Here is a 121896-nt window from a genome sequence, read left to right as displayed (position 1 = left end):
ACTATACATATCTACAGGCTAGACATGAATATTCAGTGGAAACATGTAGTGTATGTTATTAATACTGATGTCTTAGAAGAAGAGGTCAGTAAGGGTCACGGTCAGTTTTTGTCTCACCCCTTTTGGAGACCGTCAACGTGTACGGCATTGAAATCTGTGTTTATGTATACGTGCATGTTTATGGTGCGGAAGGACAAATGAAAGTGTACGGGGAAGTTGTGGGAGTGACGGAGCAACAGAGAAAGAGCAACGTTGACAGCAATTTTTGAAATTTGAGAGATTTGTGAGGTTTAGTGTGTTTGAAGTGTATAGTTAGTGTGTAGTGTAGTGTGTTTGGTGTGTTGTGTAGTCATGGACAAGGCAGACGCTAGCTAAAAGCCACCAAAGCCAGACTCAAATGTAAATGCTGTCTCCAGGTAAGCAACAGGAGGAGTGACACACCTGGAAGTGTCAGGCCTGTGATGGGACCCTCCGTCTTGTGGTGGACAGTGCCGACACTGAAACAATCTACCAATCTGTGCGCCGCTTGGTAAAAGTGGTCAGTGACTCTTGATTTGTGGCATTTGCTGATGCTGCAATGGCCAGCCGGTCAGTAAGCCAATCTGCTGCTGCTTTATGCCGGTGCTCCAGGAGCAATCTGCCATGGCTTTCATTGTCCTTCAGTAATCAGTCAATAAAGCTGCCATGCATATGTGCTTTTATTTAGCACCATGAAGTGACTGTATATAAATAAAATGATTTCAGTTCAATTATTTGACAGCAGTGAACCGATTTTCATACAACATTCATGCCATAAATATGTTAAATATCTTTTCATTTCTACCTTTGACAACGTAATTCAACATTAACCGGCTCCGGTCCTCCTGTTAGCTTGGTGACATTATGAAGCTTCAGTCAGTCTTGCACGCTTTGACTTTCTCTGTTATTTTTCTTTACTTAGCTCATGAATTGCAACTTCTGCCACCAGTAACTTCAGTGCTTTTAGTTCTGTTCTTGCCTCTTCTGTCTTGCGCCCTTTTGAGTGAAAGGGCGAAGATTGTAGACAGGGCCCACTGTGGGGGTGCCTGAGAAGTGGAAGGCATGTTCTGTGTAACATTAACTTGCTATGCAGGAGCTGTCTGACCTGAGAGGCTCACTGCATTTGGTTTGATGAAACAGTGAATACATTTGTTCAGTAGTACGATACAGAACACTGCTATTAATATTAGGTTGGCCAGTACATGCATTTGTCAGGGTGTTAATTAGGTCCTCATTATTTAGGATTTCTACTATTAGACTCTGTGGGGATTGGCTTGTAGCGACATTATATGCTTTACACAATGAAAACATTAGATGATGCAAGAGCCTCTGTCAGATTAGTTTTCATTCAATATAAGTTTCATCCCATATATTCAGGTACTGCATTATTCATTAAGTATTCTCGAGCCAAGTGTGAGGCCATCTGTCCGACAGCTGAAGCTTGGCTGAAATTGGGTCATGCACCAGGACAATGACCCCAAGCACAGCAGCAGCAAATCTACGGCTGAAAAAGAAAAGAGTCGAGGTGCTGCAAAGTTCAGACCTCAATCTGACTGAAATGCTGTGGTGGGACCTTCTGAGAGCTGCGCATGAACAAATGCCCCCAAAACCTCGAAGAACTGAAGCAACATTGTAAACAAGAGTGGGTGTAAATTACTCAGCAATAAGAGACTGATGAAGTCACACAGAAAAGCATTACGAAAGGCAGTTCTACGAGGTATTACTGTACATCATCACTTAGTTTTTCTGCATTTTTGATTAGCTTTTAAATAAATAATGACAGTCTAATATGCAATTTTGTCCATCTGAGGTTGTATTTACCTAATCAGACCTGGAATTAGATACATTTTTTTTATTACATCCTCACATATAGAATTGACAGAGAGTGGCAATGTGGCCATTGACAAGACTGGGGCACCGCAGGGCAGGGTCCTGTCTCCATTCCTGTTCACATCAGATGCCAGGAAGATCAAAAAATTCATTCACAGGGCTGGAACGTCACTGACAGAATATCACTGCCCTCCACTACGGACTATCCTTTCACCCCCTCTATTCCACACTGCTGAGGCAGCAGAGCTCATTCCCCCTCAGAATTCTTCGACTGCACTGCTGTGAAGAATGTTTGTTTTCACTTTCACATTCTCTGTAAAACTGTACTTGTGACAGGTGAACACACCTGTCAGGACAAAAGATACCCCTTACATTTCTTGCTGCTGTTTCTTTAGATTTACTGTATACTGTACAAATTATACGTCAACAAATTATTATTCATATATTTTTTGCACTGTTATTTTGTTTTTACTGTTGATTATACTTTTGTATTCATCCTATTTGCTGCTGCTCTAACATAATCATTTCTGTAGGCCATCATATATCCATTAAAAATGTATTGGAAGCATTTTTCTTAGTCCTCATTTCCAGACGTGGGAATATTTCAGGTTTGCTTCTTTTTTTTTTTTTATTATTTAACTGTCAAACTACATCATTTTTTCATAATCCCTTTGATAGTTAAGGACAGATGACATTCCCCAGCTGTTTTAAATTTCAGATTCAATTTCAGGGATTGCTTCTGCATCATCAGTCAACAGGAAACACAACTTTGAAATCACAGCCCACCACTTTTAGGAGCATTTTCTGTCTTATCGAGGCAGTTGAAGCACTCAGTGTCAGCCCATTTTAAATGACAAACCCTGCGAGACCCAGGTGTATCCAGAGCGGTGGCCAGGGTGTTTATGCACTGCATGCTTCTCCAATGAATCTGGTATCCTTTATGTATCACTTTGCTTTGGAGTAGTTCTGACACCTAGTGGGCAAAAATCAGTGCAGATTTAAATTTAAGGCAACCTTTCCCTGAGTTGTAAGACATCCATACACTGTATGAGAAAGCCGTAACTCTTTTGTGGCATACTGGCTGTTATGTCTTTTAAAAGAAGAGCTACAGCTTTCCTTATAGGTTGCACAGACTATAAACTACGTGTGGTGAAGTAAAAATATAAATCAGCGTCAGTAAAAGGTTAATCCTGACACTGAATATGATTTTTTTTTTTATTAAAATAGCAGCAAGAAGTGCATTTATACAAACAACATTTAACATCAGAATAATGACAAAGAATTAAATATTGCCACAACTTTTTCTAATTGTACACATTTAGCTTTACTAATGTCTTTTTGTTTGTTTTAAATACATATTCAATTATTACCTTTGTAGATATTATTAGTAAAAACACCAACTGATGTACTGAATCACTCAAGCAGTGCGCAAGTTTTCAGCTGGTGTTCTTCACAGTCCTTTGGTTTGTGTGCATAAAACACACACACACACACACACACACACACACACACACACACACACACACACACACACACACACACACACACACACACACACACACACACACAGAAGAAAGCTACAGAAATATCACTCAAGCACTTTATTTAAGCACATTTTGGTGACACTCGTACTTGAGCAGTTCCATTAAAAAGACACATTATTCCTAAAACTCTCCATGCTGTAAATGACAACATTTGCAAATGTGAGCCTTTCTGTGACAGCTGCTGTCTAGATCAAAAGTCTCACTGTGTCAAGAGACCCACTGGAGCTGCTCTGTTTAGTGAAATAGAGTCAATAGCTTTGCTTTGGCATTTATACACCAAATTGAGTTTTCATTTCTGTGCTACCTAATTTCCATGCTCAGAACTCATCCCCAGATCCACAGAGGATCAAACTGCATTAACGAGGCTTCATTCATAATTTAATGTTTAGGCTGATGTGATAAGAATTATGTTTGTTACCACGATCGAGTTAAGATGCACTGAGCTATGCTTTTTCTTAGATCATTTTCTACTAACAGGACTCATTTTCTAGTCATGCTTTCCTCCCAAGCTGGGAGGGGGGGGGGGGGGGGGGGGGTTCCAGCCCCCTCCCCACCAGCCCCAGAGAGGGAACAGATGGGCAAAGAAAATTAATGACTGAGTGAGTAAAGATCTGCAGGTATGCTTGACTAAGCTGCTCGCTGATAGCAGATTTTTAAGAACACTGGTCTTCTTTATGACTTCAAATCTGTCTTTTATTAGATTCTTCTTATTCAATCTCACAATCTTCTGTTCATTCGAGATTCAAACTGCATTCATGCAGCAAAGAAAATCACGAGTTTAGACTGATAATGTCATGTGTTTAATATAAAATGTATCAGGTATGTTTTTGCCACAGTTTTTGAAAGAGACCAGAAAAGAAGAAAAGCAGTGGTGACTACATGATATTTGACCTCCACCCACAATAATGTTGAATGTCTTCATTAAAAGTGTCCGTTCATTTATTTGTCATAGAGAAGCTCAAGTGAACGGGTAGGTGAGTCAACCACAATATTATTCACTGCATGATTTCCTCTGGTTTATGGCACGCAGACAGTATTCTGTACTCACAGCATGTGGAAATGTTATCCAAGAAAATAGAACTGGCTGAACTTTTTAATCCCGCAAAAGTAATAATGGCCCTTGTAAGATGGACCTGGTGATCATTATAATGAGCAGAGAGTGCTGCAGTGGCTCGTGCACACACAGCTTTAGATTTAATGTTCAAACATTTGCCCACTCTTCCACTTCAGCTATTTCAAAAGCATGCTGTTGAATCAAATGGAGTGTGCTTAGGTATGCAACCCTTAAACTCTTAGCCTTAACTAATGCACCCATGCAGATGCTATAGTTTCATCTCCCCTCCATAAAGCCGATGCCTGAACACAGCCTGAATTGACTTTTTAAATCGGGCAGGAAGTAATCATTAAGGTGTAACTTAAAGCTTGTAGCTGATGCTGCCAGATATAGTGTGATATAGGTGACGCCCTAAAGTTGCTACATTTTGTTTTCTAAAATATAAAATCATTTGTATAAAATGGCTGATTTTTTTTTAAAGCGGAACTCTGCAGTGTCATTTGTAATGTAATTTGTATCAAATTTACATCAATAAACTGTCAATTTAATAAATCAGGGTGTTAATCTGCTTTCTGTCATAATAACACAACTTTGCATTCATGTATTGGATACCATAGATATGGTGAATAAACAAAGATACTAAATTGCTTTCACACTGTTAGGTATTTACACAGTAAGTAACACCTAATAGGTCTCACAGTTGGCCATACTGCTGTATTATCATTACTAATAAATTAGCTATTTAAGGGTACCCAAAGTGCAGCCTGGTGATGGTGACTCTGGGTGGGAGTGTGGATGCATACAACAGATTTCATGGCAATCTGGCCATTAACTTTCAGAATATGTTGATCACACAAAAAAGACAACAAACACAGATGGAGAGAAATGATAAAACATCTCTGTAAGAAAAACAAATCATAAATAAAGAACTGATTTTTGTGCGCACAAAACAGACGGGTATTGCTTCTTTATTCTGTCAGCGATCTGTATTTAATCTCAGATGGCAACCTGTTTATCTGGTTTAACACCTGAATTATCCAGTCAATAATAACAACTCCGATAAAAGCGAGACTTAACGTGTGACCATCTGCTGTATCCTGAATACGGCCGTTCGATCCACAGGACGTCTGCAGTCGCTCACGGCGTGGACGCCGTTTCAGTCTGGCTGCTGTTTGGTCAAGTGAAAAAGCCTTTGCTCCTTCTGTCACTGAACTCAGCTGATATAAAGCGCAAAGACTAGAGATTTACTCAGCGGTGTTATTGACTGTCTTCAAGAGGATGCAGCTAATGTTTGCCCCAAAATCAATAGATTTGTCATTAAACTCCTTTTTTTGACATAAAGACTGAAAGGGGGCCTTGAGGGTTTGTGCATCCTGTGACACTCTTTCTGATTCTGCAGTGCCGCAGAGTTTTAGTGTGCCCTGCCTGTTGAATGAGTGCTATCAGCCAAAAAGGTGCATTTATTATGAAGCATGTGTCTCTATAAGGATTTGTTATCTACTTCTTCTGTAAGAAAACGTAATTCAGTTTAGTGGCAAAAAAGAATCTTCATGAAAATATATTTGGACAATTATCAGCTTTAAAGATGACCTATTATGCTTTCCTTTATTTCCTGTCATACACACTGGAGGATATACACTACTCTAAAAGATTAAAGGAATACTTTTCAATCAAGTCAATTAGATGTCTGGGATATTGATCTGGTCAGTTAAGTAGCAGACTGCCATATAGTGACTGGTACTGTATATAGATTTTTTTATAAAGTGTCTATAAAGTATACGAGTAATCCCTGTAGCTCAGTCTTCAGACTGCTCTAAACATTCAAGTTCACTTTTTTTTCTAATTTTGGATGTTTCAGATGTCAGTGAGTGCAGATATCCTCATGTTGTATCTTATATGTACACAGTCATGTTTCAAATAATGTCTTCACAGGACTTCACAGGAACAGTTACATACAGCCTATGATTCAAGGGCTTGTAAATACCTTAATGGTTTTCTGTATGATTTTATCATCTCTCACATTGTTGTGGAGGAATTTTGTCTCACTCTTCTTTACAATGTTGTTTCACTTCATTAACTTTTGCAGGCATTCATTTATGTGCAGCTCTCTTAAGGTCCCGCCACAGCATTTCAATCAGGTTGGGGTCTGGACTCTGACTGAGCCACTGCAGCACCTTGATTTTTTTTCTTTTTCAGCCATTCTTCTTTATATTTGCTGTTGTGCTTGAGGTCATCGGCCTGTTGCATGACCCAGTTTCAGCCAAGCTTTAGCTGTTGGCCTCACATTTGACACTAGAATACTTTGGTAAACAGAGGAGTTCACAGTCAACACAGTGGCTACAAGGTGCCCAGGTTCTGCGGCTGCAAAACCAGCCCAAATCATCACCCCTCCAGCGCTGTGCTTGACATTTTGTGCTTGTGCTGATATGTTGTTACTGGTTTTTGCCAAACTTAGCACTGTGCATTATGACCAAGCTTCTCCATTTTGGTCTTGTTTGTCCAAAGGACATTGCAAACCTAAGATGTGCTGCATTTAACATGCTAATGGAAGCCTGTAGAGTCTGAGAAGTAGCTTTTGGGTTTCTTTTTTTTTGCAATTTTGCAATTTCTCTGAGCATTTCACGGTTTGACCTTTGGGTAAATTTGCTGGGATTTCCACTTCTGAGAAAATGTGGTAACACATTCACGTGACTGTATTTTATGACCAGAAGAAGATGGCTTAAAGGGAGACTGGCTTTAAAGGAAAGGGGTTAAAATTGCTCTTTTCAGCCAGAGGACAAATAAATAAGGTTTATTCTGAACTCTGAGTGATGAAAAAGCTACTCTTGGAGGAGTTGAATTATAAAAATACAGAAGTGAAAATTAGCATATTCGGTCAACTTCAGGTAAAAATAATACTGGCCTAGTCTTAGCCAATCAGTAAAAAGGCATCAGTTTAAGATAATGTTGCTTTTCACATTTGTGGTTTGAGCTCACAGTGAGACAACCAGTAAATAAAATTGAAAAGCTCTAAAATGGATGGAACTAATGTTAATATATCTTTGCTTTATGTATTAAAAATAAACACTATGTCATGATTGGGAATGAATTACTCTTACCGAGCACTTTGTGTAAAGCCATATATGGCCACAGCCTTCTGGTTTCCTCTGCACAAAGTGGGAGTGGTGCAGTGGGTAGGTGCTCACCTTGCAGCCGGAAGGTTGCTGGTTCGAGCCCCTGTCCCTGTGCTGCGTTGCGTCCTTGGGCAAGACACCTAAACCACATTGCCTAATGGTAGCGCTTGTCTCTGGCTGCATGACTACAGATGCTCGTCTCTAGATGAGTGATCTTGAACGATCATTTCATTGTGTGCACAGTGACAATGAGTTGAATCTAACACAGTCCTGATCCATGGAGCTGTACTACCACCTGATTTTAGATGTGTATTTTTTAGGATGTTTTTCCTGTGGATTCATGTTCCTCTGAATGCTTTGAGCTCAGCCCGAGGGGCTTTGAACTCAGAGACGACCTTTTTTAATTTGCTCCTGGAGAATATCAGGAGTGGAGCCAAAAAAGTGATTGTTGCAATAAACGGTTAAACCCCAGTGCGAGTGTCCTGACTGAAAATTATTCAAGTGAAGGTCTCACCCGCCTCCTATTCTGGCATGGTGTCAAATCTTGGCTGTTTTAATACATCTAAAACCTCAAAGATGTCTAGAAAGGACAGTGAAGCCCTTTAGGCGTCCTGTCCAATCGATACTCTTTCCAGCTTTTTGGTGTGTGACATTAACAGATCAGTAGAGCCATGAAACAGAAAGCCAAAGAGTTCAGCTCATGCTGTTATCCACTCTCTGGTCTTAAAAGTGATCCTCCGTGTTCCTGCTAATAATTCACTGGCTCACTGTCTGCATTTTCTTCTTCTTCTTCTTCAGGCGTAAATGAAAGAAAGACAGGAATCAGACAAAATGAAATGTTGTAACAGCGGGAACCCTGACAAAGTAGAGTGTGTAGCCTCTGGTGGAGTGATGCACATGCAGGCAGTTAAGCTGTCTTTCATATAGCCAGCTGTTTCACACTCCCTCTCAATCTGTATGTGGGCTCATTTAGCAACTGGCTGCTGTGGAATCAGTTGTCTCAAGCAGAGTCATTGCTGTGAAGGTCAACTCGGATGTATTCCTCTGAGAAACAATAAAAATAGATGAGAGTCGAACTGTAAAGTGCACTTGTGAAAATGCTGGTGGTGAAAGTGGGAGTGGACACTGACTAATTACTTAAATACTGTACTTCAGACAGTGTTGAGCTGCTTTAAGTGAGCGCTTCTTCTCACCTATACTTACAGGTAAGAAATCTTTTTACTTACTGGAAGCTTACTGCAGACCAGCAAAGAGTCAGATTCATTCACTCCTCTTTTCTCTATTCCAGACTCTCCTCTTTCATCAAGTCTCCCTGTTCATGCCATTCACTGCATGTGCTTAGACCTTAGACCTACAACTCATCATATTCAAAAATGGCCCTTTATCTCTTCAGCCTTCTTTGAAGAGGACTGCTAGGGAGGCACTATCTTCTCCCTGGCAGCCATGCTAGTGCATGGATACATTTATGTGAAACCGTGCACTCAGTACATTACCCACAGTACCCCACAGTAAACATTGCTACTGTAGGTTTATTTATGTTCATAATTATCTGTGTGGTTTTCTTACTTTATCTGGACTGCGGGCTGATTCGTGACATTATATGTAATTGAGGCTACACGAAAACAAGGACAGGAAAATCTTTTTTTTTAAAGTAAATTCCTTTTTAGCTCGGCTGTTAGAAAAAGTCGAGTTTTTGTCATAGCCTTGGCGTCACCATCTAATGTTGGCCATAACTCGAGAACGACGTGGCCTAGGACGTTCAAATTCACACCACAGATCGCAGATGACTTCAAATATCAGTGACCTTGACATGAAGTTGAAGGCTGAGGCTAAAGGTCAGAGGTCAAGGTCGAGTTTTCTGAAAGTCTTTCTGAAAGTCTTGTGAAAAAGATAACTCGAGAACAATCTCACCTAGGATCTTCAAATCCACACCATAGATGCCTGCTGGACCCATTGTTCACCACAAAAGAATGCAAAGATTTGCAAATGTCATTAAACTATATTTTTTTTTAAATTTCCAATAAAAAAATCATACTAAATGTTTAAATTGAGACATTTTACTGTTTCATGAAAAATATTAAGTCTCTTTGAATTTAATTGCAGCAACCCATCTCAAAAAGGTCAGGAACAAAAGGCTGGAGAAGTACGTGGCATCAGGAAGAAACAGCTGCAGGAACATTCTGCAACTAGTTCATTTAACTGGCAACAGGTCAGAAACATGACTGGCTATAAAAAACAACATCTTACAGAGTTTCTCAGAAGTAAAGATGAGCAGATGTTCACCAATCTGCAAAGAAAACCTGCCTCTCTAAATTATGGAACAATTTCAGAATGATGTTCCTCGGTGTACAAATTTGAAGACTGAATGTCTCATTGTCTACAGTTCATAATATCATCAAAATATTCAGAGAATCTGGAGAAATCTCTGTGTGCTGAAAATCAATACTGGATCTATGTGATCTTTGTGAGCTCAGGAGGCTCTGCATTAAAAACAGGCCGGATCGGATGGAAATCACTGCATGGGCTCAGGAACACTTCCAGAAATCACTGTGAACACAGTTTGCTGTGTCGTGCACAAATGCAAAAAAACAAAAAGCCATGTGTGAACATGATGCAGAAATGCCATCATTGTGTCTGGGCCAAAGCTCATTTAAAATGAATTGAGGCAAAGTGGAAAAGTCTCCTGTAGTCAAATGAATCAGAATTTGAAATTCATTTTGGAAAACATGGATGCCACATCCTCTGGATTAAAGAAGAGAGGGACCATCTGGCTTGTTATCAGCTCTCAGTTCAAAAGCTGAAAGGTATATACAAAATTTAAAGCAACATATGTTTCCATCCAGAATACATATTTTTCAGGGAAGGCCTTGCATATTTCAGAAAGATGATGCGAAACTGCGTACTGCATCTATTACAGCAGCGTGGTTTTGTAGCAGAGGAGTCCGGGTGCTGAACTGGCCTGCAGGCAGTCAGGGAGGCCTTTCACCAACTGAAAACATTTGGCCTATCATGAAACCAAAAATACAACAAAAAATTACAGCAAAGCAGCTAGAATCCTAAATCAGACAGAAGGGGACATCATTCCTCCCCCAAAAGTCCAGCAGCTGCTCTCATCAGCTCCCAGATGTTTATGGACTGTTGTTAAGACAAGAGGTGATGGTACACACTGCTGAGCGTGTCCCACCTTAAATTGGAGCATTTTCCATTGTGAATAAAATATGGGTTTATGAGATTAGCAAATCATTGCACTCTGTTTTTATATGCATTTTACACAGCGTCCCATCATTTTCAGAATCAGGGTTATATTACGTGACCGATAACTAAGATGAGACCCTGAAAGGTTGGGACGTTATTTACAGATTAATGAAGAACTGCTAACCGAAATGTTTTAAATCATAATGTGTTCTTATTTGTTACCTTCATAAATACCTTTGCCAAGGAGGTCATGTTTTTGGAAGCGTTTGCGTGATTGTGCGTGTACGTGTGTGTGGGGGTCTTTCTGTTTGTAAACACAATAGCTCAAAAAGCTTAGAATGAATTCTGATCAAACTTTGTAGGCGTGTAGAGCGGGGTCGCATTAACAATCCATTAAAATTTGCCTTACATCCACCGAGGTCTCCAAGGTCAGTTTGATGATTTACTGGTGGAAAGTTGACAAGAAGCCTCATAAAGTTAGAAACTATGATTCTTACAAGCGTGATGTGTGTTGTTAACATATAGAAAGTTCTCTATAAAGATTTAAAATATCATGTCACAATTGACCTTTGACCTTCAAGATCAACAGATTGATCTGAAGGTTAAAGTGATATTAATGCTCTATAGAGCGAGTTAAAACTATATTTATTACTGCCTTTGTTTGTATTGGCAAAATTTAGGAAATGATACTGTTACAGTATATCAGTATTATAGTTTGCATCCAAATATGATGTCTCATTTGACCTCTGACCTCACTTTGACATTTCACAGCTGCCTTTCTTTCAGGTTAACCCCAAGTATTATCAAGCGTCATATAGAAATATACTGTAGTATAATATTCTATAAGCTCAAGTTATTCGTGTCCAGTTATTTTCAAATCAGTACCTGTTATCCATGACCTGCTCCTATATAATGTTTATATAATCAAAGTAAGCATCTGTCATGCTGCCCTTATTTGATTTTACTGCACTACAAACTTAAAGTACATTTAAAAAGAACAAGGAAAACAAAATGAATATATACAAAATATAATACGATTCCCTTCAAATTAAATACTGCCCAGAGCGTGAGCTGCCTCGGTGGAAGTTTGTGCTCTCTGAGTGCTTCTTGTTCTTTTCTGTTTTCTCTTGCTGTAAAGGTCACCGTGATGACTGATGTTGAACTCTAGGTAACATACCAGAATGTATACAGTGAAATATGGATCAGGGTCTGCTGGCAGTGAAATGTCGTGGGTCAGAGGTACACGTTTGGCTCACAGTCAGCATTTTATATTTGATTACATTTACATTACATTTACATTACATTACATTTACAGGATATCTGAGGTGTAATGTATTCATTTATCCTTTGTCCTTCAGGCATTGATCTAAAAACACAGTAAGTGAAGTGGGTGTATGTTTGTGTGTGTGGCCCATTTTGAGTGAGATTTAAAGGATTTGATTTCGATCCCTCTCCTAACCATAACTGACCCACATATTCTGCTTCACTTGGAAGCACATTACAGAGGATGAAGATGCTTCATTCTGAATTTAGAATTTCTCTTGTTCACCTCCAGCAAAATGTCTCGTCTCCCTTTACTGCAGAACCCGATGACATGCCGCTATTAAGTGACCCTTTCAATAAAGGATCTGCTTGATCCTTCCTCTGCTGTGATATAATAGTTTACGACAGGCGCCTTACAGTTCAGCGTCAGTACCTGACACCAGTTTGCCTTCAGGTTACATGAAATGGAAATTCCCATGTAGGGGGCCGCATGTTTACTGTGTCCGACCAGATGAGGGCAGTGTATCACAGCTCTGCTGCACAGCCTGAGCTCTCTACCAGCGAATTCTGCACGCTGAGGACGACCCAGCCTGAGGTGGAGAGTGAGGATGGATCGAAAGCCCGCTTTAAAGCATTATTTTGACCCACTCCTAACATGAGGAAAGACAGCGGGGGCTACGGTTTACATCAAGTCGCTGTTAGACTGGTGTGGTACACGCTTTCCTCCTCTCCTCACTGTTTCTAAGTGTTGCTGTGATGTGGAGATTGCCTCACTTTTTTCTGTGAAACAGATGTTGTGTTGTATTGTGTTGTTATTCTCTGCCAAATGACAACCAAATGTCTAAGGAGGCAGGAGCATAAACAGATTGTCACTGAATGAGTGTCTTTTTTTTCTGCATGACATTTGTCTGAAACACACTGCTGCGTGAATAGCAGCACCTTTATAAAGCCCTTTTTATTCCAGCATTGTTTTATGTAAGCAGATTCATGCACACACCGTACCTAGACAGACAAGTAATTGAGAGCATATTGAGCATCTCGACTTCTATCCATGAGATGCTGCATTGATGAATAAATAATGTCTCGTCCTTTCAAGTGCATCTTTGAACAGTGCTGAAGTTTTTAACCCAATGAAACCTGGAGACAGCTATGGGCCATCAGACTATAAACCTCTTATTCAAGCCCCACACACTCCGCCTTTCTCCTTTAACGCCCCCACCCCTTCCCTCGCTTTCTCTCTCTCTCTCTCCAGCATAAGGCCCCCCTACTGGGTCTTCTTTCATCAGAGAGAAGTATCCATGAGCTGCAGACACAAAGGTCTCTCATACACAGGCCCAAGGATACATAGAAGCGTGCATGCACCTACCAGACTGTGCATTTTTGTTTCACGTCCCTGGAGGGACAATTTTGGGCATCCTCCACATCCCGCTAATTTGTGTCTTTATGAAAACACAAAGGGTTCAAAATTTGTGTCTAATTCTGGCTGCATCTAAGATAAAAAAAATAAATAAATAAATAAACAAACAGCTGAACTGTGTTGCATAAGCGATGACATTGACAAGTAGCAGCCGTTCAGATGAAAGGGTGAATCATATGTCATTGTTACTAACAGCTCGAGCTGCAACCTGGCCTCCCGATTCTCCCTCCCTAATCCTATCACAGCCATGAGCGGTGGTCTCGCAGCTCTGAGGAGAAAGCCACTGAATGAAACTGTTTGATATATGGCTCCATTCCCCCGATGTCCTCACGTTGTTACAGAAATATTGCCGTGAAGACACATTTGTCAGAAGCATCAAATCAGCTTTCTGCTCGTGATATCATAAAACCATTACTTTTCTGAGAAGAGCTGTAGTTTAAACATTCTTCAAATAAATAATTACTTACTGTCAGACACAGAGGGATACCAGAGTCCGTGTGAATGCATTGACACATGGAAGCCTTTCATGTATGTCCAGCCCTTTATACTTATATCTGCCTGTATCCTGCAGGATCACCCACTAGAGCAGAGGGTTTGACTTCAATCCAGTGATCATGTTTACACAAGCTTAATTACAGAAAGATTATTATTATTATTATTATGTATTTATTTTTCTACTTTTCCCTTTTTTTTTTTATCTCAACCTAATAAATCTTTTAAGCTTGTCCTTTACAGTGCTCTTGCTTCTGGGGAGCAAAATGTTTTGTTTTTTTTTATTATCTGGCTTTCATGTTATTTTTTGATTTCTTAAAAGAGGTTTCTAATCTTAATCAGGATTTCTTCATGATATAAAAGTTCAACAAAATTAAAAGCCCTAAAAACTGAGCTATTAAACAGGGAGAAGGCTATTCACATAAATATATTATCAATACATTCAAATCCATGTTGAAAAGCTATTTTCTAATTCTATTTTCATATGAACTATGTGAAAGTTGGGTTTTTATTTTATATCCCTTTTCATGTTTGCCTCAGCTTCACAGTGGGCTTTCAAGCTGCCAGAGAAATAAACTTAGCTAGGCTACTCTTTAACCGCTAAAGAGCATAACAAACAGCTAAACTCTGCAAAAGCAGAGGAACCAAAGCAGTGACACGGATGGACACAGATGCTCCATGGTTTTACCCTGCAGAGTTGTATGTAACTCTAAATTAACCACCTAACATTAACTGCTGCTGCAGCTAAACATACCACTAGCTCTTAACTCAGTGCATACAGAGCTAGCCTGTTAGTGACACCAGCTCCTCAGCAGCCTGGTGTAACTAACAGGCTACTGAGGAGCCTCATTAAGGCAAATAAAAGAAGAGGGTAATTGTTTCACTGTAGCTGATCGTGAATATTATTTACTTACAGCAGCAGCAGCCAGTGAGGAAGCATGGATAGAAACAGCGGTTGAATGCATGCTAACTCAGTACATTTACTCAAGTACTTTATCAAAACCCACTTTTAATGCACTACTTTATGTAGGTATTTCTGTTTAGCTGCTTTCTTGCTTATTTTTGTAGATTTTTATATTTATTGATATATTAAGTTGTATATAAACAGCTACAATCTCCAGCTGCAACGTTTAACATTTAAGTGATATACAATTAATGAATCAGTACTTGACACATTTTTATAATATATATGATTCTGCATAATGAGTTTTAGATACTTTATGCATGTGTTGATGCTAAAATGTTTGTACTATTAGGACTTAAGTGCTTGCTTTGCCACAACATATGTAAACTCTTGTACAGTGACACTTTTCATGTGACTCAGGGCTGCAAAATCCACCCCAGTGTTTCCCACACTTGTGTTCTACATGCCATTTATTTCTGATCAAATACTCTGATCAAATATAAATATACAAAAATATATACTGTCACTGTCATTTTGTCTAAGGCTATGGGGATTAAAGTATTAGTTTACCGTCCACCGCCGGCATATCTAAATTGTTCCTGCCAAAAATATTTCATTATTCAGACCAAATTTCATTAGTCAAACAAAAATCTAACTGCGGTCCCAGTCAGGCACAGAAACACAGTAACATGTACAGCCTGTTTTCCCCTATCTATGAAAACATACTATAACATGTATAATGTACTGGGGCCGATAATAAGGATCTCCGACAATGCCCGATGCCAGTTTGGGTTAAATTATCTGATTGGTTGCAGCGTTCATGAAGTCAGAAACAGCCAATCAGGATGCTCGTTGCATATGTCGACGTGGAGGCGATTTTCCCGAGTTTATTAAGCCAAATAATGTAAGATTTTATTTATTTATATATTAAAATACTTGTTATTTTGTGTGAAGTCTTTCATGGTGCTAATGGTTGGGTGCAGGCCTGTTTGTTTGACTGAAGTTGGCTGCTGACAGAAAATAGCTTCTACCGTGACATAAATGTTTTTATCTAGGGAATACCCATAGATGATAGATAATACTTTAAGGTCACTTTCCTCTTGTTTTCACCTCCTCCCACTATTTTACTAGTCTCCAATCGCCATTTTTAAAAAAAAAATAATGAAACAAAGCCTCATGTGTTTTAAGATTTCCCATCCCATGGCTTAAACGGGTAACCAAAATTCTGTTGTTGAAAAGTTGCTTTTATTAGTTTCATTTGGTTCATGAGCAGAAGACATTTGATGATTTGAATCTGAGCTTTGTGGACACTACAGTGCATTTTTAAAAATCGCTTCAAAATCACGATTTATCAGCAAGTGAATGACGTTTGAATTAAAGAATAATCGGCAGATCAATCAACCATGACTGATTTAAAACGGAAATTATTGGGAATCCTGGACCCAATTTAACAATGAGACTCTTTTCTTTGTCTCTTACGGTACATCTATCGTCCCATTCGAAGCAATTAAGGCTGACCTGCAGATGATGAAGAGTACCTCAACTCTCTCTCTCCTCCCTCCCTTTCTCTCTCTCTCTCTCTCTCTCTCTCCTTTGCCTGAGTGCTGAAGTCGGAGGCGCTCCTCGGGTTTGCCACTGCGCACCGCGGCATCGCTTTACACCACACTGTACGGACTGTTGCTGCGCCCGGAGCACCTGCAGGCGCTGAAGGAAGAAGGGAAAAAATAGTGGAGGAAAATAAGTGGACAGCGATTGTCTGAAGACATTTGAGAGAGGAGAGGAAGGAGAAGGGGGCCGGACAGGCGGGAGGAGCGCACCATGGCCTCAAAGGAGACTACAGCAGCGGGCTTCGCCAACGTCAGCAGGGAAATCACAGGTGAGCTCCCAACCCAAGATGACTTTCTCGGGGAAAGTGTGTTTAAATACCGTTTTGAAGCATCTTGAGAACGCAAGAGGAGGGAGGAGAGTAGCTCTTAGGACGCGTACGGTTAGTTTATTTTTACTCAGCCGCTCTTTAAACAACCTCTTTCCACTGCGTTTGATTTGAAAGGAGTTATCGCCGCAGGGAAGCGCAGGATATGCCTCCCCAAGGCAAAACCACAGTTAATGGCTGTTCAGGCTTGTGAGGACTGTAATCCTACCGATCCTAGTGCAGGAGTCTTCACTTTGGGATTGATTTGTCATAAAGATCTGCGGTGAAATTTATCGTGCGCATGGGTCCAGTAGTGCTGTCAAGAGTTATTTTTCAAGTGTTGCGGTGCATGTGAGCGCGTCGTGGCTTTGTTGTGCATTCATTAGGAGTTTTTACGGCTTTCTTTTCTCTCTGCGTGTGTGTGCCTGGGATTTGTTGTGTGACCGGGAGCGCTTTTCGTGCAGACGGCAGCATGCGTACAGCTGGAAGCCCGAGCCTGTGTCGCTGCTGCTGAAGAGACCGGACAGTACAGCACACAAACACACGCTCATGTTAAAGTGTTAACGAAGGTGTGTCTCTCACTGCTAATTATCCTGATGCCGAGTTAAGTCCCGCTGTTTACCAGCTCAACCTGGCCATGCACCTTCTGTTTGTCCTGGTGATAAGAACCAGGCCGTATTAGGCCATTAACACACCTGTCAGTGGAGGGGCTGGGGAGGGGGGGGGGGCGATGGGGTTCCTGAGGTTGGGGAAGGTGAGTGATCACATCTGTCAAACTGCAAAAAAGGCAGGGATGTGAGAGGGAACTGAAGGTGGAAAGGGGGACTGACCATTACAGTTTTTTTTTCTTCTCTCTCCCCCCCTCCCTGGTTTACCCTTTTTGAGGGAACAGATGCCGAGGTCACACCGGCAGGCCTTGGGGGTGCTGCATAGTGTGTTAAAAGGTTTAAGTGATTGGGTCTTACCCAGCTTAATGTCAATAACTCTCTGTTGTCTTCAGCTGATCCTTCTTTCGATCTACCGTAGGCTGCCCCCCCCCCCCCCCCCCCAATCCTATCCCCGTCTCATCCTCCTGGCATCTGCCGCTGCTCAGTCAAGCGTGAAAGCCAACTTCATGGTTGTTTCCGGATGGTGAACGTGAGAATTATAAGGGTGCGTGTGTGTATGTGTGAGCGATACAGTGGGAAAGTTGGGAGACTGTGAGTGGAGCGTCGTGACACAGCATGACTCGCTGTATCTCCATCTGCTGGGCTCCATGAGTGCATATTTAGCATAGATGGCCCCATTTGAAATGTGGGCTGTGAACATATCACAGCTTGTAGGCATATGTGTGTGTGTGTGTGTGTGTTTTCAGACTGAGGATATAGGCTGATGTTATTTTGAATAGCAGCGTGCATTGTGTTGGTCTGTGTGTGTGTGTGTGTGTGTGTGTGTGTGTGTGTGTGTGTGTGTGTGTGTGTGTGTGTGTGGGGGGGAATGTAATTGGCAGAGGCCTCTGTTGCGGTTCAGTGAGCTTCACAGGGTCGCCCGCCTGGCATGGTGGGGTAGAAGTCCCCAAAGATTACCGCTCTGCATTGTGTGTTTGGGTCCATTGAGATGAGCCGGGCTGCTTTTTTTTTCTTTCTCTGAGGCTAAAAATAGTCCAGTTATGAGTCCTCTTCAGCTAGAAGTTGCATATGTGTCTGCCTGTCCTCATGTCGGTGTCTTTGTAGCTGTCTACTTTTCTCTGTGACTGTTCGCCCCTGTGCGGCTGTCTTTTAAGGAATAATCCACCTCAGGCACAAGACGTAATGGTGATGGGGATTTAACTGGGATATGGACATATTTTTTTTTTGATTGATAACTACATCTAAGTTCTTATGGAGCATTTCAAAGCTCTGAGACAGAAGAAGCACTGATTTGTTTCCATGGGACTGATTCCAAAAATATGCCACTTGCTGGTGTCCTAAATCCAAAGTCTGGCATATTCATCACGATACATCAAGATAATGACAGACGGCTGACAAGAAAAACCCAAACGAGGTGTCATGTAAGCATCAACTTTTGAGAAATATTCAGTTTACTCTCTTCGGAAATCACAAAGTATTAGGCACTAGCTGCTCGGACTTAACATTTTTATCTGAGGCTCAGGGAGCTCAATCTTAACACAGGACAAACAAAGCGTTATCTGATCATGAAGACCGCACGATTCAGCTGAACGCTACAGACAAGCTAGTCAGCGGACCTGAAGTAAACATTATTTGGCTAAACAAGTTGAGGAGGAGCTGTCAAGGTCAAATATACATGGTGTTTGGCATCCAAAATCTCCTCTAATGGTTCAGTGTATGTGATAACTGTGATGACCAGAGCATTCTTTTAAATCTGTGAGGTTTTTCCCAGGAGCACAAACGCTTAACACTGTGCTATCTGAATATGTGGATTTTGGATTTTGAAGATTGTGATTCCAAGTCTTGGCAAACAGGGGAAAAAAAATAAATACTCTAACACATGAAAAAGGTTTAACCCCCCCAACACACACACACTTTATTTCTTCTAAAAAAAAAGACAGGGTAGGATAGCTGGGGTACGTGGAGCCCACAGGGTTAATTAGGGATCAAGCTTCGATGTGCTGACTTGGCATCAGCACAGATACTGAACTTTATTAAGCTGGTTTAGCATAGACCATGATTTAATCACATTTCAGCCAGGACCGCTGTGGTCAAAAGAAGATTATTGCCATTGTTGCCTTTCTGTGTGCATGACATGTAAAGTGGGAGGTGCGGGGGGGCAGCAACATCCCATACACAGACGAGATATGACACTGATTAAGACAGATACAGCATAATAAGAGGAGCTGGGGTAGCGGTGGGTTGCAAAGTGGCTTGCAGAGTAAAGCAGCTTAAATAGCTGCGTTAGTATATGAGAGTATCAATGGAGTCATCAGCTGATTTGGGCTGGTTGATGCAAAGCTTGATTAAATTCTATATTTTGTCCTAATTTGATATGTGTTATTAAAGAGGTCTAGTATTTTCACAGTTCACATTAAAGGTTGCCTTTGAGTCAGTGCGGTTTCGTGAATCCACTTTTCCTCTGGGGTGGGTATGACAGCAGCCTCCTGTGCACAGTATTGTTTTATTTATCAGTTACTAGTAGTTAGTATTCACTCTAAAGCTTTAAACAGCATTTTAACAGCTGAAGCCCCACTGATTTCTGTTCTGGTGTTACGTGATGCTTAGATTCTACCCTCATGTTACTTTGATATGCAGGAGTGGCCCATTCAGTGCATTTCAGGGAGAGAGGAATAAGAGCCCCGGTATTGGAAAACTGCTGCATCTCATTCTTATTCATTTTTTCTTCTTCCATTTGTCATCAGGCTGTATGTTCAAATTTACGGATTTCCCCCTTAAAAGCTTTTCAGAGCATTTCTCAGTGAATCTCAGGACAGTGCATTTTTCTGTAATGTGTTTATGTTATGTAATTAGCGCTCCCCCTTTTTTTTTTTTTTTTTTTTTTTATCCTTTTCTTGCCTCTCTGCTTTCCTTCCAGAGAGCATCAGAAAGGTGCTGGACAAACAAGCCATTAAGTTTGTGCGAGCCATCAAGCAGGACATGAGGAGCGGCAAATCAGAGGACAGGATTCTGGTGAGAGACTCCGACCCCCTCAAACACAGACACACACACCTACACACACACACACACATACTTAATTCTCCTGTCACACCAGTAACCCGAGAGAGTTGCTAATAAAATGAAAGAATCTTTATGTGTGAGGCTTTAAATGTGAGACAGAGTGACGCTGGCTTCTTAAAGACAAAATGGAAATCAATAGAGCTTAATTGCAACAAATTGGAAGGGCCATGAGAAGTCACAGATTATGCTTCCTGAGACACACAACAGACGTGTTGAAAATTAGGCTTAAGACAGATGCTGTCTAAGCAGAGCAAAGTGGACACCATGCCGTGTCCTGCTGAATCCATCCTCAGTTTATTAGATGTGGCAGGATGGCCTAAATGCCGCGGGCGAGAGTGTAGCGTGTGCATGCGTGGAAGCCTAACATGGTGTACACACAGGGTCATGGCTTATTGCTTTGTTTTTACTGAAGGAGTGTGTGTGTGTGTGTGTGTGTGTGTGTGTGTGTGTGTGTGTGTGTGTGTGTGTGTGTGTGTGACTGCATGCCAGAGGGAGTGTAGGTTGTCTGTGATGTGAACCAAGGCCAGTACTGTTATTGAGAAATTGTCAGTTAGTCATTAATGAGCGATCAGTTACTCATACAGTGTTGCAAAGAGCGAGCTTGTTTCCTCCTTTAAAGGCAACAAGAAAGACGAGCCGATAGGAGAATCAAAACGATTAATCGGGACCTCTCTGTTTTCCATCCCTGCTATTATTCCCCCCCCCCATCTCCTCCTTGCCTCCACTTATCTCCATCATTACCACACCCCCCTCTATTTTTGTCATCTTCTCTTTTTTCCCCTCTCTCCTTCCTCCCTCCCTCCTTATCTGTCCATCTTGATTATTCTCTTCCCTGTCATCACCTCCCCCTCCCCTTCTCCTACCACCACGCCGATCGCCTCTCGCTTTCTCCCGTCTCTCCCCTTTATGCCCTTCCCCTCGTCCCTCCATCTTTACTCAAACCTGTAAAAGGGTATTGAGCTTCTCTTTCCATCAGAAGCAATTCAATTAGGTCTTTGCCTTACGAGAGTTTTTTTTTTTTTTTACTATCCAAATGGGCCTTGGCTGCTGCTGCTGCCTCTGCAACTGCTCCAGATTCTTTCAAGGGAAAGGATGTTGGAGACAGATATATATGCATTTGTTCTAGCTCGTTGTCAAGGTCTCCCCCCTCTAAAAGCCAATCTTTTCACTCTAATGGATACATTTGTTTGGATGTAAGAAGGGTGAATAGACAAGAGAGTTTGTAAATGGGCTTTTTTCAGTGTCGCTGGGTATTATTCACATAATATTCACTCATACTTGAAAGTGTCATACATGGAACTCAGGAAGTGGAGTATTTTAGGATTGATTTCCAATGTAGAGCTTGAATATAGCCCTGAAGATCATTTTTCTTGGGCAGAAAGCTTAGGCAAGACTTTCTTTTTCTTTTTTCTTTTTTACTTTTTTTAATCCTCACTTTCATGTGGATCCTCCCCTCCGAAGTAGATTTTAGCAGGTCAAATCTGTACAGGATCATAGCTTTCATCTTGTTTCCTCTAGTTTGTTTGGTTCATAGAAAGAGAGTTTCAAACATCAAGCTCATATTTACTGCTAGGTTTAAGTCTGTGTTCTATATTTTGCTCTCTTTTAGTTTTTCTGTTTTTTTTTTTGTTTTTTTTTGCCCCCCTTTCCCTCCGGAGACTGCTGGTATCCAACTGTCTGTGTGTGTTGACTGTACCAGCCATCATGCTGCGACACACACTCACACACAGGCACACACAGGGTTGTCTCCCCCACCACCCATCTCAGACAGACACAGGCCCAGCATGACATCTAAACAGCACTGGGGGCACTGCATCAGGGAGCACACACACACACACACACACACACACACACACACACACACACACACACACACGCACATGCATGCATACTCGTGTGGAGTCTGCAGACATGTACAGGAGGCATCTATGCAGACACACATTGCTCAGTGCATCCAAACTTCCTCACATACACACTCTCTTACAGCCATTATTAGATCACCCTATTTGAAGATTAGAGGCAACTCTGAAAACAAAGCATCTTCAAAGGCTGAGGGGAGGGGAGGGGGGGGGCACGGAGGGAGGGAAAGGAGGAGTGGGCGGGTGTTGCTGGAAGAGGAGGGGAGGGCGTGCCAACAGAGCATAGAGAATGAAGGAAGGAGAGAGGGGAGGGAATCTCTGATGTGCTGTGATGCCCCAGTTGCCGATTTGGCTTTTCCGCCACTTATTTACCCTGATCGGTCGCTCTGTTTTATCCTCTGTTGACTCTGCAGTTTCTTTGCTCCCACCTAATAACGGGCCCATTGCTGTCTGAGAGTGCCACTGTTTGACAGCCCTGAACACACTTGGGTGCTTATTCCCACTTAAGTTCCACGGCTGCGCGGAGGTCCCGCTCAGGGGGCTCTTGTGAACTGAGGGTTGAGGTCGAGTTTGTGCTACTGCATTTAATGATTTGATTGTGCCGGTGTGCTCTGTGGGTTTGCTGGTGGGGAGGATGTGCTCAGCAGGGCTGCTTTTGATGAAATTAGTAGAATATATAATTTATGGTTAGCAATCACTTTCAAAGTGGCTTTATTGAGCATAAATCATTCAGACATGAAAATCATTTGCCCTTTAATGGGACCTACCCTGAACATAGCAATAGCAAAAAAAAAAAAAAAGCTCCACCACATTTTAGCTGTTTTTTGCTGTTTCTTGCACTTGGTGAGTTCTAGTGACAAATGCATATTTTTATATATATTTATAGTGATGCATTTAAAAAAAAAAAAAAGAAATTCCTCTAACAAGCAGTAAAAGTGTATTTTCAGCAATATGGATGTAGGTTTTTCTTTTAAAGCTGGGGTGTGCAATATTTCTTTGGCATCATTGGGTGAAAATTCCATTATAACCTTTCAGCATATTGTAATTCAGGCCGTCTACGAAGGCTTCTGCTTCTTGGCTGCGTTTTCAGGCTTTAGAAAATTTGGCCCGTGATGGGTAAACTCTGGCAAATCACGTGTCTTTTCACAGAGAAGGCAGTCCTGCTGGCTTTTTTTTTTTTTTTATAAATATGTGATTTTACTAAACCAAGATTAGTTTTCTTATTTACTGCGCTTGAAGCACTTCATTCATTTTGATGATGATGAAATTAAGGTTTTTTTGGTCAGCCCAACTTCAAATGGTTAAAAATTAGATGAACCTTTTTCTTTTCTGTTCCAAGCTGGAAACACTGGAAAGCATAAAAGTGTCTCACAATAATTCTTAAAACATGTACTAAGCCCATTCATAGAAGGGATTTTGACCCCTGGTCAGACAAATGGTTCCTGTAATTTTCCTATAATCATAAATGTGTGAGGTTGGTCGTGTGGGTGGATTTGCCATAAAAACAGGCTCGCGGGTGCATCTGTGGCTATCTCAGTTTTATTTCAATGCAGTGCATTAAACGTCTGCTCATACTCAGGTGTTGTACGGGGGTTCATGACAGACCTGGTAAATTCAGTTGTTGCTATTTGTTTACAGATCTCTGCCTCCTGCACCTGTGCAGCGAAATATTCCTGAGTTACATGTTTGTTCTTTTCCTGGACTGCAACAACATTCAAAACCTGAGAAATAACTGCTACATATAAACTGAAAAACATTTTGAATAATGTAAAGAACTGTCTTATACTGTATGTCAAAAACACCAAAGGGGGGAGGGGGGGGGGGGGGGGGGGGGGGGGGTCTGAAGTTGAACCAAAGGTTTTTGGGTGGTTGAGATTATTTTTGGATTTAGTGATTAGTAAAGTTTATTGGTGTGCTGCTGTTGAATCATGATTGCCAAAACAGTATCAAGCTGGAGTTACCTGATTCATAACAGTATTTTCATTAAAAAATAGAATATATAGAAACTCATGCAAACCTTAACAAATGACCAAGTGAAAACCATCATGGTATATTTACCATTTGATAACAGGCATTTCTGATGATTTGTAGAGCCTGCTAAATCATCAAAAACCAGAATCACTGTTTAATGATGTATAAGTAAACTTTACCACAAACTTGAGCCACATATTATTACTACTTCTATATGGAATATGTCTTCTCTGTACTAAAAGTCTAATAATTTGACTTTGTATATTCTATGATCAGGCCATGCACCGTTTTAAAAGCAAAACCTTAAAAAATAATCCTATAATGATAAGACAGCCAGTGAAGCATTATTGAAATTGGAATTGTGTTTACTGTTCTTGTTTTGGAGTCCAATAATTGATTTTTGATTTATACTGGTTTAGAGACCATTACAATAATCCAGCCGCAGGGGAAATAAAAGGATGATAGATAGTTTGTGCCATCAAAAATCATTACTGAGCATATCGTGCTGACATTCCTCAGATGGTCGTAACGTAACTGGATGATTCGTGTGTTTCTCAAAAGTGAGGCTAGTGTGAAAGAGCATATCCAGAACTGCAGACAGCCATATATATATATATATATATATATATATATATATATATATATATATATATATATATATATATATATATATATTATATATATATATATATAATATATATATATATTATTAAGATATATATTTATATTTATATATAATATATATATATAAGATATATATATCAGTATATATCTAATTCTTTATTTTTTATATTATCTATATAAATAATATATATTCTCAGCTCCTATCTCTCTATTAGATTTATCTGTATATCTAAATATCTAGATCTTATATAGCGCTAGTTATATTTCTATTTATATATCCATACCTATATATATATATATATCGCGCTATTTATCTTATCTATATCTAGTCTCTATTTCTTTTTATATATAAATTCCCTTTGCGGGCTGTACAGGAAGATACAGCTGCACGTCCATTAGGGTAGCATGGAATAAAAGGAGGGCACGGCTCCCAGGTCTGTTGTATTTATTTATTTTTTCCTCACTGCCTTTAAAGTTTCTAATTTTTATGTTCTTACACTCCTTGGGTTTTTAACATCTTCCATGAATAAGCATTTTTTCTATTTTTTTGCTGATGTGTCTCTTTAATTATTAAATTTTATTGCTCTTTGCAGTTGAGCAACTGCAAAGAGCAATAAAAACTGCTCCTCAGTTCCCAGTTCAGGGGAGACCCTGTCGCTGACTTGGGTTTAACTGGCTTGTCCAGACCCATAAGCTAAATGAGGAGTTGCAAATCCAAGTCTGCGTGTTTAGAATTCTTACAGCGGTTCTTGGAATGTCATTCGAGGTAATGTCATTGGGTTCTTCTTACATTAAACAAAGGCGTCACATTTGGCAAGCCTGCCTTACAAACAATGATAGAAAGGATGAAAAATATGGGGATATCCAGAGAGAGATCATCATATGAAGACACATCGTGGTAAATGGAGGCACTTTATTTTCTTAGTTTAATCCATTAGCCTAATATGCAGTAATTTTGGCAGCTTTGTGCTTTTTGTGAGTCCTGCAACTTCATGAGGCTGCACCATATTACAGAAGTACCCCAGTAAAGCTTTCGCAGTAATTCCAATCTTGGAGGGGGGGGGGGTCTCTCTCAGGGTTGGGAACAAATTTTGTGGTTGTTGGCCTTTTCTTTCGCTAGCTGAACCTTTGAGCCTGTGCTGCGTGTTCTCCTATACTGAACTGAGATTAAATGGCTACTCCCAGCCAGTGTGTAGCTGTTCCCTGGTTACGTCTACTTTTCTATTTGCTTGAGACAGATTTTATGTGTATTTAATAGGAAGTCCTTTGATGTGCTACCTTTTATTTGTGCACTAAAACTATTTTCACCTTGTTGTTCAATTAGCATTATCTAGAATACCTTTGAAGGCTCTCAGTGAACGTGACTAAGCAGCTTTGACTTGCAGGTGTGGAGAGAAATGCAGCATATCAAGTGATTTTAAAATAAAATTCAAGAATGTGTTTTTTTGCTATTTATAACTTCAGTCCCACTGTACTTTGAGAGCAGAACATATTTGGGGAGGAAAGATGTGTCTCACGAGGTTTCTGTCCAAAGTCAAACCCAGGTTTTTTTGTTCTGTGTGTTGTTTGTATTTTTGAGAAACAGGGCCTGCAGGACAGTGAACATGTGGCCACTGATGGTAAAACTGAGCCAATGCTGCAGTACTTGTTTTTTGATGCTGCAAAAATAGTGTGCAGCGGTGAATAAAGTCAAAAGCGAGAGATGCTCGCTGAATTATGTAACTTGACATGATGAAACTGGGCCTGGAAGACGACTCTTTGTTGCACAGAAAATCCAACTGTGTGTTGGACTGTGAAAGAAAGCGGAGTACAAAGTGGTAAAGAAGAGACGGCCAGCGCTAGCAGCATTCTTTCAGTCTCTCACCAGCACATGATATGCTTGTGTAATGGTAAACATTACCACCGCATCACCCATGATTTTCTTTTCATGGCTTTCCCCCCTGCGAGATTGTCAGCATGGAGTCATTTTCTGTGCAAGTTTCTAGAGTTGCCGTCTGACGGTGCGTGGCGCGTTCTCTGCTGTAATTAGGACTGAGTCTTCTTTTGATTATCATAACACATGTTGGTACCCCGTGGCGGTAAAGCTACGAAGTGTGACTGCTGACCTTCTCTCCTCCCACGAGATTGAGAGAAAGTGTGAATGAGCGTTTGTGTGTAAGTGTGTTTTCAGGGCTGAAAGGCAAATCTGCCTCTATTTATCTCTCCTTCTATTGAGTTGCTTTCTCTCTACTGCTCCCTTGTTCTCGTCTTCTGTCCTTACTGCTCCTCTCCTTCCTGCTCTTCTCACCTGCACTCATTTCTTGTCTCCTCCCACATCCCTACACTTGCTCACTTTTTTTTTAAACATTTTCTCCTCCCTCTATTGCTCATGACCCACTCACCCAACCCCTGCCACTCTCCAGCCCCTATTTCTCCTCTTGTGCACTCATCTTTTTAACCCATCTACACTACAGTACTTCATCCCATTATCTGCCTCTTTTCCCCAGTTTTTCTTCCTCATTTTCAGAGTGCCATCTCTTTGATTTAGGACTCCATTTTTATGAGAGAATTTGGAACAAGATGTGTTTTGGAGCTTTGCGTTTCTTTTCTCTCATTTCTCTCTCTCTCTCTCGCTCTGTCTCTCTCTCCCACTCTAAAGTCCACTTAGGAAGCAGGACCTGGGGCATCTGGGCTTTCAAGCCCTCCTGTCTCTCACTCACATACACAAACACACACACACGCCTACACATAAGCTGACAGATTGACTGATGGCAGGGTTGTGTTCTTATGATTCTGGGTTCACTTGAGTGATGGTGGCTGACTGTGTGTGACAGGAAGAGAGAGAGAGGGGACGAGTGTAGTCCAAAGCCAGCTTAGCAAGCTATTGTGCATCATTATACGTGCGTGAGAGTCAAAAAGGAGTGTGTGCTGTAAGAGCATGCTGGACTTATGCAAATATCTGTGTTAGAATGTTTCTGATTTTACCGTGGTGTGGGTGTGTGTGTGTGTTGGTGTGTGTTTTAAAATGCCCTTGTGGCCAAGTCAGAAATACCACGGGCGGCCAAATCTGGCACTGATCCTCTTCTTGTTCCCTCAGAGGCAATGCTGCAACACAGACACACACACACACAGACACAGACGCACACAAGACCCAGAGACACACTTTGATTTGCGCCATCTCGTTTGAAGTGCAAGACCCAGAGCCTGACAGCTTATGATTAATATAAGCCCCCGCCCTCTGCCCTCTCTGCTGCGTGTGCGCAGGAACACACGAAGCCACCGAGAGATACATTTGTTGCTTTGTGCACTAACTGTACACGCAGTCCTCTGCATGGCACACAACTCTTACCCTGCCCTCGCAGTGAGCTTCAGGGGCCAGCCGGCTGGCTGGATCTTTGAACTAGAGCTTTGACACCGTGCCATCCCCGCAAGGGCACCTCTGGACCCCCCCCCCCCCCCCCCCCCACCTTCCCCCACATCCCATCATCTTCGCCTTGTAGTCCTGCTCTCTCTCTCTCTCGCCACTTCCTCGTCACTTTTTGAGATCGCCACCTGCTGTCTGCTTGGCTGACCAGATCAAAAAAAAAAGTTGACCATCTCATTTCAGAGGATTTCCTGGGTGGAAAACGAATCTTTGTACAGCTTTTAGGATTTGTGATTGATCTATGGAATAGAAGGTTGCCACAGAATGTCACATGGGGGTGGGGGTCGGGGGGGATTTTGCTTCTGGCTCATGGGGCTTGACTTCAGTGTGACTGCTTGTGCCAAATGATACTAATTGTCTTTATGGTCTAATGCTTCAGAAAGTATTGACTTTTTTTGTTACTTAAGACAACTCATTTATCTGCATGATTGTCTGGGGGGGGTCAGACAGGACCAACAGTAATCTTCTCCATCCATGACTGACAAACACTAGTGTACAAAGAAAAACTGCACAGCCAGCAGGTGCTTGAGTTTTATCTTAGACATTATGGAAAATTTAACATTTGATTTTTGAACTTTAAAAATGACATAGCCCAGAAGTAGGCCAATACTGAGAGAGTGAGAGAAAATGCATTTTAAAGCCTTGCTTTACTATTTTGAGTGCTCAGATGCGACTGCATACTGATGAGATACGAGTTATTCCCATTTTTGATAAATTTCAGTTCCAGAGATCAAGCACAACAGATCAGCCTTTCTACCCAAAGCACAAAGTGCACCACACCTGCTTCTTAGCTAGGAAGATGTTCACAGATTCAAACTTCCTCGATCAATAACATTGTTCTTTACATGCTTTGAGTGTTGAGACAAGTGCTCAGGGGCTGTCTACAAAGTGAAACATTGGAAAAAGATACTACAAAAATACTGAATAATCTTCTGTTGGGTGTGTTATCAAAAGCTGTTGTAGTATAACTGACTGATTTTTTTTGTTTTTTTTTAATGAATTTGTGCTAATTTAGTACCTATGAATGGCTGTAATATTTCAACCATGATTTTTTTTATTATGAACATTTCTTTATTTCCCTTGTATGTCAAGGAAGCAAACAAGACAAACAAGAAAAATAAACACTGGTATTGATATCTGTGCAACTCTAATTAATGGTGATTTAACCAGAATCTCTTTAGCATTGAAACTCTATAAGATGGTCTCTTATTTGCTTTTCTCTCCCACCAGTTATTTTCATTGTTAATCATTCTGCCACATTGGTTTCTCATTTCATTAAATCCTTCACAATGTAGTGAAAGCCCAAGGTGATTATCGTGCTTGTTTTTTCTAACAGGCAAAAACCCAACGTATCCACTTCACTACATAACACAGGACTTAATAATCAAAATATTTGCCTTTTTTTTCCTGCTGATTAGCTTTGATTAATCGACAGCTGTTGCTCCATTACTATCCTCAAACAAATTACTATTGTGTACACTCACGAAAATGTCAACCTCCTGCGAAGTCGTGTGTGACAACTGCAGCTGAAGATATAAATTATCATTCAAATTGATGTAGGTGACAGAGTTCAGGGAGTTTGGGGGGTGGGGGGGGAGACTGACAAGCCTAGCTCTTGCTCGGCTCTGAATGTTGGGACATTCTGATTAAGCTGTCTAAAATATTGAAGCGAAGCACTTTGAAGTATTCCTGTGGAACTCTGACTATCGCTTACTGCCTTCTACCACTCAGTTGCTATCTAGCTGCAGTATAGTGGGGGCTGTTAAATGATGCAGGAAGCTAACTAGAAGGCTTATTGAGACTGACAGGCTGTTGTCCCTTTGGTTTTTGCAAACAGCAAAAAGACCGATAAACAATACAGCGTGGCTTTTAACTCTTTTAACTTAAAACACAGTTGATACAGCGTGGCTAAATCGCATAACGCATAATTAGACAGCTGATAAAATCTGAAAACTACAATGACTTTGTGGAGGACTATAAGGTGCATTTTCCATTTACCCCATTCCAAGCAAGCACAAAAAAAATAACAAGAGTATTGATTGGTCTTTAATGAAGCCTTGATAGACTGTAAATGATATATCAGGAGAGGAGAAATTCTATGCAAGAGGCCTGGTTTGGCATCAGGGGATCAAATCGGTGCCCATCAGAGAGCCTGCATTATTGATGCCTTTGTTTACATGATGAGACCTTCTGTCAGGTAGCGGGGCTTTATAGTGATGCATCTGTCATCCACATTCTCATTATATATATTTGTGTCTCACCTCTCTTTTTTCTTTTCTGTGCGCTCCCCTCTGGATTTATACGGCAAATTTGTTGAGGAGCTGGGATTGGACGACTCCTTCTACAAAGGCCCCTCATCAAGCTTAGTGCAGACTCTCTTCTCTGTGGGAGCCTGTTATGGATGCCTACATATTTAAGACACATGGCTGATCTGTGAGGCGAGCTTTGCTGGGAGTTGGTGAAGTATGGTGGAGGCGAAGACTTAATTATTTGGAGGGAAATCTGGTGTCTCTGCCCTTCTATCGCCTCCTCTATCTCTCCTCTTTCTCTCCCCATCTCTTTGTATGTTTCATTTTCTTTCTTCCTCTCACTGCCACTCAGCAGGGCGCCATTAGCCATTCAGCACAGAGAGGCCTTGAGGAATTGAAAGTGACAGAGCAGAAAAAAAGAATAGAAAAACTGAAACGAGAAAGGAGACAGGGGAGTTGGGAGGAGGAGGGAGAGTGGGTGAGGGCAAGAGGGGATGGAGTGAGGTGTTAGGTGGGAGCAAACCAGGCAGGACACAGTGGCACATTGGGAGATGGAGGGATTAGGGATTAAGCAAGAACATGGAGAAAATGAACACATTTCCATGGAGATGAAGAGAGAAATCAGAGGAATGGAAGGATGCGAGGGAAGGAATTATGGACAAGACAGGAGTGGAATTTGAAAGCTGGCTGGAAAAGAGCACAGAGAAAGTGTGGTCGAGAGTTAGAGACACAGCTAGGAAGGGCTAGAGACGCACAGTGCATGCATTGAGTATGCTAATTATGGATTTTTGAATTATGAATGAGAATAATTGCATAGGCAGATGTGAATTTATTCACATTTTTCTTTCTCTTAATTTACCCCAGACACTTTTAAATGGTAACGCCTTTCTTCTGACAAAAGAACACCTCTTTTGCTTACTCTTCCTATCTTTTATTTATTTTTTTGTCATTTTATTTTTTTCGGTCATCTTGTTATTTCACCAGTAATCTTGCTGGACCAGTGAGCAATCTGTTGAATAAGTGCTACTTAGTTCCATCACCACAACTTGGCACGATAAATCGGTCTGTGAAATGACTTGCCTTATATTTCTTTGACACACATACACACATGCGCTCACGTGCTATCATCATTAGCTTGCTAATGTCTAGGGTGCTTAGCATGACTTACGAGCCATTTGGATGAACTGCAGCGATGATTTGCTCTCTTTATGGGATGTTTGTGCTGTGCTATTTTTTGCTGTGATTTGCATTTTGCATTTCCTGCTCTCTGACAGAAAAATAAATGTGTTCTCCCCTCAGGTCCTGGCAACATGGAGACTGTATCTCTTTGCTGTCAAAGTGCCCACCAAGGTAAATGTTCCCCTGCTTTCAGTGGAATTTTATGGCTTTCACTTGCCAGCCTTGATCTCACGGTAATTCGCACAGAATGAGACACAGAAAAAAATCAAAGACTTTACAAAACAGGAGAAAAGAGATAACGATGATGAGTGTGGTGTTGATGTTATACGATGATAGTAGTAATGATGCTGATTACAATGTACACGAGGGGCAGGTGGCATAAAACTACAGCAGCAGTTTCAGATGTGTGATTTATAGTTCTTGCTTGGTGAGACCTTAACAAGAAAAGCAATCTCATCTCAAATTACAGTATAATGTAAAGCTACAGACAGCAGTTGGTCACCTTAGCTATGGTCTGTTCGAACCATAGACTGTATATAAAAGATATACATAATGTCCGGGTTACAAAAGTGGAGCCAGCGGTGTTGCATGACTGTGTAGATGTCTGTGGGAAAACAACCCCACTTCTCCCTTCCTTTATGACCTCAGTAAACACTTTCGTGATGCATTAATGGGCACAGTTGGTAGTCTTATTGAGTAGTTCTTGATGTTTCAATTGTCAGTTATAGGCCCCACTAGAGTAAAGTGGAGATGGGGTGTGCTTTAAGGCATTCCTGTCATGTGATTTACAAGTACCTACCCTATGATGGTGGAAAGTCGCTGGCTTTGAGTCAGATCTATTCCTCACTGATGTTCTAGATTCCAAATACCAGGATGGCCAAAAAGCTCAACTTGAAGCTTCAGGTTGGTACATTGATAACCAGTAGGTAATGGCCTAGTGGCTCTGTCCATCTTTTATGTACAGTCTGTGGTTTGAGCACCTTTATTGGTTTTAGTAGAAGGGCTTTATTGCCTTTTAACAGACCCAGGTTAGCCATTTGTCATTGTCATTGTTATCCAAAGCTAACCTATGCAGCTTTGCACAAATACTTTTTCGTAGTATTTCAGAATATAAATTATATTATTTCTCATACACTGCATATTTAGGTGGAGGCAGTCACCACGATGCCACCAGTTGGTTAGTGATGTACTGTCTCAAAGCCTGTAAACAAAATATTTTGGTCAGTCAGATTTTGAAAGTGTTTGACTGACTGTAGGGTCGCTGGATTTCTCATTAAGACTTTTTTTGGTGGCCATTAGAAAGAATGGAAGGCACTTTTACACTGGCTTCACTCTTTAGACCCCAAAAGTCCATTCATTTTTCTTTATCTGTCATGACAACACTGTAAACACTAGAAACCTGATCAAAATGGTTGTAAATAAATTAGCAATTCAGGCTGGAAATGATTCTCTCTCACAGACACAGCAGTATTAAGTATCCGGGGCAGATATTAGACTGCTCAACAGCTGACTTGCAGTGGAAAAGCTTTTGTACAAAACAAAAGAAATTCTGCTAAATGTGTTTTAGTCTGAATTTTAGTAGCGGTCTCTTGGATTTCTTGTGGACGTCCAGCCAGTCTAGAACTCATCAAGTTACCAGTTCAGGCTGGATTGGAATGCACCCACAGTGTTGTCAATAATCCCTTTTCATAGATTTGCATGCCTAACCACTACACACTAAGTGGTGAGTGACAGTCAACAGTTACAGATATAATTTTACAGGTTAGTCCAAGTTTAGGAACTCTTGGCTTTTGTTTAATTCATGTTTGATTGTGTGTTTCAAAGCCTCATTACTCATTTTGAGTAATTTGGCATCATTCCCCGATTCTTTTTTTTTTTTTTTTTTAATCTGTACAATATTTTCTGATCAAAAGAAATGATGGCCAAAACAGAGAAGACGTTAGATAACAGAGGAATTTGTGTGAGTTTGTGATGCTTTTTTTTTCAGGTCGAGGTCACCTTCAACTTTTTGGAAATCAGAGCAATGAACACCTACCCAGAACACCAGGTGAGAGCAGCGCTTCCTGCTAACTATACATCATAGCTGTGTTAACGCTCACAGCGTTAAAACCGTCATTGTCGATGCAGGTCATCATCGATACAGACAAGACTACCTACTCGCTGAGACTACAGACCCAGGAACAGCTGGATCACATGGTCAGCCACATCAACTACGCCCTCTCCCGAGTCTTCAACAACTCAATTTACGCGTAAGCAATGTCAAACCTCCCCCTCTCAAACAAAGTAAGAAGCCTTTCTATGTGTTTTTTTTTTTTTTTTTGCTTTATGTGCTGAGGAGCAAAGGCAAGTTGTCCCACGTTAACAGAATTTGACAGTGTGTTGGCAAGTTGGCAGCTTCGCTTTGGGACTGCTTTCCTCTTTTAACAGCCAGAATCATTCTCGTCTTGCAGGAGTTTTCCTCCAACCCATTTCTGTGTCACCGTAGACTTTAACACCTAGCAATCACTGGGTTTAATTCGCCAGCTGACACTGAGTAGGCTGTTACCTCAAGGCATTGTTTCATTTTCTTACTGTTTATGTAGTGCTTTCAGTAAGTAGATGCTGTCGACTCAGCCCTGAAGTTAAAAAAAAACATGTTCGTATACTGATGAAAATCCTACAGTGGGCACTGGATGTCCTCTACACTTTTATCTAAAAAAGTAAAGCGCAGAGAAAAGCCCAGACAGAGTCTGAAATTTTTCTTCCACAGTCATTAGAATGTATGAGCAGGCGAGCAAGGCACAGAGTTTGTTTCCCTCTGTCTTAGTTCTCATCTACAATTTCTGAGCGCTCTGGGATTGACTGTGCTCCACTATTGACCTGCACAAGGCTATCTCTGCACTTTATCATCGCTCAGAATGGCTCTTTTCCATTAGGGCCGCTGCAGATGATTGCTTCCAGTGAGGACATTTAAAGAGAAATAAAGGAGGAGGAGAGAACAGAGGGAGGAACGTTGCGTTGTGGGTTTAATTGTGTAGCCCGGTAACTGATTGGTGCTGCTACCAAAGTACACAATGCAGATAGTATCTAGAGAGCGTGCGCATACACACGCTCTGGGGCGAATGATAGTGATTGTGGAGATGAGGTAGGGATTAAGGTCGCGGATGTTGTTAGGTGTTTTGTGTGTGTGTGTGTGTGTGTGTGTGTGTGTGTGTGTGTGTGTGTGTGTGATTTTGTTGACAAATGCGATTAAGGATGGTGTGTGTTGAATTCAACAGTATAACAGTGTAATCCTATCAAAAAGCCAAAGCAGGTACTGCACAGTATTATGTGTGAACACAGTATTTACTTTATGATCCTCGTCCTCACTGGTTTCTGCTCACTAGTTGTTTTGTTTTTGTTTTGCTTTTTAAACAAAATTTAAACAAGCCAACTGTGAATTAACATCTTTCTAATGCACATAAGACAGTGTTATAAGATAGAAAAAATGTATGGAGCATAAAATAATTTGAGTTCAGAATGTATAAGTCAAATTCCCTTTTAATGTCCAAATGAACTGGACGCTGTGTAAGAATATATTTTAATCATTATAATATCTACTGGGATGTGAGCCAGCTGGGGGGAAGGGTTATACTCATTCATTCAAACCTTGGTGCATGCTTGTGCCTTTTGTGTGGTCTCTTGGGCACTAAATTGCTCCGCATTAAGCCACTGGGAGTTCACTGTCTTGCTTAAGGACACTTCAGCAACATCACTAAAGAAAAGAAGTATAATATTTATAATGTACTTTTTACCCAATCTCTAACTGATACCAGAGGTCTTGTCATTAAAAAATACTCATTAATAATCCAGCCCAGGGCCCCTCCATAAAATATAGATGATAAATATACTTTTTAACTATTGTTGCAGTAGAGTTTATGAGCTGATAGTGAAACGTCTCAAGAACTTTTGGAGGAATTGGCATGAAATTTGCCATAGATGTCCATGTGGTCCAGAAGATGGATCCACTTGCTTTTCCTCTAGCACCATTGTGACACTCATTTGTGTTTGAGTTTATTTATTCATTTGTTTTTAAGTCAAATCTCTTAATTTTTTTTAAATCCAGCGCCTTCATCTAGGAATGCTAATTTCTTGGAAATTGGGTTTAAGGCACAGGTCCCCTTTTGCCTTTTCCAGTTTATAGTTGACTTTTATTTGTTAATTAGCCAATGGAAAACCACAATCACATTTACAGCCACTTAGAATCACCAGTTAACCTAACATGCACGTCTCTGTTCTGTGGGAGGAGGCCAGAGGGCCCGGAGAGAATCCACGCAGGCACAGGAAGAACATGCAAACAGTCCCCGGCCCTCTGATAGATTTGAACCCAGAGCCTCTTTGCTGTGAGGTCACAGTGCTAACTATTCCACCACTCTTCTGCCCTATATAGGGAGCAGTTCCCACTTTTATTTGTTTGCCACTGTTGCTGGTTAACCTGGCAGACAACACAGACAAAAGACTGGATCAGCTCAATCTGATAAAACAGAAATCCTGGCTAAAATAAAAGCTTTGGCTGTTTTCAGTTTATGTGCATTCTGCAGCAGGTCAGAGGTTGTTGAGTAGTAGTGCACCACAGGATGCCCAGCACATGGACTTATTGCCTTTAACAGCTGAATCCCGGTTTGTTGGCCACACACTGGCTGAATGTCACGTCTCTGCTTCTTTCCACACATTTCCTGTTTTAAGACTACTGCAGAAAGACTCTGTGGTTTAGAGGACTGTCATGCATGTAAGCCGCCTCCTCAGATTGTGATTCACATCAAATTAACTTCTCAGTCTGATCAACTGCAATTTTAGGCTGTTTGGTTTTAGTACAAATGTACAGTTGCTGATCTATGCAGTAGATACTAATTAGCATTTCATATATTACGATCCTTTTCTTATTGTCAGTTGGCATTAATTGAGATACAGGAATTGGGTACAGAAATCGTGCCCCACATAAGGATAAGGTTTCACAGATCGGATAACAGTTGAGTAAACTGAACATTAAACACCATCCATATTAAATACACACAAAACTGTAATTCTATTCAACTTCAGCTGTAGCTTTTGTTTCATTCTAATTAGCACGATAGCCTGGCATATCATAAGCATTAAACTGGCTGAACATTAGCATTTTGGCATTGTCACTGCTAGCATGAGTTATCTCTGAATCGCCTTCCTCTCTGCTTTTGTTTCAGTCCTCCCATTTGTCGAGCAGAGGGAGAAATGCCTGATGGGAGTCACAAGTTTTCACCAAACTCTGAGTCACCATTAGAGCCCCAGAAAACCTGCGGTAAGAGCCTGCTACCTTTCTGACCAGACATACACACACACGCACGCATGCGCACACACACACATCACGTCACATCACATCACATCCATACAGACATACCCAGACAGCACTTCAGAGTCCATTCACACGCTGACTCACTGGCTCACACCGAACCATTTCGGAGACTTGTCCATAAGTGGGTCAGAAGACCAAAGTTACTGGATGCACTTGCTTTCTGCTAGTAATCCTATTAATCTACAAGAAGAGCTCCTTCATGCTTCTGTACTTTCATCTCACCTCAATATTTACAGCTAATCTCTCCCTCTCAGCTGACTATCTCTGTCTCACTCTTTCTGACTCCCTCTTTCATCTCTGGCCTGCACCCTCTCTCCTCTTCATTTCTTCATGTCTTCTACACCATTTCCTTCCATCCTTGCCATTTCTGATCTGTTATGGTCTAGTTTGAATCGACTTGTTGTCCTCTCCTCCGTATTTCAGGAGGTTTTTCTGAGACCTATGCAGCTCTTTGTGATTACAACGGTATTGGCTGCAAAGAAGAAGTGCAGTGGGTGAGGAAAGCACACTCACTGAGCAAAACCATTTCTGTTTGTTGTCTTTATTACCTTTTACAGATTGCTATCCTTTGCACAGTTGAACAAAAATATCTTTTTATGATGCTGTCTCATATCTCTCTCACACTCTGTTATTGTTTGCTTCTTTCCCACTCTCCATTCCAGGACGTCGACACAATCTATCACTCTCAGGACAACAGGGAGTTCAACTTACTGGATTTCAGCCATCTTGACAGCAGGTGACTTAGTTTACTGACATCTTGGCCACGCCTAATCTCAGTACAGCGCTGATTTGAACAGCACAATAAACCTTTGCCAAACTTACACTGCTGCAGCATATAGTGCTCTCCACTGCAGGACATTTGTCAGTGTTTGCACCTGAATCAGAAAGTGTGCAGGGGACAGAGAGCAAGTGGACTCATTGTATTTGATATTCATCAGTTCTCCTGGAGTCATTCTGGCAAATGTATGTAACCCACAGACATCAGCCAGACTTTTGGCAGCTGCTCTGCCAGAACCGATCTACAGCCACCTTCCCTTTTTTTCCCCTGATTTAGCCGTACTTTTTCCCCATTCCAGTCTGCTCTGGAATACCTGTCAGGCTACATTTCTGTGCGGATCAAGGCTCAGTGTAGATGTAGTTCTGTAACGCGCTTTTGATTGAGAATGTGCAAGAGTATTTCATTTCAAAAGATCCTGGACAGGGATCACTTTCTCACACACGGCATCCTACTCGTCCTATAGAATAGCCTAGCACCTAGACTCCACATACTTCACACAATCAAATCAGAGGCAAGCACAGAGAAACGTTGCCGCTTCAACAGAGTAATGGTTGCTATCGTCAAAGTCAGCAAAATTGTTTTTTGAGTGAAGAACAGCGTATTTTGAAGCTATTTATGATCTGCAGTTTTGGTGTAAGCAAACTACACTGCTTTATGGGTGCAGTTCTTTTAAAATGAAGTGAGCTATGGATTCAGTTATTTTCTCCAGCTGATCAGAGTCGAGGCAGAAATTTTTACAAAATGATCCATTTGCTCCTGCCGGAGTTCAGAGTTACAGTCCTCTAATTGGTCTCCGGATGACGGCTTACAAAATAATCCCCTCGTGTGTAGAATAATAGTTTGTAAATGTAGCCGCTCAAGCAAATTCCCCCCTGCTCTTGTGGCCCAGTTTGACCTTTTCATTCAGTCAACATGGCAAGGAAAAATGTGACATTATTACCAACATGCAAGAACTGATTTATGGCTCAGAATCGTAGGAGATAAGAAGACAGTGTAACTTGATTATGGGTCCAGAATTACCGTCTCACTCGGTTTAGGTGTGTAAACAGATGTAATAAAGCGGTCAACGGGGGGATTGAAAGTGAAACTCAGCACTTAAAGCTAATGGTTATTTTATATTCCAGTACTCTGGAGTAAAGACCAAAACAATAAAAACACATCTGCGTTCTTAGTCTTTACGACTCGCTTGTAGTTCTGCAAGAGTTTTCCATTTTATACTGCACGTCGCATCAGGTGTCACTCTTCATCTTTTCTTACATGAGAGCGGCTATTTGTCTAACAAGACGCTCCGTGGGTAAAATGTTGAGTGCGTTACTCTTGTGTTGACTCCCTGGCTCACTTTCCCTCCTGTGCATCTGTTGGGTTTTGTTAGAGGTTTTCTAAGATCTTAGAGAAGTGGAATGAAATGCTTTCAGAGGCAGAATCCACAACTCTAAGATGCCACGTGAGCTCTCCTCTTCTTCCCTGCTGTTGTCTTTCTTCTTTTCTTTTTTTTTTTCTTCACTCTTGTGTACTTTTTCAGATGTATTGTGGAAGAGTGCACAAGTTGCCCAACTGATACTGATCATAAAAAGATTTGACAGCTGACATGCAAAAAAGAGAATTCAAACTAGCTTACTGAAGATTTTTCTTTTGTTTTTGTCCTTAAAGCCCAGAGCTTTATGGATTGATTCTACTTTCTTGTGTAGCAACAGCACTTCTGACTGGAGAGGAAGCATTCGCATTTAAAAATGCATATCTCATCACAGGAGTGAAGCCTTGCTATGGTGGTAAATCAAAAATCCATTCATAGAAACATGATTGCAGCAGCAGCTCATGAATATATTAATGTCTTTCACATGAGAGCCTGAATCGCTGCCTTTCTGTTGTTGTTGTTTTTTTGTTTTTCCTGGTAGAGTTTCTTCATCTTCTCTGTGATAAAGAGGAAGCTGCCCTGCCCATACTATTTATTTGTTTATTTATTTATTTATTTAAAGATCTTCCTTTAGCATATTGTTCCCATGAGCCCACAGTCCAATGCTCAAAACTCAAATCACAGCTGACCAGGGAAGCAAAGACTTGGCAAAGTAAAACAACACACACACACACACACACACACACACACACACACACAGACACACACACCCACACCACACACACACAAAATGCAGGAGAGTAATCAAGAAAGTCTGCAAATCACCAAACAAAGGATGTAAGAATGGGTTGTTCTATGATCGTGTGCCAGAGGCTATTTGTAGCGCGTTACTCTTTTCCTCCCTTCCTTGTCCTTTCACATTTCTGTTCCCTCCATCTCTCCCGATTGATCTCATCTACCGTTACCGCGAGCGACAGGGCGATGCTTTTTCTGCTGACTGCTGTCTGTCCAAACACAGACTCTGCTCGCTCGTGTTGACTGAAAACGGACACCTTTTTTCAGGGTCCGTCTCCTCCTCTTCTTCTTTGCTTCCTGTATTGTCTCTGTCCATTTTCCTCGGCTGAGTCGCTGTCACTGGTTTCTGTGCGGCCACTGCAAAATCACAAATAGGTGGGGGTGTGTGTGTGTAAATTTAGGTCGAAATTCTGTGCTTTTCATACAGTAGCTTGTTTAGTGTTTCTGTGTGTGAGAGAGAGAGAATTGTTACGCCTTGCTGACTCAAGAACTTGTAGATGCACCTCTTGGATTGACTGTCAACCCTCTGTGTGCATGCACACATACTAATAAACACCACTCTATGTGCAGTGTCCAGCTGCTTTCCAACTTTCTGACTGGTTTAATTTTTCCTATGACTGAAGTTGGACTCCATAACAAGCTGGGCCATCTGCCCCACCTGTCACTATTACAGCATCTGAGTGGTTTAGAACCGAATTAAACTGTAACGTTGATTCATTGCAGTGCAGCACATTCATATGCTTTGGATGCAGCTAGCTTTCCGTTGGAGCAGCTGATAGACTTTGTCAGATTTTTGCAGCACTTGGATGACTTTGATTGTTATTCTGAATATTTACACTCCCCCGAGGATGATTCTAAATAGTTGCTCTTTAACCTTTATTCTACTGCTAACAATCAGGTCAAATATATAAAATGTGACCTTTTTATCTAATGACATGAATACCCATAGAGATTGGTCATGCATAACAAATATGAAAAGCTGAAAAAGAAATGTTTGCAGTGCATACTTAAACTGATCTTATTATATCATGGTAGTGTACATTATGCATGCTCATACGTTTCAAGCTTCATGTGGATGCCTACGTGATAGTTCACACCATCCTGAATATTAGTGCTTTGTGGACACAGACCATGTAGTTTCATGTTACAGGAATACATGATTCAGTGAAAAGACTGAAGCAGCTTTAATGTCTGGCCAGTCAATATGAAGCTACAGCTAACAGACAGCTCAGATTAGCATGAAGAAATAATGAAAACAACCACTCCGACTGTTGAAAGGTCACTTAGCACCTGTAATGTTCATAAATTACTTCATGGGGTCTTTTCATTAATTTATGGTTAGATGGCTAGTTGGGTTCTAAGAAATTTTCATCCTCAGTTTTGTAAGATCCTAACATTTGTTACGTGTAGTTATTTACTTATTTATGCTCTGCTGACCCCGCTGGTCCACTGGTTGTTGGTGTTGTTGTTTGGTCCCTGTTGCCAATAGGGAGGTTGCATATGCCATGTTTCATTAATACCTACTCAGCGCGGGTCGACTCGACTCGCCACGGTCTTGTTTTGTTTCCATTGCAATTGAGGACCACCTCAATGTGGGTGGAGTCGATATAGCAACGCAGGCAGTAGTCTCTTGACCTACTTTGTATGCAACTTAAAACACAACAATGGATGAGATAGAGGCAAGCTAACATAGCTAAGGCCAGTTTACTATTGTCATCATGCGCAAGTCCCCCGCACAATGAAGGTTATCATTGTTAAGTATTAAAATATGTATGCTGTGTGCATGTTTGAGATGGCTCTCTTGTTGCAGAACTACTGCTGCTAACTGTCGGTCTAGGCATTCAACTGAGCCTCCCAGTGGTTTGAGTGCCTCCATTTTCTTGCTGTTTGATTTTAAAAATGGCGAGGTTGATTTTTGGTGAAGGAGTCGCTCTCATGACTCAACTAGTGACGACACTTCCTGGCCAGTCCAGTGGCGTGCTGTTCTTTCGCGTCACATTTTCGGATCGCTTGGAACTCTGGCGGAAGTGGGTACTAAAAAAGTACTTGATACCAGTGGCGGCTCCAGAAATATTTTTCTGCAGATGCTAAGGGGGCTAAGCATTTTACTGAGGGTGCTATGAACAGTGGTGATCCTAGCCTGTTTGGCGCCCTGAGCGTACCAGGTACCAGGTACTAATGGAAATGCCTACAAACTGCCGAGTTGAGTCGAGCCGCGCCATGGTGAGTAGGAACTAATGGAAATGCGACAATAGTGCCCTCTGGTGGATAAACTATGCAACGGATATTTCTTGTGTCTCTTCTTTACTTTTTAAATTTCCGTTTGCTGTTATAAATACTGACACTGATAGGCTGGCAAGTATCTAATATCAGCTGATAATGTTGGCCCACAATAAATCAGTCAGGTTGTAGTTTTCAATCTTGAAACTAAATTAGGCTAACTTCATGATAGTGGTGCACTTACTTAAATCTTTGCAAGAAAACAGTTAAGGATGCAGTACTGTGCAAAAGTCTTGGGTCACCCCTTATTTTTGTTCCGAAAATGCGGAAGTAGGTGCAGCAATTTATTGAAATGTGAAAACATGAATGGAAATACTATATTTAAGGGAAAATGGTGTGTTCAATTCTAGTCAATATCTGGTGGTGATCACCATTATTCTTCAACACACTTGGGCGCCTTTCTTTAAGCAGTCTTCAGGAATTGTTCTCCAGGCTTCTTGAAGGAAATTCAAAGCTCTTCTTTGGATGTTGGCTGCTTTCTGTTCTGTTCTGTCAAGATGATCCCACACTGCTTCAATAATGTTGAGCTCCAGGCTCTTGGGAGGCCAATGAAGCTGTTGCCAATCATATGCTTTCCAGAAGTTATGCATGGTGGGTCAAAATCAGACCGTACTTTTCTGCGCTCATAATTCTAAATCAATTTTGACAAGCTCTCCAACACCAGTGGCTAAAATGCAGCCCCAACCATGACAGAGCCTCCACCATGTTTACGGATGGCTTTAACACTCACTGATCTCCTCCATAATATATTGACAGTGTTTTGAACCAGGGCAGCATGGTGGCATGGTGCTTAGTACTGTTGCCTCATAGCAAGAATGTCTGGGTTCGAATCCACCTTGGCTTAGGCCTTTCTGTGTGGAGTTTGGATGTTCTCCCTGTCTCTGCTTGTCTCTGTCTTTTCTCTGGACACTCTAGTTTCCTCCCACAGTCCAAAGACATGCAGTTAGTGGGGTTCGGTTAACTGCTAATTCTGAATTGCCCCATAGGTGTGAATGGAAGAAGAGGTTTGGCCCTTTGGAATCAAAGCGTAGAGAAATGAAGGGTGACTTGAGACTTTTGGACATGATATTTTGACATGTGCCACATGTCTAAAAATGACTAACTGTTGCCTAATATTCATGAGATAAAGACCCAATCAGGATCAGCACATAGATGAGGTTGAAAGTGATAAATAGGATCTCTATGAAGTCTGTGCTACAGAAAATTAAGTGAACACACACAACTGAATTTCACATTAAATGGATCAGACAGGCACAAGTATGAGAAGAAGGGGGAAGAAGAACAAGTTTATTCTTAAAATATTGATGAACCATTTATAATTCAGATAATGAACAGCCTGATATGTCTTAAAACAATAAGTTCAGTTTCAATGTGTCAAATTTTTTCCACATCCTGCCAGTCTATTTTCATTATAACGTAATGCTGCTGTTGCAAATCAAAGAAATGTACATGCACAGTTTCTTGGCTTAATTACCCTACTTTGTGTGGTATGGCAGGCCATGAGTAGTAAAAAAGGCTGTGAAACGACAATAATTCAGGCCTCCGCTCAGATAAAATTTATAGTTTTGGACAAAATCGATTCATAGTTTGATCTATTCTTAATAACCTGCAACACTATGCTTAATGGCCCAAAATAATGGCCTTCCTGTCTGCAACACAGCGGGTCAAATTGGAGTCTTTGGCATGCTAGTTCTGGCCCACAGTCTGTATGTTTGACATCTGTGTGCTGCAGTTTTATTATCTAACATACACCCAGTAGCACGATTCTAAAACTTTCCAACTATGTTGTTAGGAACCATATAGATTTAGTTCTATACATTCCTGGATACTTTTTTTGGTTATTTATCCATTTACCAAAACATGGAGTTGCAGTTGTAAAATGATGGCACTCTCTTAAGAAAATATTGCAAACAACATTGAGGAATTACAGCAATTTTTCATTTCATGCACTTAGATGTAATTAGACAGGTTTTATTCTCCCTCCCACAAATTTGGCATATGTGTTCTTTACTCTTCAAAGCTGTGCAACACGATATTCACATGTCCGTCTGTTTGGGCGTAAGTCTGTGAGGTCCTTACTTTTCTGGTCTGTACACATCCAAAACTACAAGGATTTGAGCCATGAAATTTAGCATACGTGTTCTTTACTCTTCAAATATCTGCAATACTATATTTAGTACCTTTTGTGCACTTTGACTGTTTATCTAGAGTGGAGAGTAAACAACATGGAGAATTTCAGGCTGCTAATGCTAAATATATGCTAATGATATGCAGCCATTTTCAGCCTAGTTGTGTGATCATATTGTGGTGTGTGCTTGGCTATACCAACTCGACCATTATTGGTTGAAATGGAGAAAGTGGGGATTCCCCATATCTAGCAGCTGACCTCAGTCCCTGAATGGCTGGTAGTAGCGGATAGTGAGAAACTGGGGAATCCCAAATTTCTAGCCAAAAAGCCAGTCTGTTTCTAGTAACATCAGTTCTAGGCTGCAGCCTTACTAATTAGCCTGTGATGTTGGTCAGGGATGACTCATGGCCATAAATAGTACAGACTATGACTGATCATTGAGCAATATTAAAGCCATACCTACTGCTCAGCAATATTGCTCAAATGGAAATATTGGTTGCATTACGGTTTGTACATGGTTGCCTTATGATTATAATGATGTTATGCATAATGCATTGAGATCAGCAGATTATCTAGTATTATGTAGTAGTATAATATGATGTGAATACCTTGTAAGTATGCATTATATCTGGCTTATTGTTATAGATTACATAAATAGAAAGGCGTTATGTAGTGTACACCCTTGCAGGTAATTTCTTTAATTTGTTTGCCATAGAAATTTTTTAGAACATCATTCTCTTACAGCATGCTTAAATTATTTTGATTTAATGAGTATTGTTAATGTTGAAAACATATCTTTGCTGGGATATGTATTATATATTTACTAACCCAGGGATGACTGAAGTCTTTGGATAAAGGTTAGGGCAAGGCCTCCAAATTAGGGCAAAATAGTTTTGCAGAAGGTAATAAGACGTCTGCTGAAGGGTTTCTGTTATGAAATGGGGGCTATAATGTTACCCTGAATTTATTTTATATTTTCATTAATCGCGAGAGGATATTCCCATTGGTGATAGCTCTTGTTAGATACTTTGTTGACAATCCCTTGCTGGCAATGGCTGCTTGAAGTCTGGAACTCATGAGCATCATCCCAACAATGAATTTGTGATTATTTGCCGGGCCTTGCTCAGCTGTCTTCAGTTGTTGTTTGTCCTTGGTTCCATCTGTTTTTGTTTTCTCTTCATTATAATGCATGCTTGATTGGGTTAAGGTCAGGTGATTGACTGGCCTTTGCATAATTGCAATTCCTGACCTTAAAACACTCAGTTGTTCTTGCCATATATTTTGTCTGTCTATACTTCGAATCGCTGAGAGACCACACAGCATCACACTTTCTCCAGTGTGTTTTACAGGTAATGTAATATGCTTCCGTTCATGCCCCCCACCCCCCCGCGTGCGCCTTTCCAGTCATTGTGCCACAGGTATTAATTTCATCTGTGTAAAGGAGGCAGTTGCAGAGCTGCTCTGGCTCGTTTTGGATGGTTTTTTTGCCAAAATCTGGACTTTCTGTTCTTGAGGCTAGATGTTCTGAATGGGGATTTCTTTGCTATGGAAAGGCTCCTGCGGTCATCTACCACCGTTGGATGGAATCGAGCCTTTTGTGTGAGCAAGCTTACTAGTGTGTTATTTTTTTCTTTAAGTGTACTAAACCATTATTTTGGAAATACGAAAAAAATATAAACCTAATTGTATATTATTCCATTTTTCAAAATCCATATTTGCCTTTACCCAAAGCTAATTTTATAGATGGAAAAAGTGTGCAACCAATAGCAGGACTATCTATGAACACAATTGTCTAAATAAAACCTGAAACATGACTCTAAATACAGTATTTTGTACATTCATAAGAAGTATAGTCCTGGCAGTCATAAGACAGCTCAAGGAAAGGGGTTCCTTTGACAGCTTTCCTCTGTGATCGCTCCAACTGTATCTTGGTAATCCTGTTTTTCACACTTTATTTCCTCTTCATTGGATAGAGAAGTGTTTTCTGAAATGTTATTGTTAAAGGAAAAATGAGCCTAGGGGAGTCTACTCATGACCCACATTCAGGAAAATCGGTGAAGTATCCATGTTGATATTGATATGCGTTTTCCCCAGAGCTGTCCACTCTGCTTTTTGCCTCTAATTCCTGTTTGCTGCAGAGGGATAAAGTTTGAAAATGATTCAGTTTATTTCAGTTTATGTTTCTTCCAGTCACACAAACACAAATGAATCCATCATAAATGCACATTAAACAATCAATAAGTGAGACCAGAGCGGGCAGAAGCAAAAGGCTTATATGCCTAACTCAGAATTTACATCCATTTACAAGCTACCTTTTATATTAGAAAATACAAAAAAGGAGTTTTCTTTGTGACCTTCATCCTAAAGTACATATACATTCAGTCATAGAACTATATAAAATATATTATGAGAATTTCTTTTTGAAAAGAAATAATGAAATACATGTTTTCCTATCTGGACTAACAGACAAGCATGACTTAAATTATATTTAGTTTCTTGAAGTATAAAATATTTTTGAATACAGTCTGACACAGTCTTTGAACTCTGCCAGACTGTATTCAGTTATTAGAATTATTTTATTATTTATATAACATTATTTTACATAACACTGATTTTAAGTTTCATCTCTTTCTGTACCTCTTTTTTTTTTTTTTTTTTTTAATTTCCAAATACCATAAATTTTGTTTTTGCTATATTGAGAGACAATCAGACCTACTTTTAAGTAGCTTTAGTTCCTTCTCTATTAATACCAAAAATTCATTTAATTTTTTACCAGAAGAAACATTTGTTTTGTCATCTGCAAACATAAGCCCAAATAAATTAAAAATTTATAAATATCATTAAGAGTTTTGGACCAATCACAGAACCTTGTGGCATTCCACATGTTATAGTCTTAAATCCAGAAACTGTGTTGTGTAGTTGAAGACACCGTTGACGATTTTCCAAATAGCTTTTTATCCAAGAATTAACAGCTCCTCTGATCCCATACTTGATGAGTTTTTCCAGTAACTGTCTGTGAGCAGTGGTATCAAAAGCTTTTCTTAAATCTGTGTGTGTACCTATTGAAAATTCATCATTACGATGAAGTTTTATATCTCAGTCCTAAACCTAAAATGATCCATAGAAGGACATTAACTGGAGCAGATTGACCTGCTGTGCCACCATGTCCACATGTGCTGGTACAAATTGACACATAAACACCAACACGCTGCGTGACTGAGCAAGACATCATGGAGGTCAATTACATGTCCTGCTGTCAAAGCATGAATCAGCGCTGATGAATCTTGACGTGTGCATCATCTGCTCGTTTGCGCAGGCTTAGCTGTGTTTGTCAGAGTGGACTGGTCTGACAGCCGTCATTCTCACAGATTCTGACCAGTTTTATTCCTCTGAGATAAACTGGGACATCCTGGCTGCTGCATTACTGGCAACGCTAACCTCCTTGGCCAGATTGCTCTTTCCTCCCCTTTATTTTATTTTCTTTCCTTTCTCTGTGTGTTGTCCTCCATTTCATCCTCTCTTCCTCTCTCCCTGGGTGTATTCTCTTTCTCTGTGCCTCCCTTCTCTCTGTGTTGCTGCTTGTTTGTCAGATGATGTATAGCAGGTGTAGCAGCAGTATGGCCATAGTTGGACCTTGGAGGATTCTAAAGCACCCGCGCTCCCTTTCTCCCTCCCAAGCACACGAATCGGATTGTCTGTAGGCTCTATGTCTGGGTGTACAGTACTGGATATAGCAGTGTTTGAGGTCTGTAGCTGGGATCAGAGTGTGGCTTTATTGAATAATCCACTGACCTCGCCATCGATCTTTACATCTCTTTCTCTCTCTCTCTCTCTTTCTCCTTTTTTCTTTTCCCCCTCACTCTCTGCTTCTTCCCCTCAGCAGGACTGCAGTATCAGTCATCTTTTAGAAAGCAGCCCTGCCCGTGGCGTTCTCCTTGTCACAATGATAAACTGCTTTTTACCAATGCGGAGCAAAGGAATAAGTTGGCCTGAGATAATGTAAATTTATAGATGAGTGAGATCAAATGGTTTTGAGCAGATGGAGTTTGCTAATTTAAAGATTTGAATTTTATCTGTGTTCTTCATTCCAGGGACTTGGCAGTGATTGTGGCATCCATTGCCTATAACACCTGGTTCACCAAGCTGTACTGCAAAGACATGCGCATAGTAAATATTCATTTTTTTTTTTTTTTAATCTTCCTCATTTAGCTTTCTTGCCAGATGTAGACGACCAATCAGATGGCTTTAAAATGTAATTTCATCGCTGTTGATTGTATTGAATCAGCTTGTTTGTCTGCTTATTTGCCAACTCCATTAACTATTAAAAGCTAACATTTAATAGTTAACATAGAAATAATTTATCATTGTTAATAAATGGTCAATTAATTTAGCATGTATTCATTGTAGAGAAAATGAGTTTTTTTTGTTTCAATTTTTGTGTAGTATTATGCATGCTACTGTAACTGAAGAACTGATAGTAAATACATTGATACACTGGGGCGCATGCAGTCATGTGACAGCAAAAGTTTAATTCACAGGAGTTAAGAGGGTAAGCAGCAGCCAGGTGCTGCTAATCAAATGCACTTGTTCCTTCATTGGCACAGTGAGCACCTCCTATAAAAGCAGAAGCTTTGGCAGCGTGCTGGTCTGGATCATTCAGATATATGTTAATACAATCTTCCCATATGGTTTAGTGTAAGTCCAGTAAGAAGCAAAAAGGAAAATGATTCAATATAATCATCTGTGATGATGTTTAAAACATAGAAGTGTGCTGCCATTCCAATATGATGGATTTATTGAACATTAACATATGAAAGCTGAGTTGTGGGTTATTTATAGTATAGTTTTAATGTATTTAAAGAAAATAAAGTGCATTAAAGTAAGTGATTTCTGCCCAAGAATAATTATAAGACTGTTTTTAATTATATAGAGCCGAGGCAAAGAGGTTTAAATATATGAAATTGGTCTCATTTAAAGGCATTTTGTATGAAAATAAAGAAAAGCTATGATTTAAAGTTCATTTGAGATGATTTTCTAACATCAGTCTGGAGACTTGTTATTCTTTAAGAAACGTCTTTCATAAAAAATGATTTTTTTTTTTATTTGAGAATTGCTTAGTGAAGCAATGAATTTTTAATGGGCAGGCAAAGCATCTTATTTTTATCTGGGTATCCATCTATTGTGTGTTGGTTGGATTTACTGCTTTTCTTTTTATGTAAAAAATAAATGACTCAATCCTGGTTTTGATCATTAGGCAGAAAATCATTTGCAGAGCATCAAGGGCTTTAGGAACATATCAAGGGCATTTTTTTTTCTGTTTATGTACTTAATATTTAATGTTTTATAGATAAAACAATGAAAGATATACTAAAAACAAATGATAATTTTTAGACTTGTGCCACTCGGGCTGGAGACCTTTCACATGTGTTCTGTGTTTTTCTTCAGGGCTCAGAGGTGGTGGACCAGGTTCTGCACACAATCAGCAAGTCCAACAGTCTGGAGGAGCTGACTCTGGAGAACGCGGGACTCAAATCGTAGGTTTCCTCCTTTCCTGTCACCTCTCCTAATCTAATTTCCTCTTCTTTGCCCCTTCACCTCTTCTCTTTTATCCTTGCACACCTCTAGTCTCTCTCCTTTCCTCCTTCTTTGTCTCTTCTCTTTTTCACTTACACAAGCCCTGTCTCACCTCTTCACCTAAGCTCACCTCACCTCTGCACTTCTCCTCCCCCTTCTCTGCTGTCTCTCACCTCTCTTAACCTCCACTCTTTCCTCCAATAAAGCACAAATAAAGCCTCCCCTCCTATCTGCCCCTGACAGGGGTATTGTTTCTCCCCTGAAACATAAGTGAAATTTTGGCCTACCACCTTCTTATATCATTTAGCAGAGCAGTTTTCTTATTTGGTATTAATTGAGATGAATTGGCTGCCTGAGGGCAAGATGATTTACTGCAGCATATTGATGAAGTTTTTATATTTTCCCTGGTGTTAAATCACTTCCAATGGAGATGGTCAGTTTGTTGAAGGCTCTCTACAAGCACTACATCAAAAGCCCTTACCTTTAAAAATACAGTATATTGAGATACTCAAACGGTGTATGACTTTAAGTACCTTTACTGATATATAGTTACTGATATGTGACTTAATAGGAAATTTCTGACACACTGGTAAGTGTCACTGACAGGAAAACGTTTGAGTGTTTCTTTTAAAAAGCTGACGCCTCAGAGTTTTCATTGATCACTGGATTGTGCCCTTCAAACACTAAAACGCTAAGGCTGAGTAATCCTGACTGTACTAACACTTGGATATTTTAAAAAAAAAAAAAAAGAAGCAATTCCCACTAAATCAAACTTTGGGAACTACAGTAAATGATGTATTACAGCTGTCTTCCCTCCATGTTCTTCTTTGTATGTTTTGGTCGTTGTTACTTGTATTAAACGTTTGACCTCCAGCTTGACACTCAAAATTCTTCTGCTGAAATTGGTGTGCCTACAGTCAGAGATGCACATGCGAGCAGGATTTATAACATTGCAGCTAGTTTGGAAGCCAGTCATGCTCCAATAGTCAAACTAACTTGGAAACTTGCCTTGCACGAAAACCGAGACTGTTCTTTCAGGGCTGCAGGAAACATCGTGGTCCAAAGACCTCCATAAATAGATGATATTATTTGAATATTTTTTTTTTTTTTTTTTTACAGTGACCACAACATTAAAATCTGAACATTAAAAAAGACACAAATTCATGTTCAGAGTATCGAGCATATTAAAACATGCCTGTAGGGTATTTTTTTGATAGCACCTACTGTATAATTGATTTGTTCTGTACATATTGTTCCTGTGGATGAACAATATGTACAGAAGTGTTGGCAAACAGTGGACATTGATCAACATTAGCATTTATTCTGAGGGGTGTTTCTGGCCAACAAAACAATGTAAGTCAAATATTCACTATTGTTTTTGCTCTCCGGGGGGAAACGTTTGACTCTTGAGCAGCTAAATGCACAGTGTTTACCAGCTAACGTTTGCTTGTGTGTAGTCTGGTGCTGTGCTCATCAGAGTTGTGTTCAAACTAGCCTGGGAATAAAATGACAATGAACCAACCAGTTGGTGAAAAGACTGTCTCATTTGCAGGTGAATGTTTTCATAATTTAATTCAAAAAGGTAAACCTTATATATCCTGTATTCATTTATGATACAGAAATGTCAACCTTGTGAAAAATATGTAAACGTATACACTCAGTACTTGATTGTGGCCCTTATCATCAATTACTACATCAGTGCTGCTGGCATGGAGACGATCAGCTTCTGCCACGGCTGGGGTGTTATTGAAGCCCAGCTTACTTTGATAGTGGGTGTTTCTTATCTTCCTCTTAGTAATACCCCACAGATTTTCAGTGGGATTTAGGTCAGGAGAGTTGTCTGACCAATCATGCACAGTAATATCATGGTCAGCAAATCATTTGGCAGTAGTTACGGCACTCTGGGCAGGTGGTCAGTCCTACTGGAAAAGGAAATCAGTGTCTGCATAAAGCTTGTAAGCAGGTGGAAGCATGAAGTGTCCTGAAATCTTCTGGACTGCGTTGAGTTTGGACTTGATAAAACACCAGTGGCCCGACCACCAGCAACACCAGCAGATGACACAGCGCTCCATATGATCAGACTGCAGAAACTTCCCACTGGACTTCAAACACCTTGGATTCTGTCTCTCCACTCTTCCTTCAGACTCTAAGAAATTAATTTCCAAAAGAAGTGAAAAACTTGCTCTCATCTGAAATGAGGACTTTGGACCACTGAGCAGCAGTCGAGTTCTCCTCCATAGCCCAGGTAAGATGCTTCTGATGTTGTCTCTGGTGCAGGAGTGGATTGATGTCAGGAATACGACAGTTTTGTCTCTCCTTTCCTAAAGACGTCTGTGGGCGGTGACTCTTGATTCTCTGGCAACAGCTTCAGTTCGCTTGTGATGCTCTCCCCTGTCCTCGACTTCCTCTCAACGCTGTTTGTTCACATTTTCCTACCACACTTGTCCCTCCCAGTCAACTTTCCATGAATATTCTTCAATACGGAACTCCGTAAACAGCCGGCCTTTTCAGCAGTGACCTTCTGTGGCTTACTCTCTGTGTGGAGGATGTTGATGATCATCATCTGGACAACTGTCAAGTCAGAGAGTCTTCCCCTTCATTGTAGTTGTGTGCACTGAGCTAGTAATATGTGTAATATTTATTAATTTTCTTGAGTAATTTACTGAAGCTTGCAACAAAATATTTTAATAATTTGAGATGCTGGAGTTCTGAATTTGATTAGCTACAAATTATCTAAATGTAAATTAATATAGAACATTTGAAAGTTTTACCTGATTGAATTAAATTACCTTTTTTTGAAGCATGAGCCAAAAGCATTGCTAATTTAATTCAAAAAAAGGTAAATTACCGTTTCCAAATCACTGCTACATGTAAGTGAAATTGATATAAAGTGCTTGGAGGGAAGACACTAGATTTTTTTTTTCAGTCCCTGAGATCAGTATTGAATTTTCAATTTTACAAAAACTTTTTCTTTCTAATGCTGTCCGCAGGGATTTTCCACAGAAGATGGCGTCCGCATTATCAGAGAACCCAGCCTCCGTGATTCACTCTCTCAACCTGGCTCATAACACTCTAGACAACCAAGGTACCAACTTGGACTCTGTGAACTCTTCTTCCTCCCTCCTGCTGTCTCTCTCAGGGCACCTTTGATTGTTTTTTGTGTTATTACTTCACAGCTTTTGTTTGCTTTCAAAGAATTCAGAATCAATCGTTGTCCTCACAGAACCTTTTATTTTCTGTTTGTTTGTTTTTTTTTCTCTCTCATATATTTCAAGCTATATGTTGTGATTTGGTCTTTCTCTGTGGAGAAATCCTTTATTTTTCTGGCCTTACCGCTTGCTGCACAGCCTGAACCTTTTAGAGACAACCCCCCCCCCCCCCCCCCCCCCCCCCCACACACACACACACACACACACACACACACACACACACACACACACCTCAGGCTGCCTTAGTTTATTTCCCACTTGCAGACACAGAACACAAAGTGGAAAAGTGTGTGTGTGTGTGTGTGCAGAGTCAGGCCTTGCATGTATGTAAGCATCACTTATTAGCTAATTCCTGTCCTCCCGTCTGGCACTTGTCACTTCTACTCATCTCAATTAATTCTTTGTGCTCCCCCTTATCACCTTCTCTTTGCGAGTGTTTGTTTGTGTGTGTGTGCAGTTATGTGTGCACTGACATACTTTATTGTGATTAGAGCTGCAAAATTACTGCAGCCTTATCACAACAATGCACATCTTCGCAGCAACGAATGACCTTCAGTGTGTTTGTGTGGCTGCAGTACGCCTGTGCTGTTGCATGCTTTCAAAAGTCAAACATCTCTAGATACAAAAACACACACACAAAAAAAGAGTCCCAGGGGGATACATGAACCAGGAGACAACTTGTCATTTCAATGAATTCAGTTTTTAATAAAGCAAAGCCTCAAATATTATCTTCATGGCTGCAGAATATTTAATAAAACTGCTGAGCTGAAACTCTTTGTTATATACAGTAAGCTGCCTTGACATAAGGTGTATTTATGGGTCACTACAGTATGTAGAAAAATAAAGCTGTAAATTATGTTGTTGGGATTTTTATTTATTTCTTTTAAGAATTGTAAGCATGTGGTTTGGAGAGCACAAACAGAGAGAAGTCTAATGTTACATGGCCAAACTATATATAAGCTCCTTAAAAGTGCCGGATGATGCAGGGATATAAGCAACGAAGCCTTTTAAGATTTACACCCCTACTGAAAATGGTACAGAGACAACATATGAAATGCCACAACCGAGATTTAAACTTGAAAATGTGCTCTTTTTGAAATCACTGAAATCAGTTTTGCAAAAAGGAACATATGATATTTACCTCTATTAAAAATATGGCCCCTAAACAAATGATAGTAACAAAAATGTGTAAACATCCCCTACCATTATCTCTTGAGAGAAAAAATGGCAAGAACTATATCTCTCTCCCTGGAATTTTTTGCAGGCAAATCTGAGCCGATCAGGTGGGAGGAACCCAAATGTTATTTATTATAGGCTGACTGTTTATAAATCAATTCTGTTGTATTTTCTCATTTAACTTGAAAACTGAGAATCACTAGTTATGTAAAATGTAAGAAAGAGTCCATCACAGTTTTCCAGAGCCCAACACGGTGATGATCTGATTCACTGTGAATTTACATTTGATGGGCTGCAAGCAGCAAGTTTGTTGACATTTTTGCCACTTGTCACTGAACTAGTCATTTAGTGTTTTGCTCTACATAGATGGATGTGTGTTTACTTCTGATTAAATGATGCCTTGGCTCTCCTCTCTGTGTCCCATCCTCTTCTTCTCATACCAGGAGTCTCCAACCTTATTCAACAGGTGTGTCGCCTCAACAAGGGCCTGCGCCTCCTCAATCTCTCCAAGACCTCACTTTCCTCTAAGGGTGAGTGTGCTACTCTTAGACACAGCAGCCCCTAGTGGCTGACCCTTTGACAAACACTTTTGTTTTTTGTTGTTTTTTTTTTCATTATTGTGGGTTCTTATTACACTACACAAAGCTGTGTGACTTGCTCAAAGGCAGAGTGGAAGCTCTTTGTAAAAGCTAGGTGGAAACCCAGGCTGGGTTCAAGAAAGAAGTCTCAAAGCCACAGTGATGCCCTGCTGCCCTGAGTATAGCTGCATTTGAGCTGGCATTTACTCACACAGAAATACAGACCAGTGAATGTGCTGTGTGAATCCATCCACCAAATAATAATCAGGTCACAACTGCAAATAGTCAATTATTTATTTTTTTCTCCATGAAATCCTGTGGTGTTGGCATAAGCAGAGTGTCCCAGTTCTATTGCTTTTATCCCAGACAATATTTTCAGTAGTATTAGAGCAGATTTAGAAGGATAATGTTATTACAGATGTAATTGCATACTTTTATTGCTTGTTTTGATTTATTTTTTTTGATGATTATAGCAAATTACAAGTCATTTTTGATCTTCTATGGGTAATTATGATTTGATGCAGCTGATATGTGGACTTCACAGATACAGAGTTTCAGGAGAGTATCATTATACTACTTGAGAAACACATAATGTTGTAACTACGTAATTGTTCATACTTTATCATAGAAAATTGTCACAAACACCAAAATATTTCAAGAAAGACCTTAATAAACCGAGGCAAAATCAAAAATACACACACACACACACCACACACACACACACACACACACACACACACACACACACACACACACACACACACACACACACACACAAAGATAATGGTCAAAGGTCCATACAAATTAGCATGTAGTCAAGGGAAAAGCTAGCTAGTGAGGTGGCTACAGCCCGCCTTAGGGATTACATTACATTACAAGACCCCGACCCACCCCAATGAAAAATATTTACTTTGCTGAGCTGACATGTTATCCTGTCTCTCTCCGCTCAGCCCCAAACAGTCATGGCAGATGACTGCCCCTCCCTGAGCCTGGTTCTGCTGGAGGTTTCTTCCTGTTAAAAGGGAGTTCTTCCTTCCCACTGTCACCAAGTGCTGCTCATATGGCAGGGATCAGCAAATCCAGGCCTCGTGGTCCAGTGTCCTTCAGGTTTTAGATGCGTCTCTGCTTCAACACACCTGAGTCAAATACAGAAGTCATTAGCAGGACTCTGGAGAACTTGACTGCATAGTGAGGAGGTAATTCAGCCATTTGATTCAGGTGTGTTGGATCAGGGACACATCTAAAACCTGCAGGACACCGGCCCTCCAGGCCTGGATTTGAGGATGCCTGTTATAGGGGGTCGTTTTGATTGTTGGGTTTTCTCTGTAATTATTGTAGGGTCTTTACCTCACAATATAAAGCTCCTAGAGGCGACTGTTTGTTGTGATTAGGCGCTAAATAAATAAAATAAAGAAATAAAACTGAATTGAATTGAGTTGTATTAAATCCAGGAGTTAAATACTCCGGAAGCAAGGAAACCAAACTCTGGCTAAAGTTAACTAGCTAACTAGCATAGTTGGACTGTAACAGTCATTTGAGTACAAATAATAAGGTTTGGTGCCTTGGTTGTGCCTTTGGGTCTCATTTTTAAATGTGTTTAAATAGTAAATTTGTTCATTGTAATCATTTCACTTGCTCAGCAATAAACACACAATTGAGTAAATACATTTTTTCTTTCTTTGGCTTGTAATTTTTTTTTCTTTGAAGTTGTGTATTTACTGCTCTGCTCCTCTTTAATGCAGTGTAGATGATTTGTTTCATTTAATAGTAAAGCTAAATGTGTACTTTATGCCATGGATGGTGACCTTGACGGATTGTTTTTCTACACTATGTTATGAATGGGGAAAATCACACTAGGTGCGGTTTTAAAAGCTACTGGATTGAAACAGTTATTGGGGGGAATGCAATGATGGTACTGACCTTGAATGGTGGGTGCTGGTAGGTGGGTATGACTTTGCAGGGGCTGTGCACTTTTTGTTGAATATTTATAGATCTCTCTCACCCCCCCCCCCCCCCCCCCCCCCCCCCCCCCCCCCCCCTCCTCCTTCCTTCTGTCTCTGCAACACCTATGCCCACACAAGCCCGTACGCACACTTACGCTATAAACACACATGCTAGCGTCATCTCTCAGATGTTATCAGACATCCAAATAGGCTGATACATCCCGGGAGCTCTCACACCGTTGCTCCTACAGACACTCGACAATGTCACACAGACTGGATGGCCTCCAAAAGTCTTCACTTCCAGCAGAATGAAGCAGCTGATAGAGAGATGGGTGTAGGGGGTGGATTAGACACTGTCACCTCTTCCCCTCATTTCCCTCCTAATCGCTACAAATTAGGGATGAAGAGCTTAGTGGCTTGCCAGCTTCAGATCGGCACATGCAATAGCTGGCTTCTTCTGACCTCCTCTCCAGTGTGAAACACACTTCCTGCAACTGTTGGTTGTTATTGGGGATGTATTGTAGATTGAATGCAGCACAGAGACATGATAGTTGAAGGCTTTCTATCTGTTTGGCGTTGCTAGACATTTCTCCGGTGCTGTTGCTGTGTCTATATTTAATCCGTAACTTGCCATGGTGTGCTGTGTGCTGCAGAATGAGGATTTAATGAGGGGTTCAGGCCTGTGGCTGTAATTGTGTAGTGATCTGATTTGTACATACTTTTGTTTGGCTTTCTGGGTGCACTTGGAAACTGGGATAGTGGGGGAAAGGTGGCTGGCTTCCTCTGAAAGCTCTTTTCATACAAGCCGTGTGCTTACAAGTCTCTCCTCAATTATTTTTCTTTTTTTGCCACAGAGTTTGCTTACCCTCTGAGTATTTTTTTAAATTCATAAATTGCTAATAAGCCATGTCCAGAGTGTTAAATTAGCCCACTGGGAAAAAAAAAAAAAAAAAAACCATTACTGTAAGATGATTAAATTAAACTACTGTATCGTAATCCTGTATCACTTCTTCCATCCCCCCATTAGGTGTGGTTTCATTGTCCCAGGCACTGTGTTCAGCTGACGACTACTCCAATTCTCTGCTGCATCTGGACCTCAGCAAAAACCCTGGGGTTCTGTCTGGAGAGGATGCAACAGTAAGGCACATACTGTCAATTGTTGCATTTGTGCATTTAAAAAGATTTCTTTTACACCTGCGTGTGAGGGAAGAGTTCGTGTACCGGTGCATGCAAAATTCTCAGTACAATAGAAACTGTCAAAGTTTCTATTAGAAATAAAGATGAAGTCAGCAGATGAAACAGCAGTCACATGTTCCCATCATGTGACTGCTGTTCTGTTACTTACACTGCCGTGTTCAGTGTCATGTTACTTTTTTGTTTCTTGAACACTCACAGTGAAAACAAATTGCTTCAGAGTGATCCGCATTAAGTGTATAAAATACATATATGCATATGTATCGATTCTGGTTTTTTCTGACAGAGTTGCCCAGGTTCAGTCAGTCTGCACAGTGAAAGAACTTTTGTAAGTCCGGCTGCAGATTTTGAAGGCCAAAATGCTCAATTTTGGTCTTATCGGACCACAGGGGCTTCTTCCAGCCTCCTACAGAGTCTCCCGTGTGCCTTCTGGCAAACTGTAGCTGAGATGCGTGTGCTTTTTAAAGAATGATCGCTTTCTTTTCCACTTTCCCATGAAACTGTGGAAGATGAAGCACCTAGCTAGTTGCTACTGCCTCCACAATCACTTCATGCTGAGCCTCTGAAGCTTTGCTTTAGATGCTTACTCAATTTTTTAAAATCTATACCACTGACTTCTGCTTCTGGGTCACAGTTCGGCTGAGCTGTTTAGAGGATTTTTTCCAGTTATTTTTTAAACAAGATGCAAATGTCAGATTTGACAAAAATGTGTGTATTTATACTAATACAAATAAACAACTGCAACTTGTTTGTAGATAATTAAAAACATGTTATGACCTCTGAAACATTTTGGCTCCACAAGTTATTATTTAGGTGCGTTCGTATGGCATTTTTAAATAATTCCATTTGAATTTTAAGTTTGGAATCAGTTTATATCACTTGAGAGATCGGTTTTCAGTAACTGCACATAACAAATCATATGGAAATCTCTGTTTTGTGTGTCTGAAAGAAAAAAAAAATTAACTAATATATCAGAATATAGGGTTTTTAAATCACCAAATATTGGTATCATTATTGGTCTTAAAAGTCTGATATTGATCGTGCTCCAGTCGTATTAACTGATTCCCAGATGCCCTGGGCCCTATGCCATGAAGCAGCTTTTAACCAATCTAAAAGGGCCGTTTCACAGATCATGTGACTTTTCTTCCACAGAAAATGATCCCTATAAGCAATACGATAGGCAATATACCAGTGAAATGTAACACTATAAAAGAAGGACTTGCAATTAATGCCGGAGCAAATTGTTAATTTGATAACAGAGCGTTAAAATAAACATTTTAATTCCAGTTAATTATTTTCTGATTGTGCGCGCTCTCAGGGCTGCTGTTTATTTCCAAGGTGACAGCTGCACATTAGAGCTCTGAAACTTTAAAATGGATCCATTTAAAGATTAAAGGTTACTGCCCCACAGCCTGATGAAGGACACGTGGAAATTGCAGATTAAATTAATTTGAGTGATGGAACAGATAATCTTGGTGTGTGTCCTGTGTTTCCAGCACATGCACATTCCCGTGACTGTGTGACACATAGTTTGCACTTCATTCAGTGGTTTTAGTAAGGTACGGTTAATAAGCTGCACATATAAAATGCATTCATCCAGCAGAGAATCTATAGAGCGCTTTGAGCATGCGGTAAATAAAAGAATCAGTGAAATCGTTCCAGACATTTGAAACTGAAACTCTGTCAGCTGCAGACTCGGAGCTGTTTAAGGGTTTGAGAGTAAATATTAAATATAAACACAGAATTCAAACACAGGCTCAGTCTATGCACACATTTGATATGCGGTCTGCAAGTACTGTGTAAGTGTCCTGCTTTAGGATCAAATTTAAACACTTACCGAATACTAAAATTGTTTGCTGGCAGCATCAGCAAAAAAAAACAGAACAAAGGTGCGTCTATGGATCCATATGTATTACCTCGTCTTGGAAACCAAATATTTTAGATACTGAAAAATTTTAGACCCTTCCCTCCTGGCAGAGGACCAGGTGACGCTGTTTTCTGGAGAATTGATTGGTCAGTGGGCGTTGATTTCATACCTGTTGCTCTCTAATGTGGAACATAACCTGCTCCACAGCATAAGTTACCATGGCAAATAACCCCAGTAAGACGTGAATCACCTTCGTAGTACAGAAAACCCAGGGTTAACCCTGAAGTTACCTGGATAAGCCAAAATCCTGCTTCGTAGTACAGGATCTGCATGCTGATAATAAATAAAACAATTTTCACATTGAACATTGAAAAGAATTTAACACCGACGTTAGCGTAACCTCCTAATCTCACCAGTTTTGCCAACTGTTTTTAGATGATCCAGCATTTTGGTTTTTGAGCTGTGACATGCAGTTTTCTGCAAGATTTATGCTCAACCTTGTGACCATCCTTTTAAACGCTGGGCAGTCACACAACAGCTTCTTTAACAGAGTGTCAGTTACTGTTGTGTGGAGCCTTTAAGTAAGTTAGAGCCATCAGCCTCTTTTAAGCTGTTTTTCTCAGTCTGTTTCTTCCACCACCTCGAGTAATAAATGAATCCTGGAAGGCAGCTAATGCATCGTTTTTCTCCTGAGCTGAATTCGTTCACATGAGAGAGCATCAGTTAACCAAATGACCACTCAGCCCGGAGGCTGCTGCCCTTGATTGTGCAGATGTTTACTCATAAATATTAACATTCTCTAAAAGGCTCTCTCCTTCTTCCCATGCAGAACCTGTACCTCTTCCTGGCCCAGCCTAACTGCCTAGTCCACTTGGACCTCTCTGGGACAGACTGCACTGTGGACTCGGTTTGTACTCACTGTCTTTGTTACAGCCAGTATCCACCCATCGCTATCTGATCTCATCTCTAGGATGGGATTCAGGCCAAGAAACAGAAAGGCCTAGCGTTCTGAATATGAAACACCTACAACACAAAACCTCAGTTTATGCCATATTTCATAGATATTCTCTCTGGACGATGCTTTAGGTGAAAGTGGGAGCTTGTAGAATGGCCAATAATAGAGATGTATAGCCTTCATGAATTATACAAATGATGTCTTTTATGAAAAGCACACAGAAGCATTTGTTGCATGCTTTTGTTCGCGTCTTTGTGTTGTGACTGTCCCTAAATTTAGCCTGTCTGTGAGCCAGTGTGACAAAACGGTGTCTTGCTGTGGTAGCAGATATGCTAACAGCTGAAAGGATGACAGCGCTTTCTCTCAGAGCGAGTTCAGTGGCCACACTCGAAAGTGTCTGTCCCTGCAGATTACTGCTGAGACGGCAGTTGTTGTTGGTTCGCTGCGAATATGCGAGACTCGGTGGTAAAAATGCTGAAAGTTACAACTGTGCTCGGGACATTTTTAATGTCCGTGTCCCCCTAGAAGATGTAGAGGTTTGTGAAAAGGTCACATTTATTGTTCATCTTCAGTTACTGCTGCTTTGTCAGTGCTATGTCCCTACTCCCTTCTGTGGCATCAGAAGGGAGTAGGGGTTGGGTAGAACAGGCATAAATAGTCTTTCTTTTACCGTTTCCTCCACTCCAAGGAGGTTAAAGGTCAGAATCAGCTACAGATTTAAACTAAGCTGTGCCGCTGCTCAGTTCTAGCTCCGAAGGATGACATCGAAATGCTCCACACTTTCTACTGACATGATGCAACATTATATTACAAGTATAGTACAGGTCCTACACCAGAACTTTGTGCTACTTTATGCTTGTGCTTAGTTTTTTTTTTTTTTAAGTATTTCTAACACTTGATCTGATCTGCACTGAATCCCGCTGAGCTTTCACCGCAGTGGGTGACGCTGCATGTGTTTTCTGCTCTGCCATCACGAGTGAAAACAAGCCGATTCTGTTGGACTTAGAGCTGATAAATATTGAGCAATATTTCCTTTCACTGAAGCCTTCAGAACTGCACGAGTCTATACGTAGATTCTCAGAGCTGTGGAAGTAACAGAAGCATACGTCTACATTAGCAGAGCGCTGGCTGTTGCAATAGCATTGTATGTGAATTAGATAGTTATACTGGGTTACATTTTGTTTCACTGAGGCATTAATCTTGTGCTAATCAATATACTGCGTTTACATGGGATATTGCCACCAAGCACATCCATCACAGCAGTTGCAGGCTGCATAACTACAACATGTAGCTCCTTTTCTGGGAAGGTGCCTGCCACACTAAGGTGCAGGTTACAGTGCTGTAAGTCAAGCTTAGTGTAACAGCCTTCCTTACTTTGTCTTGTTTATGACAAATAAAAATACAAAACAAATGATTACGCTTCACAAACACCATACAAGAGGTGCTGCAGTTTTACGTGAAAAAAAATTCAAGCTGACACAGGAAAGCTGATGTTTAAAGTTAGTGCTGAAAGCAGGCAGCTAGCTGTGACAGAAAATAACAAGTAGCTGGTCATCAACGATTAAAACTACGATAATATTGTGGGACAGAATGTAAATACTTTAAAAGTCCTCTTGAAATAGAATGCAGAGCAAACGCACCATAAAGAGTTTAAAGAGGAACAGCACTCAGTACTTTATAACGTGGTCGCAGTCACCTGGATCTGAAATGACTGCAAGAATAGGGATCAGATAATACGCTAATGTCTAAATACAATAATAATAATAATAAAATTATATAAGGGGACATTCTGAGTAATAGTTCTTGAGCAAATGCCAAGATTTGAACGCAGGACTTTTCTTTTCACTGCGATGCGTTTACTTTCTCCCCTTGCTGCTCTTCACTTGAGCAGTTTTAAACACCTAAAAGCAGGGAGCTTGTCAGGCAGGAATCTGTTTCGTAGAGGCCTAGCCCACCCCCCCTGTTAATGTGGGAAATGAATTTTATATTGAATTATGTGCATGGATGGAAGTCATTGCTTCTTTATTTCCAAATTGAACCTGCTCACCTTCAGAGGGTGACAGAAAGAGTTCTCTGAGACCTGCTTAATGTCCTTTTTTTTTTGCTAATTGTCATTTATCCTTTAGAGAGGAGCTATCTCAGGGAAAATTAGTCTTTTTTAGTGTTAGCTTGTTGGATTGAATTATTAATAAGTTTCTGTTTTTAATCTGCGCTGACATACAGACAACGGTCGATTAATCAATTTGCGTGATGAATCACACTGCCGGGGGAAAAATGGATTTGTCCGATAGTTTAACCTCTCACAAGTGATGAGATGCTGCTTAAAGTATTACAAGGAACTGGGGTTTGGTTTGATGCCAATCAAATTTGCATCCTCCTGTCTAACAAACACACATTTATCATCTTTATTTTAAAATTGGTCAGATCACAGATCCCCGGGCATTCACTTTAGTACTCTCTAAAGCTCTTTATTTTGAAAGTCAGCCATATCATCGCAAGACAGAGCTTGATTTGATATCCCCTGTGATGGATGGCACATGGCACAAGTGCTGCGTGATGTTACGCTGATCGTGTAAGCAGAGACACACACATGCATGTGACAGAGCGTGCTCGGGTTCTCGAGCTCCGTGCAGCGATTTTTTTTTTTCCCCGTTTTTGAATTAAACACTTGAGAGATAGCCAGTGTAACAAATTGAAGGACCGTAGTTTGCTTTTCCTGGTATGAGCTCAGCTTGACTTTGATTCAGTACAATACAATTAGACTTCTTACTGCCCATTTGGTCCTGCTATCGGGAATTAGTGGACTTCTTCGACAGATGAGCACTTTCCGTACGCTCCTTCAAAGACTGGCAGAAACACTGCCGGCTGTTTTAATTAATTTATTTATTTTTTAATTGAGCTGCTGGAACTTGTTAACCCTTAAATGTGCATGGATCTAGAAATAATTAAAGGAAAAATAGTTTATATTTTAATATTTAATATTCTAAAACAATTAAAAATCATTCATCTCAAAGGTCATCCAGGTCAGCTAAAGTTGTTTTTGTGGCTCTTAAAGACTCAAAACTACACTGAGCAACTTTGTTTCTATAACTCCATACAAGGACAATTTCAGGTCAGACTGCAGGAATGGTGTTAAACTCCGAAAAGATATGTTGAATTTAATAAATACCAAATTTAACAATGGAAAACTCTCCATTATAAGTGGAATTCTTGCAAACCAAATCCTGCTTACTCATTTAGATATTGGCCTTGATCACTAATTAGATTGTTGATAGTGTTGCACCTGTGTGAAAGCATCAATTTATGCTTTCAGATAGTTTTAGTAATTAGTCTAGTGGATCAAGGGGATAGATGTCTTCATGGTAAATGGACTGGCATTTATATACCGCTTAGCTACTCTTACTGAGCACTCAGAGTATTTGGAGCATACATCTCTGAGGTTGGAAAGAATACAGAAAGTTATGCTACACAGATGTTTTTTTTTCTTTTCTCTGAAATATTTGACACAGATAGTTAAAGGCAACCTACTGTATGAGCCAGTTTTGTTCTTAACTTTTCTTATCCTATCCCAGCTATCATAAGGCAAGAGGCAGGGTATACCTGTAACGGCTGACAGGTGACAGACTGTCACAGGATGGGGATCTTATATGTTTATCCTTGTTTTCTGTCATATGGTTGTAAAGGGAGTTTGGGAGGCAAAATGCCTTGTTTCAGACTGTAAATGCAGTGAGGGGCTGCACAAAGGCCCAGTACAAGATAAATATGAAATACTTTGAACTGTGAATCATGCAGAGCCACTCTTGTAGAGTTCAAGGGATAAAAATATTGAGGCTCTTATGAAGGCCACGAGGCACAAACATTAGTGTGTTTGTTGCCGTGCTGCAGCCAGAATATATTGGCAAAATGAGATTTGTCGACTTTTTTGCTGAAGTTTTGTGCAGTGGAATAAAAATGTGGAATTTGAAATATGGCATAAGAGATTGACTTTCAGTGAAACCAACTGAGATGGTGAAATGAAAAAATTGTTATATGGTGAAACTGTTGATTGATTTCCATCTGAATGGTGGATCCACACATAAACTCTGCTTTATGAAATTACTCACATGTTGAGAATCTCTATTTTACAATCTTATCGTGTTTTATGTTAAAAAAGTACATGTAGCTTTCAAGTGAATGTATTGGAGTAACAAGTACAAATACAATAAAACTTAAGTAACTGCCTTTTAAACTTGAATGCAGTATTTTTTTTTTATTTGCAATAAGTATTCTCCACTGCTGAGTGCAAGTGATTAAAGTTTGGCCACCACCTTATTAATAAAATTGAGGCAAAAATCTTTCCATCAGTGTTTCCCACCAAAACTGCAGCATCTCAGTGTCAAGTCTCCGGCTGAAAAACCTGAATGGATGATGATGCAGGGCTCCCAGCAGATCTTTCATCACGCAGTCCTAACAGCCTTAGAGTTTCAGTCTGTTTTTGTTTTCGCCCTGTAGACGAGAATTCACAACATTCATTTTCAATGATGCCATATTTCTTGGAAAATCACATACAGCAGATGCTAAATGTGCCTGTTTGTGGTTGTAGAAACTTAATGACAAACACTGTATTGTTTTGTGCAAAGCTCGGCCGTATGGCACAGGGAGGATGGAATAAATCCTAAAACAAATCGCACAGACTGCTTTGTCCTGATTTGACCAGCAGTCCGATCTCATTTTGTTCTCGTCTGTTTCTCTTTCTTTTTTTTTTTTTTTAACAACATGCAGAGCATCTATGAAATTCTATTTTTAAATGACAAATAAGGGTGGCTTTATACATCAGAAAAATACATTTACTGAAGAGCCTTCAGCTGAGAAATACCCCCCCCCCCCCCCACCCAGACTCATATTGCATTTGTGTCAACTTTAATTTGTGCTCTAAACATTTGTTCAGCGCTCTAGAGCCAAAATAGCTGTTATACAACACAATCACATTCACTGTAGTGAACATGACACTACTCGTTTATCTCTCTGTTTCTCTGCCAGTTGTTTGGGGCCTTGCTGCGAGGCTGCTGCGCAGACCTCTCCTACCTGAATCTGTCCAAGAACTCCTTCTCTCACAGGTGGGCATTCACACACACACACACACAGTCATCCATCCATCGCTTATCCAACTGGGGGGGTGGAGCCTATCCCAGCTGCCATAGGGCAAGAAGCGGGGTACACCTTGGACAGGTTGTCTAACACAGAGAGACAGATAGCTAGTCACACTCACATCCACACCTGTGAGCAATTTAGAATCAGCAGTTAACCTAACCCCACTAACGGCACGTCTTTGGACTGTGGGGGGAAGCTGGAGTACCCGGAGAGAACCCATGCGGACACGGGCAGAGGTAGAAAGGCCCCGACCAGATGGTGGATTTGAACCCAGGACCTTCTTGCTGTGAGGCAACAGTGCTAACCATGTGCCACTGTGCTGTATATTTTCTTCATGTGACTCATCCGAACAGCTCTGGAAAATTTCCAGTAAGGAGGCGCCGAGGAGAGCGAGCATCATCATTTATTTTCCGTCATAGATTAGTGTTTAGCCCTGGACCTCGCTGATAGAATTAGCATACAAGCTCACATCACATCCCTCATTTATTCTGCCTCGCTGCATCTGTGTGCGCAGTGTTTTTCCAGCTTTCTTTAACGTACACATGTCTCTGTTTGCTAACAGGTTTTCCTGTATGTCAAGCGCTTGTATGCATGCCCAGTAGTATGTTTGTTTTGGTGTCTGTGTGTGTTTGAACCCTGTGTGTATTTGTTTACCTAGCCAGGAGGCAGAACCTGTCCTGGCACTCATCATGTCATGTCCCACAGGAGCCCAGGAGCTTCCCTGCTCAGCATATTACATTACAGAATTACAGAGAAAGAAGTTGGTGAAAAATGAGACTAATTTTAGATGGGAATTATTGTTCCAATCCCCAGGCTCACATGCCTGCATTTTTTTTTTTTCCCATCCATGTCTACTTCTATCTACTGTACCTCTCTATTCATCTTTTTTGCATCTCTCTAGCAGCAATATTCTCACTATTCTCCATCAGTCTTTTGTCAGCTTTTCATCCTTCCCTTTCCATAAGTCTTCTTCCCTCATTTATACCTCTCTCCTTTCCTTCCTCATCATTCTCAACTTATATCTCCCACTCCCCTTCCTGTATCCTTATCACTCATCCTTCTCCACATTTCATCATCTTTACCTTTGCTCTTTCTCCTCACGTCCTCCCTTCCCTCATTCCAGCCCCTGTGTTCGTAGTTCATAGCCGTGTTCCTCCCGCTGGTTTTCTGGTATTAAATGCATGCTGGCTCGGTGCTGCCGGTCAGACGGCTGCAGCGTTATGGTGACAACACGGAGTCACAAACCTGAACCGAGTTGATAAGAACCGACCACCCGGCTGCCCGAATATGGATTATGAATATGGAGCGGGCTGCCTTGGACCACTCTTTTACCCTTTGCAGACATACAAATGTGGGCACTTTTGACAAACAATGAAGAGTGCATGAAGATGCTGCTACATAGACGTGCAGGCATGGTTACAAGTTGCTGACAGAGCTCTCCGGAGAGCGTTTCATGAGAGAAGCCGTGACACCGTATCTGCTTACGTGACTGAAGCCATTCTGTGTCTGTGCAGCCTTGACAGGCTATATGCTAATCATTACAAATGGGTCAAAGAAGCGCTGCTGTTACACACACTGGGAGGTTATCACAAAAGCAGCGACAGGGGATCGTAACGCAGCTGCTGGGGTTTCTCTCGCCACTCTCTCAATGTCTTTATCTTCTTTTTTTTTTTTTCTCGTGACCTTTTTCTATTTTACTCCTCATAACTTCATTTTCTCCTACGTTTCCCCCTCTTTATCTCACATTCTCTCTTTCTCATTTCCTCTCTCACCATGCAGTTTAATCTTATAGCCAAGTTAACGTGGTTTTGTCTGCATGGGGGGAATGTTCTAAAAGACGTTCCTGTACTCTGTCAACCCTACGTTTGCCTAATGGGAATTCAGACATGCTGCAGTTCAACAAACGTGCACCTGTGTTTATGCGTGCCTACGTGCGGAAGCAATGCTTGAAATTAACGCCTGTTAAAAGTTAAATGTGCCGGGTTAAAATTTGTAAAGGCCAATGTGGCAAAAACTAAATCATGTTCTGATGGTTCTGTTTTAAGCTGCGCAGTCATAACAATCAGTGTGAAGCACTGGGTCATGTGCACAAGGACAATAAGGGCTCATGCTCACACTGCAATATGCACACAGGAATTTGGTGAAGTGGAACAGAAATTGGAAGGGTGTAGTGATTATTCATTATATTCGCAGCCAGTCAAATTACTGCTCTCATATCTGTGAAACAGCTGTGCCAAACACATGACAAAATTGGCTCAGCAATCAGAGGAGAGGAGAGTGCAGAGCAGCTTTCCCTTTTAGGCTATTTTTGGGGGGCTCGTGCAGCAGTGCAGGATATGTTTCTAAAGGCAGGTGATGTCTCTTTTTAAAAGGATAAATCTGGTTTATTTCATCCTGGTGTGGTTCTCCAAACTGTGGCTACACTTACACACTGTTGTTAGGGCTGTTAGAGGACATCCATAAAACACAAGAGTTGCCCAACTTTCCAGATAAATGTGATTTTTTTTTTTTTTTTTTTAACATGAACCTTTTCAAGCTCTGCGCTCTGAAACAGACATAGTAGCTGCCTAGGCCTGACATAATTTCTAACTGAAGTGTCAGTTGAAGATAAAACACTAAAAGTATTTCTGGAAGTTGAAAAGTAAGCATGACAAAGAGTTGACTTTGATTTTAAAGTGCTCATACTTCAGTGTGACTGTGTCTCTGAAACTGCTTAATTCAGATAACATAATATAAGTGTTTTAAGGAGACTATTATAATAAGGAGTGGACACAACATCTGAAAAGAAGAACCTTAAATGATTTAAAGAATGATTCAACTTTATTTTATATGTCAATGTAATAAACAAAGTATGGAATAAACAAGAGTTGCTTTTGTTGTAGTTTGCCAACATATTGAATTAACAGTAATTTTGTGAATCAGTAATTGTGCGGTGAAGACAGATTAGAAAATCAGACCATATAAAATCAACCATATATAGACTATATTGTCAGAAGTCTTCACTCATCCATCCAAATCATTGAATTCAGGTGTTCCAATCCCTTCCATGGCCACAGGTGTATAAATCAAGCACATAAGCATGCAGACTGCTTCTACAAACATTAGTGAAAGAATGGGTCGCTCTCAGGAGCTCAGTAATTTCTAGGGTGGTACCGTGATAGGATGTCACCTGTGCAACAAGTCAAGTCGTGAAATTTCCTCACTGCTGTTATAATCCCACTAACAGTCCACTGTCAGTGGGATTATAACAAAGCGGAAGCGATCGGGAACAACAGCAACTCAGCTATGAAGTGGTAGGCCACATAAAATCACAGAGCGGGGTTAGTTGATGTTGAGGGTCATAGTGCACAGAAGTCACCAACTTTCTGCAGAGTCAGTCGCTGCAGATCTCCAAACTTCATGTGGCCTTCAGAGTGCTTAGAGAGCTTCATGGAATGGGTTTCCATGTGTCATGTGTCACATGCAGTGGTGTAAAGCACGCCATCATTGGACTCTAGAGCAGTGGAGACGTGTTCTCTGGAGTGCTTCTCCATCTGGCAATCCAACGGACAGGTATGGGTTTGGTGGTTGCCAGAAGAACAGTACTTGTCTGACTGCATTGTGCCGAGTGTAAAGTTTGGTGGGGGGATTATGGTGTGGGGTTGTTTTTCAGGAGTTGGGCTCAGCCCCTTATTTCCAGTGAAAGGAACTCTTAATGCTTCAGCATACCAAGACATTTTAGGCAATTTCATGCTCCCAACTTTGTGGGAACAGTTTGGGGATGGCCCCTTCCTGTCCCAACATGGCTGCACACCAGTGCACAAAGCAGGACCATAAAGACATGGATGAGCGAGTTTGGTGTGGAAGAACTTGACTGGCCTGCACAGAGTCCTGACCTCAACCTCATAGAACACCTTTGGGATGAATTACAGCAGAGACTGTGAGCCAGGCCTTCTCATCCAACATCAGTGTCTGACCTCACAAATGTGCTTCTGGAAGAATGGTCAGAAATTCCCATAAACACTCCTAAAGCTGTGGAAAGCCTTCCCAGAAGAGTTGAAGCTGCAAAGGGTGGACCAACATCATATTAAACCCTATGGATTAAGAATGGGATGTTTCTCAAGTTAATGAATTGGTGCAGTTTTGGCATTGAAACTACGATTATATTCTATAATATCAGTGTTCAACGTTGGTTATAGAAAGGAAAAAATCATGCTGAGTAAAAATATATATATTTTGGCTTTAAACTGATACTGGGATTGGGTATGAAAAATCTGTTTTTCCACACTTTAAAATTTCATGTGGTTTTCTCCTGAGCTTAATGGGCTCAAACGTGTTGAGGGGAAAAAATTAAAAAGCACAAAGTTTAGACTCATGCCTTTGTACTTCATTACCCATGGCTTTATTAACTATTCTAGTTCTACAGTACAGTATAGTACTATACTATTTCTGGAAAATTACCAAATGTCATATCTATAGCTTATTTTGACTGGTGAACTATGAGGTCAATTTATGAGTTTGCATTCAAAGCTCCTTTTCAGTGACAGAAATACTTGTTTATCAGGTTGCGGCTAAAAAACATGGAGCTGCTTTTTTCTTTTTAGGTTTTTTTTTTTTTTTTTTTTTTTTTTTTTTGCTGCACAAGTAAACAAACAACATATCAGCTGCCTGAAGAGAGGTAGCAGGTAATCTTTCACAGAAAAACAAATCTCATCTTTCTACAAGATGAATTCATCCTTCCCCTCACTCCCTCCTCCCCCTCCTCCTCCTTGCCACTCATGACTTTATCCTGCCTTCTCGAGACTCCCTTCCTCATCCTCCCCTGTGGTGAATTATGTGTACAGCGCGGGGGCTGAAATGGCAGATTGACTGCTTTGACAAGTGCTAAACAGATCGGAAACAGTACACTATATTCATCCTGTGGATGCCGAGTATCGTCTCTACTCTCACATGAATGTTGTTCATATATGCAGACTTATTCTCTATGCTTTCTGTGATGACAGGCTAATGTATATGCCAAGCAGATGGTTGGATAATAGGTCCATGTTACCTTTTAACTGATGGCAGTAATTAATGCCGACTTCACCTTTTCACGCTGTCTGGTTGATATAATTTGGACCTAAATGTCACAGCGAGCATCTTTTTGCTTTAGCCTTCTTTCTTGCTCATCTCTCTGCTTGGCTGCTCCAAACTCCGTCACTCTTTATGAGTGTATCATGTCCTCCTGTCTTCCTCCCTCTTGTTTTAGATCAGTCTCATCCCATTTTTCTGTCTGACTGCCTGATTAAGTGCTAACTTAAATGCTCTCCTCTTTGCTCCTCTCCCCTTCTATTTTAAAATCTTTCTATTTTTGGGGGGACTCTCCTTTTCCAGAAAAGCCAGGGATTCTCTGCCAACTTTCCGCCAGTTCTTCAGCTCAGCGTTCAGCCTCACCCACGTCAGCCTGGCCTCTATGAAGGTCCCCCCTGATTCACTGAGGTGAGCCACTGTCAAAAGCATGGATATTCAGAGAGATTCAGTTGAATTCAGTGTTATTTATATAGCACCAAATCACAACAACAGTCGCGTCAAAGCACTTACAAGATATGTCCTTAGCTTTATACATACAGTACTGTGCACAAGTCTTAAGCCACCATTCATTTCTTTGTATGAGGAAAAATGGGAAATAAGTGCAGTGATTTATGGAAACACATGCAAAGAAAGTCTGGCTCCTTGGAAGCAAAATATAAAGAAGTGTAGCTCAAGACTCACACAGTACTGTACTACGCCATCTTTTGTGTGTTGTTATTTTGGATCTTGGCTGATCGCATTGTAATTCCATACTGCACAAAATAACACCGAAGAAAAATTATATTATCCCCCAAAGTGTATCCAGATATAGATAAAACAGAAAAATGCCAAATAAACAAGCCCGTCAGGGAAATGCATCAAAACAACCTTTCAAAGAACGCCCTGTGAAGATGCTCATAGTTCTGACAAAAGAAGTGACCTGTGAAAAGACAGCTCTCTTTTCTCACATGACTCATAAATCAAAGTCAGTGCTGGGCACAGTTGCAATAAAGGTACCAAAGCGCTATATAAGGCCAGCTGGCATGTTAAGTCCACATATAAGCAGGGTCAGAGAACATGCTTCAGTTCAGAGTGTCTGGCAGTACAGACTAAATGGGTAATTGTGTGCTGTCATCGGGACTGTTGTTAGTGTAAAGCGCCACCAACCCATGATATTTATGGGTGCACAGATCTGATATGCCAAATTGGAATCTGTGTCCTTGTGATACGACAAAACCAGTCAACATTAAATGCAGTTGCTTTGTCATCTGGCTGCAGGTTCAATTACAGTTTGATTCTGGGAGTTCAGCACAGACCCTGAATGGAGTTAGGATCAGAATTGGAGTCAGAAAATTGGGCTGAGCTTCGCTTTAGTTCAGGCACGTGCAGTCAAACTCAGCCACAATCCTGGCATATCTCATATAGGTTGCGCTACTTAAGATGCTTTAGCCTGCCTACAGTTGCTGTGGATGTGCAAGCAGCTTGGCAACCCACAGAGCCTGCTTTGCCTTTCATGCTGTGTCTAACTTCTGCTGTCATTGATGCCTGCTCTGCACTGTGCTGGGGCTGCTGCTGCTCTCCCAGCACACTGTCAAATATAAACGACTGCAGATAGAAGTATCAATCATCTTTTGACTCTAGTGGTCCTGACCTAGCTACTGTTAGTTTTCTGATTACGTACCGATGCATCGGGTCTTCCTGATGTGACCATAGTATAAATATTCTGCTGACTGTGTGTTTAGCGTTGACTCGTATATCATCACTTGTGACAGCCAATTGGCGTCTGATTCTCTTCCACTTCATCTGGAAAATCTCTGGACAAGATGCATACACTGAGTTGGCAAAATATACTGTAATAAAAGTCAAGATGCCAACAGGATGTGCTAATGTAGACATCAAACAGCTACTGTAATGTTATGCTAGTAGTAATTAGAGGAGGAAAAAAAAGCTATAAATTAACTGCTAAGGAGACTGTAGAGAAAGTGTGTCCCTGTGCCTCCTTCACACTGTGTGGCTGAAATTTACTTACTACTACGACATACTTTCAAAGTCCTTATGAAAATAGAAATATCATGGTGGGCTTGGGATTGTAAATTAGGCAAATCTGTTGCTTTTTTTTTTAATTTTTTTTTTTTTATAAAGACTTTATTAATTTTTTTCATGATGTCTCCCAGCATTTCTATTACAAATTTCATGCACAGTAGGAGTAATGAAATCCATAAAATGATCCAATTAAGGGATGAAACGCTTTAAATGAGCAAACATGGAGTTGAAGGAGACTTGTCTTTCTTCATGATATTGGACGCAGTGTTTTCCCCTCAGAGTACTGCCCAGCAGCTGGGTGATCAGGTAAACGTGACTTATTTTCACGGGGGGCTTATAATGAGCGGAAACTTCACTGGTTCAGGAGGAATTCATATTCAGTTTGGCTGCAGTGGAGATTGATGATATATGTAGGTTATAAGACAACTCCTGTTATTTTTAACTCCTAACCTTGTTGAGGGTGTCACTAGCAGTTTTGACTGAGTGGTGAAGGATAAATTCCCACAGGGGCCACTCAAGCTAAAAATGTATCCACTCATGATGCTGTAAGCCTCTTTAGTTTCAAACACTGTGTAAACTGAGCACAAAGAGGAAGACCGCTGAAGGCCTTTCGGTTTTCCATCCAAGAGGAGGCTCTTAAAATGTGAGAACCCCCGTGCATTATTCCTGTGTTCTCTGCCCTGTACTCTAACTTTAATGCGTACCGTGGCCTTGAGAGGATAGTAGAATAATCTGTCCTAATTTACAGCAAAACCACTCAATGAACAAGGTTGTTATTTCTGTGTTTTCATTATTTCAGTTCAAAAATAGCTCATACCATATGGAGTGCAGTTTGCACCCAAACCACCAGTGAGCATTAATCATCAAGGTGCACATTAGGTTCCAAACACTTTTCCTTGACAGTGGAGCCAGTCTACTGTTACATTATTTGACTGGCCTTCAATCAGTTGACACAGACTGAAGCCCCCAGGTTGGCCAGCTTCCACTGTGCTGACGTGTCTTTGTGCAGGACTCTGTGAACTGGTTTAGCTACAGATCTCCTGGAGCTGGTGAGGATACAGAGCGGCCAAGCAAAAAAAAAAAAAAAAAAAAAGGGAGATTCCCAATGGGAATAAATGGAGTTTTGCAATGTTATACTTTCTCTGTTAGGTGTATAACCTGCTGAACACAATCAATAGAAGAGAAAACAAAGCAAACTGCTAGCAATTGAGATGATTGTGCGCTGCATGATGGATCCCAGCCAAAATGGATGGAGCGCACTCCCCACTTCTCCTCATTACCTCCTCATGGTGCATAACTCTTAAATGTGTATCTATTGCACAAGAACAACCTCCAGCAGAGCCTTGATGTGCAAAAGTGTGTTTTTTTTTCTTTTCTTTTCTTATTTTCCCTGTATCCAGCTGGGCTTGTGTAAATGTACAGTCACTACAATTGGACACTTCTCCTGAATAAATATTGAAGGTTTTTGAGGCGATTTCTGTTGGGGATTTAGTGAGCTATGAATCTTACTTTTAAGCTACTTTTCTCTAAATCCTTTTAGATGGTTCTTAAACTTTTAGGTGTGCAGAGGAGAATGTGGGGCAGGTAGGGGGTGGTTGATCCATTCAGGTTGTTAGAGGGAGGAAAAAGGCCAGTTGGATTTAAGTGGAATTGATCTTTAATTATTTTTTTTTCCAGTGTGGTTTTTGCTTGTCCTTTTCCCTCAGTTGACCTCTGTTTCTCAGCATTTCCTCTTATCTAACTATCATTTTCTTACCCCTTCTTCTGTATCTGCTTTCCCACTAATCTCCTTCTTTCTCCTCTCTCTTTCCCATCCCATCCTCCTTCTGTTTTCCTTCAGGGCGCTGTTCCTCGGTTTGTCCAATAACCCTCATATCACTGATTTACACCTGGACATCAGCAGCTGTGAGGTACGCTCTGTCAGTTTGTGCTCCAGGTGTATTCACTCATCATCTTCATATATTGCCTCCTTTGGCTATCCCATCATGTTCCTCTCTGCCTGCCTTCCACAGTTGAGGTCAGCAGGTGCTGGAGTGATTCAGGAACTGTTTCCTCGAGTTTCATGTGTGGGGACTTTAGACATCTCTGATAATGGTAAGAACCCACAAGGGATGCACTTAGATGAATTGTTGTATGTGTGTTGGGTTGTTGTAAATCATATAGTCTGCAGCTATTATTGTTTTGTCTCCATCAGCTTTTAAATTGAATGGCTTCCTTTTAAACTACACCAGTGAACCAGTCTCGATTTATCGGTAGGCCAATATTATTGGCTGATATTGGCTATTTGCCAGTCTAGCTGTACAGTATCTGCATTTAAAACGGCCAATAAATGAAAATTCAATAAGGAGCGATCATTGGGAGAAATTGAACAAGATTTATTGTTAATACAAATAGTTGTTTGGCGATTAGACTCTGATGGCCCAGTGAAGCTGAAGTAAAGCATCTACACCCCACCCCCCCCAGAGTCTAGATGCTGGTGGTGGTGGTGGAGGCTTGGAAGGAGCTCTTGGGTGGTGAATGGGAGGGGATAGGTTGCATGAATGAATCTGGAAGGGAGAATGACAGATGAGCAGAGGCTGATTGGCTTGAGGAAGAGAGGCAGAAAGATGATTGGACTAGAAGAGATGAGGTCAGCACTGAGTTTGACAGCGTGGGAAAGTGGAGGTGATGACAGACAGAGAAATGGCAAAACTGGGAAAGAAAGCAGATGAGTGATTTCAGATCTTCCTCACTGAACTTACGCCTAAGCCTCATTTTAAAAAGCAGAGATAGGAGAAACCTTCAGCCATGTTATTCGCATTGATCCTGCATAGTTTGTCCACCACAGCGCAATCTACAGCTTCCCTGTTGGCAACATTCGTATTTGGAATGTCACAAACACAACAGCCAGAAGCCTGAATGATGAAGTGACTTCAGCATACCCAGGGTGTATTTCTGTTATCTGGATTCATGTACCCTAACATCGGCAGTCAGGATAGGTGGTCTTAACAGCTTAATAGGTGGTTTTAACAAAAGGTGAAACTATACTGTGACAGAGTGTTGAGCTTAAAGCATTTTGTTCAGCAAGACTGGAAAAGAGCTGCTGTATCAATACAATTTAGTCTATTTGAAACCAGGAAAGAAAGCTGGTAAAAGTATTCACTCTGAGTTAACAGACATATAAATATCACGGCTCAATCACTGAGACCCGGGAGAACCTCGTGGATTATAACTGAGTATTTCATTAAATGAATGTTTAAAGGACAGTTTTAGTTTTTAATCTCTCAGCTGCCGACGCAGTCACATTTAAGGGTTTAAGAATAAATACAAAAACAGAATTCAAACGTAGGCTTAGTCTACATGCGAATTTGATAAAAGGTCAGCAAATGCAAATAGCTGCTCTGTTTTAGGGCCATATACTAATACTTATAGAAGAATAAAGTTATTTTAAAATTGTTTGCAGCCAACAGGGGGGGAAAAAAAAAATCAAGGAGTAAAGTTGAGTATAGAGTCTTAGATGCAATACTGATGCTCATCGGGGAACACAATTAAAAAACTTTAGACCATCAGGGGGCTCTTCCAGGGGTGGCAACACTATTTTTCTGGGAAACCGATTGGTTAGTAGGCAGTGATTTCATACCTCTTGAGCATAAGTCACCAAAGCGCTCTGTCCCAGTAAGAAGTGATCTACCTTTGTAATACAGAGACCCAGGGTTAACCCTGAAGTTACCTCCATGAGATGAAGTCCTGCTTCATTTTACAGGCCTCTGCTGATCCAGGCACAGCATAAAAGAGTAAATGAATAACTACAAAACAAATGTTTGAGAAATCTGTTTATGTTTTTGTGTGTCTGAAAGGAAAAGGGAAATATTAGCCGATATATCAGAATATTAGATTTTTAAATCACAGAAAATCTGTATCAGTCTTAAAAATGCTGTATCAGTCACCCCACAGTTGCAGATAACATGGTGCATACTTCATGCATTTATTCAGCAACAATTGAAATATCGCTTCTGATGGAACTTTCTGCAAAATAAAAAAGGAAAAAAATGTGAGGATGGTGAGCGTGATCTCAAAATGACCTCTAAACTCTTGAACACACAGACACACACTTACTTTTGTGTTTAATGCAGTTGGGTATTTTGCAGGGGGGATCAAATGAAAGACCACTGATCTGTAGGAAGCTGTGTTTTCTGGAACTTTCTACACAGTAGCTAAAGTTAAAAGGTTTTGGCCTCTGCTGATGTACAAAATTTGTTCATACTTCTTAGTATCTGTTCTAGTACCCCATCTTGATGAAAATTACATCCTTTTAAAGAAAAGCACAACATGCCAAACTAAGGGAAATTTGCTGCAGAGGGGATTGGCAGAGCTAATTCTCCCTGAACAAACATACGTCAACATGATCTGAGTTGAGTCACCAACACCAAAAGCGAATCTATCGAGGAGTCAGCTGGGGTAGCGGAGGGATCTGTGTCAACAAACCGCCTTGTCATGATCTTATCAGCACAGTAATAGCGTTCGGTTAGAATGGCGGCCCTGTACGCCCACAGGAATGTGATTAGAATTCACTAGTCAGCTACACAACTGTTAAATGAGAATATGGTTTTGGAGCATGAATAAAGCATCTGAAGCCAGCTGCCTTATCTACAAGTGTGAATTTAGTGCCTTAACTAATAAATTTCTTCATAATCCAACAATGACGTGCTCATTCATAAGGAAACGGGAGATTTGTCATTTACATTCAAGGCTGGATTCCCAACTGGGCATAATGAACAAAGAGCGGCTGCATCATAGCACTGATGATGCTAATTTATTTGCAAGTTTGAATCACTGAAGCACCACAACCAACAAAGACACGTTTTCATCCTTGATTAATCTTAGTCCTGTTTGTGCAATCCAATTAAATTATGCTTAAATAAATGCCACCAACTACCTAAATGGGAATTTGTCAGCATCAGGGTGCATACACAAGGGGATCCAGCAGTAAATCTTAGTTCTAGTCTTGATGCACGGCCGTGTTTGGATGACTGCATTTTCAAATTTAATAGGACTGCTCTTCACCTTGAAGCTTGCAGTAAATAATTATACACTTAACCGATGAATGTGACAGTGGGTCTAGAACTAAAACTATACATTGTACTGTTATATTATCTACCCTGCTGACCACTGACCAGCTCATTTCCCAAACAGCCAGTAATCTATTTATTATGATAACAGAAGCAGTAATAATCGCTAAAACAGCTGCATGCAGCTCCCCTCACCCTCCCCCCCTCTGGTGCGTCACAGAAAGCTTTCATAAAATGAATTCACTTCACTAGAATCACGGGAGCTTATTTAACAGCAGATATTTTTGATCCCTGAATGAGGCATTTTACTCCGAAATATCTTGCCATGGTAACCATTTCCATTTAGCAGCATCCTCCATCCCTGAGTTTTTGAAAAGGTGAGTGGGTGTGAAAAGGAGGAGGTTTAATTGGGAGTATTTTGGATTTTCAGTGGGCAGTGAGATTTTGTTCCAAAATGGACCGTGAGAGAAGGAAAATAAAAAAAAAAAAAAAGCTTTGAGGGCCAGAAATGTTTGCACCTGGCAGAGTAAATCATGAGTCACTGGTATAACAGCCCAGTAATAGTCAATTTTATGTAATAAAATACGACTTGTTCAGTTTATTATACCAGTTAACGGCTTGTCTTTTTGTGGTCCAAAATAACTCAGTTTCAGGCATGTTTCTCCCCCTTTTTTTTATTGGCACTTCCTAGGATGTAATTAAAGGTCTACTCTGAATGAGTTTTCCCATAAGCTCCACAGAGCATTCCACTGCTGGCACTGCACTTGTACTCGAGCGATTTGTGCTGTCTCGTGTGTAGGCTTGGATGCTGACTTGCTGGCTGTCATCCCGGCGTTCTCCCGGCACCCCTCCCTCAAACACCTGATGCTGGGGAAGAACTTCAACATCAAGGGCAGGTACGGACCACGCGGGGAAGCAGCTGTACAGATGGTTTTGTGAAGATGATACAGATGATGAATGTTTTCCCTCTCGTTTTATTGCCTCCGCAGGGTGCTGGATGAAATTCTGCAGAAACTAGTTCATTTGGTGCAAGAAGAAGAGTGTGTGAGTTTGATTATGTAACATATTGTACGTGCACGAATTCTCTGTGGTGTCATGCGCAGATGCACGCCCACGCACCAACCCTCGCTTGTCACAGTTTCATTCTTGTTTCCTCATCCTTGTGCATTTAAGCTCAATCTCCCACCTGCCACACACGCGCAAGGTATGAACATGCGCACGAGCCATGTTGCCTGCGAGCCAGACGAATGATTCATTTGGTCTCAGTTTGTTCGCGGGACTCCCGAGGCTCTCTCTGCTGCGCAAATTCAGCATGACAAGTAGCTTACTCAATTATTTACCACTGTTGATGGTGATGGTTCACAATGACGTTCCAGAACCGAGCGCGGACTGATGCTCGCGTGAAAGCACACTGACACAGGCACAGACGGTTGTAAATGTGCACATTTAAAGGAATTACACAGCTACTTCGTCAGAGGTCAGTCTGCTAGTCAGCTCGCACATTAGGTGTCGACAACACAAACATCAAAACAATCTGTGAATGTCCCCTGTAGACAGCTGGCATTGGTGTTAGCCCCATGTTAACACTCTGGTGTATGAGTCATAAAAGGCTTCAAGCCTGAAATGTGAGAAAAAGAGAACTCTCAGCAGTCTGAATGAAATTAAGTAAATTCAGAATGCACAGGAATGGTTTCAGTAAGGATAAGAATATTTAATCATTATGGGACCTACTGTTTTATATCTCTATGCTATATCCAGAAGACAGATGGCTTGTTTTAGCCCAAAGAAAGGAAATGAGGGCAACTACCCTAGCTCTGTCTAAATGTAGCAAAACACTACCAAGTTTGTTAGCTTATATAGCTAATTACAGTTAGGTGTTTCTTGTTTTGTTTTTGGAATTTGGCCTCAGTACTCCAGGACACTGGATTTTAAATGAATCAATTAACGTGTAATTGAAGTGCAGACTTTCAGCCTTAATTCAGGGGGTTTAACAAAATAATTGCATGAACTGTTTATGAGTTACAGCCATTTCTATACCCCCCCCCCCCCCTCAAATTAATTGGACAAACTGTTTCACGGTCAGGTGAGGCCTGTTCCCTCATTATTCCATGACAAGCAAGAAGCACTCCAACGGTGCTAACCTCCACCGAGGCAGCTCACTCTCTGGGCAGTATTTACTTTAAGGGAATAGTATTATACTTTGAATATATTCATTTTGTTTTCTTTGTTCTTTTTAAATGCATTTTAAGTTTGTAGTGCAGTAAAAATCAGATGAGGGCAGCATGACAGATGTTTACTTTGATTGTACAAACATTATGTATAATATTTCTATATAACTCTTGATGCTTTCTTTAAAGATAGAACACATTTTGGGGTCAATTTGAGCAAAAGGCAGATGTGAAGTTTTTAACCAATAAATCATGAAGTTGATCTTGAAGACCTCGGTGGAAGCAAGGCGAATTTTAATGGACTGTTAACATGGCCCCACTCTACACCCCTACAAAGTTTTATCAACATTCATTCAAAACCTTTTGAGCTGTCGTGTTTACAGACAGAAATACATGCATACACGCAAACGCTACCAAAAACATAACTTCCTGTGCAGCGGCAATGAAGCAGATAAAAGATCTGGAGTTGATTCCAAATACTGAACTTGTATTTAGTAGCTGTTCCTTGAAACTCGCAGTATGAGTCCAGAGGGTTTACAACAAGGTGCAAATTACTGATCACGCTCAAAAGCAAGAAGGTTGGATTAGACTTTGCCAGAAAACATCTAAAAGAGCTTTCATAGTCCTGGAAAAAGAAACTCTTTGGCCACATGAAACTAGGATTAACTTGTATGATGGGATGAGGGAGGCACGGAGAAGGACAGAAGCAACTCATGATCTGAAGCAGACCACGGTCAAACACGGTGGAGGCAATCTTCTGACATGGGCATGTGGCCAGTGGAACTGAACCACTAGTGTTTATTGATAATGCGACTACTGATAGAAGTAGCAGGATGAATTGTGGGGTCGATAGGGCTACACTCTCTGCTCAGATTCAGCCAAATGCTGCGAAACTGAGCTTCACGATGCAAATGGATAGTGACCCACAGCACACTGCAAAAGCAACCCAAACTCAAAGCAAAGAATCGGGATATTCTTCCTGATTGTTTGAGTTGAAATCCACTGTGGTGGTGTACACGGGCAAAATTACAAAAATTTTACTGTTCAAGAACATATGGTCCTGAATGGAAATGCATTTTTGTTTGTTTAAGCTGTAAGAATTGAATCCTTTTGATCCTTTATTTATTTTTAACCAAAGCCAAAAAAAAAAAAGTGCTCCAGGTTTATATGTTCCATACAGATGTGAGAGTAGCATCGATCTTCACATCGAACTCTCGCCAAGAAATATTATTGAGGTATTATTTTAACCCTAGCCAGGTCTAAGATGGTTAACCACAGGAGGCTGTGTATGGCTAGAAACCTTTTTATACATAAGAGAGATTCAAGCAGAGGCAACCAAAAGCCTTCAGTGGAGACATTTTTAAACAGGTTTTTACAGAAAACGTGTCCAACTTGTACATTTAAAGCAAATCAGTTCAGCATGCATTTTAAAGTCCTAATGAGTAAAACAGAAAAACAATAATTAATGAAGGAAGGTTTCAAATGAAATTGGAACTGATTTCCATCCATGTCCTTTCATTATTGATTTTTCTTCCTAGTTAAATTTTTAACAGAATTTGTAATAATTCATGAACCTGATGAATTCACAGATTTTTTTTTTTTTTTTGGGGGGGGGGGGGGTTAAAACCCCTAAGGTGGATGATGTTTCTTCTTTCATCATTTATACATAGCTGGTCTTTCTCACATATAATCACCCTCTGTTTAAAAGAAAAAATTCAAATATGCTTCAATCTTAATTCCTCCCTGTTCTCCTGGCATCCTCCAGGCTCTGCAGTCCCTCTCACTAGCTGATTCGAGGCTTCGGCAGCGGGGTACGGTGCTGGTCAACGCCCTGGGCTCCAACGCGTGCTTACGGAAGGTGGACCTGAGCGGCAACCTCCTGGAGGACTCAGGGGCCAAGATGCTCAGCAAAGCGCTACAGATTAATACAACACTTAGGTAGGTGTGTGTGTGTGTGTGTGTGTTAAAGCAGTACTGGGAGATTAAGATCAAGAAAAGAAGAGATTTCAGTGCAGATCAGAGCCCCCCGTACACGTAGGAGGGGTAAGTCTGGTAAAGAAGACGTTTTAGAGAGGAGATTAAAGAGAGAAAATTAATATATTTGGTATGGTTTGAGGAGAGGATAGACTGAGATTTCTAAGAACGGTGCTTCAAAGATGGGAGGAGAGGAGATAAGACTGTATCATTTGGCCCTTCTCAAGGAGAGGGGCAGATTAGAACTGGACTTTACTGAGCGGTCTGAGTGACGGGAGAGGGCTAAGGGCCTTTCAGGCATATCGTGTACTGCACCACCCTTACCATCACACTGAAAAACACTGTGTGTTTGGAGGCGTGTTTGACTGTAGAGTTATAGAAGGAGTCAATGAAAAAACTGAGAAAAGGCAAAGGAGGTTAGAAGCCTCCTTTAAGACTGGGGAGTAAAGAAGACTGAGGGTGCGTTGTAAGGTAGAAGCAGTACAGCATGATGGGAAAGGTTGGAGAGGGGCTAAAGAGGGAGAAAGTTATGGAGGGATTTGAGAGGGAGACCACCTAAGGAGAGAGATTTGGGTTTTGCTGATTGAATTTCTAGGGCAAACCAAGTAGGGAAAGGGGGGTTGAGGAGGAGGATGGATGAAAGATGGGCTGAAGATGACTGATGTATTAAAAACAGGAGCTCGTCAGTGTTGAGTGTAGGTGGAAATTCTGCACTGTGAAATAACAGAAGCTCATTAGTTGCACGGCAGTTGTTCATGAATCCCTAATGTTTGATATAGACTCATCCTCTGCACCTAGCCGAAAGAAACCCCTGACAAATATCTTAATTTTTGTGTTTGTGCCGCTGCATGGTCAAAGAAGTACTGTAACTTTGATATGCCTGTCTATGTGTGTGTGCGTACGTGTGCGTGCGTGCATGTAATTCTATATGTATTAGGAGCTTTAGAAAGCAACTGATTCTCTTCTTCTTCTCCCTCCTCTCGGTGCTGGTCTTACCCCATTTCCTGCTGCTTTAATCCCTCTCAGGAGTGTGACGTGGGATCGCAACAACACCACAGTGACAGGCTTCCAAGATGTGGCGAGAGCTCTGGAGCAGTAAGACGAACGCAGCGCAGCACACCAACATTTTTTTTTTTTTTGAAGAGGGCAGATGCACACATAAACCACATCACTCACACGCCCATATGAAAGGCAGATAACCATCTCTGTGCAATGTTTACTATTACAGAATGTTTCATCATTCTCCTGATGTGTGTGCCAGTCAAATATGTGTGGGTGTGAAGTATGTAACCGTGTGTCTCCGACTGCGTGTACAAGGGTGTGTGGGTGTATTTACGTATTAGGGAATTGCAGACAGCTGTTATAAGTGCCCTGGGCATTTCCTGTTTGTTCTCGTTAACATCATAATTCCTCCAGTTTATTATTGCCAGGGTAATATTGTCTTCCTACCCCTCCCTTCTCTCCCTTCTCTCTGCAACAAATAGCAACTTCACCTTGCAGTACATGCCCCTCCCCCTCAGCGATGTCACGCAAGCGTACCGCAGCGCCCCAGAGAAGACTGACCAAGCCCTGACCAAGGTGAGGCAGGCCCCCTTTCTTTAGCCTGTGGGTTGTGAATTTGCAGCATCATGTTGTGGAGACGCAGATGGTTAATAACAGCCTCGTCATTGAGTTATGGGTCTGATGAATGGCTTTTATTTGCTTGTGCATTAGGAGTGATGATTAAATGTGAAGGTTTTCAGAGATCATTATATTGATGTCTGTATGATATGTTGTAACATAAGAATGGCTTCTATGTTATAATACAAAAGAGATTCCAAATGTCTGTAACTGTAGTGGTTCAGTCTGCGTCATATTCATATTACATCCATGCATTACAGTTTCAGTTTAAAGGATGAGGAAGAGCTACTTAAGTTAAACCAAAAAAAAAACCAAGATTTTATAGTAGTGAACATATGCAGAAAAATGTGTTAGTAGAAAACATATGATGGCATTACCCTTGGCATAGTCATTGGTAACAAAAGCTACTCTTGCAGGCCTAAATACACTAACACACTTAATTCAGTTCACTTTTATTTATATAGTACCACTTGCCAAAAAAATGTCATCTTAAGGTGCCTTGTATTTGTATTGTACTTACAATATTAGAGCGTGAACACAAAAGATCTGATGAATCCTTTGAGCAAGCACCTGGTGAGTGAAGACTTCAAAGACAAGCATAGAGACAACACGACCAACAAAGAGGACACAACACAACCTACTGGAGACGGGAGGCAGACGTTTATAACATAGTGGAGTAAAAACTCACGGGGAGAGCAAAGAGAGGAGTGATGGAAAAATGCTCAGCTCATCATGGGAAGGTCCCAGAAGCCTGACTTGTAGCAGCATAATAAAAAAAATGGTTCATGGTCACTTGATGCAACCCTAGCTATGAGCTATATCAAAAAAGCTCAAAGGTGGGGAAGGTATATCTTTCCCGAATACAAATTGGGAGCTGGTTCCACAGGAGAGGGGCCTGATAGCTGAAGGCTCTGCCGACTGTTTCTACTTTTAGAAACTCCAGGAACCACAAGTAACCCTGCAGTCTGAGAGCAGAGTGCTTTATTTGGGGAATAGAGTTCTGTGAGAGTTTGCTGTAGGTTCACAATCTGATTGATGTGTAAAACACATGAAATCAGAATGCTGCGAGTTTTGGGGTCCATTGAAATCAGACTAGTCGTGGAATCCCATCCTACTTTCTATTTAGATGAGTAGTTTTTGGGGCTGCTTTATTATAGCAGAATTATTTATTTATTTAAGTCATAACACAGACTGTATATAAGAGAAAGATGTAGCCACACCCATTGGTTTCTGGACTGCACATCATTTTTCATCTTTTTGTGTTTTGTCTGCTCCCATGGTAATTTTTATTTTGGAGCCACAAGTGATTGTATTTAGAACAGAGGCTGGAGTATGAAGTTATCAGCTAATGCTAAGCTTCTTTAGCAAGCTGTATCCATAGACATCCACCCATCCATCCATCCATCCATCCATCCATCCATCCATCCATCCATCCATTTTTCTTCTGCTTACCTGAGGCCGGGTTGTGGGGGCAGCAGCCTAAGCGCTGCTTGGATCCACGATCTCGTTCTTTTGGTCACAGCCCAAAACTTGTGACCATAGGTAAGGGTATGGATGTAGATTGACCAGTAAATCAGCAGCTTTGCTTTTACGCTCAGCTCATTCTTCACCACAACAGAGTGGTGCAGCGTCCTCATCACTGCAGCCACAGCCCCAGTCCATGTCAATCTCCTGCTTCCCTCACTAGTGAACAAGACCTGAGATACTTAAACTCCTCCACCTGGGGCAGCAACTCATCCCTGACCTGGAGCGGGCACTCCATCCTTTTCCAGCTGAGGACCATGGCCTCAGTCTTGGAGGTGCTAATTCTCATACCTGCCACTTCACACTCAGCTGTGAACCACCAGCTGGAGGCCACTATCTGATGAAGCCACCACCCAAGCTGCGTTCCGCTTGGCCTGCCGGTACCCAACAGCTGTCTTCAAAATTCCACAGGCTAACCAAATGCAGTAGGACTCCTCTCCTCCTTCAGCTTGATGGTTCCCTTCATCTCTGGTGTCCACCATCTGGTTCAGGGATTGCCACCACAACAAGCACCAACAACCTTGCAGCTGCCACTCTGTGCAGTAGCCACAACAATGGAGGTGCAGAACATGGTCCAATTGGACTCAGTGTCCTCAGTCTCCCTTGGAATGCTGCTGAAGTTCTGCTGGAGGTGGGAGTTAAATATCTCGGGGGCTGGGGCCTCTAGCTGGCATTCCCAGTGCACCCTCACTATACATTTAGGTGTGCCAGGTCTGTCCGGCATCATCCCCTGCCGCCTGATCCAGGATCCACCACCTTCATCCAAGTGTCCAGAACATACGGCCGCAAATCAGTTGATATAATTACAAAATCGATCATCGACCTGCAACCTAGGGTGTCCTGGTGACATGTGCACTTATGGACCTTGTTATATTCGAACATGGTGTTTGTTATGGACAAATTGTGATTTGCACATTAGTCCAGTAACAGATCAGTCAGGCCATTCCTCCCGATTACTCCCCTGCAGGTCTCACTGCTGTCGCCCACATGAGCATTAAAGTCTCCCAGTAGGACGACAAAGTAATCAGATCGAGCACCCCGCCCAGCAACTCCAAGGAGGTTGGGTACTCTTCAGTGCATAAGTGAAACGACAGTCAGGACCCATTCCCCAGCCTAAAGGCTTGTTAAAACCACCAATGTAAAGGCAGCCAGCTGAGGGGATACAATGATACCACACTCCCTCCCTAGGCCTTTGCAGAGAGGTGGATGAAAGCACGGACAAAGATACCTGCAAATAAGTATTATCGTACTAAAAAAAAAAAAAAAACTTAACCCATTATGACTAAATTAAATCAGTTTTCCAAGATGGCGCCACTGTGTACGGCCTGCCGTCAGCTGTTCTGTGTATTGTTTGCTGTCGCTCTGTTCCTGGTAGTCATCTGCCCAGATGTCTCCGCTTTGATCACCTACGATCGGCAGACACTTCTAAACCTCCAGTTTGTTTTGGTACCAGCATATACTGTAAAGAAAAACTCAACGATTTTTCCTCCACACCTGTCGGATGTACCTGAGAATTTGCGCCGGCTGCCCAGTGCTCCGGTCCCCAACAAACGCCAGAGGAGACGCGGAAAGCGGGGAGGTATCGCGGTGCGGGTCAAAACTTACCTGAGACTCCTAGGTTTGTCTGTTCATTACCCCCTGGATGGTGGTCTTTGCCGCCTCAAGGCTGTTGGGCTGCCTGTGGATTTCGGGCGTCGCTGGATCAGGCCGATTGTCCCACCTGTCATCCTGGAGACTCGGCGTCCCTCGTCCTGGCGCAGGATGCGGGATCGTGGAGGCGGCGTAAACCATGCTAACCTTCGCCTGTTGAAGCGGGCCCCGGCCTCAGCTAACAAGGATCTGGACATCCGAATGGCCCTACTAAATGCTAGATCGTTAGCCAACAAAACTTTCCTTCTCAATGACTTTTTCATCGCACAGCAGTTGGATTTTATGTTTGTGACTGAGACGTGGCTTCATGCTGGTGAGTCTGCACCTTTTTCCGAACTTTTACCTCCCGGCTGTTCTTTCTTCAGCTCCCCGCGGATCTCTGGAAAAGGTGGAGGACTTGCTTCAATATTTAAATGCAGTTTTCGCTGTCGTCAGGTCTCGGCAGACCTGTACGCCAGCTTTGAACTGCAGCTGTTGGAGATAAACTCTTCCCCCTCGGTGCTCTGCGCGGTGATTTACCGACCACCGAAGTGCACGAAGGACTTCATCGGTGATTTTGCTGACTTGCTGACGGGTCTCATACTAAAATATGACCGTATTTTAATTGTTGGCGACTTTAATATTCATGTGTGTTGTGAGAGTGGTCCACTGGTTAAAGAATTTGCCTCGCTTTGTCATGGCCGGGGAGGAAACGGGCAAGGAAGGGCAAAAACGCAGGACTCCAGGGGTAACTTAAAAGGGCGTTTATTCCACTGGGGAAACACAAAAATACAAAAACCTTGGAAGGGAGGCACAGGGAGACGAAGGGCAGGCGCAGGGAACACGGGAACACAGGAACACAGGAACACACGGACACACAACGTCAACGACGCGACAGAGAAAAAATGAAAACTGAGGGCTTAAATACACAATGGGTAATCAGGGCAAGAGGAAACAGCAGGGAACAACAGGTGAGGCAAATGAAACTAATTACACAGGGGAAGCAAAGCTAAACACAAAGCACAAGGAAATCACATTGGCAAAATAAAACAGGAAGTGATAAACCAAGGAACACGCAGACAAGTCACAACACTGGGAACATGACAAACATACAGGGAGGACAAACTCAGGAAATAAACTTATTAACACAAAACGCTGGGCCAACGGCCCAGGACATGACAGTACCCCCCCCTCAAAGGCCGGCTCCCGACGGCCAAAACCAGAAACAAAACCAGACAAGGGCGGGAGGCGGGGGACCAGGAAGGAGGGCCCGAAACAAAAACAGCCAGGGAGCAAACAACGTCAGGAACAAACCCAAAAACACGAGGAAGCACTGGAGCAAGGGAAGAGCACAAGGGCAAAAAACAATAAGCAAAAGGAACAGAACAAAGAAAAGCAATGGCACAAGCTGAATAACAGTCCAAAAACCAGAGCAAAAACATGGGGATGAGAAAACAAAAAACAACCGGATGAAATAAAAAGCGACAGCACAAGGCCGGAGAGCTCCAATGTCCAAAACAGGGGGTCAAAACAAGGAACAGTTCAGGAGCTATGACAAAACAAAAACAGCAGGGGAAAAAACAGTCCACAGTTCAGGGGAGTCAGTGGGAAATCCAAAACAAAAAACACACAGGTCAGGAGGCCGCAGGGGCCAAGGGGCCACAAAGCAAAATCCCAACGAGGGAGGCCGACCGCGCTCCCAGCGGCGGCGGCGACGAGGACGAGAAGGAATCACTGGAGGCCGACCGCGCTCCCAGCGGCGGCGGCGACGAGGACGAGAAGGAATCACTGGAGGCCGACCGCGCTCCCAGCGGCGGCGGCGACGAGGACGAGAAGGAATCACTGGAGGCCGACCGCGCTCCCAGCGGCGGCGGCGACGAGGACGAGGGGGAGTCACTGGAGGCCGACCGCGCTCCCAGCGGCGGCGGCGGAGACGAGGAGAAGACACTGGAGGCCGACCGCGCTCCCAGCGGCGGCGGCGGAGACGAGGAGAAGACACTGGAGGCCGACCGCGCTCCCAGCGGCGGCGGCGGAGACGAGGAGAAGACACTGGAGGCCGACCGCGCCCCCAGCGGCGGCGGCGGCGACGACGAAGACACACCAGAGCCGCAACATGCCCGGACTCCCCTGAGCCCAGGGCGGTCAAGGACACAGGAAACTCGGAAGGTCCGAACCGAGCGGGACCCCCTGGCGGCTCGGACTGAGCGGAACACTCCGAAGACTCGGACTGAGCGGGACCCCCTGGCGGCTCGGACTGAGCGGGACCCCCTGGCGGCTCGGACTGAGCGGGACTCTCCGGCGCGGAGCGCTCGGACTGAGCGGAGACCCCCATCGGCTCGGACTGAGCGGGACCCTCTGGCGCGGAGTGCTCGGACTGAGCGGGACCCCCTGGCTCGGACTGAGCGGAGACCCCCATCGGCTCGGACTGAGCGGGACCCTCTGGCGCGGAGCGCTCGGACTGAGCGGAGACCCCCATCGGCTCGGACTGAGCGGAGACCCCCATCGGCTCGGACTGAGCGGGACCCTCTGGCGCGGAGCGCTCGGACTGAGCGGAGACCCCCATCGGCTCGGACTGAGCGGGACCCCCTGGCTCGGACTGAGCGGAGACCCCCATCGGCTCGGACTGAGCGGAACTCCCTGGCTGCATTGCAGGGCACGCAGCCGTCTCCTCCGACGACTGGGGCTGCTTTGCAGATAGATCGGGTGAGTCAGATGGTGAGGATGAGGGTGACAGGAGAGCTGACTGAGGGCGAGCTAGTGCTACACTAGCGAACTGCGTGGAAGCAGACTGAGACTGGGAGGTGGCTGGAGCTACAGCAGACTGAGGACGAGGGAGAGCGGCTGGCTGAGAGCTAGGGAAATCAGGCTGCGTGGAAACTGACCGAGAGCTAGGGAAATCAGGCTGCGTGGAAGCTGACCGAGAGCTAGGGAAATCAGGCTGCGTGGAAGCTGACCGAGAGCTAGGGAAATCAGGCTGCGTGGAAACTGACCGAGAGCTAGGGAAATCAGGCTGCGTGGAAACTGACCGAGAGCTAGGGAAATCAGGCTGCGTGGAAACTGACCGAGAGCTAGGGAAATCAGGCTGCGTGGAAACTGACCGAGAGCTAGGGAAATCAGGCTGCGTGGAAACTGACCGAGAGCTAGGGAGATCTGGCTGCGTGGAAACAGACCGAGAGCTAGGGAGATCTGGCTGCGTGGAAACAGACCGAGAGCTAGCTAACACTGGGGCCTGAGAGGGAGCTGACACAACTGGAGCTACAGAAGGAGCAGGAGCTGAGGGAACTGGGACCAAAACCGAAGGAACTAAGACAGGGGCTGAGGGAACTGACTGAGAGGGCACTGAAACAGCTGACACTGGGGACCGAGGAAGAGTTACTGGAGCTAGAGCTGACTGAGGGCGAGGGAGAGCGACTGGAGCTAGAGCTGACTGAGGGCGAGGGAGAGCTGCTGGCTGCGTGGGAGCAGACTGAGGGAGAGCCGACTGCGTGGAGACTGACTGAGAGCTAGAGAGAGCTGACTGCGTGGAGACAGACTGAAGAGGCACTGTGGACGACACTGAAAACTGCTGTGAAGGCTTGGACCTGGCTGCCCCCACCCGCGGAACAGGAGCGGGCGCAGAGGTCAGCCCGTCCGTGGCTGCCTCCCCCCGCGGAACAGGAACGGGCGCAGAGGTCAGCCCGTCCGTGGCTGCCTCCCCCCGCGAAACAGGTACGGGCGCAGAGGACAGCCCGTCCGTGGCTGCCTCCCCCCGCGAAACAGGTACGGGCGCAGAGGACAGCCCGTCCGTGGCTGCCTCCCCCCGCGAAACAGGTACGGGCGCAGAGGACAGCCCGTCCGTGGCTGCCTCCCCCCGCGAAACAGGTACGGGCGCAGAGGACAGCCCGTCCGTGGCTGCCTCCCCCCGCGAAACAGGTACGGGCGCAGAGGACAGCCCGTCCGTGGCTGCCTCCCCCCGCGAAACAGGTACGGGCGCAGAGGACAGCCCGTCCGTGGCTGCCCCCACCCGCGGAACAGGAACGGGTGCAGAGGTCAGCCCGTCCGTGGCTGCCCCCACCCGCGGAACAGGAACGGGTGCAGAGGACAGCCCGTCCGTGGCTGCCCCCACCCGCGGAACAGGAACGGGTGCAGAGAGCTTCACAGAGGCTGGCGGAACCTGGGGCTCCTGGAGACGAGCTGGCATCACAGCAGACAGGGGCGAGCGCGACCGGGGGGGAGCGTGACGATACCGGGTGCGCTGCTTCCTCCGCTTTCTGTTGGAGTGGGAGGCACGATTCTCTACATCCAGAATGTCCACTAGCAGAGGAGAATCAATGATTTCTACATCTTGCGGCAGCCAACAGAGGTCGGGCTGCGCGACGGTGGAGTGGGAAAAAGTCTCAGCACTTGCCGCAATAATATCGAGCCCGGTGGTACTCACGGAGGTGGTGGCCTGTGCGTGAAGCGGTGACAATGTCCGCGGCGTTATACCGCTCGGGTCTTGGGGAGAGGTGAGTGGAATGGAAGATGGCAGGGCCTGAGAGCAAGGCAGCGCCAGTGGCGATGAGGGGCCATGGAGAGGAGGAGACGAGGATAAGCCGTCTGGCTGCAGGAGAGGTGCATTAGCGATGGCTTGAAGAAAAAAATTTGAGTCCCTGCCCTGGACTGGGCGGCCAATATTGTGCAGTTCATATTGTAGGTTCTTTCGGAGCATGATTATTGAATGGGCAAGTGAAGCGGTGTCAGGATGGGTGAGGAGCCAGGTGGAGGACGAAATAAGTCCACAACAGAAAGCTAATTGTATTAACCGGTGGTGACTGGTGGGGGCCTGAACAATTCTCTCGGAGAAATCCTTGAGCTCCTGGATCTTCTCTTCTTGCTCAGAGAGGGTCCTTATATCTGCGGGGTCCATAGTTTGGTCGCGTCGTTCTGTCATGGCCGGGGAGGAAACGGGCAAGGAAGGGCAAAAACGCAGGACTCCAGGGGTAACTTAAAAGGGCGTTTATTCCACTGGGGAAACACAAAAATACAAAAACCTTGGAAGGGAGGCACAGGGAGACGAAGGGCAGGCGCAGGGAACACGGGAACACAGGAACACAGGAACACACGGACACACAACGTCAACGACGCGACAGAGAAAAAATGAAAACTGAGGGCTTAAATACACAATGGGTAATCAGGGCAAGAGGAAACAGCAGGGAACAACAGGTGAGGCAAATGAAACTAATTACACAGGGGAAGCAAAGCTAAACACAAAGCACAAGGAAATCACATTGGCAAAATAAAACAGGAAGTGATAAACCAAGGAACACGCAGACAAGTCACAACACTGGGAACATGACAAACATACAGGGAGGACAAACTCAGGAAATAAACTTATTAACACAAAACGCTGGGCCAACGGCCCAGGACATGACACGCTTATTGACTCTTTTAACTTAACACAACTCGTGTGTGGTCCCACTCATGAAAAAGGTCACACACTGGATCTGGTGTTGTCTTATGGACTTAGAGTCTGCATCACAGGGATACGTGACTGTGGTATATCGGACCATTTTCCTGTTTTATTTACAGCAGCGCTCCCCAGCTCTGGGATAAATAGAGTATCCTCTACACGTCGTGTGCGCTTGGTTAACTCTTCATGCGCTGCTGATTTTGCAGCTGCTTTTAAAAACTCTGACTTAAGCAATTTGGATTTTTGCTTGAGCCTGAATACCGAGGACTTCACTAACTCTTTTATATCTGCTTGCACTGCTGTACTGGACTGTATTGCCCCTTTTACAACCAAACGCACCAAACCTTCCTCCCAGCCCTGGCTGGATGAGACAACCCGCGCTCTCAGACGTGAGTGCAGACGCGCTGAGAGAAGGTGGAAAAAGGATAAGCTCCATGTCTCCTTAGAGATCCTGCGTAACTGTTTATTGAAATACCAGAAAGCAGTAAAATATGCAAAGTCTGCTTATTTCTCTAACATTGTTTCAAGTAACAGTCACAGGCCTCATTTTCTTTTTAATGTTTTTAATTCACTCGCTGATCCTCGCTGTAATGTGAACCAAGCGAAGGTCTGTCCTGCACTGTGCGAAAACTTTAAGAAATTTTTTGTGGAAAAAATTTCTGCCCTCAGGCCTTCATCACCTCAGCCTGAAACAGACTCATCTGCACCTCCTCCCAGCAGAGCTGTCTTTGAGCAGTTTGAGCCTGTCACACTCTCCACACTAAAGAAGGTGATTCAAAATATGAGACCTGTAAACTCTCCCACAGACTGTGTTCCATCTCGCCTTTTTAGAGAGGCTTTTGATTCAGTGGGACCAACTATCCTCGCTCTGATTAACAGTGCGCTTGCATCTGGTTGTGTTCCAGCTGCCTTTAAACATGCAGTTGTACAGCCTCTAATCAAGAAGAAGAACCTTGACCCTGATGTTCTTTCAAATTACAGACCAATTTCTAAATTACCATTTTTATCCAAGGTTCTTGAAAAAGTTGTTTTTAAGCAACTTCAAGCATTTTTAAGTGAACATGGAATGTGGGAAAAGTTTCAGTCAGGTTTTAGAATGCGTCACAGCACAGAGACGGCTCTTTTAAGAGTTTTTAACGATCTGCTTTTAACTGTGGACTCTGGTAGTCCTGCAGTTTTAGTACTTCTAGATCTGTCAGCTGCCTTTGACACTGTGGACCACGAGATCCTTCTATCCCGCCTAGAACATGAAATTGGCATTAAAGGCACAGTTCTGACTTGGTTCAGATCTTATCTTACTGATAGAAGTTTCTCTGTCCATCTAGGAAACTGTTTTTCTACCACAGCAAAGCTTTCTTGTGGAGTGCCTCAGGGGTCCATTCTGGGCCCAATTCTTTTCTCATTGTATATGTTGCCTCTAGGGTCGATTTTTAGGAAACATAATATTTGTTTCCACTGTTTTGCTGACGACATCCAGGTGTATATGCCCATCAAACTGAACAGCAGAGATCCATGGGAACCCCTGCTGAACTGTCTCAGTGACATTAAGTCCTGGATGAGAAACAATTTCCTAAATCTTAATGAAAGCAAAACCGAGGTCATATGCTTTGGTAAATTTGACCCCTCAAGCAACTCCTCTGGCACTCTGAGTCATTTGGCTCCTCACTGTCGTGATGCTGTGAAAAATCTGGGTGTCATTTTAGATAGTAGTTTTAAAATGGAGAAGCAAGTAAGTGCTGTTACCAAAATCAGTTTTTACCAACTCAGAGTCATTGCCAAGGTAAAACCTTATCTCCCGCAGCAGGACCTGGAAAAAGTTATTCATGCTTTTATTACTTCCCGCCTGGACTACTGTAATTCTCTGTACTTTGGCATAGATCAATCATCTGTGCGCCGCCTGCAGGTAGTCCAGAATGCGGCAGCTCGTCTTTTAACCGGTTTAAAAAAGCATGAACACATTACCCCAGTCCTGTCATCCCTTCACTGGCTCCCTGTCCGTTTTAGAATCGATTTTAAGATTTTATTGCTTACTTTTAAAGCCTTAAACGGACTGGCACCTTTGTATCTGTCTGAGCTGCTTCACTGTCACACCCCTGTAAGAGCTCTGAGGTCATCGAACCAGCTGCTCTTACAGAGGCCTAAAACTAGACTAAAACAGAGAGGTGATCGAGCTTTTGCAGCAGCAGCACCAAAGCTATGGAACGATCTACCTCTCCATATTCGCACAGCTCAGACGATACACACATTTAAATCTCTATTAAAAACACATTTCTTTTCCTTGGCATTTGGCTGCAGTGCTACCTCCTTTTAGATGATTGTTTTATGGTATTTTATGGTACTTGTTTTAAACGTTTTAATTTTTAATTTTCTTATGTTATTTATTGTTCTTAATGTTTTTATTTATTTATTTTTATTTTATTATTTTATTTATTTATTTATATATTTTTATTTTTATTTAGTATAGTCCTTGGGGTTACAGATCTTGTACAGCACTTTGGTCAACGTCGTTGTTTTAAATGTGCTTTATAAATAAACTTGACTTGACTTGACTAAAGACAAAAATGTTGTGGATGGATGTACCACACAGCAAGCCATATTATTAGTCAGATAATTCCTATTGCTGTGAAGGGGGGGGGGGGATTGGCCATAGAACTTTTGTTGCTGTTTTATTGAAGGCTGTAAACCTGTATCTTCACAGCTGATGTGAGGCATTTTGTCTAGGAATCTGTGGGGATTGACTCGGAGGCAGCCTCAAGAGGCCCCTCGAGGAACTGCAGTCTTTGGAACTTTTGTGTTGGCTTCATTTTTCAGCCCTGGAGGTTGCTCTGGGAGCTCTGCAGGTACAGAAAAGGCAGCAAAAAGCCTATCTGGGTCTCTCTGCTGCAAAGTAGTCGTGGCCATGTAAATAGTTTTAATATTATTCAGTTAATTGTTAATTTAGGCCATTTAGTTATCCAGCTCCACGCTGGTCAGCGACAGCAGCAATGCAGCAAGTGTTCTTGTTTGTGAGTCTATGTCGCTCATTGCCGCATGTCGAAATGTCAAGATTTTGTAAAACTCCTCTGATGATTTATTTTCTTCATCTCTGATTCAAGTGTCAGCTCTGCAGCATTTCTCTAACTCTCTTGGCGCTTCCTGATACTTAAAAAAAAACCCAATCCAGAAAGTGAAAGATCTCTTATCACAGACATTACAGTTTCTTGGCACTGATTTGCATGGTTGCCTTTGCAATTATCATGCGGTTGCTTCAAGTTTTAAAGGCCACTTGAATTTTAGTTGTTTATTCTTGGCAGGGAGCAAAGACATGATGTGAATATTTAGAGTCCACCTGAGTACTATTTTATAAAGAAAAACAACACCCATTCACATTTTCCACTTTTGGATCAGGCGGCCACAACTTGTCAGTTGGCATTATGTTGCTGTCTGTCAATCTGGCATGTCGACACGTACGTGTCAAGATTTTTATTTTGATTGTAGACTCAGTTTCTTGTATTTGTAATCAGAGAATTTACATGTTGTCAATCAAAGCATTAAATTTTCAACCACATGCACATAAAGCAGTAACTTTTTTTTTTTTGTCTGTCAGTTTCACTGTCACGGCAAAGAAAGAGAATAACAGGCAGTATACTTACAGCAAATATGACCTTTTTTAGCAGCAGTATGTGGATGCATATCTTAATGAAATCCATAAAAAAAACTGTCAAACTGTGGTTGCTAATAGTGTTTGACAGGAGAGTTGGCTGTAATTAAATATTAATCACTGTAGATGCTGAAGTGGTCATTCTCCTTCAGTATCCTGCTAAACTAAATGCCATTTGTCAGCTAGCTTGTAATCAGCAGTTAGCTTTACAAGTCTGTTTACATTGTACGTCAAACTTCTGCAGGGTGAAGGTGCATTTCTGATACAACTCCACAAAGCTAAAATATTGATATATTTATATGTCTGCATGATTTCTGACTGCAGGGTCTTCTAGCAGCTGCTCCAGCACTGCAGACTCTCTGGTTCCCAAACACTGGACCCTAGAGTTTATAACGAAAGCTTTTAATTTAAATTGAGGTATTATTTGCTTGGACATTGTCTGTGAAGGTCCTGAGTCCCTGTGCAACTCTTTATTCAGTCTTTCTTTACATACGCTAAGATGATGGTGCATTCAACGCTTCCACCTGCTGAGTCAAGAAAACAGATTAAAAGCATCCCATTTTTTTCTGGGGGATCAAACCTCTCTCTCCAGTCTCCTTATTACCATGCAAATGGGTTCGTCTCCTGTCTCCTGCACGCTGCACTTTGTAAACACCTGTCATCTCCACTCCTCTTCCTCCTCGTTTGTTTTCTCTGTGCGTGTGTGTGTATGTGTGACAGATCCAGCGTGCCCTGCTTAGGAACAACCAGACTCAGCGTTTCTCTCAGAAACAGGCTCTCAGGCTGCACCAAGGCCTCGTCACCAGCACTGCTGAACAGGTGTGTAGCTGTGCTCATGATGATGAATAAGTCACATTTTTTTCATTTTAATAGTACACTGAAGGTCTGTTTGGAACTAATTGTATGCGTCCACTTTTACGTGTGTGTGTGTGTGTGTGTGTGTGTGTGTGTGTGTGTGTGTGCACGCACAGGTGATGGAGCGGCTGTGTGTACGGGTGCAGCAGCAAGTTTGTGTCCTGAAAGGCTGTGAGGAAGGAGAGGAGGTCCAGACGGCCAGACAAATCCTCAAAGAAGCAAGAAACTCAAGAGCTGTGAGTGGGCCATAACTGTGTGTGTGTGTGTGTGTGTGTGTGTGTGTGTGTGTACTGTTATTACCATGTATAGCTCCATATTTTAATCTTGTACTCTACTAGACTAAAGCGCTGTGGAAAAGTCTCGAACCACCCCGTATTTCTTGATGTTTTGTGAAGCCACTTAACACTGACCTGTGGATCATCCAAGCATAAAAAGACATCTAACTCCAGGCATGAACCACTGTTCTGTCTACACATAAGAGACAACTTTGCAAAGAACCAATTTTAAATTGTATCTTTAGGCACTTTATTACTAGCAGCCTGTCACAAAAACACATCATGTGTTCCCATTTCTTTAGTTGAGTCTATGAAAATTGTCAAAAACAACACAGTTAATATTTTTTGCATCAAAAAGGTGATTCCCAAAGAGCTACTGTATTAGTCCAAAACTTGTCATAGCTCATCATGGTGTGCAGTGAAAAACTATCTACAGCAGATGAACAGCATCTGAAGGTTAGTTATGTCTGCTTGGTGTACCTCTGTTGCTCTGCAATTTTGGCGATGGAGTTGCTCTTTTTGATTTGAAATGCGTAGGATGATTTGTCGGTACAGCTCAGGCAAATCACAGTTGTCGTGGGCTGCGCTGATGTGACCTGTCAGTAGGGAAGTGCACATTGGGTTGCAGTGCAAGTTATATCATGGGTTTAGCACGCAAGTATAATTACATGGTGAACTGCGGCCATATTAAGGATATTCCCCCCTCACATCATAAAAATCCCAGAGTGGGAAGAAAGATTGGAAGCCAAGCATCTAGTTAATGAATGTGCTCCACTTCAGTTTATTACAGTTGGAAATATTATATTTTGTCCTTGACTACATTTGCCTAACTACTGTAGTGACCAATTACTCTGCAGTTTAGGAGGATCCACTTTCTAAGAAGGTGTTTTCTTTTCCCTCGAGAAACTTTTCTGAGCCTAACTGCATCACAGTGCACTGATCCAAAGGCATACTCAACAGCCTCCTTATAGTCATTCGTGCGTTAAAATACAAGAGCCAAAGCTCGTGGTCTGAACAGTAAAAACCAATAAAAATAAGATCTGAAAGGGTTGTTAAAGCTAGTAAAACTGGAATTATGCAAACGTTTATTACACAGTATTACCCAGAGCATTAGAACAAACTCTACTAGATGTTCTGTGACCATATAAACTTGCATTAATGCAGCTGTAAATGTTGCTATTTAAAGCCTTTTTCTAGGGTTCAGTTTGTATTTTAACTCCAAACTTACACAGCAAAATATAGCCAGGACAAACAAACATACGCAATTAATATAAGGGATGTTTATGTAGTATATAAAAGCTTAAAAACGGGCCTTTCATTAGGATTTTATCAACTCCCTCTTACCCAGTCAGTAAATAAGCAATCAGGACAAGGGCTATCTTAAAGTTTAGCAAGCTGTGGGACGATTATCTCATGCAAAAACATTTGAAATTATTAAAAAAAAAAGCACTGATGAAAAAACTACAGTGCCTTTCATTTTTAGGATTTTTCCACACAAAAAGATTGACACTAGGATGGTACAGCCATTTCAAATCAATGGCAGCTTGTGTGGTGTAGGAAATAATAATCTAGCATCCATAAATCTGTAAAATGCTTTAGCCACATGAGCTCTCAACAGCCACAACTGCAAGCATTGCAGTTTTACCAAACTGAATCCTAGAATCCAAATGAGGTCTGTTTGTGCTGACCGCTAATCAAGTATTAATAACCTGATTATCAATACACAGATCCTGCTGCAGCAGCAAAAAAACAAAACCTGCTCTACATTGAGCTTAATATACGTGCCCTGTAAATGGAGCAAGAACAAGATGCCGCAGAATGTTAGAACAGAGCGTGTTTGCAGCATTTAACAGTGTTAACGTGTTGGTAACTTGTATGTAATTACTGCTGTTGTCTATGAGGAAAAACACAGCTGTTGCTGAGCTTCACAGTAGCCTGTTTTGTGCTGTTCAGTTGTTCAAATTCATGTTACATACAGATATCCTTCACCAATCACCAATAATAGACCTGCACTCTCCCACACCTACACCAACACATACACTGGAGACACCCAGGTGGAGCGGCGCTTCCTATTTTCTTCTGAAGAAAGGCGTGAACAGAACATGTGAATTGTTGGCGATAAATGGATTGTTGCATCCCAAATCAAATTTAACAGTAAGGATGAAAAATTAAGCAAGCCGGTTCTCCCTACTTAGCATTTCTAAGCAGCACATGAACATTTACTAAATGGTTCATGACACTGTAGAGCATAACGTACATTTTAAATGTTTGTTTCTGTACAGCACTTGTCAGCAGTTTTATTATTTATATGAAAATGTACTTTATAGTGTTTGCTCTGGGGTTACACTGCTGCCAGAATTTCACAGAGACATTAAAAGAGAGACGTGGCACTCAAAGAATGGTAAATTTACATTTTTATGCAAAACCTTATTATGGCTCAAAGTAAGCAGAGTTTTTTTTCTATCAGAGATGACTAACATACATGCAGCTTTTGTGTCCCAGTGATTGCTGAAATGAAAGGTAATTTTGATGGTGCTTCAAAGTAACCCGTGGCTCATGGAGATGTATCATTCGTGTTATTTAAAAAGACATTTTTGGTTATTTTGTTTTTGTTGTTATTTAGTTCCAATTTTGTTCCAGACAGACGAAGAGACATGGTGAGGAGTTCAAATGAAGGGTTGGCTGATAATGTTACAGTGGTTGGAGACCACAGCACAGCCAAAATTGCAATGAATGTGCCACATCATTGCTTTTGAAATGGATGCCTCGAAGGCAGCAACCTGGTCTGCAACTAATCACAGTCGGTTGCCGTCTTTGACTGTGATAAAATGGCAATAATAGAAATTCAGTATTCTGTCGATTTGCAATCAAAAGGTCAAGTTGGCAGTTACTTTCAATCTGCGATAACTGATTAATCAGCAAAAGTTGCAAGTCTGTTTCTATTTGTGGCAAATCTGTTACTGTCTACATACACAGAAATTGATATTAAGAGTCGAGTCAGGACCTCGACTCTTAGAATTTCAGCGGCTGCAGGATGGCAGTTTAATTGCATAATGGCAACCTTGATTTTTATATAGGAATATAACCAGAATACAAACAGTTGGCAGTCCTCATCAATGCAGACAGACTGATTGAAATGTGCTGGCAACCATTCGGTGTTTATAAATTAGATGGCAATTATTTGCAAACCTTCTCCAGTCTGTCTGAGACTGATTGCAGCCGGCCCGGGATTGTTTGGAGACAGGTTGCCTCCCACCAGGCGACCTGGATAATCACCTTGCAATCGAAAGCAGTAACTCAGAGGTTGAGTGTGTTGCATGCTCAGCCTCCAGGTGACTGACTGGTCACACAACTACTTGCAGTCGGTCTCCAGCAGTCACTGGGCAACCATTGATTTTACCTTTTTCCTAGAGTTACGGAGATGCTGTTCTATTTTTACTCGTGTGACTTTGCCTTATAAAAAAAAAAAAAGGCAAATAAAGCAAGCATTTGACAGCAGTTTGTGAAAAGCTCGTGGCAATACAAATACAAATATATCACCAACTAAGCCATAGATTCTAGATTTTTCTTTGTTGTAGTCATCAGTGGAAAAGTGGAGACATCAATTTCTTAGTTAGTCGAGCTGCAGAATTGGCTTATAGATGAAAATGTGCAAATAAAAAAAAACATGATCAGCTTATAAAATGTACTCATTATGGGTTAAACCAACTAACAATACATTTGCTTTGTGTTGTATTATGTTAAATGTATTCATAAAAAATTGTGATTAAGGTAATGATGATTTCATTTCATGTACCTCCTTCTTTCCTTCCTTCCTTCCTTCCTTCCTTCTGTACATTTACTTGACTGAGTTTTTAACATACAGTGGGGGAAATAATTATTTGATCCTCTGTTGAATTTGTAAGTTTGCTCACTTAGATGTATGTGTTTCTTCTGGATCTTGATATTCTGTCTCTCCATTAAAATGAAACCACCATAAAAATGAGAGACTCTTCATTTCTTTGTAAGTGAGTAAACTTACATAATTATTTCTCCCCACTGTATGTGTATTTTTTCATTGTAGTATTGCTATTAAGTGCGTTTGTGTCTTTTATGTGTACATCAGCTGTATCCATCTCTGTGTGAGCTGGCCCACGTGTTGTCAGTGGACGGTCCTGTCAAGCAGCGCCTGGACACTCTGGCAGGAGAGCTGGCCAAGGCTGCAGACAAAGAGCTGCAGGTAGGCTGGGGGTTGATCCGTGGCTGTGGATGTAATCACTGAAACATTCTTTCCCTGATGCATTGGTATTTTAAACAGTACTGGAGCTCTGTACTAGTTGCATTTAAATTGGCCATTAATGGCATGTGAATGTGTGTGCAGTGCAGGTATGCTGACTTCAAAAGAAATGTAGCATTTAAATTCACAGGGAGTGAACACTCTTAACGTTTTTTTTGTTCCATTTTGGTCTCATTGGGATTCAGTAGCACAGCATAGGAAAATGGTAAAAAGCAGCATGCACCCCAAGGAAGAATATGGCATACTTTGTATTGAATTTCAACTTGCTTGAGCATAATTTACATCCCTGTTTATGCTGCCTAATTTTGTTATTGTGCTAGAGGCTGTATTTCTGATTTGCATTGGTTGAGATCAATTTTTAAAAATGCCAAAAATGTAAGTTGAGGTATTTCAGGTGCGTTTTTTGCCCAAATGTCTGATAAACCAATAAAGCAGAACCTCTGGGAGAAGGGACAAGAAGATTATATGAATTTTTAGTAAATGTTTTGGACACATAAATTTCTATATATTGAGAATCCATCAACTGTAGGCTACATGTGTAGTGATGCATGTCTTGGGACACTTTTTCTCCAGGTGGTTGTGGACTCCATGGTGTCTCTTTGCCGTGAGTTGTGCCCCATGTCCTGCTCAGCAGCTGAGAGACTGAGTCCACCTCTGTCATCCATCTCTGAACAAGTTTCTATCCCTCGCTCCGCCATCCGCAACGCCCTGATGGAGAGAGCGGCTGAGGACATCAACAGAGTCTTGGAGTAAGGAAGAGAGAGGGCTAAAAAGTTCCAGTTAGGCAAACAACTTGAGCCAAGGTACTGATTAATCTGTTATTCCCTCTTTATCCCAGAGAAGTGAAGCTGTCTGTGGTCTCATATCTGACCAACTCCATTGTGGATCAGATTCTACAAGAGCTCTACACCACCCATAAAACCCTGGTACTGGTAATATCTCGTTCCTGCATGCCTTCTTATAGAATGTAGAAAAAAATGTTCCTCAAGTTTAAAGCTGGAATCTGTTTTGTCTGAAAATATAAATAATGAAATGTTATCAATCATTATTCTTTGATTTCATGTAAATCACTTGTGTACATTAAGTTCATCAAAATAACCAAACACGAGCCACATTTGTCTAAACTGTTGGAGAACGGTGCAAATAACAGGAAAAGGCTCACCTTGGTTTCTTTTGTTCCACACTTGCATGAAACATTGCAGATTCCACTTTAAATCTGTGTTATTTGAAATTCTATTTATAAAGAAATTTGTTCAATATGTTGAGAATTGCTGTCCATTAAATATGTAGCTGAAGCCAGGAGATGGTTATCTCGTAATATTAGCATAAAAATTGAAAGCGGGTGAAACTGCCAGCTTGGCTCTTTTCAAAGTTAAAAAACAAAAACATACACCCCTACTTTTAAAGCTCACAATTAGTCTGGTGACTTTGAACGTGGTATATTTGTTGGTGCCTACAGGTTGGTCTCAGTTCAGAAACTGCTCAACTGCTGGGATTTTCCCACGTTACCATCTGTATGGTTTACAGAGGATGGACTGAAGAAGAGTAAATATCCTTGTAAATGCCTTGTTGATGTCAGAGGAGAATGGCCAGACTGCCTCCAGCTGATAGGAAGGCAACAGCAACTCAAATAACTTGTTGCAACCATGTTATGCAGAAGAGCACTTTTGTATATAAGTAATAATCTGGGTAACCTACTGCTGTTTTAATAAATTCCTTCCATGCTGTGGACATTAAGTGTCTGTGCTCCATATGATGATTTCAAGAATTATTTTTTTAAGACTATTTGTCTTCCAGTGTTCCTATAACTCTGGTCTGTTTATTGCAAATCGCACACAGTTGATTAAATAATAATGCTGCCTCCGGCTGCATCAGTGTTTAGTAAAAGCACCGTATAGTCAGAAATCCTCAAGATTATACTCAAATGCCAGCAAAGTCAACACTCTAAATGAAAACGTTTAGTACAGACATGCCAATAAAAACTCTGAACTGGAGAAGTGGCATTTGGATCAATTCTTCTTTATTCTAGGTGACTAGTAGCATACTAATGCATGCAGTTATCTGAAGTAGACACTCTGGTTCACACGTCATTAGCATATAGGATGAAGATTTATAGGTATATACCTTTTTATTTTAAAAGCGAATATTGAGCTCAGAGGCCAGATAACAACTTTATTTAAGCTAGTTAAGGACATAATGAGACCCTGCAGGTTCTCCTCTCCATAAAATTAAATTGTTTAAAATGAAGTCAGTGGAAAAGATAGATTCTTAGCAATAACACTGCCTCCCCTGCTCTGTTTTGCATTCCATTCACTACATCTGGTGTTACATCTCATTCTCTTTTCTCTGTTTTGCTGCAGTCCCTGTTTGTCCTCTATCATGCCTTACTCTGCTTTGATAATCAAGATATTGTATTTAATTCATATTCTTCAGGTGCTTCACAAACAGCGATGGCAAAGTACTTTTTTTCTTTGTGAGCTGCTCAGGTACAAGGGCAGACATGCCTCTCCTCTGAGATAGCGTTTAAGGATATCTTTGCAGATGTCATCACTGTGTCAATGTGACCATTTGTGTCTATGCGATGATGCGTGTTTTTGATGTGTGTGTGTTGCATCAGTTGCGGCAGGTGTCTCAGGCGAAGCGTTGGGATGATGTTGGGACGGGCAGACGCACCGTCAGACAGTCCAGAATAGTGGAGTCTCTGGACTTCCCTGATGAGGACTTTGGTGTCAACCTGGGAATAGTAAGTGTTTGAGACACATCCTGACTTCATGTGCACAAATGTACCACTTAACTGATTGCACCAAATGAATAGTGCAAAGAAATCCAGTTTTCAGAGAAAAATGACAAAGGAAAAATAACAAATTATATTTGATTTGATGGTTTAACAGGGCCAAAGCAAACAATGCGAAAAATCAAAGCTAAAAAATAAATGTGTCTGGTAACAAAATGCAAGTATAAAGGAGATCTTTCATAAACTGTGTTGCCAAAAGTATTCACTCACCCATCCAAATGAATTCAAGTGTTCCAATTACGTCCATGGCCACAGGTCTATAAACCAAGCACCTAGGCATGCAGACTGCTTCTACAAACATTTGTGAAAGAATGGGTCGCTCTCAGGAGCTCATGCAACAAGTCCAGTCATAAAATTTCAACAGTCAACTGTTAGTGGTATTTTAACAAAGTGGAAGTGGTTGGGAATGACAGCAACTTAGCTATGAAGTGGTAGGAAACGTAAAACCACAGAGCAGGTCAGCAGATGCTGAGGGCCATAATGTGTAGAGGTCACCAACTTTCTGCAGTCAGTAGCTACAGACCTCCAAACTTCATGTGACCTTCAGATTAGCTCAAGAACCGTACGTAGAGAGCTTCATGGAATGGGTTTCCATGGCTGAACAGCAGTGGAGACATGTTCTCTGGAGTGATGAATCACACTTCTCTGTCTGGTAATCTGATGGATGAATCTGGGTTTGGTGGTTCCCAGGAGCACGGACTGCATTGTACCAAGTGTAAAGTTTGGTGGAGGGGGGATTATGGTGTGGGGTTGTTTTTCAGGAGTTGGACTCGGCCCCTTAGTTCCAGTGAAAGGAACTCTTAATGCTTCAGCATACCAAGACATTTAGGACAACTTCATGTTCCCTACTTTGTGGGAACAGTTTGAGATGTCCCCTTCCTGTTCCAACATACCATAAAAACATGAATTGTGATGCTGAAAAATAACATTGCAGTGTAGAAGAACTTGACTGTCCTGCACAGAGTCCTGACCTCAACCTGATAGAACACCTTTGGGATGAATTAGAGCAGAGACTGTGAGCCAGGCCTTCTTATCCAACATCAGTGTCTGACCTCACAAATGCACTTCTGGAAGAATGTTCAAAAATTCCCATAAACACTCCTAAACCTTGTGAAAAGCCTTCCCAGAAGAGCTGAAGCTGTTATAGCTGCAAAGGATGGGCTGATATAATATTAAACCCTATGGATTAAGAATGGGATGTCACTCAAATTCATATGCGTGTGAAGGCAGATGAGCAAATATCTTTGGCAATATAGTATAAGTGATAACATGTTCTGACCAGACACATTCTTTGCATGGTGATATGAGATTTGAAAGTTTACTCAAAATGCACATTTTAAAGTTTTCTCTAGTAAATATCAGAAAACAGATCAAACCTCCAGGGTAGCAGTGCTTGATTCTCTGTTAACTGGTGCAGTTTTACTGTTGAAACTCTGATATATTTCATGATATTGATGCTCAAAGTTGGGTATGGAAAAAACTGTGCTGAACAAAAATGAAACATTTTCAAGTTAAGATCAACCATCTTCTCTCTTTTAACACTTGTGTATTTATTGTGATCATCCTCAAAATCAAGACACTTCCTGTATCTTCCAACTGCTAAATACGTGCTGCCTCATCTACGCATTTTCTGTTTTTCTTCTGCTGTAATAAAGAGTAAATCAATTTCTCCATCTGTTCATTGCTTTTGCATGTGTCAAAACTCACAGAACTTTACTCCAGTTTATTTTTTCAGAAAAAACATGGATTTTCTGTGAAATATTGTACACGTATTTTGCCTTTTTATACTTTATTTTGATGATTAATATCTGAGGATGGAATATAATTGTCCATCTAACTTTTTTGTGGTCTGTTATTGTGTTCTAAGTGGACCAAAGGTGTTTAAAAACATTTGTACGTTGTAAAACATGTACAATGATCTTCTCTTACAAAAGGACACCATGGCCATTAAGAAGCGGAGCGCCAGAACTAGAAGAATTCGTCCTGTCTCCACCAGACTGAGTGAGTGTTTTGTCGAATTGCCATCAAGTGTCGATACACCACGATATACAGTACTGTGCAAACGTATGGACTTAATATTTTGCTTCTTGGGAGCTGGACTTCCTTGGCATTTTTAAAGTGGTCTTGAGCAATAGTTCTCCAGGCTTTCTGAAGGTCTTTCAAAGTATTTCTTTGGACATTGGAGGCTTTTTGACTCATTTTCACTCTAGTCCTTTCACACGACCATTTTCAGAGGAATATTTTGTTTGTTAAGCCACTTAATACTGAGCTATGAATCATTCAAGCATAAAAAAGGCTCCTAACCCAAGGGATGATGTGTCTACACAGAACAGACAACTTGGCAAAGAACCAATTTTAAATGGTATCTTAGGCACTTTGTTACTAAGTTTCCATTTCCTTATTGATATTGATTGGCAGGCATAAAATAATATTTATGCACCAACGAGGTTCCCAAAGAGCTATTAACCCCAAACTTGGCATATTTCAGCTTGCTGTGCAGTGTGCCCTTAAAAAATTTGAGGCAGACAAAATAAGTGGTAGGCTTAAAAAACAGTATCTGAAAGACAGATCCTCAAGAATTAGGAAAAAAAAAAATCCAGCAAAGACCTGAGAGATGCATCTGGCCCTTCAGTTGATCCATCTGCTGTTCGTCGAAGCCTCATTAGGAATGGTCTCAGTGGAAGGGTGGCTGTCAAGAAGAAATCATTCTTAAGGAAGGGGAATAGGGAGGAAAACCTGAGGTATGCCAAATTATACAAGAAGTTGGCTGAAAATCAATAGCAACAGGTCATGGAGTCCATATTTCCAATTTATGGTTTAAATCATTGTCAATATGTCTGGAGGAGGTCAGGAGAGACATACACTAGTGAGTGTCTACAGTCCTCTGTAGGTGGAGGCTCTGTCATGGTTTGGAGCTGCATTTCAGCCAGTGGTGTTGGAGAGCTGTCAAAATTGATGGAATTATCAACATAGAAAATTACTGTTAGGTTTTGATCCACCGTGCAATACCAAACGTCTGTTTGGCAACAGCTTTATTTTTCGGTATGACAGCGATCCCAAACGCACTGCCATTGCAGTAAAAGCATACCTGGATAGGAAAGCATGCAATCAAACACTATCAATCATGGATCGGCCTCCTCAGAGCCCGGACCTCAACATTATTGAAGCAGTGTGGGATCATCTTGACAGAGAACAGAACAAAAGGCCAAAACATCCAAAGAAGAGCTTTAATGTCCTTCATGAAGCCTGAAGAACTGTTCCTGAAGACTGCTTAAAAGAAAGCTGCCGAAAAGGGTTTCAGGCTGTGCTGAAGAATGAAGGTGTTCATACCAAATATTTTTCAGACAATAAAGTTATCTGCAGAAAAGGGTGTGCAACATGCAATATATAAATAAGTGATAGTGGTGGTCAGTATTTAAGTGATCTGTACCTCTACTCAATCTTCTATCAGGAGGATTTTATCAGTGGTATTGTGTAAATCAAGTTTTGTCACAATGCATTCCTATTCTGTTTCAGGTTTAGGTGATGAGCCCAGTTCCTCTCCTACACCTTCCGCTCCACCTCACTCTGCCCCCCTTACCCACTCGGCATCATGGGAGTGTCTGTCCACCCTTCCCACCAATGGTTCCCCCTTACGTCACGTGACCCACGCTAGGCCACGCCCACCGCGGCGACACAGAGCAGGACACTTTCCTCCAGAATCCGTGAGTTGATTCGATGTGACGTGGCAGTGACGTTTGACCTTGTCATGAACTTCAGTGGGCAGGCATCAGTGTCCCCCTCTGGTCTAATAGGGTCATCAGAAAGGCAGCTGCTACCACAGGAGCAAATTCTCTGTGCGACTGTATGCTGACCTGTTTCCCTCGACTCTTTTTATGGGACCTAGAGAGAGTGAGTTTTTATTGTGCCTGTGGCACCACAGTATATGCTTAACTGACCCATTCTGACCTCATACTACAGTGTGAACTTCAGTCCATGTGATTGCACAAAAGTGCTCACAAGGAGGCAGAGGAGAGAAGTAAAGCCAACATGGCTTTTTTGAGGTGTTTTTAAATCTCTTGGCTGCTGTAAGTAAACTTTTGTTATTCATCTTGTTTTCAGTGCCAGCGGCACCTTCCAAAAATAAACTCTTTAAAATAGGAAGCTGTCACACGTGTGTCTCTGTGACTCAAATGTTAATCGTGCACAGCCATCTCCCCTGGGCTGCAGGGCAGCCGCTAACTTAGCAGCTTGTTTGTTTAGAGACTTTGTAAAAGCTTTTTTTTCCCCTCCTAAATCAGTACAAACTCAGTTAGGGCACCATGATGAAGAGTTGTTTTACAAACAGACTTCTGTTGGCAGTGAATCCAGATTTGCCAGCCAGCCATCTGAAATGATAATAACTTTTGTCAGCCTTTCAGCCCCTTTGTCAGCATGGCAAGACTGATCATTGTTATACTGCTCTTCTGTTTCTGTGCGTGTGTGTGTGTGTGTGTGTGTGCGTGCACAGCATTGTTCAGAGAATGGGGGAGTGAATATGCTGGAGGACGGACTGCCTGATTTCTACAGCAAAAGAGTTCTACCTGACAGGTAGGATCCAGAATCAGCAGTGTTTCTGTGCAGTCATTAACGTATGTGGTAGATATCTCTTTATACACTGAGCCCCGAAGACAAAACACACGACATTGAGGGAACCGGGCTTTACCTCTATTAAATTGGTAAAACCTTTTTCTTTTTTAATGTAGTATCTAACAGGGCCGTATCCATTGACAAATGGCAGAACTGCAGCCCATAATTAGCTAAAATTGATGCTACTAGAACAACACTATCTCAGAGAGTTGATTCATTTCATCTGCACAAAATGTTTTCAGTGGCAGAAATGTTTCACTGATTCAAGTGACCTCTTCAGTCTCAGCTGCCTGCAGGTTTTATGTTATTGTGCGCAGGATAAAGTGGAAGGCATGTACACGCTCACTGACATTATAGACATTCTTGTAATTGAGTCACATCTACACGTGTAAGTAATGCACCAACAGCAGTACAGCACACTGCAGGCAATGCAAGGCTGGAAACCTGGATTAAAGGGGACCCATTCTGCTCATTTCCACAGCTATATTCTTATTCTTGGACTCCACAAAAATAGCTTTGCATGATTCACAGTTCAAAATAATCTTTTTTTCCTATAATTTTAGGTCTTGGTGCAGCCCTAAGTTCATCCTTTGTTTGAAACATGTGGTCATAGCTCCCTTCCCCCTCCCTCTAAGCTAGCTTTCTTCTGATTGGTTGCACCTCAGTGACAAACGATTTGTCAGACGGAGATGTGCGTGAGCTGGCCGTATCAGGGATATCCGCTCTCTCTGACATCATACAAAGCCCAAAGTCAAAACTGTAAAACTGAGCATTTGGATGCATGCTCATATTTTACTATTTAAAACTTTGGCCATTTTCAATATAAGCACCTATGAGTATAGCAGTATAAAATAAGGAAGGAAACAGGAAGCAAAGATTTCTGCAAAGTCAAAAAGAACACATTAGCTGGGTGTCAACTGTAAACAGATGTTTATATGCTGTTTACATCTTTGCAAGAAATCTCCACAGTGAATCTGTGATAAGGTTTAATGAATAGAAACACAAAGCTGGACAGAGTGGAACATTTAGCAGCTCAGAAACCACATAGTTTGTTGATAGAAACTGAATGCAGTGCTTAAAGGAGAGTGATTACCAGAGTTACCAATTGTCACTCCAGACCAGTTCTAATGATATTCATTATCTGCTAAATGTGTCAGCCAGTAACCTTTTGCTAAGTATTTCACCATATCAGGTTAAAAGGTGATTAAAATTCCAATGCTACTCGCCCACAGTTGGAATAAAATCAGTTAATGTATCTTTAAGTTAATTACAGTATGCTTTTCACTGGAAAAATTCCCATGTTCCCAATTTTTCTGGGCAGCGTTGGCATATTAATAGTGCCATGTGGATCAGTGACTGAAACTATATCCCAAAAGACTCAAACCTGGACGGAAATGTTGGCAAAGAAGGTAGTGTCCTCACAGTCACTCATGTCTTCTGGGACTGGCCTTTTTATCAGAATTATGTGATACTTTTCTCAAAATTGCTACATAAGTTCCCAATTAAGAGAACATTTCCTCACAATTTACAAGATTGTAAATCTAGTCATGAGATTAGGGAATAGAATTTACTTCCTGTTAAGGTACTGAATATCCATTGCATTGTCTTTCATCCAACCAGGGCTGAAATGAAGGTGACTTTAACATGCATCAGATTCACTGTTTATTAAAATGGTTAATTAAAAAGAAAAACCTCTCAAGCCCCTGAAATAGAAATGTATTCTATGAGAATTTAGCTGTATGGTTATTTACAAGTAATATAGACCAATATGCATTAAAAATAAGACTCTAACTGTCCACATCTGCTCTGTTTTTGTACTCTAATGTGTAATCCCAGGGTTAATGTGCAGCGTGCTCATGATGGACTTTGGGGCAGATGAGTGGTCAGAGCAGTTCCATTTGCACAGAAAAGCACCATTTGTAGTTCTGTTTATTCACTAATTTAAAAAAAAAAAAAAAAGTACTATTACAGTCCTTTGTCCGGTTTTCTACTCATATTTCTTGAAACTCAGCAACAGGAAAGCAAATTATTTCGTTTCTCTGTATAGTTTTTTTTTTCCTCCAGAATCACAGCAGCACAAACTTCACATTGAATTGAGGTACAAATTGAAACATGCAGTTACATATCTATACTAGATCAGGGAAGTATTAGTCAAATCTCTAATTGTGTGAATATATTTTAATATTCCAATAAAATATTGTATTTAATAATATGGTAAGTTTAAAGTGACTATAGTTAATGTTTCCGCATTGCCAATGGGTCACATCACTATTTATAGATAAAAAGAGAACTGACTGACAATAAGTTGCACTGATAGCAACTATCGTACTAGTGGAACATTTAGCTTCAGACACCAAAACCAGTGTTTAAAGTTGTTACTGGATTCAAATTGATCAGGTGGGCACAAAACAACTACAAAGGAATGCCAGCTCTCTCTTCACCACGACGGAGCGGTGTAGCATCCCAATCCATCTGTCAAACTTCCACTCCCCTCTTCCCTCACTTGTGAACAAGACCTCCACTTGGGGCAGCAACTCATCCCTGACCCAGATTGGGCACTCCACTCTTTTCTAGCTGAGGACCATGGCCTCAGAGGTGCTAATTCTCATACCCGCTGCTTCACACGCGGCTGCGAACTGTTCCATTGCAAGCTGGTGGCCACCACCCAATGAAGCCAACAGGGCTGCATCATCCGTAAAAAGCAGACATGACATTCTGAGGCCACCAAGGCAGAAGCCTTCTGCCACTTGACTATGCCTAGAAATTCTGCTCATCAGTGACAAAGGGCAGCCCTGGTGGAGTCCAACGCTCACAGGAAACAAGTCCAACTTATTGCTGGCAATGTAGACCAAGCTCTTGCTGCAGTTATACAGGGACTGAATGGCCTGTCACAACGGGCCAAACACCTCATACTCCTGCAGCACCCCCCACAAGATGCCCTGGGGGGGACACGGTCAGATGTCTTCTCCAAGTCCACAAAATGCACACACCCTCAAATATCCTTGAGAGGACAAAGAGCTGGTCCAGTGTTCCACAACCAGGATGAAAACCGCATTATTCCTCCTGAATCTGAGGTTCAAGTAACAGATGAACTCTCCCTTCCAGCACCTGGCATAGACCTTCCAAGGGAGGCCGAGGAGTGGGATCCCTCGATAGCTGGAGCACACCCTCTGGCCCCCCTTCAGCTTGATGGCTCCCTTTACCTCCAGTGTCCACTATCTGGTTCAGGCATTACTACCACGACAGGCACCAACCATCATGCAGCTGCAGCTCCGTGCAGCAGCCTCAACAACTAACCACCGGGTGGTGATCAGTTGACGGCTCGGCTCCTCTCTTCACCCCAGTGTGCAGAACATATGACTGCAGATCAGATGATGCTATTACAAAATCAATCATTGACCTGCAGCCTAAGGTGTCCTAGTGCCACGTGCACTTATTGACATCCTTATGTTCAAACATGTTGTTCATTATGGACATAAGCAAACAACAGTCAGGACCTGTTCCCTGGCCCAAAGGTGCAGGGAAATGACCCTTTCATCCACTGATGAAAACTCTGACATACAGGCAGCTGAAGGGATACACATTTTAAGATGTTAATATGAAATTATAGAACTTTATTTGTGCAAATGTCCTAAACAACTAAAGTACCTCTAGTTTGAGGCCAGTGCTAAAAAGCTATTCTTGGTATTTTTAAACACATTCAACAACACAAAACTACAGTTTAATATGTTTTTTAGAAGTAGCGTATGCTTCATGCTCAGGAGCAGTGTGCTTAGGTAGCAAAAACTATGCTTCTATCTCTATACTATTAAACCATGTGTTCAGGCAGCTCGGAATACAAATGATGTTCCCTGTTATTGTCATTCATACAGTGTAGTCAGCTTTTAACTCTGGGATCACCCTGACTTTTACAGAATGCTGATAATTAAAGTATTCTGTAAAAGAAAACAGTACAAATGTTGTTATCTAGCTTTAATTTTACTCTGTGTGCTTACCCTCTTGTTTTCACCAATACTTTAGTTTACTCATTTTTTTTTCCTACTTTTTGCTTTCAGTCAGCTGTCATCCCTTCATCAGGCCCAGTCTCTGAGGAGGAAGAAAAGACGTAGCGTGCTGTCCATTTTCTCAGGCTTCCGCAAGAACCGCAACTCCACCATCTCTAATCAGGACTCAGAGTGAGTGTGCAGCACAGGGGCTGAGTGGAAGCAGGGAAGGAGAGTAACATTTAAGTGCACAGACCCAAAGAATGAGTTGGCAGTTAAATTAATCCAGTGCTGGGCATTAACGCCACTTCATAACTTCATGAATATTTTAATAGAAGAAAATATTTCCCCATCTCCAGCTGTTTTCCTTTGCTTTGAATTTATGGCACTGGATACATCTGAGCTGCTGTTACATAATGGCACCATAGTTTAAAAAAAAAAAGTATCGGCAAAAGTACAAGTACAACTTTTTTTTAAAAAAAAATCATTTGCACAGATTAACAGCTGAGTGGGGAGAATAGCACTTAGTAGGTTTGTTCACTTAAACTACACAGTTGCAGGAAACAGAGGTAAGGGGTTCTCAGCGAGCGCCACAGTTTGTTTTTCAGCTCAGGGGTGTGCTTTAAAAAAAACGGTGTTGCCTCTGCTGGTTCATAGCCTCGCTGCGGTGCAGGAATTTCACACACACATGAAGGCCAAGATTTACAGCAGTCTGAAAGAGAAGCATAAAAGCAGAGATGACTCATCCGAAGGGAAGTCACAGATAGAAATAGTTTCTTAAATACAGTACACTGCATTTTGTAAGGCTTCACCTGCAGATTGTTGCTAAGCAATCAAAGAGATTGTTGCTGCATTCACTTGGCTTGCTTTCCACATTCATTTCTTTTGTCTTTTAACAACAGCACGGTGTGTAGGAAGTAAGCTGTTACAATTCAGAAAACTGCAGTGTTTTAAACTGATGGCATAATAAGCATGTCACTGTAAATGAATAAGAAATATTCATTTGTCCTATTATATATTATAATGTACAAAGAAATATAATGTATGCTTTATGGTTTAAGTCAATTGGAGGGAACGTTAGATTACCAACACTGAGAAGTCTGGGTTTTCTGTCCAGCAGCGCCTCAGAGAACGTCTACTCCATGATTCAGCATCCTAAAGATGCGGGGAGGCCAGAGAGCGCTGGCCCAGGAGCAAATGGGAGCATGCCTTCACCTCGCCCAACTCAGAGCATGCATGCGATGAGGAGTGCCAGCCCCCCCTGCCTCATCCAAAGACAGGTACAGTTCTGTGGAAAGTCGGCTGTTTGAGCTTTTGAAGATTCACTAATGTCTCTGAACAGATATCTGCGCGTGGATGTCCAGAACCATGGGACCTTAAGTTCAGTAGTTTGTGGTACACTTGCTGCCTGAACCCTGTTGACCCACTTTTCTTTTTTTTTTCAGTAAAAGAGGAACTTTGTATGCTGAATTGCAATCTCCATGTCAACAACAATAATTTATTTATTAGGTTTTTAAAATGTACCTGCATGTGTACACAATGATCGACCACAATGTTGTCCGTGGTCCCCATAAGGAAGGCACTAGATTATCTGATGGGATCCCTGATTGTAGATTAGCTAACAGAGCGTGACTAACATCCGAAACATCTTTTTGGTACACGTTGAATTTGTTCAGTGCACCAATTGAAACACCAGTTACCATCATACCACAGTTAAATTTATACTTTTCAGTATGATTGCTGCACATGGTAATATGAATTTGCATTCCTCGGGGCTTTAGCAAACACAGTGACTTAATAAAAGAAGTGGTTAATAATTAAAGATTTAAAAGTTTAAATTAAATGCTAATGCATTGCTATTTCAGTACCATTTTAGAAGTCTGCTTCCAGTTTAGCTCATGAGTAAGTAGTTGTAACCACCCTGCTACTTCTTTCTATAGTTGTATGTGGCATGTGACAGTGCATGGCCACCTGCTGTGCCCAGCCTTTTTATGTGTCTTATTTGTGTAGCTTCTCTAAGGTGTGAAGGGCTATTTAAGATCTGTGCAAAGGGATGGTTCAGATTACTCCAATTCTCTCTAAGTACAGTCCGTGGATCCTTAGTGATCATTAAGGGGATTTGAGGACATCCACTGGAAAATGAACAATAATTTAATTTTGTTATAATTAAATTCAGTAGAATACAGTTTAATTAAAGGCTTCGCTTTCTCCATTGTTACCACCAGAGTAGAGAGTTCATTAAATCATCAACAGCAAAAAGAAGTCCATTTCTAATTGTCTCCATGATTTTTGTCCTCATCCAGTCCACAGACCTGGTCAGCATGGTGTACAGCTGCATCGGGGCAGAAATCGAAGACTCCGATGGCAGCAGCAACTGTGACATCAAAGGAACAGACCAAGATGCTGACAGATCAGTCACCATCTCAGATGCCCCAACAGATACTCGAACTAACGGCCACGTGGTGTCCGCCAAACAACAGACGGACAGACAGATGGAGACAGGCAGGCAGGAGAGGATTGTCCCCCTGACAGACTCGCGGACTGAGATAGAAGATGATGGACAGAGTGGCGGAGGTGGAAGCGTGGCCCCCTCTGGGCCAAGGCCAGAGCCACCTCCTCAGAGCACTAAGCCCAGTCTGGCTGTCATGAGGCAGAGACACCTGCAGGAGAGTTTAGGTACTGCAGCTTTAACAACAACTGAAGTTCTGTTAGAGTATTAAGAGCCAGAAACAACAATACCATAAAGGTTCTTATAACTGACATTATAACTTCATGGCATAAGAACATGCTTTTATAATATTGTGGTCCCTCAATTGCTAGTAATCTGAAGGTGAACTGTAACACATTTGTACGGCACAAACACATGTACAGCTGGTTCACAGGGACATAGCTTTAGATCACTGTCCTGTTAAGAAAAATTTCAGAGGAAAAAACTTAGACGATGCCATGTAAACTTAGAAAAGGCAGCAAAGAATGTCTAGACGAGTATGTCAGAGTGAGTTTAATGAGAGCAGACAATGATATGATTGGCTTTGTCCTGAAGCACTGCTTCTTCAGCTGTAGAGGCCTTTGTGGAGAAAGAGCCATTGTTAAGTCTCAAGTCTAGACTCCTTAATGAGCAAAACCTCCGAGTATTTTAGACTGCAGTCTGACTCGAAGGGAATTAAGAGATCACTACAACAGAACTGGTCACGGCATAAAATCAATGCTAAAGCCAGCAGTTTGACGTTAAAACTGAGAAAGGGTGCAGGGATGTGTATCTTTATCGTCTGATTGAAACCTTTAATGCAAGCTGTGGGCAGCAGTACATATAAATTGTTGTCTTTTAAAAGCTGTAGCAAGCTCTTAACGCAGAGATGGAACAGCAATCCAGGTGGCTGGTTTGTTTTTAATTTGCACAATTTATGCTTTTAGCCCCGTAGCCAAGGCTCACATTTCCAGGTTGTCGTGAAATGTGTAAAGCTGCTGCTTGCCAATATTCCTGCTATTTCTTATCTTCTGTCATATATACTGAATATATACAGTTTATAGTGGTGGATGCTCATATTAAACAAGGCCAAAGTTTCAGATAATGAGTTTAGCTTATGCATAAATAATCTGTGAGCCAAAAACTCAGGCTTCAGACTCCTCTAAATGTTCCATTTAGAGAGGGTTTTTTTTCTGCTTTTGGCTCAGTGTGATGTCAAAGACAGGACGCAGTCATCTCAGGAATGCTGGCAGTGAGTGCTTCAGCCCCACCCACCTGCTGTTCAGATTAACTTTTTGCAAAGGGTTAGCCAATCAGAAGAAAGTTGGCTTAAAGTGAGAGTGAAAAGAGGTAGTGGATGAAACGAAGGGCTGAGAGACTATTGAGACGGTTAAAGAATAATTTTGACCCATGAATCATGCAAGGCTACTGTTGAAATCCAAGAATAATAGGACCCCTTTTAATCTTTGAAATAAGGCTTTTATGGGTCATTTTAAGAATGCGTTGGTTGGCTGCTTTTTATTTTTCCAGAAGAGGCAGGAAGGCTGGAGGCAGAAGGAGACCGATGTGAAAGAAAGCGCGAGGAGAAGCAGAGAGGGCGAGGGCCAGAGGGAGAGCGTCCTCCCATTCCCAATAAGGTATCTATATACTGTACCGTGGGCACTGTATATAGTATAGGAAAATAGAGAAAGAAAACACATCTGGATGTCACTTTTTAACTTGCATAACCAAATATTGTGCTCCTCTATCAGCCCAGCCTAGATGTCTCCAGAGACAAGACCTCTCCGGATAAGGCCAAGACGTCTCCTGTCACTCCAGGAGAAGAACAAACCAGTGACCAGAGGTGTTTATCTCCCGATCAGCCCGTCATTGAAGGTGAGGGGACCACCGAGAGGATGAGCCCACCGGGGTCTTCCAAGCCTGGGATAGAAGCAGCAGATCCTGCCGTACTCAGTCACGGTAACGATGTCATTTTATAGCTTCGAACAGTGACGGCTAAATGGTCTTTTCTTTTTTTAGATAACTCACAATAAAATAATCTATTTGGAACTTCAACACCATCATTATGAACTCTCTAGAGCTTCAGATTCCACACACGACATTCTTCTTCTTCCCTCCAGTCACAGTAACTGTTAACGCCCAAAGTAAACAGGCAGATCTCTTGCAGGCAGCGTGTTTTTAATGATGTGGATAGAAAGGGCAGATTGGCATAATAAGATGCAAATGATTACTGTGATCTTCCCATTAACAACAACCAACAAACACAGATGAGGAGGGAGGCCATAATGGATTTCCAGCAACATCACATCACACCAGGAAGTCCAACTCATTTGACATAGGTACCGTATGTCTGGAGCTGTGTTTATTTCTGCAGCCCTGCTGTAGCGCATGCATTTTGTGCTATTACGCAATATGCAGTATGCTTGCAGTAATACATATAGATACGAATGCACGCTTTTCCTGTTTGTTGGTTCTTTTTGTTCATAATTCATAACAATGGCGCAACGCCTTTGTTATTTTTTATCAAACAAACTCAGCGTGAGTCTCGTATTTGATGTGCTCCCAAACCCGTAGAGCGTGCTGGCTGCGCACCAACTTGTTGCTTCATCCTGCATCTCCTCTTGAGTTCCTATAGCCCACTGTGTGTGTATGTTTGTGTGTGTGTGTGTCATGCCATTTATCCCCAGGCATGGAACGGGATGGCCCCTACGATCTGGAGAGGTCTTCAGATCGCAGATTCCTTGTGAAAAAACCCTGTTTCCCTCAGTGCAGAAACAGATCTCTGGACTACCCTGCTGGGACCGGGTGTATGTATCCCCCTCTCTTCCTGCAAATATGTGCGGTATGACAAATAGCATGAAATGTGTGTAGAAACAAAAAGAAACAAACAAAAAAAAGGCTCTTGCATCCAGTATAATTTTAGTTACAATAAAATGCCACATTCATATTCTAAAATCTTAAATAATTTGTTTTTAACATTTGCAGGAACCTAAATGTGTGTGTATACTTCGCAGAGATGAGTCATACCCTACATATTGAATGCATGCCTTTTCCTCAGTGTGATTGCTAAAGAAAGAGGTCATAAAATATAATTCAAAGATGTAATTTGGCTGTTTTCCAGCTATGTCTCATTGCAGCTGGCAGCCGGATCTGACACTGCTTGGATTAGTGTGCTGTTCGATGAGACCTTCTCCATTTTTCAAATAAGGACCTTTTATCTCTCCTCCTTTAATTGGAGCAGATTCTTTTCTTGATATCATGTTCCATTATTGTGCTAATTGGCAGTACGGTTTAGCTGATTCATCATCACTTCCTGCTTTGAGCAGATTGACGCTGAATATGAAAACCCTGGGGCAGTGGAATTCAGCTCTAATGACATTCCAAAAACTACTGCCAATTACCCCTGTAATACAGAGCCATATATCAGCAAGCTGCTGCAGGGGACTCAATTATCATCACTGCGAGAATGATAAAAGGGTCCACATGTCACAAATGGCGGCATAAAAAGGCAGTCATAAAGAATGTGCGGGGTCCTCTGTGACCTGTTGGAATGAGTTTAGGTATATTGAAAACTTAAGCAGCACATTGTCACGTTTTTGTTTCCTGTCCACATCAAGAGATTCTTTTTGCATGCGGTGGATAATATCTGATCCTAGCTCTGGGGTTTTGTTTTGTTTTTTAAACTTAAAGCTGCATCAGCTGATTTTTTTTTTTTTCTTCCACCCATATGAACTTAAAAAATGATGTTTGAAATATCGTCTTCTAAAAATGATGCAGGATGTAGCCATCTGTTACAGTAGAAGTGCAGCTTTCAGTTTGATTTTATTTTTGTTTTTGGCCACTTGGGGGCAGCAGAAACAAGCTAGAAACACAACATTGACTTATTATCAACCTACATATTTCCACACTGAGCAGATAAGCAGCAGCATTAGCATTCGTTTGTAGTAGTGTTCCAGTCTGGCTCTAGAGTTAAGTCTAATGTAACTCTAGTGTGTTTTTTTTTCTTTTCCACCAGCAGTATATACTGTCAGGCACTCACAATACCTTTGCTTCTTTAGGTTATGAAAGCCCCCAGCTTGGTAACAGAGATGCGTTATGACATTACCTGTGGACCAGGAGACGTTTGCTGGGAAGAAAAGACTGGGACACGGAGGACTGGAGAGAGACGAGCTTTTAAAACTGTGTGGACTCAGCTGACAAAGATTCAGCAGGATCCCTCTTTTTTTTCTTTTTTCTTTTAATCCCTGCAAACATTTGTTGCTGAAAATGCATGTACTGTATGCTGGTTTTGACTGCTTGCACTTGCTATTTTATTCTCAGGCATAAACAAAGCTCTACTTTTCATACAAACACAGTAGATCAGTGTCTCTCCAGTATGCTCACAAACAGTTGTTTTACGCATTTGTGCAAAAATCATTTAATATTGACACGTGTCTTTTCATCCCCTCCCTGTATTTAACTGACAATCTGTGACTTCTGAAAGTGAGTTTTGTAGTGTATTTATTCTAATGGGATGTATATAATGAGCATATAACTGCACTAACTGTTGTGGTAACTACCAGTTAACAATCATGATTTTATTTGTGATAACATATCATTTGATAACTGCGTTTGTAAAGTATGCTTTTGATGTATGCTAGTGATGATGAGTGAGAAATGTGTTACCATGCACTCCTGTCTCTCCAAGAGTATTTAAAGTAGATGGTAGATTGTTTTAATCAGATTTTGCGGGCCTGAAAATGAGTATTTTTTCTAAAAATGCTTCTATGAATCAGAATAAATAAAATTGACTTTCCAGAAGGAAGTGGACTGCTGTGAGCTACTTTTATAATGCATTGCCTGTGTTTAAATTAAATGTGCATACACAGTACTGTGAAAAAGTCTTGTGCCACCCCTAATTTCTTCTTAGGAAAATGGGAAATGGATGCATCAATGTTGAGGTCCAGGCTCTGGGGAGCCCAATCCATGACTCATTATGTTCCACTGCTTGTTTTTCTATCCAGGTATGCTTTTACTACATTGGGAGTGCGTATGGAACCATTGTCATGCTGAAAAATGAAACCATTGAAAATCAGTTGCTTTCCAGATGGGACTGCATGGTAGATCAAATTCTGTTGGTATTTTTCTGGATTCATAATCCCATAAATTTTGACAGGATCCTCAACACCACTGGCAGAACCATGACAGAACTGAGCTGCCTTGGTGGAGGTTTGTGCTCTGAGTGCTTCATGTATTTGTGTAATTTTCTGTTTCCCTTCCTGAAGAACGGCTTCTTGACAATCCACTGAGACCATTTCTGATGAGGCTTCAGTGAACAGTAGATGGATCAGCTGAATCTCTCTGGTCCTGTTTCAGGTCTTTGTTCAATTTTTTATTCATTTATTTTTTTTCCTTTCTTAAACATATGACTTTCAGATACTGTTCATCTGCTGTATTATAGTTTTTTAGGCCCTCCACTTCTTTTGTCCTCCACTTGTCTTGTTATCTCAAATTATTTAAGGACAACACTGCACACTGTGCTAAAATATGCCAAGTTTTTGGCTAATAGTTCTTTGAGAATCACCTTTTTGGTGCAAAAATAATTTATTCCTGTCAAACTGCAGACTCAACTAAAGAAACGGGGAAAAAATTGTGTGGTTTTGCAACAGGCCGCTATTAATAACATGCCTAAAGATACAATTTAAAATGGGTTCTTTGCCAAGTTGTTATGTGTAGATACAACACAGGTTCATCCCTGGAGTTAGGTGCCTTTTTAACGCTTGAATGTTTCACAGGTCAGGGTTAAGTGGCTTAACAATCAAAACATTCGTCTGATGGTCAGGTATGAGTAAATGAGTTTTTCAGCATGAGTGAAAAAGCAGCCAATGTCCAAAAACTCTGAAGGAGCTTCAGAAAGTCTGAAGAACTATTGCTCATATGTGTATTTTCAGTTCTTTGTCTAATACTAGGCCCACAATCAGAAATGGTATACTTTTAAGATACTTCATATTATCTCTACTCACAGTACACAGTTTTATCATTTTTTCTTGGTGATGTGAGCGCACCTGATGCCCTTTTAGCATTACTGCTTCTCAGCACCAGATGGCAGCAGAGACTAAGCACTTCTGTAGCTTCTGAGTTCCAGTAACAAGTCGCTGCCAAGTCATGATGCACGATCATTTCCATAATCATGGATCCTACAGTAGCAGCAGTCAGTTAATGAACGCAGAATATGCATGATCATACAGATGTTAGGAATTTGGTAGTTGCTGATGAGATCATTTGGCCCTCTGAAGGAGGCTTGCCACAGAGCAAGATCAGCATTTAACCAACATTATTAACATGCTCTATTAAATGCTCCTATCTCGGGCACGTAAATCGCAGATTAGGCCTCACACCCTATTGTATGCCCCCCCTCCCTTTGTGAGCTGAGGCTTAGACAGTTCGTCAGCTCTTTTTTCCAGACAATGACGAGACGCCTTGTTTATCTTGTGACAGTGAGAAGCTTTTAATTCCCCCTGTGCAGTCACCTGATCTCCCACACTGCCAGG

General features: G+C 41.7%; 1 protein-coding gene across 4 annotated transcripts; it reads left to right on the top strand.

Moving 5' to 3' along the window:
• Window positions 1-16480: 16480 nt before the first annotated feature.
• carmil3 (capping protein regulator and myosin 1 linker 3) lies at window positions 16481-120157 on the top strand. 4 transcript variants are annotated; one of them, XM_030752388.1, is made up of 39 exons: window positions 16481-16706; window positions 20268-20362; window positions 31816-31866; window positions 33683-33742; window positions 33823-33944; window positions 36894-36988; window positions 37466-37536; window positions 37705-37778; window positions 48469-48544; window positions 49823-49911; window positions 52942-53036; window positions 54780-54866; window positions 57885-57994; window positions 60748-60825; window positions 65893-65969; window positions 71356-71460; window positions 74915-74984; window positions 75087-75168; window positions 78922-79018; window positions 79112-79166; window positions 82056-82228; window positions 83291-83359; window positions 83749-83842; window positions 96829-96927; window positions 97080-97199; window positions 101344-101457; window positions 102088-102263; window positions 102353-102440; window positions 104132-104257; window positions 106243-106309; window positions 107825-108012; window positions 108798-108877; window positions 112972-113091; window positions 114017-114179; window positions 115203-115575; window positions 116897-117003; window positions 117118-117325; window positions 118054-118173; window positions 119425-120157. In XM_030752388.1, the coding sequence occupies exons 1-39, from the start codon at window positions 16649-16651 to the stop codon at window positions 119463-119465; spliced, it is 4173 nt and encodes a 1390-aa protein (XP_030608248.1). In that variant the 5' UTR covers window positions 16481-16648; the 3' UTR covers window positions 119466-120157. The 4 variants fall into 4 exon arrangements, with proteins under 4 accessions (XP_030608248.1, XP_030608249.1, XP_030608247.1 ...); XM_030752389.1 differs by lacking the exon at window positions 118054-118173 and adding an exon at window positions 117634-117705; XM_030752387.1 differs by lacking the exons at window positions 118054-118173; window positions 119425-120157 and adding an exon at window positions 117634-118009 and having other exon boundaries at window positions 114020-114179.
• The last annotated feature ends 1739 nt before the right edge of the window (window positions 120158-121896 follow it).

The sequence above is a fragment of the Archocentrus centrarchus genome, chromosome 17, assembly GCF_007364275.1.
Source record: "Archocentrus centrarchus isolate MPI-CPG fArcCen1 chromosome 17, fArcCen1, whole genome shotgun sequence".
Lineage (NCBI taxonomy): Eukaryota > Metazoa > Chordata > Actinopteri > Cichliformes > Cichlidae > Archocentrus > Archocentrus centrarchus.
Note: the sequence above shows the minus strand (reverse complement) of the source record. Positions and strands in the feature narration are given on the sequence as shown.

Excerpts from the sequence above, each read along its gene's own strand:
- carmil3 (XM_030752386.1), top strand. The coding sequence starts at position 16,649 with ATGGCCTCAAAGGAGACTACAGCAGCGGGCTTCGCCAACGTCAGCAGG. Across the intron at positions 60,826-65,892 it reads CAGACTGCACTGTGGACTCG|TTGTTTGGGGCCTTGCTGCG; the intron begins GTTTGTACTCAC and ends TTTCTCTGCCAG. Across the intron at positions 65,970-71,355 it reads AAGAACTCCTTCTCTCACAG|AAAAGCCAGGGATTCTCTGC; the intron begins GTGGGCATTCAC and ends CTCCTTTTCCAG.